Raw genomic sequence first — 144,179 nt, 5'->3', positions numbered from 1 at the left:
GCACGGTAAACCCTGAGAAAGGCCATGATTCACTTTAAATTAAATGCTGTTAAACATTCCCACTCCAACACTTCCCACCCTTGCCAAACTCTCGGCCTTTTGAACTACGATCACGCTGTTTTGAGATACCCCAACATGCTCCCCACCACACTTTAAACTAAATGCTTCTTACACACACATACACACTCCACCGCCCACCACCCTCTCAGCTATTTGGACAATGATCGGGTGTTTGTTAAATACGAGGCTAACAACCCCCTCCAGACATCCAATGAACGACACGCTCACAGGTGAGCACTCTACCGCTGGCTGCCAAGGTTACTGTCGTATTTAACTAAGGAAGGAGTCACATTAAAGCCCCACCACCTCCCCCTTTCCTATCCCACAGGCAACTACAGGAGTGCGTGCATGGCAATTGGGAAGGAGAATCCACGCTAGCCAGCGCGGGAGTCTCTGTGGAATACATCAGGAAGAGAAGGGCCCATCAGCGGTAAATTCGCGGCCAGGCTGCCCGCCAGTCTACGTGCTCTATAAACTGTGTCTCACCGTTCACTGGCTGACTTTATCTCACAGAAGTGACGTCTGAAACTCACGACTTGTCTCCAGAGTGTCAGCAGGCGATTGTGTTCGTTACTAAAGTACATATTAAAGGACTGTGGACAACGAAAAACACAGAACAAATAAAACACTGAGTCCTGATTTAACAATCCAGTTTAGCACCAAAATAAAAACGCAAGGGCTGAGTGCACGACACAGCTGGGGGAGTGCATCAAAGACCGAGGACGTACAGGGTGCATTAATGAGTGGTACATTGTAGGGTGTACCAGAGGGTGATGCTCTGAGGGACGTGAGCTAGATTCAGTCAGGGATACAGGATATGTAAGAGAATGTCAGTCAGGCAGCGTTAAAAACGGAAAATACGGTTAGCTAGTATTTACGTAGCACCTTTTATGCTAGAACTTTCTAAAACATTTTGCAGTTATCGTCTTTGACTGTTCTAGCATGGCAAAGATGAGAGCTAATTTGCATAAAACAAATGTGGCAACAATTCAGATAGTTACCAATACTGGTTGAGACGAATGAGGTCTTCACTGCTTTCGAAATATTGCCACGATACTTTTCACATTGAGTGCCCTCTGTTATAAAGCTCCATCCTAAATGCAGCACAGTGACAGTGCAGCACTTCTTTAGAAAGCAGTGAACTTCAGATTTTAGATGTTCGTATTGAGTTTCCTGTGTTAAACACTGCTCCCAGTGAGTCTTTCTGTAACCCACCGTACCACTTCATCTTCTCTGAAACCCAATGCACCCAGTGAGTTCCCTCTGTAACTCACCATCCACAGTGGATCTCCTCGGTAACACCCTGTTCCAGCGTGTGTCCTCTATAAACCACCCTTCTGGGTGAATTTAGCCTATCGTAACACTGCGGCTCCTCTGAATTGCCTCTGCCACTCTCTGTCCCCAGTGCATCTTTTTGCAACCCAGTTTCCAGAGAGTCTTCTATCCAACCAGTTCCCAGTGAGTCTCCCTTTTAAATGTTTTTCGCAGTAAATCTGCTCTGTGACAAATTCACTGGGATTGATGTCCCGGCGAACCTCCTCTCTCAGCAAGTTCTAGAGAGTGTCCTCAACTCTAGCGAGTGGTTCTGCTGTTTCCTCCATGTCCTACCAACCCAAGTGAGTGTCCTCTGTAGCCACTGTTCCCAGCGCCTCCTCCATAATCCAATGTTGACAGTGTTTTTCCTGTTCCCAATGTCTCCCCGGCAACCAATTCCTCCTCAGCTGATGTGACCCCACTGAATGTCACCAGAGACTCCAGCAAGTTTCTACAGATGGTATTCTGATAGGTTTCATCACTGCCTGGTTCAGAGGCTTCAGTGCATAAGATCGGAAAAAGTTGCAGAGTGTCGTAGACTTAGCTAATTCCTTCATGGGCATTAGCTTTCCCACCACTGAGGATGCTGAAGTCAGTGCCTCAGAAAGATGGCATCCTTCAGTAAGGACTCTCACCATAAGACCATAAGACATAGGAGCTGAATTAGGCCATTTGGCCCCTCGAGTCTGCTCTGCCATTTAATCATGGCTAATCCTTTTTCATCCCCGGCGTTCTCCCCGTAACCTTTGACACCATGGCCAATCAAGAACCTATCAATCTCTGCCATCAGTACACCCAGCGCCCTGGCCTCCACAGCTGCCTGTGGTAACAAATTCCACAAATTCACCACCCTGTGGCTAAAGAAATTTCTCTGCATCTCTGTTTTAAATGAACACCCCTCTATCCTGAGGCTGTGCCCTCTTGTCCTGGACTCCCACACCATGGGAAACATCCTTTCCACGTCACATCTACTCTGTCTAGGCCTTCCAACATTCGAAAGGTTTCAAAGAGATCCCCCCACCCCATCCTTCTAAATTCCAGCCGGTACAGATCCAGAGCTGTCAAACATTCCCTTTCATTCCCATCCGGGACATTCCCTCTTCTCTTTACCACCACCGAGGAGGAAGCACGGGAGACTGAGGATGCACCCTCTGTGCTTCTTCCCTGCTGCCATCAGATTTCTGAATGATGCATGAAGCTATGAACACAACCTCACTATTCCTCACTTGCATTATTTGTTTTTGTAACTTACAGCAATTTTTATGGCTTACTGCAAGACAACAAATTTCGCAAAATATGTCGCCGGTAATGAAGTTGATTGAGACTCTGGTCTCCGTCAGCCCGTACATTTCCCCAAGTCTCTCCCTGAGTCTGGCTGAGTGATGTGGAGATCGTTGCAATGTGGTTAACAGCATGAATTTCACAGAACCAAGGTCCACAGTACCTCCTCCTCCTGCCTCCACTCCACCTCCTTCTGCTCAAGCTCCTCCCGAGCCTTTGTCCAGTCAGAGGTCAGTTTGCGAATGTCCTCACTCAGGGCCAGGTTGGCGGAGTTGGCCTGGTCCAACTGTTCTCGGAGCATGGAGTTCACGTGGGTGAGGCTGGCACCTCTGAAACCAGAGGCAACAAAGACATTACAGCAGGTTAGCAGCACCTTGCCATTTCCTTGACCAAGCTGCTTGTACAAGGAACGGGCCAGCGGAATCTGCCACGCACTGGGACAGAATTGGTCAAGGCATTGAGAAGCCGAGCCTAGGTGGATCATCTTTACAGAACTTCCCAGTATCTGGCAATACACACAGAGGGAATAGCTGGAATTTTGAGAATGTCTTCAGAGATCACTGGGACTATGGGGATTTTTCAAAGGGATCCTGTGTTGGGGAATAGTTTTTCAGAAAACTGATGAAATCTCCAGTGGCTCCGGGATTGGGGGTAGTTTTATAGGTGGCCCATGATGGTGCTGGGACACTTGAGGAGATGGGTGCAGGAATCTGCAGCAACAAGCAATTTGCTGAAGGAACTCAGCAGGTCGAGCAGCATCCAAGGGAGGGAAAAGAACTGTTGATGCTTCAGGTCGAAACCCCCTATCCGGTCCTGGTGCAGGGATATTTAAGGGGTCTCCTGTTGGCGGTTACTGGTTTTAGGGGCCTGTTCATATGTGGAGGAACTTTATTGTGGGAAGCAAGTGGGGTGAGTTAGAGTCATGGAGATATACCGCACAGAAACAGGCCCTTCAGCCCAGCATGTCGATGCTGGCTGTCAGTATCTGCTTGGTACCTGAACAACATCTTGCTCCACACCAGGGGAAAACCTTCCTTTTAGTAGCCCCTCAGCTCCCACTGGTGAGGTGCGGATTAGGGGAGGAGGAGGAGGACGACTTCCCCTGGATGCGGCACACACCGAAATCATAAATCGGTTGATCTTTAGGGTCGGGTGCTCCCTTGGGCACAGCAGGTTGAAGAGTGCGACATCCATACTTGCCTCTGCTGCTCCTCTTCCAGTCGGATGAGGGCATTCTCCAGTTCGTTGCTCTGCTCCTCTTCAGAATGCGGCATCGGTATTTCCGTCACATCCAGGCGGCTCTGGGAAGGAAGCACCACAGCTCTCCATCATTACCCACCTGTTGAGGTGAGGTCCAGTCCTGTCACTGGACCATGGCTATGTTCCATTGTCCTCTACACTTTCAGCAAAGTTACTGACCAGTCACACCTAACTCTGACTTTACCAGCACCCTCCCGCTCCACACATTTAAGATCACTGAGTCCCACCATCCGACAAGTGCCAGGAGACCTGGGGGCATCTCAGAAAGAGCTCCAGTGTTGACCAGTAATTCTCTCATTCCATTGCTCAGTCGCACCGCACACAAGATCAGTTCCCCATAAAAGGGACAGAGATCCAACATTCCAGTTCTTAGGCAGGTATACGCCCTCACCACTAGGATGTCTAATTTTTCTTTCTTTTCAAATCTTTTTATTATTATTATCCAAAATCAACACGAGTACATCGAAGTAAGCAACACTTACAATGTCTCAAGAAAAAAAACTTATTTTAAAGATTGAAAACATTTTGGTGATTAAAAAACCCTACTAAGCAAGAAAAAGTGGGGGGGGGAAACCCCATTAGGTGTTCAAGCCCGGAGACATGCGTCATACAAAAAGCTTCGAAAGATAAACTTCAAACCGCCAGCAAGAATAAAAAATGTACCAAAAATTTACAATTGGATCGTGGAGGAAATCTATCAATTAACTCAAATGATAATAACGAGCAAATGAACACCATCTTTTCTCAAAATCAAACATAGGTTCAAAGGTTCAACTTCTAATTTTCTCCAAACTAAGAGGTACCATCACTCGAGAGAACCATCGTGACAAAGTGGGAGCTGATCTATCCTTCCACTTCAACAAAATGACCCTCCTAGCTATCAATGTAACAAATGCAATAACATGTTGGTCAGACACAGAGATACCACGTCATATTTTGAGGAATTATTCCAAAAAGCACAGTTAATTTGTTAGGTTGTAAATTAATTTTAAGTGCTTTAGAAATTGTCGAAAAAACTGACTTCCAGAACTGTTCCAGTATAGAACAAGACCAAAACATCTGTGTCAGTGTAGCTGTCTCAGTTTTACATCTATCACAATAACTATCAACATTAGGGAGTATTTTAGACAGTCTCTCCTTTGTCAAATGGTAACCATGTAAAATTTTAAATTGAATCAGTGGATAACTAGCACAGTTCGAAGAAGAGTTAACCAGCTTCAGCTAATTTTTATAATACAAGTATCTTTTTTAATTTGAAAGAGAAATTATATATTATTCACTTTGGTAGAAGGAATAAAGGGTAGTCTATTTTCAAAACGGGGAGAATATTCAAAAACCAGAAGGTGCCACAGACAGCTCTGGAGGCCAAGTCATTGGCTATATTTAAAAGCAGAGGTTGATAGGTGCTTGATTAGTAAGGGTGTTAAAGGGTACGGAGGGAAGGGAGGAGATGGGATTGAGAGGGATAACAAACCAGTCATGGTTGAATGTTGGACCAGACTCGATGGGCCAAATAGCCTAATTCTCTTGTATACTTTTGCTCACCATATACTTCCGGGGTGGGGTGGCCTTCGTCAACCGTGCGATTTTGAGTTTAAGAGCCGAGAGGTAACGTTGCAGCTATTTAGGACGCTGGTCAGACCCTACTTGGAGTACTGTGCTCAGTTCTGGTCACCTCACTACAGGAAGGACGTGGAAACCATAGAAAGAGTGCAGAGGAGATTTACAAGGATGTTGCCTGGATTGGGGAGCATGCCTTATGAGGATAGGTTGTGTGAACTCGGCCTTTTCTCCTTGGAGCGACGGAGGATGAGAGGTGACCTGATAGAGGTGTATAAGATGATGAGAGACATTGACAGACATCCCACCTCTCCTGGAAATTCCAGGAGTCTCCTGCATATTGATAGTGGCTCCCTGATGCTTGCAAGTTATATACAATATCCCTGAAATCAATGTCTTTTGAGAGTGAGCGAGAGCGTGAGAGAGAGCGAGAGAGAGGGAGAGAGCGCGCGCACCATGGCAGAGTGTTCCAAAAAATGAAAATATAAAAGGTACATCACCCCAGACTACACTAAAGTGTACCCCTGCCTAATAGGGGTCAAAAATAATGACAGTATTGCTCACTGCACTGTTTGCAACAGTGACTTTTCTATTGCCCATGGTGGGTTAAAACTGTAAAAGACATGTTGAGGTGAGATTAACAGGTGTCATTCGTTCATTAGCATAGCTAACGTTATTTAAACTAGCTGGCTAGCTGCTAAGGAACTACTCTATTGCAGACATCCCACCTCTCCTGGAAGTCTCCCACAAATTGATGGTGCTACCTCCCTGAAGTGAGTTTTTGCAGGGTGGGATGTCTGCATTGATCATGTGGACAGTCAGACGCTTCTTCCCGGGGCTGAAATGGCTAACATGAGAGAGCACAGTTTTAAGGTGCTTGGAATTAGGTACAGAGGAGATGTCAGGGGTAAGTTTTTTTTCACAGAGAGTGGTGAGGTCGTGGAATGGGCAGCCGGTGACGGTGGTGGAGGCGGATACGATAGGGACTTTTAAGAGACTCCTGGATAGGTACATGGTGCTTAGAAAAATAGAGGGCTATGGGTAACCCTTGGTAATTTCTAAAGTAAGTACACGTTCGGCACAGCATTGTGGGGTGAAGGGCCTGTATTGTGCTGTAGGTTTTCTATGCTTCTATATCTTCATGCTCTCAGCTTTTCCCAATGAGTTTCATAGCCAATTAAATGTTGTGTTTTTCTTAAAGTGGAGGAATTCTTGTATTATGGAAAACACAACAGTCATTTTGAAGGGCGGCATGGTAGTGTAGTGGTTAGCACAACGCTTTACAGTACCAGCAAACCTGGGTTCAATTCTCGACACTGCCTGTAAAGGGTTTGTATGTTCTCCCCATAACCGTGTGGGTTTCCTCTGGGTGCTCCAGTTTCCTCCCACATTCCAAAGACCTACCGGTTGGTAGGCTAATTTTCCATCGCAAATTGTCCCGCCATTAGGCTAGATTTAAAAACTGGGGGATTGCTAGGTGGCGTGGCTCGAAAGGCCGGAAGGTATGTCAATAAATTAAATAAATCCAGTAAGTTTCCAGAACCAGAAATGAGAGCATCTTTAACACCTCGATTAAGAAACAAATATTATCAAGAAAACTGAGGAAAGTTTCTTTGTTCTTCAAATTAGTTCCATTATGGTCATTCTAAGATGGCAGTGGGACTTGGTGTAACATTACTTTGGAAAAACAGCATACATTGTGCATTAAAAAAAACATTCCATCTTCATGAAGAAGCAATGAAAGTCAAATGTTTTTTTTATAAAACAGAAGCAGGATAGACAGGGTACAGAGTAATGGAGACAATTTCAATGTCAATGGATCCCATCACCATGGTAACCACCCAGCTGCTTTAAATAGGCCCAATTCACATTGACAATGATTTGAAATTATAGATGAAGTCTGGAGCCCGTGCGTGTTATCAGGGAACAATTATTAGACAGCAAGGTGAAGAGGAACAGATGGCCCTCTGGTGACTCATGGCTGCACCTACCGACAGACGGTGCTGTTCCAGTTCTGTGGCCTTCTCAAGCAGCTGCTGCTCCACGTCGCCACATTTCTTCTTGTACTGAAGGACCTGCCAGTTAAAGCAACAGTCAGAGACCAGTACAGCCCACAACGTGTCCTCAGCCCCACCTGTCGCAACTCTCCAAGCATTGCTGCATTCCACAATGTGCAGCACAGTCCCAGAGAGCACTGCAGCCAACCCCACCCTTCACGCTCATTTGGACAGGATGGAGATGACAGGTTTCAATCGGCAAATCTAAGCCCATCCATCCTGAAGGACTGTGCAGTCATGCCCATCACTCCTTCCTAAAGCCTCCAAAGACTTCTGCTTTCATAACATGCAGGTCCACTTATCATAGACGATAGACAATAGGTGCAGGAGTAGGCCATTCGGCCCTTCAAGCCAGCACTGCCATTCACTGTGATTATGGCTGATCATCCACAATCAGTATCCAGTTCCTGCCCTATCCCCATAACCTTTGATTCCGCTATCTTTAAGAGCTCTATCCATCTCTTTTTTGAAAGCATCCAGAGACTTGGCCTCCACAGCCTTCTGGGGCAGAGCATTCCATACATCCACCACTCTCTGGGTGAAAAAGTTTTTCCTCAACTCCGTTCTAAATGGCCTACCCCTAATTCTTAAACTGTGGCCTCTGGTTCAGGAACTCACCCATCAGCGGGAACATGCTTCCTGCCTCCAGCGTGTCCAATTCCTTAATAATCTTATATGTTTCAATTATCATAGGAAGAATATCCTATCATTTTAAGGTTGCCCTCCACTGGAAATTGTTCACTGTCTTTTTGCCCTTTCCAAGTCTTAAGACTCATATCTTTCATCAAAATTATACTCATGTCAAATCATTGAAAATTATATCCTGTGCTGTCCCCTGCAGTTATCTCCAGGATTAGATAAACAAACAGTTAGGTGGATATATAATTAGATAAATTGATAGATTATATATTGAGATAGACAATAAATAGATTTTGATAAGTATACGCATAAGCGATCAGAACAGATGGATGATTCGGGATTAATTAGATCAGTAATTAGATAAATATAGTAATAATAAATTAGAAATAGTTAGATATAGATAGATGAATGGATATAGGTAATTAGATAGATAATCGATTAGATACGTCATTAGAGATACGGATGAAGGTAAGTAGACGAGATAGACTGCAGATGGATGTGGATGATGAGATAGACACATAGACAGAACAAAGTAACCACTTCTGGGCAGTCAGATATATAAACCTGCTAAGTGCACCATTTGTTACCTTGGACTGAAGCTTCTGGACGAGTTGGGCCTGTCGCTGTTGGCCTTCCTGGTAGGCCTGAAGCTTGCGTTTATAGGAAGCCTGCTCCTCCTCCAGCCGCCGACACAGCTCAACGTTCTGCTGTGACAGGCTTTTGCTCTCCAGGCACTCGCGCTCCCGGTCTCCGGTCTCCAGCCGCAGGGCCTGCTCCAGCTGCCGAGACATGGATGAAGTCAAAGCGGATCAAGAGAATCCGGGCCAGCCCCAGCTCCCCGTGGACAGAACTAGAAACGACGTTGCTTCTGGGTCTGTCCCATTCCTTGCGTCTGGAACAAATTGGGCCCTTCAGGCTGCCATTTCGTAGCTAACCTGCTTGGGGAACTAGGTCTGGAGGGGATACAGTCCACACACCCACAAAGACTCAATTCAGACATCTCTTGTACCCCCTTGTCCCTCCAGCAGTCCCTTTATCAATTGACTCGCTGAGGGAATGACATGAGGGGAGGTGATGAGAGGGAGCCAAATAACAAAGAGTTAACGATGTGTAGATATGTCTCTTGTAATGGAGAAAATGCCACATTCCACAAGAGGGGCCTCGGGCTTCAATGTTCCTATCATTCATTCGATGAGTTACTTGTTTCGTGGATGTCTGTGAAGAGTACGAATTTCAGGTTGTGTACTGTATACATTCTCTGATATCAAAATGAACCTTTGGGATTTACTTTTTTAAAAAGGGTAGAAAGGTTAGTAACCAGTCAGAAAAGAATGAATGTGGAGGAACCCAGCAACCTGTAACTGATCGGTGCTCCACAGCTTGTAGAGTGTGGCGGGAGCTGCTGTGGGAAGAGGAAGGCAGCACAGAGCTGCAACCTCTCCAGTTTCTGCCGGCCATTGTTGCATTGTTGATGAGCTACCAAAGGGTATAAATCCTCTTTTATTGCCCGAGCCAGTGAGAGATCAGCTCACTGACAGCACCCGTTTCAAAGCAGCTCTCCGTTATCACAACCTGGCAGTGATGTGATTGCTCCTACAGGCCCACATCCCTTCCAACACGTGGTAATGTTTAGAACGTAAGACATCTTCTAACCTCCTGAATCCTGCTTACTTCAGGTGTAACATTCTGCATTTCCCCCTCTACAACTTCAGTCTTGTCAAAATCACAATTCCATTAAGAAAAAAATAGAGAATTTTCATCTTAGTCATGTGCGCCACTAATTCTGTTGTTTTTCTTTACCTTTTCCAAAGGTGGATGATTCCCCTATCACAGTAATACAATATTACAGAACATCATGATACATATTACTTACAATTTCAAATTGTAATACAGTCATCATTGTCCAAAACGCACTTGAGTCCCTAAGGTGCCCACCGGTCCCAGAAACCCCCTACTGTAGCCGTAGATACCGCGGGTTCCTTCTCCAGGGACACCCGGGCACGGATGTATCCTTGGAAGGGGGCAGGCAATCAGCTGGCAGAACCCCCGACTGCCCACCTCCCAGACCCACGAATGGCCATCTCAGCCATGCCCAGGAGTAAGCTGGCCAGGTGGTACCCCATGACCAACAACTGCCCCACCAGCACCAGGCCATGCATCTTGTCGGAGTACTATGACAAATTTATGTCGATTTTCATCCTCTGGTTCTTCTGCCACCAATTGTTCTGCTGAAGATACTTTTAGCCACAGGGTTCAATGCCAATGAGGTGGCACACAGCTGCACCTGAACTAACTGGCCATTCTCCACAGGTAAGTCCACATAATGAGTGTTGGCAGGATGTTTAACACCTTGTTTGAGCATCAAACTCCTTATCCCTTCCATCCTTCCTTATGACTAGGGTTTGAACCCTAGAACTCCCTTACACCCCACACCACGAGGGCACCTTCACCAGGCAGATGGCATTGGTTCTTCACAATGGCTTACCACCAGTGGTAATTACTAACGGGCAAGAAATGCCAGCCTTACTAGTGGCACCCACATCTGTAAATGCTTGATCAAGCAAAAGGAGTTGGCATTGTCCGTGGTACATTTTGTCTCTGATTCTACCTCACCCCCCATCAACATCGGAACTCCCAATATCACTTCACCACCCCAGGACAAACTAAATTCTCACTGCCATAATCACAGGCTCTACAGTATGGAAAATTCCACCAGCCACTCCCTTTCTAGCTCTGACTGCCAGTTCCTTAACCCCTCCGTCATCACCAGCTTCCCGTAACATTTTCTAATAGCCAGAATTCTAAGACTTTGTTGACCATTCTATCCACAGTCTTGCCCGTCCTATGTCCGCAACCTTCTCCAAGCCCACAAGCTGGTGTTTGACTTCCATCGGGCCAGCTCTGGTTTCTTTTTTCTTCTTCCACTCTGACTGAAGATTCGTCTCTGGTATCCAAGTCCTTAGACCTCTTGCTCCTCTTTCAAGCCTCCAGAAATCCCATCACATGAACTGTTCCTTCAGTCACTTCCTCCATCTCTTCCCACAGTAATCAGAATCTATTTTAGCCTCGGAGTTCAGATGTCTTACTTTATAAGAAAGACTTCTAATCTTATCTTTCCCAAGCCTTCTTTACCCTGCATCCACGCCAAGACCCTCCAGCATTGGCCAATTGTTAGTGAATAGGACTGAACAATTCAGTCTCCCCTCGATAACAAGATATTGAGGCAATTGTGACCTGCTACCAACTAAAAAGACGATACTGTTAGCTCCCAACCAAGACAGAGAGTACAGGTAAATAACTGTGCACTTGTCAAAACTTAAGACATATGAATCAATATAATTCAATAAAGATGGTTATAGTGATCAGGCTCACAAACACGGTCAACTTTCTCTCCAGTCACTCCCACCAGGATATGGAAATGTGGAGTCAAGCTCCCGTAACTGCCAATCTAACAACAGAACTTCTTCTGGAAGGACCACAGTGGTTTATGAAGGCATCCCATCACTTCTTTTTCAGTAAACACGAAGTACTCTGCAGATGCTGGGGTCAAAGCCCTCTTCAGTCCTGATGAAGGGTTCCGGCCCAAAACGTTGACTGATCATTTCCACGGATGCTACCCAACCTGCTGAGTTCCTCCAACGTGTTGTGAGTGTTACTTCTTTTTCAGCATCGCCTTCTCAGGAGAAGGGAGGGGGATTAAAGGAATTGCCAAAATTGTCAACTTGCTGGTGATGTCCTCATCTCATGAAAGAATTTTAAAGAAGCACCATCTGAACTGGAATTTTAAAATTTTACACAAAAATCACCAGATTTGAACTGTCAGCAAGTGTTACAGTAAGTTCATGAGCAGAAGGGTTAGGGTAGGGTGGTTACAACGTCGACTGCTCTGGTTCAGAACTGCCCTCTCTCCTTCGGACTTTCCACTGGGATCCAATCCCAAAGAATGAGACGGTAATGATTCTACATGAAATGGTTCCTACAACCATAAGTCACAGAAATCACAAGTCAAATGAAGATAACCACAAAGAGCATTCAAAAAATTGAAAAGCGTCTGGGAAGGCTGAGGAATTATCTGAGACATCCTCTGAAAGAGACGCCATGATTTCCATTAAAGTGAATTGGAACAGAGCTTGTATAAGACAAGCATCAAAGGGGAATTAAAATGGGGTGCTAACTGATGACATATTAGAGGCATATGCTCTCTTCTCGCTGCAGCCATCGGGATTGAAGTACAGGAGCCTTAGGACCTACACCACATGTTCAGGAACAGTTATTACCACTCAACCATCAGACTCTTGTGGGTAACTTCACTCACCTCAACACTGAACTGCTTCTACAACATATGGACTCACGTACAAGGCCTCTACAACTCAAGTTCTCGATATTTATTTATTTAATTGTTATTATCTTGTTTTCCTTTTTGTATTTGCACAATTTTTTTGTCTTTTGCACATTGGTTGTTTCACAAACATGAGAAGATCTACAGGTGCTTGAAATCCGAGTAACACACACAAATTGCTGGAGGAACTCAGCAGGCCAGGCAGCATCAATGGGAAAGAGTAAACAGTTGACGTTTCAGGCAGAGACCCTTCATCAAGACTCACTAGTTGCTTGTCTGTCTTTGTGTGTAGTTTTTCATTGTGTTTCATTGTATATACTGTGAATGTCCACAAGAAAATGAATCTGAGGGTTGTCTATGAATACATACACTGTATGTACTTTGCTTTGAATACTACAATATTAAAGAACAAGTCAAAAAATGAAATTGGACAGTGCAGACAGCTACCATGACTGTTAAAGTGATTTTTGGGTTTAGCACATATACATTTAGCAAATGACTTTGGCTACCAGTCCTCACATCCGAATATGTATTGTGGATTTATTTTGGAGTACAGCTCTGAACAATCGGATCCTAAAAGCTGTGAATCCCAGTCCAGACAATGCTGATTAAAATTCATTCGGATGCGAATCGGGAGGTGTAAAGTTTTTGTGTGTAGTTTCAAAGAAAGCATTGTAGATAGATTGTAAATATGGAATTGTCCTTTGACGTTTGGCACTTAAAATATCGAGCCCCATGTCGGGCCAGACATGCCTTTCGACTGAAAGTGTTTTCATATGATGCCCGCTATACCTTGTTGTGTCAAATAAAGAAGTTGCTTCATATCTACTAGTACCTTTCTGCAGTGACTTCATTCATGCAACAATGACCATATTTGCTGTAACATTCTATAATTCCCCTTGGGGATTTATTCCTGAAGCCAGGAAAACAATCTAGTACCATGGATAACATTAGAGGTGTATTCCACTGTGCAGTGTCTCTCGCGGGAACACACTGCACCCATTCAAGATGTGTCACTCCCTCCACACCTTCAGCCTCACTGCCCCAATGAGTGAATGAGCCTGCTCAGTGCTCCCAGCTCTGTTGCTGCAGCATTGCAGGAGGATGGTGGGGTACGAAGGCACCTGGAAATGACCCCTTCCCACAGACACCTCCAGTCCTGCAGCAACTGGCAAACCTTTTTGCATCTCTGCCACTGATCTCCCAATTGCTCATTCATATACGTGGGCTTGTACATCAGCCAGGTGTTCATAACCTGGGCAGGGTATTTAGATGGAGTAATAGGTAAGTTTCTGCAGCAGATAAGCTCAGATAAGGGCGGAGGTGAGTAATCTTACAGTCTTAGAGTTGGCAGAATATCTGATCCAGACAATTGTCACACAGAGAGAGTAAGAGTTTGTGGCTAAAGCACAGAAATTGAAAATAATAGCATCAGTTTACCCCTCATATTATACTGAACGTTAATCAAAAAATGTTTAGAAAGAGAGGACAGGTCTAGAGGTGGTGCTGAGGTACAGCATGTCACCCATGGTAACTGGTGCTGTGCTTTTGGATGATGTCATAAGACAAAAGAGACCACACGCGGATAAGTCGAGTAAACAAGGGTAACAGATGGGACGTTCAAGGATAAACAGGGGATGAATAAAATGCAAAATTAGCCTTTGAAAACTGAAATGATTGCCAGGGGTTGATCACTGCCTAAAATAAAACACTTTCAAGCCAGGCTTCAGAAGGAAAGAGTACTTAATGAGTAAAAAAGAGCAATGTAAAATAATTAAGAGTTAGTTTGTATTCCATTACATGCTGACTATGTTACATATTTGAATGGCTGCAGTCTTCCTCTCTGGGCAGGGAAGGCTAAAGCTAGAGGAGACAGATTTAAAAGTGAGAGGGAAAAGATTTAAAGGGGACCCACTTTTCCCACACAGAGGGTGTTGGGTGGATGGCTGCCTCGGGAAGCTGTGCAGGTGGGTACAATAATGACATGTGAATAGGTTCGTGGATAGAAAGTGCTTAAAGGGATGTGGGTGGAACATGGGTAAATGGGGCTATCTTGGGTTGGCATGGATGGATTAGGCTGAAGGACCTATTTCTGCACTACACAACTCTACGACTACCCCTATTACAGTCATATCATTCTATTACACCTTCATTATCAATAGGCACTCCCGAATTTCAGATGTTCTCCCACACTAAGCGTGCTTATTCCATTTTTTAATGGATTCCCACCCCATGATAGAAAGAGTCAGCGGCCACACCAGACTTTATGTGTGCTCACTGCCCTGGTACAATGACTCACGCCCTAAATACAAAACAAACCTCTGCTGTTCCTGACGTGCTCCTGCCGACAAAAATAATCCCCCTTTATCTTTGCAACCGTAAACTGAGGTTTCCATGGTAACATCCAGGATGGCATTCTCCATTTCAGTCCCAAAGAAGCCAATTACCTGCCCACTTAAGTCCCCTTTTCACATGTAGCCGTGGGACCGATGAATGTTCGGCAGCTGCCTGGGGGAGGTCTGCAGGATTCAGGCATATTGTGTGGTTACGGCATGGCTCTCTCGCGTTCAAAATACTCATCTCCATGGTAACAGCTTGGGAAGTCAGCCACGCGTTGCTGCCCCTGATCCTGGCTGTAAGTAACTTAACGCTCTCAACTCCCCAGCCGCAATCTGCTGCCCCAAAAGCCTTGGATCTTCCCTACTGGACAATAACGTGCAATTGCAGGAGATCGGAGAATCCCTGTCACTTGTTCCTGTAGGCGATGCTTATGTTGGGCATCATCCAAACTGCCACTCGTCGTCACCTGGGTCTTATTTTCCCAGGCCATTCCATCCATTTTCCATAATCAAGGCTGCAAGTTTTAAATTCCTGGGACTTAGCATATCGGGTGACCTGTCCTGAGTCTAGTACATAGACGCAGTCTCAGAAAAAACACACCAGCATCTTTTCTTTCATGGAGGTTAAGGAGATTTGAGATGAAGACACGTAGTCCTCTTTTATTGTCATTTACTAATGCATGCATTAAGAAATGATACATTATTTCCTCCGGTGTGATATCACAAAACACAGGACAGACCAAGACTGAAAAAACTGACAAAACCACATAATTATAACATATAGTTACAACAGTGCAACAATACCATAACTTGATGAAGAAGTCCATGAGCACAGTAAAGTTCAAAGTCTCTCAAATGTCCCACATCTCACGCAGACGGGAGAAGGAAGAAAAACTCTTCCTACCATGCCGACCACAATCCGACTCTGAGTCATCCGAAAACTTCGAGCTCTGATCAGCTCTCCGACACCGAGTACCGAGCACCATCTCTGTCCGAGCGATTCGACCTCCTTCTCGGTCGCCAAGAGCAGGCAAGGCCGGGGATTTTGAGGCCTAACCTCCGAAAGATTCCCGACCACACAGCAACGACAGCAGCGAACGGGCGTTTCAGAAATTTCTCCAGATGTTCCTCTGTGCTTTCACGTCCAACCAGCTTGAAAGGCATCCTGACTGGTTGTATCATGGTTTGATATTCCAATTTCTAAGGTGCAGGAATGCGAGAAAGCCATGCCGTAACAACATAATATGCCTGAATAGTGTAGGCATCACAGGCACGTCCCTCCCCTCATCGAAAGTATGATTATGACGTGCTACCTCAAGAAGGCAGCATTTATCATCCGAGATCCCTATCAGCAGAGCCCTGCTGTCTTCTCAGCTCTGCCACTGGACAGAAGATGCAGGAGCCTCAAATCCCGTACCACCAAGTTCAGAAGCAGCCCGTTCCCTTCAACCATTTGGTTCTTAAACCAACTTACACAACCACTAATTCAAAGTCCTCTGACCACGCTAACCACTTTGCACTGCAACGGACTTTGACTTTTCTAATTGTTTTATTTCTGGTATAATTTGGAAAATGTTATGTTTAACTCACAATTTTCTCATGAACGCTGTGTCTCTAATGCGATGTGCTCGTGATGCTGCTGCAAGTTAGGTCTTTCATTGCACGTACTCGCACTCGTACAAATGACAATAAACTCGTGCCGTTGTCCGTCCCTCAGTCACAATGTACTTGTGCCCGAGGGGAACAGCCTGGCTGCCTGCCTGCCTCCAGACTTCTGAAGTCTGGACAATGAAATGCGATTTTTACATAGAAATTGACTAGTTGCACACAGATGTTGATCCAATGGAAACTTCATGTATTTCTGATTCCCATCATTTGCATATTTATGTACCAATCATAATACATACTGCAGGTGCTGAAGTTCAAGGTGTTTTGAACTTTGAACTTCGCACAGGGAAACATTCTGTCAAATCCTCATCATATCCAGGGCAGCGATCTGGGAATAAAATGTGCCCACCCTTCCGTGGGTCGGTCCAGGACAGCGAAGCCAATGAGCAAACCATCTCTGTGTGACACCAGCCGTTCATCTGCTTTGGGTGCCACGCTGGCCACAGGAGGCACCATTAAACCATCAGCCTTGGGAGATATGGTTGTTCAAAAGCTCTCGGAAAATATCACAGGGGGAGGCATGAAAAAGCCACAAAGAATGAGTGTTTGAGTAATGACAGGGCCCCAGGACCTGTATCCTGACCACGCAATGAGCTGGGGTGGCAGTTCTTCCATCAGTACTGAGCATTAGCAGGGAGAGGACAAGATGGTGGCGCGACGCAGTGTGCAGCGGCCACTCCGGTGAATGATATCTGTTATCTGTCAAGTAGGGTGCCGTGCACAATCCTGATTTGATGGAGACGGACATGAGAGCATGGAGGAACATCTGGTGAAACTTCTGAAATGCCTGTTTCGCTGCCACTGCTACTGCGTGATCCAGGATCTCCAGAGGGGAAGGCCCCGAGTCCTCGGCTTTGCTTGTTGCTCAGCGGCCAGAGCGGGGTCGAAGCGCTCGGCAGAGGCGGTGCTCGGTGCTCGGTGTCAGAGGGCTGGTCGGAGGCTCGAAGTTTTCGGACGGACTCAGAGTCGGCTGTGGTCGGGTGCTTCCAATGGTGCTGCATCAGCAAGTTTGCGGCGCTTGGAGGTTCATGGCAGGGAGAGTTTCTCCCTTCTGCCGCCTGCGTGAGATGATGAGGCTATTGGAAGTTTTGAGACTTTTTTTACTGTGCCCATGATCTGCTCTTTATCAAATTATGACATTGCTTTGCACTGTTGTAACTATACGTTATAATTATGTGGATTTATCAGTTTAGTCTTGGTTTGTCCTGTGTTTCTGTGATATCTCTCTGGAGGAACATTGTATCATTTTTTAATGCATGCATTTCTGAATGACAATAAACGAGGACTGAGTGTCTTCATAATCTAATCTAATCTAATTTGTCATCATGCAATGGGAAGGTCATTGGCAAGTCCCAATTCCAGCAACCAGTCGCCAAAAGTGACCAATCAGTCGCCGAACAGGCATCAGAAATCTCCTTATCTAATGCATAGACATAAACATTAGGAACAGGACTCAAGTCTGCTCTGGCATTTGATAAGATATGGCCGACATGTTAAACTCAGCATTCCAGTCTAGCTGCAGTAACCTTTGCTTATCAACGAGCTGACTACCTCTGCCTTAAAAATATCCAAAATATCTTGTTCCTATCGCCCATTCTATTGCCGCAAGACGGCAGCACGCAGAGATACAGCGGCTACTCTGGCTCCCGATAACGGTGCTCGTTCTAAAATTCTTAGATAGTGTTGCAAAGTTTCTAGTCAGGAACTTCAGTCGTCCAAAACCCTGTGAATACGGCACCACCAAACTCTTAGACAAAACTACATTTAATCCACCGGCAGCAGAGTTAAAAGCGGTGCTTAATGGACTGGGGATTCTCTGGACATCAGACTTGGCGATGGCGGCCTGGCCTCATCAGCGCAGCCGAGGAAGCAGCAGGCGCAGGCGGTGCAAGAGGAAGCAGAAACGTGGCGAGAGAGCTGGGGCAGTAGTCAGGCTGAGAACTGACGTGATTAGACAGCCGATAACATCACTTTTCCCAGCCAACGTCCGCTAGATAATAAAATGGACTTACTGAGACCGAGAATGAACGCACAGAAAGAGATTAGAAACTGCTACATTCTGGTTTTCACTGAAACGTGGTTAAACAGCATGCCTGACTGGATATTTCAACTCAACTGTTCAGAGGAGGCGGAATCAGTGTTTATATTAACAAAAGTTGGTACACAAACTCATCTGTAATTAGCAGTCACTGCTCTGGGGTAAATGAACATCTTATAATTACATGCCAGTACTGTTGTGATCATCACCGATGTTTACATCCTCCCGAGCGCAAACACCAAGGACGCACTGGAAGAGCTTTACAGTATCATCAGCTCTCTGCAAAACAAACATCCAGACAGTCTCTTCATAATTGCAGGAGACTTCAGTCACGTTAACCTGCAAGGCATTTTACCCAGATTCCGGCAACACATCACCATGGCCACTGGGAGAACAAGCAGGCTGGACCATCTTTATACAAACAGACAAGGTAGTTACAAAGCCATCCCGTGCCCCCATCTTGACCTCTCTGACACATCTCAATAGTGTTAACTCCAGCATGCTGACTGCTGCTGAAACCAGTCCAGAGGACCATCACTGTGTGGCCTAACGAGGCAGTCTCTGTGCTTCAGGACTGCTTTGTGTATGGACTAAGTGGCTGATGTTCAAGGAGCCCAGCACAAACAGAGGGGGCAAAGACCTCGAGGAATGTGCCTCATCAGTGAGTGTGCAGATGACGTTGGCACATCAGGAATGGTCATCTCACAGCTCAACCAGAAGCCCAGGACAAATGCAGAGCTGTGACATCTACTAAAAGCCCAGGACGCTGCCTTCAAGTCCAGTGACAGGTCTCAAAGCAGCCAGAAGGAACCTTGTTTAAAGCATCAAGACAGCAAAGACTGTCTACGCACAATAAAAAATGACAGGAACACCTGTCTGATAATGATCCCTGGTGTGTGTTGGCTGGGAATCAGGGATACTACTGACTACACAAGGAGAAACACCGTTGACTGTACCAGTGACGCCTCCTTCCCTGATGTTCTAACAAATTTTTATACATGCTTCGATGCATGCAACATGACAGCGGCCACGAAATCTACCCCCCCCCCCAGTGAGCAGCCACTGTCTGTAACAGCAGCAGACGTGAGAAGGATTCTGCAGAGAGTCACCCCCCGTAAGGCAGCTGGGCCAGACGTCATCCCAGGCCGAGTACTCAGGGAGTGTACACACGAGCTCACTAATGTCGTCACAGATATCTTCAACACTTCACTCTTCCAGACCGCTGTCCCCACATGCTTCAAATCAGCCACCATCGTCCCTGTACCAAAGAACTCTGCACCTTCAGAGCTAAACGGCGATTGCCCAGTGACACTGACTCGAATCATCATGAAGTGCTTTGAACAGTGATAATGGCACAAATCGAAAACTCCATTCCTGTCACACTGGACACTCACCAATATGCTTACCAACGGACGCACTCTGTGATAGTATCTGTCATGCTCCTGGCCCTGACACACCGAGAAAACAAAGACACTTGTGTCAGAATACTGCATCTGGATTTCAGTTCAGCATCCAACACTACTGTCCCACAGACCTTGATGAACAAACTCCTACTCCTCTGTCTAAATACACCACTGTGCCACTGGGTGTTGGACCTCCTGACCAACAGACCTCAGATAGTCAGGATGTACAACTACCCACCCGCCTCATCATCCTCAAAATGGGTGTCCCTTGAGGATGTGTGCTGAGCCCAGTGCTGTACAATCTGCTCACACGTGACTGCACGGCCAAACGCCCGGGTAATCACGTTGTCAAGTTCGCCGATGACACGACAGTGGTGGGGCTCATCACCAACAACGATGAGACGGCCAACAGAGAGGAGGTGGAAGAGCTCGAGGCCTGGTGCCAGGCAAATAGCCTCTTCCTCAATGTCGACAAGGCTAAGGAAGTGGTTATCGACTTGAAGTGAACCCGCACCACTCACGTCCCCTTCACATCAGCGGCACAGCAGTGGAAACTGCGGGCAGTTTCAAACTCCTCGGAGTGCACATCTCACACAACCTCTCATGGTCCCAGAACACCTCTGACACAGTCAGGAATGCTCGCCAAAGCCTCCGCCTTCTGTGGATGCTGGAGAGAGCTGGTCTCTGCATAATCCATGCTCGTGTCATTCTACAGACGTAGGGAGCACCCTAACGAGCAGCATCACTGCGTGGTACAGAAACTGCACTGCAGCGGACTGCAAAACTCCACAACGGGTGGTCAAAGCTGCCCAGTGCATCACTGACACCAGTTGTCCTGCCAACAAGAACATATATATAGAAAAGTGCAGGAAAAGGGCCAGTAACATCATGAAGGATCCCATCCATCCTGCTTATAGACTGTTTGTCCCACTCCCAGCAGGGAGGAGGCTTCGTGGCAGCCACGCCAGGACCACCAGACTCAAAAACAGTTACTCCCCCCAAGCAGTAAGGCTGATCTACACCTCCACCCACTAACCCACCCCTCCATACACCCCACCCCCACTAACCCACCCCTCCATACACCCCACCCCCACTAACCCACCCCTCCACTACTTTATCGTTTCTTGTCAGTCACTTTACGTACAGACATTCCTCTGCCTAGCATCACTTTATGGACATACAATCAATCTAAGTATACAAAATATCTTATCAATTTATATGTATTGTTTTATTTATTATCATAATTGTGTTCTTTACTTTTTATGTATATTTTGTGCTGCACTGGATTTGGAGTAACAATTATTTTGTTCTCTTTTACACTTGTGCACTGGAAATGACATTAAACAACCGTAGCTTGGATCTTGAAGAAAGAAGTTCCAAGAATGCACAATTTTCTGAGACAAAACCAAATTACTGCACATCTGTCTGACATGGGCCACCCTTTACTAACAGTTCAAGATTCCCTCAAAATACAAAACATCCTCTCCAAATCAAGACTCCTCATTTGCTTTAATCAAGTCTCCTCTCACCCACATAAGATCCAGTGGATCCAACCTTTCCTCTTTAGATCACCTGACCATTTCAGGAGCAGAGGCACGTCACTTAACACTTTTTAAAACCATGCCTTCCAGCAAGGACATGGGATGTCAATCAGAAGCAGGAATTCTGGCTGGTTACCACCAATCACCCCACCACCACCCCGCTCCCCGACACACACCCAGCCTGAGGGAACCATCTCAAATACACCACAGCAGAGATCACCTCGCACAGCTCTGTATCATTGAAACATCGAACCATCAGGGACAATATTGACTCAGGGGTGTCTGTGATGGGTAGCACTCTCCTCAAATTGAGGATCTGAGCTGAAGATCTATTCCATGGAACATAAGATCCAGGCTGATAGAGCAATGCAATACCACAGAGGCGTAGCATCACTGAAGGTACCTTTTAATTGTAAACCAAAATAAACTTAAGACTGCAGCTACCAGAGCAGGTCAAAGGCTAGGAATTCTGTGGCCTGTAACTCACTCCTGACTCCCCAAAGCCTGTCCACCATCTACAAGGCTCAGGTCAGGAGTGTAATGGAATACTTGCCACTCGCCTGGATGAGTGCAGCTCCATCAACACTCAAGAAGCTTGACACCATCCAGTACAAGGCAGCACACTTGATTGGTACCCCTTCCACAAGCCTCCAATCCCTCCACCATCGATGGACAATCGCAGCAGTGTGTACTACCTACAAGATGCACTGCAACAACACACCGAAGTTCCGAGGGCAGCTCCTTCCAGACCCACGACCACTACCATCTAGAAGGACGAGAACAGCAGATACCTGGGAACACCACCACTTGGAAATCCCCCTCCAATTCACTCACTGTCCTGACTTGGAAACATATTGTTGCTGGGTCAGAATCATGGAATTCCCTCCCTAACAGCACTGTGGGTGTAACTACACCTCAGGGACTGCAGCGGTTCAAGAAGGCAGCTCATCACCACCTTCTCAAGGGCAACTAGGGATGGGCAACAAATGTTGTCTTAGCTGGCGATGCCCACATCCCATAAACGAAAACAAAAATGTAAAAGAAGCTTGGCACTATTTTAAAGAAACCTGGGGTACTTCCACTTCATCATTGACTGTCATTCAAGATAACTAAGGCAGGTTAGAAATTAATTCACAGATCAACAGCTCTAATGCACAATGCAGTAGCAGCAGCTATGTGCTCCCTACCAGTACTTCACTAAAATTGCATTTCAGACACAGAGCAGAAAACACAGATGCTGCTACCTAGTGCACTATCTTTTCTAACTGGTAATAAATTTCCAGGTACTTGTCGGCTTCTTGTCACATTGTGATTTGTGAGATTGGCCAGCTGCTCTCTGTTTGATTTCCTTCTTTACAATGGCGACAGTACTTGAGATGCACTTAATTGCTTTGGGATCGTGAAAAGTGTAACCTAATCCTTATTTTATTTATGTTCATTTAAGAATCTGCCAACTAGACAAGTCCAGCCTTAATATGGTTAATTTTCTACACTTTCCTATGACCTGTCTTTTTCAGATAACACCGAAGCATCAAAGTGACTGTCTCCAGCTGGAAGTACTAAAGGCCTTGTTGTTATTTTGTTTCCCTTACCCAGTGGGTTCAGTTTGTTAAGATTACTTTAAGTTAGAAATTTCCATATTAAAGAACTCTACTGTTCACTGGAACATTGGTGGCCTCCTTGAGTGTTTGCGGCTATGGTAACCAAGCAGAGAATTGTTCTGCTCTTGTTAACGTGGTAGGCCAAATAGATTTTGTTAGAGCCTTCTCTGAGCAGAAACCCTATGGCTACCTTTATAGGTTTTTTAGAAAACGTTTAGTTCCATTTTCTTCCTTCTCTGATCAAGACGGCAGTCACAGGGTCCAGTCATGAGGCCATTCCTTATACTTAATTCTCAACCATGAACGTAGATGGGATAATTATTCCTGACAGGCAATGCTCCACTCCTACAAAGTAATGTTAGGGCCTTGGAAACTGCAACTCAACTGTGTAAGAAGGCAGGGAGGCTCCTTTTATTCGGGGTGGGGGGGGGGGTCGCTGTAAAATGGGGGCTAGATCCTGGCTGATTACCTCTCTCTATGCACTGGAGCAAGGGAACCTCCACCACAAGGTATGGTTATGGCAGAGGCCAATGAACTGTTTCAGCAATATCATATATCTTAAATCTGCTGCCTCACAGCTATAGCAAACGGATTCAGTCCTGACTCCCCAACGTCACCGGGGAAAACTCTATCACATCCATGCCCATCATAATTGTAAAAGCCCCTGTTGGCTTCCAGTGAGAATAAACCCCTTTTAACCCATCTCAAAGAGGTAGTAATAGGGGAGAAAGTAATGACAGACAAACTCAATGAGTATTGAGTTCTTCATGAGCAGAATGCCAGAAATTCAGGAATGTTAGGAGGCAGAAGTGAGTGTAGTTGCTATTACTAAGGAGAAGGTGCTTGGGAACCAGATGGACTACACCCCAGGGTTCTGAAAGAGATAGATGGTGGAGGCATTAGTAATGATTTTTCAAGAATCACTAGATTCTTGAATGGTTCTGGTAGACAAGAATATTGTAAATGTCACTCCAGTCTTTAAGGAAGGAGGAAAATCTAGGAAATGATAGGCCAGTTAGCCTGACTTCAGTGGTTGGGAAGATGTTGGAGTTTATTATTAATGATGAGTTTTCAAGAATTCTTGAAGACAAATGATAATAGGTCAAAGTCAGCATGGTTTCCTTAAGGGGAATTCTTGCCTGACAAACCTGTTGGAATTCTTTGAGGACATAACAGACAGGATAGACAAAGGAGGGTCAGGGGATATTCTTTACTTGGATTTTCAAAGGGCCTTTGACACGGTGCCACATAGGACGCTGGTTAACAAGATAAGAGCAAACGGTAAACCAGGAAAGATACCAGTATGGATAGAAGATTGGCAGAAGACTAACAGTGGGAATAAATAGGGCCTCTTCTAGCTGGCTGCTGGTGACGAGTGGTGTTCTGCAGGGGTCAATATTGGGACTGCTTCTTTTAACATCGTGTGTCTATGATTTGGATGACAGAATTGATGGCTTTATGGCCAAGTTTGTGAATGATATGAAGGTAGACTGAGGGGCAAGTAGTGTTGAGGAAGCAGGGAGTCCACAGAAGGACTTAGACAGATTAGGAGAATGGGAAAAGAAGTGGCAGATAGAATATAGCGTAGGGAAGTATATAGTCATGCACTTTGGTAGGAGGAATAAAGGTGTAGACTATTTTCTAAATGGGGAGAAAACTGAGAAATCAGATGTGCAAAGGGACTTGTGAGTTCTTGTGCAGGATTCCATGAAGGTTAACTTGCAGATTAAGTCAGTGGTAAGGAACACAAATGCATTCGTTTGAAAAGGACCAGAATATAAAAGCAAAAATGTAATGCGGAGGCTTCACAAGGCATTGGTCAGACCACGTTTGGATTACTGAGAGCAATTATGGGCCCCTTATCTAAGAAAGGATGTGCTGGCATTGGAGTTGGTCCAGAAGAGGTCTATGAGAATGATCCCAGGAATGGAAGGTTTAATGTATGAGGAGCATTTGATGACTTGGGTCTGTACTCTCTGGAGTTTAGAAGAATAAAAGCAGATCTCATTGAACCTATCAAATATTTAAAGGCCTGATTAGAGTGGACATGGGGAGCCTAGGACCAGAGGGCACAGCGTCAGAAGGACATTGCTTTAGAACAGAGACAAGGAGGAATTTGTTTAACCAGATAGAGGTGAATCTGTGGAATTAATTGCCACAGACAAGGAAGCCAAGTCATTGGCTATATTTAAAGCAGAGGTTGATAGGTTCTTGATTACTAAGGGTGTCAAAGGTTATGGGGAGAAGACAGGAGAATGGGGTTGAGAGGGAGAATAAATCCACCAGGATTGAATGGCGGAGGAGACTGGACAAATGGCCTAATTCTCCACCTTAGTCTTATAGTATTATCCAATGTCTCCTTCTAACTGTAGACTTGTCTGTATGGGGTTTGCCCATCTATCCTGTGACTATGTGTGTCCCCTCCATGTGCTCCAATTTCCTCCTACATCCCAAAGTTCTGCAGTTTAGTAGAGTAGGTTAGTAGGTTACCGGTGAGTGGGAGAATCTGAGGGGAGGGGATGGGAAAGTGGGGAGAGCGAGTATTGAAGAAAGCAGCTTGGCCATGGAGAGTTCCAAAATGACACTCAAAGCCCCATGGTGTTTGGTTTTGGGGGGAGGGATAGAAACAGCAGCAGTTGGCCCTGTAACACAATACAGTGGTTTGGAATGTATTGTCTGGAATCACAATTCATCGCTTGATTACTTCCAGTAAGGCAGCTCTAAACCTGGGGCCAGCCTAGGGCGAGTACAGACATGTTAGCGACCTACTCGATTGGAAAGGCATGCCCAGGCAAGCTCCTAGCCCCTGGGTTGGTGCCACCAACGTTTCCCTTGCTTCTGATGCTTAAGTACATTCCTGATGGGAGATAAATCCATGGCAGCAAACTATGCAGAACTTCCAGTGCTACAATGTGCTTGTACTAAATCTGGGGCCATCCCCTGGGTAGCAGGTATCATTCCTCTCAGACATAACTGGAGCAACATTAAAATAGAACACGTGGAGAGCAGATTCAAACAGCAACCAGGCCACTGCGTCAGAGATTGGAAACTCATTAATGTCTAGGGGAAGGACCAGTTGCCTCCTGCAACATCAGGACATCCTAAAGCACTTTCCAAATGATGAGACGTGCATTGAAAAGACAAACAAGAGAAAATCTGCAGACGCTGGAAATCCAAGCAATGCACACAGGATGCTGGAGGAACTCAGCAGGCCAGGCAGCATCTATGGAAGAGAGTAAACAGTCGATGTTTTGGGCCAAGCTCCTTCTTCAGGATTGGAGAGGAAGGCGAGAAGTCAGAGTCAGAAGATGGGAGGGGGAGGAAGAAGTACAAGGTGGTAGGCGATAGGTGAAACTGGGAGAGTAGGAGGGGTAGCCTCCAAACCGATGGTATGAACATCGATTTCTCGAACTCCTGGTAATTGCCCCCCCCCCACCTTCACCATTCCTGTCTCCTGTTTCTCTCACCTTATCTCCTTACCGACCCATCCCCTCCCCCCCCCCATCCCGGTGATTCTCCCCCTTCCCTTTCTTCCATGGTCTTCTCTCCTCTCCTATCAGATTCCCCTTTTTCCGGTCCTTTATCTCTTCCATAAACCAACTTCCCAGCTCTTTACTTCACCCCCTTCCCCGAAGGAGGGTCTCAGTCCAAAACATCAACTGTTTACTGTTTTCCACAGATGCTGCCTGACTTGCTGAGTTCCTCCAGCATGTGGTGCGGGTTGCATTGAAATGAAGTCACCATTGCAATGCAGCAAAATACTTCAACCATTTTATTCGTGGCAAGATCCACAAACCCTTTGTCTTCTGAGATCTTCCGACATCTCCCCCACACTCACCATCAGCACAGATGCACTGCGGGGCTGTGAGCTTAGGCCCCCCGCTCGGCTCACTTTATACTTATGATGGTGTGGCTAAGTACGGCTCCAACACCGTTTTCAAGTTTGCTGATGCCATTGCAGTCATTGGCCAAATCAAAGGTGGTGACGAATCAGCATATGGGAGGGAGACGATAATCTGGTCAAGTAGTGCCACAACAACAACCTCTCACTCACCGTTAGCAGAACCAAAGAGCTGGTTATCGACTACAGGAGGAGAAGCTGGCAGTCTCATTAGAGGGAACAGAGATGGAGTAGATCGGTAGTTTTAAATTCTTTGGCATTAACATATCTGAGGATCTGTCCTGGAACCAGCAAATAAATCCTCAAAGTTCAAAGTAAATTTATTATCAAAGTACATATATGTCACCATAGACAACCCTGAGGTTCATTTTCTTGCAGGCAATCACAGTAAATACAAGAAACGCAATAGAATTGATGAAAGGCCACGTCCAACAGGGCAGACAACAACCAATGTACAAACAAAATGAAAAACTGTGCGAATAAAAGAAAGAGGAAAATAAAAAGAAATAATAATAATAAATAAATAAATAAGCAATAAATGTTGAGAACATGAAAAGTCAATGAAAGTGGCTCCATAGGTTACGGGAACTGTTCAGTGATGGGGGCGAGTGAAGTTATCCCCTCCAGTTCAAGAGCCTGATGGTTGAGGGGTGGTAACTGTTCCTGAACCTGGTGGTGTGAGTCCTGAGGCTCCTGTACCTTCTTCCTGATGGCAGCAGCGAGAAGAGAGCATGGCCTGGGTGGTGGGGGCTCCCGGTGATGGATGCTGCTTTCCTGTGGCAATGCTCTGTTTATATGTGCTCAACGATGGGGAGGGCTTTTCCTGTGATGAATTGGGCCATATCCACTACTTTTTGTGGGCTTTTCTGTACAAAGGCATTGGTGTTTCCATACCAGGCTGTGATGCAACCAGTCAATATACTCTCCACTATATACCTACAGAAGCTTGTCAAAGTTTTAGATAACATGCTGAATATTTGCAAACTTCTAAGAAAGTAGAGGTGCTGTCGTGCTTTCTTCGCAATTGCACTTACATGCTGGGCCCAGGACAGATCCTCTGAAATGATAACACTGAGGAATTTAAAGTTGCTGACCCTCTCCGCCTCAGTTCCTCGATGAGGACTGGCTCGTGCATGTCCGGTCTCCTACTCCTGAAGCCGATAATCATCTCCTTGATCTGGCTGACGTGGAGTGAGAAGTTGTTGTCACATCACTCAGTCATGACATTCAAATGACAATCAAACGTCATCACAAAGAAGGCACAAAAGCACCTCTACTTTCTCAGAAGTTTGCTTAGAGTTGGCATGTCATCAAAAACCGACAAATTTCTATAGATGCAGAGCATCCTAACTGGTTGCATCGGGGCCTGGTATGTAAACACCAATGCCTAACAATTGAATAGTCTACAGAAAGTGGTGGATATAGCCCAGTCCATTGTACCATATTCAATATTTCAGTCATATTTGAGTAATTGTATCATCATCATAGCTTGGCACACCAGACAGCCAGCCACTCTGGTGTTGTTTGGTTGATGTTAAGCAGGTCAGTGTCAGCTAAATCAGGTGAGAGTGGACAGTTGCGCAGGATGTGTTCAATGCTCTGCACCCTTTCGCCACACTCACAGGATTCGCTGTAATTGTAATTGTAAATATATAGTTTGATTAAGCATTCTTCATTGATTACACTATTCCGGTTAAAGATGGCGCTACTGAAGATCAGTGACAACTTGCTTGTGGTTCCCAAAGCAAGAAATACAACTAAGTACTTCATTAATAACACTTTTTTCTGTAAATAATTATGGTGAATGATTGAGGGGAGCAAAGGTGTCTAATCGAGGGTCGAGGCATGTTTGAGGAGGGGTGGTTGGAGTGAGGCAGAGGCATATTCAAGATGGAGTCGGGGCTTGCGAAGCGGAGAAAAGTCAGGGCAGAGGAGTTTCGGGGCCTGCCCGCCGAAATTGAGAGTAAGGCTTGATCACCTAAGCGCCGGGCCGATTTGGAAAGATTGGGTACGGGCCAAGACATGGCGGCAGGGTCCAGGCCAAGAGCGTATTGATGTGAAGGGCCCAGGTCTCAGAGCGAGGAACGACGAGGTGCTCGGACAATTTAAACGCTGGGCCAGGTGGACCGAAAAGGCAAGGTGCTGGTACCAGAGGCGAGTGTCGGGCTGGTTCTGTTCTCCGCTCTGTGACATTTGCTCTGCTCTTAGCTGCACTGAGCCTGTAGGCCCGCTCTGGGCTCCGTGATGTTTTGTTCCGCTGTGTGATGAACTGAGGCTGAGGCTATGCGCCTGCTCCAGGCTTCGTGTCTATGGACTCACTTTTGTTAGGAATGCTGTTTGCTTGTTTTTATTGCTTGCATGATTTGTTTTTCTCTCTCTCTGCACATCGGGTGTTTGTTGGAATTTTTTTTATTATGTTATTTTGGCTTTGAGGCCGCCTGCAAGGAGACATATCGCAAGGTTGTATAATGTATACATACCTTGATAATAAATGTACTTTGAACTTTGAATTCATTATGGTTTATGTGTAAGAAATAAGTTAATTGCATACGTCATGACACCACGTCATATGTGAGTGCCTCAGCAAAGTAAAACTAAATAGACATGTTTTTCCAGCTCCTCTGTTTTTTTTTCTTCCAATAGTTTTTGGAGTTATAAATATTCAGAAAGGAAGATAAATGTTCAAGTTGGGAAAAAAAGCTCAGCACATGTTTCTTCAGATGCAGAGAAGGACAGTCCAGTTTTAAACAAAGGCAGTAAATAGATGAAAGTAACAAGCAACAAATATGGCTATGGGTTCATAAACAATGAGTACTGGGTAATAATAATAATAACTAATTTAAAAAATCAGAAATGGCTGGCTACATCGATAGACAGACAAGTTTGATTGCACAACAGATGATTGGATGATGTATACTGAATGAATTGAGCAGTATTTTAAAGCAAATGGAATAGCCAATAAGAAATGTGTACCAGTGTTGTTGAGTGTAATGGATGGAAAAGCATACAATTTGCTTTAAAATTTAACTGCTCCAACCAAACCAGCTGAAATGAGTTTTGCTGATATCATGAACGTAATGCAGGAACATTTAGAACTAAAACCATTGTTGGTTGAAGAACGCTTTAGGTTTCATAAGCAGAATCAAAGGGAAGGGAAGTCCATTTCAGCTTATGTGGCTGAATTGAAGAAATTCACAGTGATAGGCTTAATGATGTACTGAGAGATCATTTAGTTTGTGAAATCTTACAAGAAAGCATTCAAAAATGGTTCCTCATTGAAGCACAAAGAGCAGTTGAAATCACTATATCAACAGAAACAACAGCTAGAGACATAATTGAGTTGCAGGCAGGATTGAAGGTCAGTGTGAACAAAAATGCAGCATCTAAACAGGAGCCGGTCTGGCCAAACAAATTGTGTTACCATTGTGGCAGGGGCTCACATACAACAGACAATGCAGGCTTAAAGGCTAAACTTGCAGAAAATGCAACAAAGTAGGACACAGATAAAGAGCATGTTGAGCAGGCAAAAATAAATGGACTACACAGGGAAGAGAAAAAGATAAAAAGTTAAGTTGCAGTTTCATAAAGAGCACTAATCTGCATGCTGTTGATGAAAATTTTGATATGGAGGAGAATGATACAGGACTATGTAGCCTTTAAGATTTACAATGTGAAAACTAACAGAAGACAAGCAGAAGTGAATGGCAAATTAATTAAAATGGAATTGGACACTGGCTCAGCTCTATCAGTCATTCCACAAAGTGAGTTTGAAAGACACTTTAAAGAAACTGAACTGAAGCTGGCAGAGGCCCAATTAAGAACTTATACTGGAGAAAAGGTAACTCCTGTAGGAATGATATTTGTAACAGTGAAATACAACAACCACCATTGGACTTCTATGTGGTAGGGCCAACATTGTGGGGCCATGAGTGGCCGAGCCAACTACAACTTGATTGGAAATCCATCCACCATTTGCTTGCCACAACCTCTGTAACAGAGTCAATTGAAAGGTACTGGATGATATCACAGCATAGTTCAAGGATGGCACTGGAAAACTCAGACATTGCAAAGGTAAAATAGTGTTAAATAAAAATGCCACAGCCAAGTTTTACAAAACCTGCCCGGTTCCTTATACCATCCTTGATAAAAATGCCAATGGGACAATTTAAAATTGACTATGCTGCGGATGTCTGTATAGTGCACTGTGTATATCAGGTGACTTGAGTTGAAATGCATTCTATTTTGAGTTGGAGTTTATTGCTAAGCAGGGATAAGTGTAGTGTGTTTAATATTTCAGTAGTATTTAAGTAACATTGTAAATATACTGTTCAATTAAGTGTTCTTTGTTGTTTACATAATTCATTATGGGTGACATGTAAGAATGAAAAATAAAGACAAGAGCTGGGAAAATGTGTCTACTTAGTTTCTCTTTAGTGAGGCATGTTTTCTCAGCTCTTGTGTTTTTTTTTCTTTTGATTAGTTATTAGAGTTGGAAACTCCAATGTTATGTTTTGTAGGGTCTTCCATCACCTGCAAAGCCCTCCTCACGGATGAGTACGCTTACATGGAGTGCGGCCATAAGAAAGCACCATCCATCATTTAAGACCCCTACATCAAGGCCGTGTCCTCTTCTCACTACTACCATCGGGCAGGAGGTAACAGAGGTCCCACGCCAATGGGTCAGGAACAGTTATTACCCTAGAAGCATTGCGTTCCTGGACTGACATAAATAATTTCAATCGCGACTACTGTGAACTGATTGTATAACCTATCGACTCAGTTTCAAGGACATTTCACAACTCATGTTCTCAGCATTTATTACTTTATTTGCACTTTGTTTTTTTCTGAACATTGGTTGTTTGTCAGTTTTTGTCTGTTTATGTATAGTTTTTCATTAAATTCTATTGTATTTCTTTATTTTCCATGTGAATGCCTGCAAGAAAATGAATCTCGTGGTCGTATATGGTAACATTTGATAATAATTTACTTTGAACTTTAAAGGTAAATTCTTGTGGTGAGGTGAGTAGTTCTAAGATATGTGGCAGTCAAGAGTCTACAGTGGGAGTCTGCCTTTGGAGTGAGGTTGATGGTAGGGTAATTGGCCAGTGGTTTAGGTTGTCGTGCACTCCTGGCACCATGGTCTCTAGCCAGACAAGTGCACCCAGTGAACAGACTGATGGCACCCTAAATGCCCTTCCTCCATTCTGAGTGCTTGTGGGCCAGCGATTCCCACGAGTCGGGAAGCATGTTGCATGTGTTAAAGGAGGCTCTGAAAACATCCTTGAAACACTTCCTCTGATTTCCTGGTAATTTCATGCCGTGGGTTAGAGTAACTCTTCAGCAGTCTGGTATTGGGCACAAAGATACATGATCCACCTGTCAAGGTCCACTGAGCATCATTAGGGCCTTGTAGTTCTGAGTTGGAACCTGAGTCAGAATCAGGTTTAATATCTCTCTCAAATGTCATGAAATTTGTTGTTTTGTGGCAGCAGTATATGCAATTCATAATATTTTTAAACTATAAATTACAATAAGAAATACATATAAATTAAATATGTAGTGCAAAAAGAGAGCAAAAAAATTAGTGAGGTAGTGTCCATAGGTTCAATGTCAATTCCGTCACTTTATATTGTCCTTATGTTGCCAGCACCGTCTTGGGTACATCAGAACGGGGAAGAACTGTGATCTACGAGGCTGGCCATGGAATGATTGTTGGTGCCTGACGGGGTGATTTGAGTCTCTCAGAAACCTCTGATCTCCTCGGATTTTCATACATGACATTCTCTAGAGTTCAGAGAGAAAGGTGCCAAAAACAAAAAAAGAAACACCCGGTGAGCGGCCGTTCTGTGGATGAAAATGCCTTGATAATGAGAAAAGGTCAGAGGAGAATGAATGAATTAGTTCAAGCTGACAGACGACAGTAACTCAAATAATCATATGTTACAACAGAGGTGTGCAGAAGAACATCACTGATGCACAATGTGTTAAACCTTGACAGCAAAGATACAGTTGAAGCCAGAAGTTTACATACACCTTAGCCAAATACATTTAAACTCAGTTTTTCACAATTCCTGGCATTTAATCCTAGAAAAAATTCCCTGTCTTAAGTCAGTTAGGATCACTACTTTATTTTAAGAAGGTGAAATGTCAGAATAATAGCAGAGAGAATGATTTATTTCAGCTTTTATTTCTTTCATCACTTTCCCAGTGGGTCAGAAGTTTACATACACTTTGTTAGTATTTGGTAGTAGCATTGCCTTTAAGTTGTTTAACTTGGCTCAAACATTTTGGGTGGCCTCCCACAAGCTTCTCACAGTAAGTTGCTGGAATTTTGTTCCATTCCTCCAGACAGAACTGGTGTAACTGAGTCAGGTTTGTAGGCCTCCTTGCTCGCACACGCTTTTTCAGTTCTGCCCATAAATCTTCTGTTGGATTGAGGTCAGAAAATGATGTCAAGTCTGGTTCATCCTTGGGAGCAATTTCCAAACACCTGAAGGTACCACGTTCATCTGTACAAACAATAGTACGCAAGTATAAACACCATGGGACCACACAGCCGTCATACTGCTCAGGAAGGAGATGCATTCTGTCTCCAAGAGATGAACGTACTTTGGCGCGAAAAGTGAAAATCAATCCCAGAGCAACAGCAAAGGACCTTGTGAAGATGCTGGAGGAAACAGGTAGACAAGTATCTATACCCACAGTAAAACGAGTCCTATATCAACATAACCTGAAAGGCTGCTCAGCAAGGAAGAAGCCACTGCTCCAAAACCGCCATTAAAAAGCCAGACTACAGTTTGCAAGTGCACATGGGGACAAAGATCTTACTTTTTGGAGGAATGTCCTCTGATCTGATGAATCAAAAATTGAACTGTTTGGCCATAATGACCATCATTATGTTTGGAGGAAAAAGGGTGAGGCTTGCAAGCCGAAGAACACCACCCCAACCGTGAAGCATGGGGGTGGCAGTATCATGTTGTGGGGGTGCTTTGCTGCAGGAGGGACTGGTGCACTTCACAAAATAGATGGCATCATGAGGAAGAAAAATTATGTGGATATATTGAAGCAACATCTCAAGACATCAGCCAGGAAGTTAAAGCTCGGTCGCAAATGGGTCTTCCAAATGGACAATAACCCAAGCATACCTCCAAAGTTGTGGCAAAATTGCTTAAGGACAACAAAGTCAAGGTATTGGAGTGGCCATCACACAGCCCTGACCTCAATCCGATAGAGAATTTGTGGGCAGAACTGAAAAAGTGTGTGTGAGCAAGGAGGCCTACAAACCTGACTCAGTTACACCAGTTCTGTCTGGAGGAATGGAACAAAATTCCAGCAACTTACTGCAGGAAGTTTGTGGAAGGCTACCCAAAACATGTGACCCACGTAAGACAACTTAAAGGCAATGCTACCAAATACTAACGAAGTGTATGTAAACTTCTGACCCACTGGGAAAGTGATGAAAGAAATAAAAGCTGAAATAAATCATTCTCTCTACTATTATTCTGACATTTCACCTTCTTAAAATAAAGTAGTGATCCTAACTGACCTAAGACAGGGAATGTTTTCTAGGATTAAATGTCAGGAATTATGAAAAACTGAGTTTTGTATTTGGCTAACATGTATGTAAACTTCTGACTTCAACTGTACATACATCAGGTTGCTCTTTATTGACTACAGCTTAGGCATTCAGTGCTACCATCAAAACTAATCAATAAGCTTTCAAGACCTACTTCCTTGTGCAATTGGATCCTTGATTTCTTTACTTGCAGACCCCCAGTCAGTTTGGATTGGCAACAACATCTCCTCCACAATCTCCATCAGCACAGGTGTGCAGAGTTCCAATCCATATCGAAGTTTGCTGATAACACCACTGTCATAGACTGAATCAGAGGTGGTGATAAATCAGCACACAGGAGGGAGACTGAAAATCTGGCTGAATGCTGCCACAACAACACACATCTTCACTTGCCCCATCATTGGAGTGTTTGCACAATCTATGGTCTCATTTTCAATTACTCTTCTTACCATATTCTCGATATTTATTGCTTAATTATTATTTCTTTCCTTTTGTATTTGCACAGTTATTCGTCCTTTGCACACTGGTTTTACGCCTAAGTTGGTGCAGTCGTTCATTGATTCTATTATGGTCATTATTTCAGTATGGATTTATTGTGCATGTCCGCAAGAAAATGAATCTCAGGGTTGTATGTGGTGACACATATGAACTTTAATAATAAATTTACTCTGAACTTTAAACCTTGAAGTGCATAGGCCTCAGCAGCATTAGTCACACTGGTTTCCATTTCTGTACCTAATAAAGTGGCCACAGAGTGTAGACTTGGGAGGGTTCTGTGATGCTGCCTTTGGTGGTGTTGTTCTAGTGCTTGACGGAGGTGTTCAGTGTCCGTGTCTCTGAAGCACAAGGAAGAGCTGCTCGGAAAACCGTAAGTTTGGGCTGTGTTTACTGCCTCAGAAAACTGGTTCACCCGGCAAATCACCGGACCCCCGAGCTGCCTCTGCTGAGTGCAGTGTTAATGTCACACAGAACTGAGCGTGACAGTCACTGACCATTACAGAGCAACGCCATTGCAAGATGCAACCGAAGTCTCCACTGCTGCTGGGTTTTACCAAGTCTTGGCTGCTTTGCTTTATCTGCTCACAGACATGAGTCATTAGCAATGTTGCACTTGTCATCCAAGATAGCTCAAAGAAAAGGCAGCTCACCTCCAATGTGCCTTAAGGCTAATAGGGCTCCTAGGATGATGTTATGCAGGAAATTCCATACTTTTAACCCAACAACAGCATCCAAGTCTCAAAGGATTCCAGAGCTGATGGCATCTCGTGGTATTGCTGTGTCATGATTACTGACTAGGTATCAATTTTACCAAACATTACTGAGTAGTATTCAACCTCACCTAATGTTAATCCTATTGAACTATTTCATTGAGTAGTGATACCAACTAATATTAAAAGTAAAGGCATCCGTTAGTCTTGTGAGACTATGGATCTGTGCCTGGAAAGTCTTCATTCTCCAGGGCGCAGGCCTGGGCAAGGTTGTATGGAAGACCGGAAGTTGCCCATGCTGCAAGTCTCCCCTCTCCATGACACCGATGTTGTCCAAGGGAAGGGCATTAGGACCCATACAGTTTGGCACCAGTGTCCTCACAGAGCAATGTGTAATTAAGTGCCTTGCTCAAGGACACAACAGGTTGCCTCGGCTGGGGCTCGAACTCACGACCTTGAGGTTGCTCGTCCAATGCCTTAACCACTTGGCCACGTGCCCACACTAATATTAAATGTTAATGTCACTAAGCTTGGTGATAGCAAACATTACTGACATAGAATTCAAATGGACCATCTGCATAACGACTTGGCAAGCTAGAGTGTGGCATTTTATGATGAATGGCAGACTTGCTGACTGCATATCCATACCATGGGCAATAGGTGAATGAGGAGGGTGATCCACTTGCTTGTATGTCAGATTCCTATAACATCCAAGGAGCTAAGCTAGGTGGTGTTTAGCATGAAGGCTGATTAAATGTGAACCCCATCCAAGAACCTAACCTCAACCCCCTCCCACCAAAGCAGTTTTGTGTGTGCAGATCTATAGAGCCAAAAGTTACAACGCAGCAGTGCATCAAGAATTCTTTGCAAGTACCTTTCTGACCCCTGCCACCCAAGACAAGAGTAGCAGGTCTTGGGAACATCATCACCCCTATTTTTCTCGCCAAGGCTCACAATGTACTGACTTTGCCATAAATGGCCATCTCTGTTCTGTCGCTGGGGCAACCGGAACAGCAGCGCTGTGGGTGGAACACCAGTACAATGGTTGCAGTCCCCCAAGGTCACCCACCATCACCTTAATGGCACCGTAACCGGGGCTTTGTACCGTCATGAATCAAACAGTTAGATGGCCTGCCGGTCAAAGACTGGGCTTTTGTGGTATTGAATATTTTGAAATAACATTGCTTAATAAGCAAGAGTTGTCCAAATACATTTCCCAGACAAAACCGTCTACTTTCAGATACTGTGGCTCTAAGCCCCCGGGCGCTGCTGGTTCACCTACCCGCTCGCTGATGGCGTTGTATTTAATCGCCAGCTCGTCCCGCTCGGCTCGGCTCTGAGCCAGCAGGTCCTCAACGCGGGACAGCTCCTGCTGCAGGATGCTGTTCTCTTCTTGAAGAGGCAGCACGGACGACATCTCCGCGGGGGAAACTACGAGCAAGGAGACAACGGCAGTTAACGGAATCAAATGAGAAGCGCAAGGACTGATTGCATCGGCTGGCTCCACCAACTCCTGGGGGTGATGATAACAAAAGAATGTGTATTCCATACAAGAATCTATTCTCCAGTGTATGATGAATATACCGAGCCAGGGAAAGATTACAGGTTGTGTAACTACGTGAAGTTGCTGTTTATTCAGACAGGTAAACATTACTTTAGAATAGCCTCACTGTTCCCCTCAGGCTCAGCCCTTGAGTAACTCCACAACGTTCCTATTCATTCAACAGGGTAGCGATGACTTTACGGAGTTACTCTTTGCCTATCAAGTTAAAGCTCTGTCTCTGCGCTCATTAATTTGGCAAGTTAAAGCTCGCTCCCAAACACACCACTTGCTTATCAAACCTAGGATTTATTCGGCAAGGTTAAAGGTCACCTTTCCAGGTTTCTCCCTAGCTTCATAGCTGCAGAAAGAACCTCACTTCTGTTTTGGATGGTGCGCCAGGGAGGCAAATGTTTACCCTGATGACTCTTCCTTCTCCTTACCCCTACCTGATGCCTGCTCCTCCATGAAATTTCTGGTGATGATCTCCCGTATTTTGGCAGCGAGACACGTCAGTGGCGAATCCTCGGCATCTCCCCGACATACGAATCCCTTCCCGTTCTCTGCGCTCTGCACTGTCGTCTGCAAGGTCTGTCAAAGACACGGGGTAAGAAGTCAAAGGTGATGCTCCGGATGCATTGGTTACAACCAGCCAGCCCTGCTGAGCGCCGCTGCAAGGGTCACACGCTTCTAAAGAACCCTGCAAGAGGCAGGAACATTGCCTGAGACACCCCAATCAAACATCAAACTGCACTCCTGCAATTGTATAAATTGTCACAGTCGATCCCTGGTATTTTACCGATCTATAAAGACTCCAGTGTGGCAAGTGTTGCGAACTGTTTGGCAGAGATCAGCTGCTCAACATCTGGACTGTGCTGTGGGCTGGATGCTCGAGTTCCCAACCCCAACACTGTACTGGGAAGCCCTGCCGACTGTCACTTCCTCTGGAGATTCCTGCAGGGTTCACAGTCGCAGTGGAGCCAGGTGGACAGGATACCCCGATGGCTACAGCACTGGAAAAAGACCACCAAGCCCATCCGACTGGTTTCAGTGCTCGGGTTACACCCTATCCTACAGCAGTTCACCTTCCGCCACTTTCTCCACACCCCGATTTACACCTCATCGTCCTCTGTATAGGGTTAACTGCTGGCCAATCTGTCATCCTTTCCGTGCAACTGACAAGAACATCTACAGCGTGAGGCGAAGTTTAAAAACAAACTTTTGATTCGAATCTTTACAACCCTGAACGATTCTTTGCAGACTTTAATAAATTGACTTATCTATCCAACGTTACCGGGTTTCGAAGGCACGGGGGTTCGACCCTGCAGCAACAAGGCGGAATGGAGGGACCAAGCGGAACAAAATGGAAAAGAAGCCTTTGATTTTATTTGCCCCCCCCAACTTAGCTTGGGGCTCCGAATGCTAATTTAAAAAAACGCAACATAATATAAAATATTTCATTCACCCTCCTTGCCTGCACCATAAGTCTCAGAAAGTGATATTAAAGCCAACTTCGATCAAAAGGCTGAGGATACGCGGTAGTTGCCGAAGCCTGGGCTCACAGACCTGGATCACCGCTTCCAGTTTGCACCCCTCCTCGGCTGCAGAGTCTCCGCAAGAACTCATCGGAGGGTCAGGGGCCTGCAGGACCGGACCTCTCGCCGCGAACCAAGAACCAGCTGAAGGGGAGGCGGTCAAACTTGCTGGAAAAGCCTGCTCCCGTATCCATTAACCAACTGTCTGCAACTAACCGATCTCCTGGGATCTTCCAGAGAGGTTTGAAGAAAGTGAAGACTGATTTTACTTTCGCTCCTTATTTCTCCTTTAGCCCCCTCTTTCTCGTTGTAGCTCTTAGGAGCCTTGAAGCTCATAACGTGTTTGCTTGTCTCTCGTAAATATCCTCAAGTCTATTGTTTTCTCCCTTACTTCACAGCAGCCAGACCCGAGATTATTTTAAATCCCCCACCCGCCGCAAACAGAGCGTCCATGTGACAGACACTGGGAAGTGCTGGAGGAGACGTAGGGCCCCTCCTCCTAGAGTCTGCGGGGTCCTAGTGCCAATGCTACTAGCTAGGTACCGTTTGAGATACACTTGGAGGTCACTTTATTGGGTTCAGGTGTGGAACCCGGCGTGGTCTTCTGCTGCCGTAGCCCATCTACTTCAAGGTTCGAGGAGTTGTGCGTTCAGAGGTGCTCTTCTGCACACCACTGTTGTAACGCGCGGTTATTTGAGTTACTGTCACCTTCCTGTCAGCTTGAACCAGTTTGGCCATTCTCCTCTCACCTCTCTCATTCACAAGGCATTTTCGCCCACAGAACTGCCGCTGACTGGCTGTTCTTTTCGCACCATTCTCTGTAAACTCTGGAGAGAGCTGTGCGTGAAAATCCCAGGAGATCAGCAGTTTCTGAAATACTCAATCCACCCTGTCCGGCACCAACAATCACTCAACAGTCAAAGTCATCTAATCACATTTGGTTCCCATTCTGATGTTTGGCCTGGACAACAACTGAACCTCTTGACCCATGTCTGCATGCTTTTATGCATTGAGTTGCTGCCACATGATTGGCTGATTTTATATTTGCATTAAGGGGCAGGTACATAGATGCACCTAATAAAGTGACCATTGAGTGTAGAGTGAATTAGATGTAGCAAAAAACGAATTCCCCTCCAACGTCAACCTGGAACGGCACAAGTCTACCCAACTCTGAAATAAAAACAGAAATATTCAGCAGATCAGGCAGTATCCCAGAAGAAAAGTATAGAAGTCTTATTTCAGTTTTCAATAACATTTTATTAGAAAGTATTCATTGTTTTTATTTCTCCTTCCTCTTAGACAGTCAATCATGGCCAGGGATTAGTGAGGATTTGCATCTCTGAGGAAGTTTTTAGAGTATCTTTGGCGTGGTGTCTCTGTCCTCCTGGTAATCTCTTCCCCTTCACTCGTAGATGAACACACTGGACCCAGAGACGGTCCATCCACACTGCTCAGAATAAAATGCCCACGTCAGGAGGTTAATATTAGGCAGGCAACATATAGACCCTGCCCATCAGGACCACTTGAGTCCAGTGAAAACTCCAACATGTGGTGCTGACACAGGAAATTAGACAGACTTCTTTTTTTATTTTACAGTGCCAGTGTCTTGGCTATATCAGCTTTGGTGCTGTCCTCTCCATTGCTGTAGAAGGGGGTGGCCAGTAGCTTTAAGATAAGTCTGAGATCTTGAATTTAAAACATTTACTCACTCAGGCCATTCGGGCCATCAGGTCCATGCCAGCTACTCACAGATTAATGCCATCTGTCCCATTCTCCTGTACCTCTACAAGTTAACAGACACACTCAACAACTTCTGTAGATGTACCGTGTAGAGGAATCTGACCGGCTGCATCACTGTCTGGCATGGAGGACGGGGCTACTGCACAGGACCGAAAGAAGCCGCAGAGGGTCGTAAATTTAGTCGGCTCCATCTTGGGTACTAGCCTACAAAGTACCCAGGACATCTTCAAGGAGCGGTGTCTCAGAAAGACAGCGTCCATTATTAAGGACCCCCAGCACCCAGGGCATTCCCTCTTCTCACTGTTACCATCAGGTAGGAGGTACAGAAGCCTGAAGGCACACACTCAGTGAATCAGGAACAGCTTCTTCCTCTCTGCCATTCGATTCCTAAATGGACATTGAGCCCGTGAACACTACCTCACTTTTAAATATATATTATTTCTGTTTTTGCACGATTTTTAATCTATTCATTGTACGTATACTGTAACTGATTTACTTATTTATTATTTTTTCTTCTATATGATGTATAGCATTGAAACGGCAGCTACATGGTTAACAAATTTCAAATAAACCTGATTCTGAGTTACTCTCTCTCAAACACCAAATAAATTCTCTTTATTTTGACACTTAAAATTTGCAGTAGCCAATGAATCTAACGTGCCCAACAAGAGCAGCTGGAAATTACATGGTGAAAACACAAACTCTACAGTCAGTAACTGACGTCAAGATTAAACTTGGGTCCCTGGAACTGTGAGGCAGCAGCACTAAAGCACTCTGCCACCAAGATACTGAAATTCATTGTCAATGTCTCCCTTCCTCGAAAGCTGGTTCGCAACTCTGGGCGGCCCGGCAGCCTAGCGGTTAGCAACCCGCGTTCAGTTCCCACCACCGTTTGTAAGGAGTTTGTATATTCACCCTGTGACCCATGTGGGTTTGCTCCCATTTCCCAAAGACACAGGGGTCGGTAGGTTAATTGGTCATATGGGTCTAATTGGGCCAGAAGGACCTGTTACCGTGCTGTAAATCTAAATAAAAATACGCAAGGTGATTTACATCTTCCGGGGTCTTATCTTCAGCCTTCAGAGCGGGGACTAGAGATTAGTGAAAAGTCAGAATTTTGCAGATATTTACTGCAAGGCCCACGTTCTCACATGCTTCACTGAACAAGTCCATGAAGACCGGGATCCAAATATCCGCCCACTCATTTCAGATTCTCGCAATTGCCGGACTTGCTTTTTTTTTTCTAACTGGGAAGCTAGGAACCAGGCCGACGAGCACCAATGAAGGACCTCTGCCCGAAACGTCGACTGTTTACAACACGCTGGAGGAACTCAGCAGGTTGGGCAGCATCCGTGGAAAAGATCGGTCGACGTTTCGGGCCGAGACACTGACGAAGGGTTCCGGCCCTAAACGTCGACCGATCTTTTCCACGGATGCTGCCCGACCTGCTGAGTTCCTCCAGCGTGTTGTGAGTGTTGCTTTGATCCCAGCATCTGCAGATTATTTTGTGTCGTCGACTGTTTACTCATTTCCATAGATGCTTCCTGACCTGCTGAGTTCCTCCAGCATGTTGTGTGTGATGAGAAGCTATAGCAGCAGAACGAGGCGCTTAGTTTAATGCTGCTCCACTCCAAACGATCACAAATACAAAGTTTGTTAGCAGCTATGGTGACTCAACCGATTACCCGACTGTTACCAAAACAAGCAGAGCAAGGAGATTCCGACACGGATGCCGAGTTACTTGGTATTTGCCTGGAGAGCATAAAACTGAGATCCGGTGAAAGCTGTGTGAGAGTGTGACAGGACCTGACGAATGTCGGTATTTAATAAGCTTTGGCATTGAAGTTTTCCTAGGGTTGAACAGACATGAGTTCAGTGTGCCAAAGGGCATCTACCTTCTAGCGAAAGGCAGCATCTTCTAGGAGAGGGAGAAGAGCAAAGGAATTGAGAAAATAAATGGAGAAAACTTTACTTTATTACTTTATTGTCGCCAAACAATTGATACTAGAGCGTACAAATCATCACAGCGATATTTGATTCTGCGCTTCGCGCTCCCTGGAGCACAAATCGATAGTAAATATAATAAAAAAATTAAATTATAAATCATAAATAGAAGATAGAAAAGGGAAAGTAAGGTAGTGCAAAAAAAAACCCAGAGGCAGATCCGGATATTTGGAGGGTACGGCCCAGATTCGGGTCAGGACCCGTTCAGCAGTCTAATCACAGTTGGAAAGAAGCTGTTCCCAAATCTGGCCGTACGAGTCTTCCAGTTCCTGAGCCTTCTCCTGGAGGGAAGAAAACGAAGAAGAGTCCAAAAAAAAAGAAAATCACGAACATAGTCCAACTACCGGAGAAAGGAGTGGTTGGGGAGCAATTTGAAACACAGTTCTGGTACAGTTACCAACTAGTGCTAGGACCCAGGGGACGCTGTCTGGGCGGGACTCTGATCTGCTTCCAGTAACTGCGTCTGTCTCCGTGGTAACACTACGTCAAATATTCCCCATGTTCCTGCCACCTGCACGACCATCAGGTGGCCTAAAGTACCCTTGGAGATTTCATATGGCATTGTGTTTACACTTTACTGCTTCACATTCTAAATAAAAGCTGCCAGGGGTAGACTTTAAAAGTTTACAACAACGAAGTGAACACATGGATGGAAATCTTATCCTTATTGAATGGTCACCCTATAGAAGGGGGAAATGACTCCACAGGCTCCGCTCCTCCACCTGCTGAGGAATGTACTAGGTTGATACGTGGTCCTACCTCTCAGCTTCAGCGAGAGGAGAGCAGAGTCCAAATTTATTCCTGCAAACTTGAGCCGCGAGCTCGTCTCCGATACCAAAGGATGCGGTCGGGATGGTACTCAGCCCCGACGCAGCCTCTAGCTCAAAGCCGGCTTGTGCGCCGTAAAAAAAAGGTGACTTGCATCCACCGCATGCACAAAACTAAAAGGCAGTGGGCGCGCTGAATGTGAAAAATCACTGCCTTGAAAGTTTCTCTTGTGGCAGACGCTGACTGGCCTGCTGGGCATTACCGAATGCAAGTTTGGTCATTGCGTTTCTGCTTGTATTTACATGGAACAATGCGACCCTAAACAGGCCATTCAGCCCACAATGTCGTGCCGATCTTGATGCCTATTTCCCTTCATATTCATGTGTCTATCTAAAAGCCTTAAAGTCCGCCAGACTGTCCGAGTCTACTATTACTCCTGGTAACCTACTCCAAGCACTCTCCGCGTTGCAAACTCGTCCTTCATATCTCCTTTAATCTACTCCCGCAACCTTAAAAGCACACCCTCGAGTTTGACATTTCTGCTTGGCGGGGGAAAAGATTCTGACTGTCTATCCTATCCACACCTCTCATCACTTGAGGGACGCACTGAAACTTGGCGCGGCCACTGCAAGGGCCCGCTGGGGAAGGACCACGGTCTAGGTTTCTTCTCCCGCGGGAGTGGGAGGGGTCGGGTGGTGGGGAGTAAACCCCTCAACAATGGTGTGGTAAGGTGAACAACTGGAGTGCCACGTGGGTGGCCATAAGTACGGATATGTACAGACCATAATGGGAACGTATGTAAAGGATGGAAAGTTATTGGATGGTTTATTGTATATAATTTTTTGGAATAAAGTATATTTTGAAATAAAAGAAAAAAAAATGCATCTGTCAGATTCACATTCCACCTTGGCTTCAGCACCCTACGGAGAACAACCCAAGACCGTCCAATATTTTCTTATAAGCTCATGCCCTCTAATCTGGGCATCATCCTGGTAAGCCTCTTACACACTCTCTCCACATACTTCCAATAATAGGGGTGACCAGGTTACTGCAAGTGCAGTCTGAATAAGGTTTTATGTAGCTGCAGCATGACTTCCCTGACCAGTAATGGCAAGCATGGAATTCCCTCTCTTTACCACCAATTCACCTGCACAGCCATTTTCAGTGAACTAGGGACCTGGACCCCAAGCTCCCTCCTGTACATCTGTTACTAAGGGACCAATCATTAACTGTATACTTTCTCCTTTCCTTTAACCTTCCCAAGTGCAACTGCTCACATTTGCCCAGGTTAAACTTCATCTGCCACTTCCCCGTCCGCATCCCTGTCCGTATCTACAACTGATGTTATATTCTCTGATAGTCCTTCATGCTGTCCACAACTTCACCAATCTTGGCATCATCTGCAAACTTACTCATGCACCCATCTACATTTTCATTCAAATTGCTGATATATAATCACAAAAAGCAGAGGCCCTGTGGAGCACCACTGATTCCACTGACCTCACCCAGAAAAACAGCCTTCCACCCCTACTCAGTTTTGAATCTAAATGTGGAATTCTTCTTTTCATTCTGCTTCTTTCACGAATTCCAGCATAAGCAACATACAAAAAGCAGCATCCAATTTGCAAACTCCCACAAAAGCATTACAACTATGACCAGCTAATCTGTTTTAGTGCTGGTGATCGAGGAAACTTCTTCAATCAAACGTCACAGGATCTTTATAATGGAAAAGACATTTTCAAGAGTGCAGGCATCTCCAAGTACTTGTAGTGTCAGCTTTGTGCTCAAGACTTGAGGAGTTGCAGCTGGCAAGTCATATGATTAACAGGCCTTTTGGTCCACTGAGTTGCACATCAACCTGTGCACTATTTTGCCATATATCCCACTGCACTCTTCCCACTTTTCCATCAATTCCCCTTTGGATTCTACCACTCAGCCGCATATCAGTTCAGTCTGGTTCAGTTTTCATTTATTGTCATTTAGAAATGCATGCATTAAAAAATTATACAACGTTCCTCCAGAATGATATCACAAGAAAACACAAGACAAACCAAGACTAAAACTGACAAAACCACATAATTATAACATATAGTTACAACAGTGCAAAGCAATACCATAATTTGATAAAGAGCAGACCATGGGCACAGTAAAAAAAAGTCTCAAAGTCCCGATAGACTCATCATCCCACACAGGCGGCAGAAGGGAGAAATGCAGCACCATTGCAAGCACCCGACCGCAGCGGACTCTGAGTCTGTCCGAAAACTTTGAGCCTCCGACCAGTCCCTCCGACACAGCCTCTCTGAGCACCATCCTCTGCCGAGCGCTTCCACCCCACCCCGGCCGCCGAGCAACAAGCAAAGCCGAGGATTTGGGGCCTTCTCCTCCGGAGATTCTGGACCACACAGTAGCAGCAGCAGCGAAGCAGGCATATAACGAAAATTCAAAGTTGCTAAAGTTCAAAGTAAGTTTATTATCAAAGCAATATATGTCACTATATACAACCCTGAGATTCATTTTCTTGTGGGAATACTCAATAAATCCCTAATAGAATAATAACCATAATAGAATCAATGAAAGACCGCACCAACTTAGGCGTTCAGCCAGTATGCAAAATGGGCAAATAAAAGAAAGAAAAGTAATAATAATATATAAGCAATAGATATTGAGAACATGAGATGAAGAGTCATTCAAAGTGACTCCATTGGTTGTGGGAACATTTCAATACAGGGCAAGTGAAGTTATCCCTTTGATTCAAGAGCCTGATGGTTGAGGGGTAATAACTGTTCTTGAACCTGGTAGTGAGAGTTCTGAGGCTCCTGTCCCTTCTTTCTGATGACAGCAGTGAGAAGAGAGCATGATCTGGGCAGTGGGGAACCCCGATGATGGATGCTGCTTTCCTATGACAATACTTTGTGTAGATGTGCTCGATGGTGGGGAGGGCTTTACCTGTGATGGACTGAGCCATAGACACTAATATTTGTAGGATTTTCCATTCAAGGGCATTGGTGTTTCCATACCAGGATGTGATGCAGCCTGTCAATATACTCTCCACTAGACAGCTATAGAAGTTTGTCAAAGTTTTACATGTCATGCCGAATCTTCGCAAACTCCTAAGAAAGTAGAGGTGCTGTCGTGCTTTCTTCGTAACTACACTTAGAGCTGGGCCCGGGACAGGTCCTCTGAAATGATAACACTGAGGAATTTAAGGTTGCTGACCCTCTCCACCTCTGATTCTCCGATGAGGACTGGCTCATGGACCCCTGGTTTCCTCTTCTCAAAATCAATAATCAGCTCCTTGGACTTGTTGACATTGAGTGAGAGGTTATTGTTGTGGCACCACTCAGCCAGATTTTCAATCTCCCTCCTATAAGTTGATTTGTTGCTGCCTTTGATTTGGCCTACAACAGTGGTGTCGACAGCAAACCTGAATTTGGCATTGGAGCTGTGCTTAGTCACATAGTCGTAAGTGTAAAGTGAATAGAGCAGGGGGCTAAGCACACAGCCTTGTGGCGTATCTGTACTGATGGAGATTGTGGAGGAGATGTTGTTGTCAATCTGAACTGACTGGGAGCTGCCAGTGAGGAAATCGAGGATCCAATTACACAAGGATGTGTTAAGGTCAAGGTCTTGAAGCTTACTGATTAGTTCTGAGGGGATAATGGTATTGGATGCTGAGCTGTAGTTGATAAAGAGTATCCCAATTCAGGCATTTTTTTCTGTCCAGATGTTCCCGGGTTAAATGAAGAGCTAATAAAATGGCATCTGCTGTGGACCTGTCATTCCGGTAGGCAAATTGGAGAAGATCCAAGTCACTTCTCAGGCAGGAGTTGATCTATCAACCCCATCTTCAAGATGTCAGAAATTAAAAACAGCAATTGGAGCAAACCCTTGTGGTCACAAAGGAGACAAGGACAAGCATCAAGAGTACCAAAGATCAGGACTGAACCCAAGTCACTGGAGCCGTGGGGCAGAATTGAACACATAATCACAGAGCTACCATAGCTAATAGTGACTGACGGGGATACTTCTATGATTTGCCTATTACTTTGAGTCAATCAACAAAGATAATGAACATCGATTCTGCTTGGCCATAGTCAGGTCTCGCCTATTAAGGTGAAAGTCAATGATGGGAGGAGCCACTTAATATAAACAAACCTTTGGCCCCTGGTCCATATTGTAACACCATAGGAAACTTCCACAACTGCCTGCGGCTGTCTATGTTTTAAATTGCTCCTCCCTTGAACTCAATAGTCTCATTCTGGGATGCTCCTCGCTAATAAAAGGAAGTTGAATTAAATCCAACAATCAACATTTTAACTAGTTTTTGAGGTTGGAATATTTCCTCACTGACCCAGAGCTTGACACCAGAGATTATAGAAGATTTATCATCAAACTGGATTAAACAATGCATATTAAGATCTCATTTTTTTTCAAGCTCTGTCTCTCCATTAACTCTTGATGAATTTATACAGTCATGAACCTGAATTTAGCAGCAGAGGCAGATAAGTGAGTTAAGAATTTTTATTTAGAATTCTTGCTTTCATTAGCAAGGACAAAATACAAGAGTCAGATTTCGGTACAGCTATACAAAGCATTAAGGGCTGGAAAACTGTATGCATTTCTGGTTGCCCCACTCCAGGAAGGATGCGATTGCATTGGGAAGAGTGCAGAGGAAATTCCCCAAGATGTTATCAGGTCTAGAGCATCTAAGCAATAAGGAAAGACAGGATAGACTGGGATTGTTTTCCTTGGACCAGAGAAGGCTGTAGAGGTGGTGCAGAGGAAGGGATAAACCTGGCTGCACTATGCAGAAAGAAAAACACAGGTAGAGCAGATTGTAACTCTTCCCCTTAGTAGACGTATCTATAACCAGAGGAACACACATCAAAGTTGCTGGTGAACACAGCAGGCCAGGCAGCATCTCTAGGAAGAGGTACAGTCGATGTTTCAGGCCGAGACCCTGATGTGCGTTGCTTGAATTTCCAGCATCTGCAGAATTCCTCGTGTTTGCGTATAACCAGAGGATATAGGTTTAAGGGGTAGGAGATTTAGACAGGATGTGAAGATTTATTATTTGTCCTATCACATTATTAAGTATTTAGATGAGCACCTGAAACACCTTGGCAAAGTATTGGTTAAGTGTTCCTTAAAAAAATGGGTTCCATATTTATATCATTCTCTGGGTGAAAAAGTATTTCCTCATCTTCCATCTAATCCTTCTATGAATAGCTACGGTCTACAGTTTTTGACCAGTCTGCTAAAGGAAATGGGTTCTGCCTATTTACTCTATGTAGGCCTGTTATAATTTTGATCACCTGAATTGCCTCCCCTCTGCTCCAAAGAAAAACAGCCAGCTCACCCAATTTTTTTTAAATAGTTGCAACATTCCAATAACATATCCTTTCCAATATCACTGAATTCAATATTCTCTGTAATATGATAACCAGAACCATACACAAGTCAAGCCAGACTTTAAATGTTTGTGCTGAATTTGCATCCTTGCTGAATACAGCAGAGTTGAGGCCAATTATACTGCTCCTGTAATTGTTCAATTTGAGAGTGCTTAGCTATAGATCCAGGTTTCAATAGCCTAATCCTATGCTGGTTACTGCAATGAGAAGGAAAAGACTTCCATTTATATATCACAAGCAAGAGAAAATCTGTGGTTGCAACACACACAAAACGCTGGAGGAACTCAGCAGGTCCAGGAAAAAGACTACAGTCGATGTTTCAGGCCGAGACCCTGCAACAGGGCTGGAAAAAAACAACGATGAGGAGTCAGAGTAAGAAAATGGGGGGGGGGGGGGGGGGGCTCTAATTCATCTTTTTTTTCCCCCAATCCTGATGAAGCATCTCGGCCCAAAGCTTCAACTATACGTCTTTTCCATTTATATATCACCAGAAAGTACATCAGCTGAGTAGCTTTCCTCATATGCATGCAACTTTAGGTATCTGCAGCACAGAGGCCATTCAGTCCATCATTCTTAGCCCAACCCTTTGAAAGAGTTAGACAATTGGTCTTATTGTACCATTCTTTCTCTATAATACAGTCCGTTTAATATATTTACAGGCAGTACATTCCAGATCATAACAAGTCAGTGTAATACTTGGCAAACGATAAAACAAGAAATGAGTATTTAGGGGTGAAAAACAAGATTAGTGTGCATGTGAGTGATTGTTAGCTATGGCCTTTGCATGAATTCTCTAGTGAATGTTATCTGTGAGACGCATGGTGACCTCACCAGAGATAATCTCACAGTTTCCAGTTTTACATCAATAATCCTTACACAGCAAATACACCCTTACCTAGATATTATAGCCACAGTCTCAGCTGTAGCTCAAGGCCAGCAAGTTGAAACAAATGATTGGTTGGTCATTAGCCATTGTGCTACAAGGAGTGGAAAAGACAAATGTCTCTGATTGCTGTCAGTCGAACTCATATAGAAAACAGGCACGACTGGGACTGAGCAATGAATGAGCTGGAGTCAACAGTGGTGGATGACTTTGCATGTTGGGAGGGGTTTACTTGGGTGAAAATTCAAGAGGTGTCACTCTGAAGCCCAGCAACAGACTACATGTCAAGAGGAGGAAATAATTGTAGTAGGATCTGAAAGGCTGTTAGTCAGGGCTCCTTGCTTTTTAATGAAGGGAGCAGCCAAAAGAAGCATTTGGCATGCAGTTGTATGCCAAAAGAATGCCAAGGGCATCACTGTGAGAAAGGCACCTCATCGGCTCAAACTCGAATTAACTACGGGTAGATTGTGCAGTGGGAAGTAAAGTGAACACCAGCCTACTGGAGGAGGTATAAACTGAGAAATCTTCAGATTCAGCTTTTTTGAGATGACCAGTGCAGTTTCTCATCGTGCAACATGAGCTACAGTATCTGGTGTTCATAACAGGATGAAGGTAGACAGCAATGAAGTGTGATAATCTGCAGCCACCATCATAACCTAAAGTCACTCTGACTTGCCTCTTGTGCGTTCCTGCTGATTACCGCAGAATGAGGACAGCTCACCTTATGAAAGTCATAATAGGAGACTAAATCCAGCAAGAACCTTGGAAAAAGTGTCTACAAATAACACTCAAATTTCGGATGAGCAGTAGGGAGGGACAGGTAATGCCAAGTCCATGAAAGAGAGCTCGACACTTTTAAGTTATTTGAAGCCAATCTCTGGGTCAATCCAACACTCACAACACGCTGGAGGAACTCAGCAGGTCAGGCAGCATCCGTGGAAAAGATCGGTCGACGTTTTGGGCCAGAACCCTTCGCCAGGACTGTAGAGGGAAGGGGCAGAGGCCCTATAAAGAAGGTGGGGGGAGGGTGGGAAGGAGAAGGCTGGTAGGTTCCAGGTGAAAAACCAGTAAGGGGAAAGATAAAGGGGTGTGGGAGGGGAAGCAGGGAGGTGATAGGCAGGAAAGGTGAAGAAAGAATAGGGGAAAGCACAATGGGTAGTAGAAGGAGGTGGAACCAAGAGGGAGGTGATAGGCAGCTGGGGGAAGGGACAGAGTGACATAGGGATAGGGGAAGGGGGGGGGGGAATTACCGGAAGTTGGAGAATTCTATGTTCATACCAAGGGGCTGGAGACTACGTAGGTGGTATATGAGGTGTTGCTCCTCCAACCTGAGTTTAGCTGGGCCAATTCAAAGTTTTTGGATCTTTTTTTTCAAACCCAGGAAAATAGGGAATACTGAGATTGGTCAGGGAATGTAGTGGGCAGTTAGCCTGGCAGCAGAGGTGATGCAAACACAGTGTACTTTCTACCGGGCACTGTGCTCTTATGTTTGGTATTTCAGACGTGAAGCCCGTGAAATAAACGTAAAGAGTCTGCTGTAATTAGTGTGCGGCATGAACTGATGGACCCCCTCTAAGTATCTAGCTTGTCGCCAACAAACAGGCCTTTCGGCCAATTACCACTAAATCAGGGTCAGTGCAGTGGCGATTTACACCTGCAGTTAAGTTTCAACCCTGATGAAAAGTACACATGCCACGGTTCCAAAAACTTGCTATGTTAAAAGCATACTACAGGGCAACGGCGAACACTCCAGTCATTAAACCGGATTTTCCCCGAGCCGCACATGCGCTTTGTTTTCAGAATTGCATTTGTGCAATAATTATTAGTACCTAATTTGTCGTTTTCCAAGACAAAACTGCAGTCATGTTTTTACCATCTGTATAGCGCCGTACACACGTAAAAAAGCGTAAAAGGGGGAGGAGCTGGATTGCTTAATAAAAAGATTTGTTTCCGAGATGCCAGGCACAAAGAAAACAGGAATGACAGGGACAGGTTTCGCCAGAATTGCGTTTGAGTGACCAATGTTTTTCCAAGGAACTATTTGTTTTTCAGAACGGCCGGTTTGACTGTATGGGCTCTTGTACTTACTGCATCTAGGTCTCACGTTAATCGGTAGCAATCTCTTTCGTCAATTTAACTCTTTTTCTTCTTTGAGCTGTAAAATTTCCTACCTCCCACCCAGAAGATAACGATCCCTGTTGTACTGGAGGTCATTCACCGCTTCGAGCCGCCGTCTTTAATCCCAGGCACTTCCTTCTCCGTCTGAGACCAGTGGTGGGGAGGAGGGGGGCGCAGTTTTAGTGCCCAAGTGGAGAGCCCGCTCGGGCTCCAACTTCAGCAAAACAGCGGCCTTGCTCAGGTTGCAGGCCGCGCACCCGAGAAAAATTCAGACCAACCCTGCACCGTGCCATATCTTGAGCTGTGCATTGTGATCCGGGATAAAAATCTGCACGGTCTTTACAAGATCTGATCCAGACTAAACCTTCTGGGTTATCGGAACAGATACCGCTGGAGCTCAACCTGCACGGATCCAGGGCTATAAAATTGAGCCCTGCTCAACTTGCATAACAGGGCTGACCTCATGTTGCCCACACAGTACTTCGGCACTGGCACTGCCGCCATTCTGCATTCTGGATACTGATAATGCACCCTAACGTACGTCTCTGCTATTGCTGTGGGCTCGTTGGGTACTTAAATTGGTAAAACGAGGAATAGATATCAGCAGGAAGTTATCGTAGAATTTTAAAACCACGTTTAATCCATAGTTAGTCTGATATGTTGAATGGTCTAAAAAGAACGTTATATTGTGTAATAGCGTTTCTTTTTCCTGAAACGTATGCAGAGGTGAAAGTGAGCTGCTACGGTAGGCCCACGCGGTCAGGACAGATTAATATATTATTAAGCGGCACGACAGTACCGGTAAGAACTTAAGTTACTTCTCAATCTATCGGTGTTAAACACAATACGTGAAACGAGCTCACTGGCTTACAGAGCTTATTAAATCTGTTCAAACTCTGCCTTTAAATGTTCGGAGGAAATGTGCCTACTATCTGCGGCGACTTGTTCTGCCAGCCCAGGCTTTGCCTTGCTAAATTTCCGTTTAAGTAAACTTTCAATTTTGCCCCTTCCTCCTCTGTTCTTCGCGGTAGACGAAACTGAATTGCGGATGTTAGAATCGGAAGCAAAATCTGGTCAACTCCACACCACAGAAATCACAAAACAGCTCATCCTCAGCCTGGTTACCGGTAACAAGTATTGTGCCAGTGTATCTAGCAGCCTGTATTTCCCCTCCTCCCCCAATATCAGCAAGGCAATAGGTGCATTCCTCATCTCTGCTGGAGCCTACAGTAATATTTTCATCACCAGCCTAGAACCGCACTCTGATGTACTCCTGCCAACGTTGTATCTCTCAAATCTATTACATTTACCTTAATAGCATTCTGTAATCTACAGAGCTTCTTAAAACCAAAATGTATTAATAACGCCTTTCTCGCTGATTTTAATTGCAAGGGTCTTGGCTCTTGGTCTTAGTTAAGAATGTAAGCAAACTCCAGATTCATTGAAATCCCACTGGAATCCATTTATTATCCTGGAGTGCAAGGATTATTACATATATTCATTGAAAATATAAACTTACATTTAAATAGCAACTTTGATGTTCTAAAAACAATTCACAGACTAGTTATTTGTTCAAGTTTAAACCCTTGCATAGCAGCCAAATTGCACAGATGGTACAGAATTTGCACAAACATAACATTACTTTTTAAAAAGATGTAGATTAATGGATAATGGTAGGACACTTACTACAACGAATAGTGCAACATTCCTAAATATAACAAGGATACAAATCTGGATTACATAGAGTGGATCTTAAACCAAAATCTTTGACTCCGATGCATGACAAGTAATCCACTGTCGGGGTGATCAGCTCACATTGACTGACATTGGTAAAGTGGTATCCTGGGCATGATTAGCGTCAGTTGTGCTACGGAGAGGGTTTGAAGGTATAAATCAGCTTGTTATTAGGTGGCTCACCTCAAAGCCTCAGGCTGTAAATACATCATCCAGTTCAAAGCCATTGCCACAAGGAAGGGGCATATTCTATTCTGGATCTCAGCAGAGTACACACAAAGGGGTGCTGCAATAGGGTTGAGAGAAAGGTCAGATTATTCCAGTACTTCCACAACATCAGTCAGGATGAGATTTGGAGTTTGTGATGCTCCTTTATGTTTATTAATTTAATATTTCTGTTGTTGAATGGATATACAACACTTGAAGTTGCAACCCTGGAAGAAGATAGTGCAGAAATTCAAAAGATTCCACCCATTGTTTTCAGCTAGGTTTGGCACAACAGAACTTTCATTCACAACCAGATCATGGGAATGGGATTTTGAAACTTATTCCTAACTACCACATGGTAAATCAATAGAGAAAAATTATTTGATAGGTATGAAAAAAAATAAAGCCCACAACTACCCAGCCCTAGGGAATGATGTAAATGTTAGCAAAAGTCAGCCTTGATCATAATCTTTCAACTGAATTAACTAATCTGAAATAGTTTTGAAATAATTTGGGAAGTCTGGCAGTGTGATGGTTAAGTATTTAAAGTTTGAGTAGTATTTTGTTCTTTGTGTTAAATGCCATTCACAAAACACTTGCTTAATCGTACAATAGCAGCCAACAAGTTAATCATAAATCAGAAAAAGTCAGTACTTACAACATCAGCAGTCAGGCACAGTGGACAATCCCTCACTGGTCTGCTGTGGTCAACACTGATTTATAAAATTCTCCCTCAGCGTCCCTGGGGTGGGGCTTGCTGTAGAATTCTTCTGCTTTATTTAATCTGGTTACCTGAGCCAGTGTGGGGGACAAACTTGGCCAGAGATATATCTTTTGTTCTGTGGTTGTGGTGCCAGGTAACTAATAGTAAACTCCACCCCCAGACGCTAACAAACCATAATTCAGTTCTTGCATAAACAACACTGAAATTTTGGAACAATTGTTGTAATATTTATTTGGCTTTAATGCACAGTAAACAAATCATTCGGTCAGGAGGCTTGTCACCAGGGTGATATCCAAGTTTTACCTTATACTTCAGGCTATTGTACTTCCTTTTATTAATTAAGGGGTCACCTATCCCTTTTGGAGAATTGGTTTTCTACATGTCAGCCTGGCTTAGTTACACACATACCTTAGGGCATGCATTTAAGATGAGCAAGGGTAATTACAAGGGAGATGCAAGGGGCAAGTTTTTTTTTAAAACAGAGAGAGAGACAGAGGTGAGTGTGCGGAATGAGCTGCCTGGGGTGATGGCAGAGGCAGATGCATTACAGGCTTTTAAGGCACATTTAGATGGGCCCATGAATTGAGGAAGATGGGCATTGTGTAGGCATAAGAGTTTAGCTTAGTTGTCCATTTGATTACTAATTTATTTGATTCAGCACCACACTGTGGGCCGGAGGGCCTGTTCTTGTGCCATGTTCCACTTTAATGAGAAATTTCACGAATGCCTCTCCTAATGTTCATTTTAAGCACAAGCTCTAAGCAGAGTTGGTAAGACACACCAAAAAGCAAGTTGCTAGTGTAATTACTACAAGTGGATTAAGTGAGCAATGTTGATAACAAAGTAAACTTTTTAAGTTTATACCCCCAATTCTAGATGACAACAATGCATTGCCATAAGATTGCATTTTTGCTACTGTTGGATACCAAGTCCCCTGGCAACAATGAGGGGCAGGAAGATTTTCCTAAATGTCCCAATGTTTCTTGCTCAACTGATATAAAAAAGTAATTGTTTATTTAACTGATTGCACTTTGTGGAATCCGCACATACTGAAACTTCTATTTACCAACAGGACAGAAGGCAGTAACTTCAATGGCTGTTAGATTAGATCGCAGAGAATCAGCAGATATTATCAAAATAGCCAAACAATTTCAATAGATATATTTTTATTTGGAACATTCTTCCGAAGCTAAATCAATTTCACAATTTTAACCTAGTTTGATTAATAGCTCCTAATTCTCCCCTCCCCCTCCCGATGCAGTATATTCCGCCCCCCCACCCCGCCAAACTGTATAAATATTGAAATAGACAAACTCTTATTTACAGACAAATTGTTCACAAGTCAGCCCAGAGATTAAGGTCACTGGCCAAAGCAAACATTTTGGAAAGAAAATGTACTTTAAGGTTCAGCTCTCTATCCATCATGACCCGTATCTATCTGTTCCCAATCATTAAATTATCCCTTGAAGGAAAGGAGGACAAATGTCCACCTCCTGGTGCAGCATGCAATTTTACGGGATTCCAGTGAACCATAGTGCGTAGTTATTTTTGTTGAAATTATTTGTATAAATAGTAGTCTACCCACATATTCCCAACATAAACTATTATAATGGTAGATCAAATATGGAATGAAAAGCTACTGTATACAGTGTGTGAAAGTTTGATGGGCTTATAGAACACTTACAAGTTAAGACCATTATTACACACACTTAAACAAAAAATTCAAAAACATGATTAATCCATTTTAATATGCATTTGTGTCCCAGTGACCTTTATGAAACAGAACCCAATCACCATGAAGCAAAGTCATAGATGGTGATGGATGTCCGGGCTCTCGGAGACACCACAGTTACAGGGGTGGGGTAGACGTCCTGGTACAAATGCACCGTAAATGGAAATGTAATGATCCAAGACTGTAGCATGAGAGTCCAGAATCCAGCTGGCTCTGACACAATGGACTCCCAGCAGCTTCCGCTTCCAAAAATCTTACCAGAAAGCATGTCAATCATGGTCTCTCAAGTTCTTAGTTTCAAAGAAGAAAACAAAGATGTCCCATATCAAAACTGTACCCAATTTGCACTTTGGGTCACTTGGCTTGTAGCAGTGCTAAAGAAAAAGCAAATTAAATAATGGTAAGCAATACTGTGTAAAATTCATCTTTGAAATTTAAATTCCTGTGATGACAAAAAATTTTGTGAAAGCTTCAAACCTCTACTTCAGTGAAAGAGCAGTGAGCCAATCCACTAAAGAGAAGTTCTGAAATGCATATTTAACTTACTCTGATGTTTGTGGCAATACTTCCTTGAGTCAAATTAAAATTGTATAGTTTGTACTTAAAAATCCTGATGACAGTTTTTAACAATGGATGCATTACTAACCTGGGGGCTGTTGCAAAATCTCCCCAGAGATCAGTGGAAGCAGCATGGGAAGCCTGAGCAGGAGGTAGAGTTGGAGCAAAAAAGTCTCCCAGTAATTCTGCAAAAGATGTAGAATTATCATTCTAACTAGTCATGACTATTAAAAACAGTATCAAAATTATAGTACATTCAAGGTTTATGAATCAAACCGTGAAACATGGTGAATTTATAAACATTAGCCAAAAATGACCACTCAAAATTAACCTCACTTTTTAACCACTGCTATCTAAACTATATCAGACTGATTGTCAGAACATGCCAAGTACGCAAGTAACCAACTGATCGCGTGGTGAATTGATTGGGGCTCTCATGGCCATCTCTTTTTGCACGGGCTTTCGAGTGCGCACGTTTCCATCTCGGTGGGCCTGGGTCCTCACTTATGCACTGCAAGTTACCCAACGTTTACCATGATTAATATGATTCAGTAAAACTGTTTCATCCTACTTATGTTGTTCTTGTTCTGCACAGACATAACATTATCCATTATCAATCATAAATTTGTGATGTGCAACTGCTGATATGTAACTGTACTTAAAATGGTTAATTTCTTTGAGGACACTGTTATAGCAATTCCTCTGAGAAGTGATCCAAATAGCAAATCAAGCAATTGTACTCTGACCAACAAACAGAAGTCAGCAATACTTGCTCATAGTTTCTCACTCCAATTGAAAAATTTCAGTAAGAAATAACTTTGCTTCACTCAATTAACACAGCTACAGGCAATGGGTAAATAAGTATCATTCAGGATGTTGATTAACAAGATTAAAGAGAAACCCCCTCTTTTACAGCACAGTAACCTGGAGTAGCTGGCTTCACAGGCGGTGGCATCACTGGATCCTGTACACTATGAGATCCTGGTGGTGGGAGCAGTGTTGGTGTTTTAGCACCTGGAGGAGGTGGAAGTAGACCTATTCCACTACTCGGTAAACGAGGCTTCGTCGACGAGTTTTCCTTCTTCCGTACATTCTGAAAATAAAATTGATTGCGATTAGCTTTAATTAAACTAAAGTGTTATTTCCAATAAAATACCAACTTTTTGCTTCCTGTCACATAGAAATGAATGGCTTATAATGGAACATTGTGCCGTTGTTACCAACAGTCCTCCCATGAGAGCTACTGACTGGTCATAGACAATCGTACTGTCCTCAAGCATGTATTTTTCAACAGGTCTCTGAATAATAATAACAACTGTTTTCTGATTTTCCTTCTGCTTGGCCCAAAGTACAATGCAGTACTTACTCTGATAACCTACTGACTGCACTAACTCAGTATAGATCAAAGTCAAATATTTATCGAAACATTTTACCGAAGAAATTTAATGCCCATTCCTCAAGTGAAAACATACCCTACTTAATACATTTATACTGGCTACCAGCAACTATAACGGATCTAGAAAAGAGAATATCGCAATATGGTCAGAAATAATTTATATAGAGATTGGAATTTTTACTTGTATTATAAAACTATCTTCATTCTGGATGAAAATTTTAAACTGAAGTCCAATCTACCATTGTCCAAATCTCACTAATCCACACATACACGCAGCAGTCTGCTCAAGGGCCAACTCTAACTGGTCCACTGTCCTCCTCAGGCCCAACTCCGATTGGCCCATTTTTCTAGTTCTTGAACTGTCCAAAGCCCAACTTTAAAAAATTACTGAGAATTACTAAAATGTGGCAGCTATTAGCCTATGTCATATGTTGGCTTTTGTATGCAGATGTTTCCTTTCATATCCAATTTAAATTTATACCTTGACTTCAAGGTATACCATCTGTCTTGTTTTAAATATTCTTAATTATTGAAATTTGATTTCTGTGCCTCACCCCAATATTTAGCTTGATGGTCTGTCCATCCTTAAATCCCAAGTCCAATTTGGGTCCAGAGTCTGGGTTCTGAGCTTGTTTGGCAAGTTCATTCTGCTGCTTAACCCATCTGCAAATCAGAAGGAAAATACAGTCTATTGCTCAGGAACATTTTCAAATTAAAATGAAAGTTAAACCTTGAAACAAAAAAGCAATAGGACAGACAACACTGTCACTCTTTTCCCAAATGTTGATTTAAAGTTATACTCATTTACTTAATGTCATCTTTATTTCCTAGTTGTGATTTAAGTCATATTCATCTATTTCAACCCATCTAATTATCAAGTACTTCACTGGATCTGACTAGGAATTATAAATAAGAAATATTGAAACATGAGCTTTCTTCATTCATTAAGACAATTTCTTCTATAGAGTATATATGGATATTGTCTAATCTCAATGTTTTAATTTCAATCAAACAAACTCTATTGCAACAGTAATGGCACAAAACTTACTTGAAGTGATCCTGGAGACTGACATTAAAATCAAAAGCATCACCACGATCTACGAATCCAATGCCAATGAATGCACGTCGCCCTGCATAATGAAACAAGTTTGTCAAATGACAGTGGATTTTATAAATCTTTTTTAAACAATACAAAATGGATTTTCTCTGCACCGGGGGCAACTTAAACTAAATAACTTTCAGAATAGAAGTACAAATGGGTGGGGTCCTTTTGCCCAGGAGAACATAGACCCATCGGTTAATGGTAGGGGTCCATAGCATAAAAGAGGTTGGGAGCCCTTGCTTTAGCCCCTCAAACCTAACTCAACGTCCATGACAATTCATTTCCCGTAACCTTTGCCAGTTCCAGACTTCCACCGACATTTATTAATGCTTTTTGATTTCACTCAACAACCTAGCTCAAATTTTAAAATTATACTTCCTATTCTGTGATTACACAGCCGAGGAAACTTCCTTTTAACAATGCTACAAAATTCCTGAGCTACCATAGCTGACACTCTGGTACCCGTTATACATCCTGTTATTCAGCACTCAACACTATCAAACATTAGTAACATGTTTGTTACAAACATGTTAAACACGTAAACAAATTATTCCTCAATCTTATTATAATCAAACTTGCCAGTGGCACAACACAAATTAAAGGGTGCATCTAAAAGACATGATTGTACAAAGTACAAGAGCTTAATATGAATCATATTTTATGATTTCTGTTGATGGACGTTTGGCAACTGCAAGCATCATAAATTTAAATGGTCTTAGTTATAATTTGCTTCTGTATACAAGTTGCTGACGACACCACTGTCGCAGGCAGAATCAAAGGTGGTGATGAATCAGCATATAGGAAGGAGATTAAAAATCTGGCTGAGTGGTGCCATAACAACAACCTCTTACTCAATGTCAGCAAGACCAAGGAGCTGACTTTAAATTCCTCAGCGTTATTATTTCAGAGGACCTGTCCTGGGCCCAACACGCAAGTGTAATTATGAAGAAAGCACGGTAGTGCCTCCACTTCCTTAGGAGTGCAAAGGTTCACCATAACATCTAAAACTTCTATAGATGTGTAGTGGAGAGTATATTGACTGGCTGCGTAACAACCTGGTATGGAAGCACCAATGCCCTTTAACAGAAAATCCTACAAAAAGTAGTGGATACAGTTCAGTCCATCACGTGAAGCCCTCCCCACCATTCAGCACATCTACATGAAATAGTGTTACAGGAAAGCCACATCCACCATCAGGGAACCCCCACCACCCAGGACATTGCTCCTTCTCAGGAAGAAGGTACAGGAGCCTCAAGACTCACACCACCAGTTTCAGGAACGGTTATTACCCCTCAGCCTTTTTTGTGAACCAAAAAAGGACAGCTTCACTTGCCCCATCATTGAAATGTTCCTACAACCAGTGGACTCACTTTCATGGGCTCTTCATCCCATGTTCTTCATATTTATTGCTTATACTATTTTTGTTCCTTCTTTCTTTTTTTATTTGAACTGTTTGTTGCTTTTTGCAGATTGTCGTTTTTTACAATTTGTCTGCCCTGTTGATGTAGTCTTTCATTGATTCTGTTATGGTTATTATTCTACTATGGATTTATTAAGTATACCCATAAGAAAATGAAAATGAATCTCAGGGTTGTATATGGTGGTATATACATACACTGATAATAAATTTACTTTGAACTTTGAACTGTGAATAAATCCACCATTCTGTGTTGCGTGATAAGCCAAACAAACTACAGGTTAACCCACTCTTGTAGATAAAGTTTATTGACCGAAATCTGATAAGGTCGGATGATGAAATGATTATGATAAATACTTGAATCAGAATTAGGTTTATTATCTTGACATTTGTTGAGAGATTTGCTGTTCTGTGGTAGCGCACGCACACACAGAGTTCAAAAAAGAGAGTAAAACAAATAGTGAGGAAGTGTACATGGATTCATTGTCTATTCAGCAATTTGATGGCAGATGGGAAGAAGCTGTTCCTAAAACGTCTCAGGTTCCTGAACCTCCTCCCTGGTGCTCCTGAATGGTGGGGTCCTTAATGATGGATGCTGCCTATTTGAGGCATCACCTTTTGAAGGTGCCCTCAATGCTGGGGAGGCCAGTGCCCATGATGGAGCTGGCTGAGTTTACAACCTTCTGCAGCCCTTTTTCCAATCCTCTGCACTGGCCCTTCCATACCACATAGGGACAGGAGAATGGATGTTAATGAAGACAATTGTTTATTAGAGGTCAATCTCTTAAGTCTCCATACACCACTTCAGGAGTTTATTAGAACTGTTGTTAGCTCCTTCAGAACGATCTTGCCTCGAACACAAAGTGGAAGCATTTATTGTGGATCGCAAAGTTTAGTTCTACTCAAAACTCACTGAACAATTAATTAGCACCTGAGGCAAGATCTTGACAGAAACATTGTTTTATAGCAGTTAAATCATGTTTGACAAATATAAACAAATTCTTTTAAGATGTGACAGGAAGAGTTAATTGAAGAGAACCTGTAGGCATAGTATACTTAGATTTCAACAACGTGCCATACAAGAGAGTGGTGCACCAAATAAGAGCTGAAGGCACTGGATAAAGTTTGTTAACATGGATTGAAAGCAGACTGTTGCACAGTTGGAATAAATGAGTCCTTTTATGTCAGAGTGCTCTAGGTATTGGCTTTTTGGCCCCTGGTTGTTTACCGTTTGCATTAATGACCTGAAGGCAACAAAACTCGGGGTTTCCAGGTATGCTGATGATATGAAAATAGGTTGAAGGGGGCATATCATGGTGAGGACATTGCAATTCTGCAATGAGAGATAGACAGATTAGGTGAAAATTAGGCAAATGGAGCTTATTATGGAACAGTGTTAGGGCATGCACTTCTGCAAGATAGAGAGAGATTGAGAGTGATGTTCACAGGAATCTAGGTGTTCTGGTACATGAACCACAAAAATTAGCAGGCACATCCAAAAAGCAGAGAAAGTTTTGTTATGGTTATATGGGGTATTGGCAAGCCCACATCTAGACTACTATGGTGGCTTTACTTCAAAACAGGATACTGCAAAACTAGAGTCAGCCCAAACAGAAATCCACCAGACTAATTCCTCAGATGACAGGGTTACCTTATCAAGAATCTACTATATATTTCATGGAGTTTAAAAGAATGTAGGATGACCTTGTTCAAGCACTTAAGATCCTAAGGGAGCTTCACAGTGTAGATGCTAATACGTTTCTACTGGTGTGAGACAGACCTACAAAAAATTCACTTAAAACTAAGTTACTGCACATAAAAATTTATCAGACAATAATGAATATCTGGAATTCTTTACCTAAGGGTAGTGGACAAATCACTAGATATATTTAACAGAGACAAATAAAGATCTGAAAGACTAAAGAATTGAGAATTATGGGGAAATAGCAGAAATGAGTTCAGGAAGCATAGATCTGCCATGAATGGAATGGAAAAGCTTAGTGACTCATTCCTGTTCCTATATTACTATGCTCTCGTGCACCAGCTCAGATAAGTGGTACATTCATCAGGTACAATAAAGCCAATGCCACCATATTGCAATAATGGCTACAATGTTATAATGGAAGATGTTAGACTTATAGGTATATCATTAGTATTTTCAACCTCTGGCAATTGAACTTGCATAATTTAATGAAACATTCCAGAGCAGTTTGGAAAAAATAAGTAAGAATCAACGTGCAGAACAACTCTGCAATCAAAAAAAGTCATGCAAGCACTGACTCTTAGCATTTCCCTAGTGTAGTAAAGAACAAGATTCAGATACAAGTTCTCTGGACATAATTACCATTTCCATCCTCGATGCGAATTACGAAGTATCTGCTGGAGTCAATAACACTCTCCACTGCAATGCCAGGAAACTGATCTACTGGAGATTGAGCAAATAGCTCTCCTGAGAATAAGAACAAAACAACAAAGGAAGGTCAGCAGTCATTTCAACCAGTTTATCAGCAATAACTTTGATCATTCAAACTCATCTTCAACAGTAGCAAAGGCACAAAAACATAATGTAAAGTCATAAACGTTGTAGTAACTTGTAATTGGTGCATTAATCATGTGGCCGTTTGATACTAAGGATCAAGCACTCCTGCACTGCACGCTAAAATCAGTCACCATATTGCTGCTTACTCAGATTTGGCAAGGACTGAACTCTAGTCAAGATGGCACTGTGTTGTGATGCCTGAAACTGTGACTCAGGACTCAGTTGTTTAGTATTAGGTTTATATGGATGGTTTTGGGGACAGCACGGTGAGCTAGGGGTCAGGTTAGGGTTCAGGGACACAGATGAGGGGGAGCTTGCAGTCAAGGGTAAGCAAATGAAGTGCCTGGGCGGGAGCTCAAATCCAGGTTGAGGTGCTCAGCGATCCCAGAAGTTGTGTCGGCAGGCACTGCGGTTGGAGGTCTGGATGGGGAGTGAGTCCTGGATACGGGCAGGAGTCATGAGAACAGTGACCTTCCCAACCCTCGCAGGACATCTGGGTAAGAGGTCCACACGAGCTTGGAAATTGAGGCTTGAAGGTCAAACCCAGCATAGTCTGAAGAGCAAAGTTGAAGGTCAAAGACCATATTCCAGAGGTAGAAGCTCGTAAGCTTTTGACTCGATGACTGAGAGTCTGAAGATCCGGGGACAAGCACTGGGGCCCGGAGGTGGCCTGTCCTGGGTTTGGAGCCTTGTCTGTGTTGTGAATGGGTGGGGTGGAGGGATGGGAAAGAGGATTTTTGTTTACTGTTGTTCTTTGTTTTGTTATTGTTGCTGCTTGTGTTGTTCTACAGACCATTGTGGGCATCCTATGTTGGTGCCAGAATCTGTGGCGACACTTGCAGGCTGCCCCTAACATACCTTTGGGTGTGCTTGTTGTGAACACAAATGGCACATTTCACCGGATGTGTTGATGCACTTTTGATAACTAAATCAGAATCTGATCCATCCCTATTAACTAGTGTACAAGTTTATGAGAAGTGATATGATAGAGGTGCACAAGACGGTAAAAGGCATAGATTGAGCAGATATCCAGAGACATTTCCCCATGGTGGAAATGGCTAATACAAGGGAACATAATTTTAAGGAAATTCAAGTACAGGGAGGATGTCAGAAGTAACTTTTACTTTTTTACTGAGCGTGGTTGGTGCATGGAACACCCCACCAAGGGTGGTGGTAGAGGCAGATACATTAGGGACACTTAAAAATACTCTTATATAGGCACATAGATGACAGAAGAATGGAGGATTACGTAAGAGGGAAGGGTTAGATAGATCTTAGAATAGGTTATAGGGCTGACACAACATTGTGGACCAAAAGGACTGTACTGTGCTGTACTGTACTGTTTCTAACTTGCCTTTCTGGGTGTAATGTGGATAGAAGATTCCATCAACCTAAGCAAAGGATAGGTTGAGTTTTTGAAACAGCAGAGAGAGAGAGTATTTTACCGATAGCAAATTCCTTTCCCAATGTGGTTGAAGGTCCATCCCATTCCTGAATCCTGAGCACAAAATACGCAAGTTTTCCTCCAAAATAGTATTAAGGGAGTGACTCATTTTGGAAATCTCTTTAATCTGAATAAAAAGTTGATGTTTCATGGTGTCTTTTTAAAGAACATGAAAAGTTGGGCAAAGAACATAGCCACTGATATTTCATGTTTGATCATTTAATCTCCACACAGTTCCTTTTTCAGAGATAATGATGGCACTTACTACTAATAGGATAATGCCGAGCCTAAACCGTCTGCTGCATTTCCTACAGTGACCATACAAAGCAGAACTATATTGACTAAAATATAGCCAGAGCCACAAAAGCATGGAAACAGGCCCTACAGCCTGTGTCAATTCCCATCTAAGATAATCCTGTTTTCCTGTACTTGGCCCATAATCCTTTTAAACTCTCCCAAATCCAGATATCTGTCCAAGTCCTTTTTAAAGGTTGTTAAAAACATGCCTGCCTTGGCCACCTCCAAAAGCATTTCATTCCATATACTGACCATCCTCTGGATGAAAATGTTGATCATAGGTTCCTATTATCTCCACTCTCACCTTAAAATATGTCCTCTAGCTCTTCACTCCCTAATCCTTTGAAAAAGACTGTGTATTCACTTTAATGTCAGCCACTCAATTTTATATGCCTCTATAAAATCACCCCTCATGGACAATGAATATAGTCCCAACCTGTTCAACCTTTCTTCATAACTCAGTCCCTCAAGTCCCAGCAACATCCTCATAGATCTTCTCTGCACTCCTTCCAGCTTAATAGCAGGGTGACCAAAACTGAACACAATATTCCAAGTTGTTCAAATGCAACAAACCATTCCATCTTCTATACTCAGTGCCCTGACTGATGAAGGCCAATGTACCAAAAGCCGCCTTCACTGCTCTGTGTACCTGTCATGATATCTTCTTTCTTTTTCTTTTGGCATGTGCCTGCGTGTGTCTGTGATGATGTCTTTATCATGGCTTTTACAAGGTGTGGAGTGAGAACGAGACTGTGTGGCCTACCACTCCTCACACATTTTCACAGTATTTTTCCCTTTTATTTTAAGAGGTCGAGTTGCGATCTCCACACTCAACCCGGCACAGATGGAAAGTGTACTCGGGAGCAGACCCGGCTGGTTTTGAACCAGGGAACCTCCACTCCCGGGTCTGGCGCCGATGTCATTGCGCCACCAGCCAGCCCACTGTCATGATATTTTCAAGGAAACATGTACTTGTATTCGTAGGTTCCTCTGTTCTACAACACTCCCCAAGGCCCTTCCGTTCACTGTGTAAGTCCCACTCTCATTTTTCTTCCCAAAAGGCAACTCCTCACTCTTATCTAAATTAAACTCAATTTGCCCTTCCTCAGCTCACTCACCCAGTTGATCCAAGATTCCTTTGTAATTTCTGACAGCCATCTTCACTGTCTATGACACCACCTATTTTAGTGTCAGCTGCAAACTTTCTAACCACATCTTGGACATTCTCAAAGCATGTACAAGGCCAGTGGGGAGCACCACTAGTCACGGGCCTCTATCTGAAAGGCTACCTTTCACCATCACCCTCTGCTTTCTACCATCAAGCCAACTGTGCATCCAATTAGACAATCTAATTTTCCGCAGCAGTCTACCATGCAGAACCTTATCAAAGGCCTCAGTGAAGTCCATGTGGACCACATCTCATCAAACTTCTTGGTAACTTCTTCAAAAAAAAATTCAATCAAATTTGTTAGACGTGATCTCCCGAACTCCAAGCCACGCTGACCATCCCTAGTCAATCAGTCTTTCCAAACATGTATATTTTATCCCTCAAGTAACTTACTTACCACAGATGTGGAGCTTAATGGTTTATAGTTCAGAAGTTTTTCTTTAGAATATTCTTAAAATGTGATAAGCGCTACAGAAGTGCAAATTTTCTTTCAAAATAAGGACTCAAAGCCACTACTCTTCCCTTGACTGTAACAATGATCAACATGGAGGCAACCTGATTTTTTGTTTCAAGGAAAATACCTGAATTTTTGTCTTCTAACTTAATGTAAGCAGTATTTCCTTTTGCTGTTATCCGGAGTCGTCCAGTCCAGTCAGGTTGATCCAACTTCCAATCTGCAGCTCTGAACAGGAAAAGGGGACAGAGTTATATGACAAAATCTCTTTCAAACTCTAAACAGTTTTTGCAGCAAACATCATCGACACCATTTTCAATGGAGACACCCCCCCCCCCCCACCACTATGAGCACAACTGTCCTCAAGTGTGCGGAGTAAACATATCACAAACTAAGTTTTTAAGATATTCCAGCAGTAAGTCATCACCTGAGGATGTCATTTGTATCTCTGATGAGAATTGAGCCTAGGCTAACTGAAGTATCCTTTACATAGAACTTAAGATGTTGGAATGAAGATACAACCGTGCATGGGATCGCCAGATATGGACAAGTAACTGAATATTTTCTAATGCAGTAACTCAAGCATCCCACCACAACAACATTGATGGCTTTTGGCAAAAGTTATCTATTTCTGTGACCTCCTTTCCTCCCAAAAACTGTTTAAAAGTAACTTTAAATAATTGCCATTTCAGACTCTATTCTGAGCTGTCATAAGAACAGCTTACAGGCAGAGAGATTCAACGATATGCTCAAAGCTTCTTGAGGAAATGTGCATCTTCACTGATTGCTGAGAATCTACGGCCCATGATCGCTCACCATGGAAAAGCAGTGTTAGGGGTGGCATCAATAATCAAGTCATGCAGTGCAAGCACATGAAGGTGATGCAAAAGAGGCAAAAAGAAGATTGCCTTACAAATGACCCATTCAATTGGCTACTACCTGCTCAATTTGCTGGGCTCTATTAGCCACCTCAGAACCCACTAAATCTTAAGCGAAAGGAGGAGGAAGCAAAAAAACAGCCTTTCTAATTCTCCAATATCTAACACTTGAAATTTAATCAAACAGGTGACAGGTTATTCTAAAAGATGTGGCCTGGGAAGCCAACTGTGGTCTATCATTCTATAGTGTCCATTCAGGAACTTTTCTCACCAATAGCCACTACTTAGTGACCAAGTACCATTGAGATCGAGTAGTCAAATTGCCACACGAGCAGATATCAGAGACTGCATTAGGGCTTTGAGTAATGACCTCTAAAACTGGTTCAACTTATGAAATACAGATTATTAAGTATGGAAGGTTCCTTTTGAGTTTTGTTGCTTCTATACTACAGTGCATATAATATGGCGTTAGTTGTCCATGGATTTGTACATTCCAATAGCTGAGAACAAAGATGGAAAAATGAGAAGGCTTGGCAGTATGACAGATCAATTAACCTTGATTAGTTTGAACCATTAAACAATTTAATTGTTCAATGACCTCTTTTTATATTCTGCACACAAACTGGAAGTACAAAACAAATGGAAAGGTAAGATATAATAACTGAGGCACAAATGGGTTATAGTGAAAGGTAACAAGCAGACCCTGCTTTGCTTCCCCTTTCTGTCACTTAAGGTACAGTTTGAGAGTTCAAGTTTGCCGCAGAGATGGAGTCAAGGCTTGTCCATAAACCAATGGGTGACAACTGTGCTGTGGCATGGTTGATATTTTGACACCTCCACCTAGATATGTTGCAAGATTCAAATGAACCTCATCAATACCAACAGGGAAAATAGAACGCTACAGTAGATACCTGCTACAGTTCTGGGTGTACTATATGTGGGGAACAAACCACTGCTGTTCTTGTGACCTCTCCTTCAGAACCCCTTGGTATGTAGCATCCTTTGAAACGGTGTGCACCAGCATTTTTTTGCTCATCTAGAAGCACACCTTGAGACATGGCAGTAGCATCCATTAAGTTACAAAGCAGCCATACGGACAGGTGGTCTGCACCATATTTTAGTCCTTTCCTGGGCCATTGGGGACCACAATACAGAGTACTGAAAGGAACAGAAATACTTCCATGTACGCTTCAGCATAAAAGTGATATTTGTACCCTAGGCGTCTATTTTGTGAGTGCAGCCACCAAAAGATTTACTCCTCAACTCATGGCTATGCTTTAGACACTGTTCTTTTTCATAATGTTAATATTGTTGACCTTGCCAGCATTTCCTATCCATCCCTAATTCCCAGAGGTTGCAAGCAACCTTCAACTGGGCCAACCTTTGAGTGGCCAAGATGCACCCACAATCCTGTGGGTGGAATTTGCAAGGTTTAGAGTCAGTGGTGATAAATGAACAGCAGTATATTTCCAAATGGAGCAGTTTCCACCCTCATTCATGACTAGAGGTCATGTTTTTACAGATGGTGTTTGAGTAGCCTAGGAGAGTTTCGTTTTATAAACAGCACACTCAGTAGCTGCAGTGCTCTGTACCACTGATGCAGGAAATGAATGTTTAGCATCGTGAATGGGAGCCAAGTGTATGGCTGGTCCCAAGTGGTGCTAAGTATCTGCACTCATTCCAGCAAGTGCAAAGTCTGAACTTCATATCACAATCCAGACTTGTACTTTGCAAATGATGAAAACGCCCCAAGGCGGCAGAAGGTCCATCACTTACCGCAACCATGCGCTTCACATGTTCTTGTGGCCACAGTACTGGTGGCTAGCCAAGGCTCTTTTCTTTTATTTGTAGGATATGGACACTTAAGAATCTGCTGTTTATATGGGTTCACATGAAAGCCTGACCAGCTGAGGACAGGAGATTTCTTCCAAAAGGACATCTGTGAACCACTTCAGCCTTGAAATGACAATCTGGGATTTTTACGGTTTTTGGTAAAGAAATTTAATCGAGTGGTTCTCAATTTTAAAACAATTACACAGATGTAATCTAGCACTTCTGGATTGTTAGTCCAAGCTTTTGGGTTACTGCTCCTGGTAAGTCCCAAGAACACTGATGATGGGTGACGCTAAGGCCAGTGAACATCCAGTTAAGGTGCCGAGAATTTACAAACTTAGGAAAGATAATTGGTGATAATCAAGGTGAAATGACCTCACCTACTTGACCAGATCCCTTGAGACTTCTTTGGTTTGTGGTGTCAAAGTCGTGATCTCTCATGACTTCTCCTACCAGAGCTTTACCACTTTATGATCTGCACTGCCTGGGTAACAGGACATACCCATCATACCCATGAATTGGAGTGGGGGGGGGGGTCTGACACTTCATCTGCAAGGTATAATTACACCAGGCTGTTGACCAGTCTTTGGGATAGCCCTCCCAATGTAGATACAAATCCCTAGAAGTTCATGAGGAGCACTTACTTTTATTGTTAAAAAAAATACAAAAACTAAACTAAAACGAAACCTCCCTTTCCCTTCACTTCCCGATAAATAGCTCTACAACTATGGAAATTAATGGGATCTCATTTCCAGCAAAAGGTTCATTAATTTTATGTTCAAAAGCACTCACATAAAGTCCCAAAACACTTAAATTAAATCTTGCCTGTCTATTTAATTCAGAACCACTGAATTAAAAGAGTGAGATCTAACCCATTAATTGCTATTTCCTCTCTGCAAACACAATCAGACCCAACATGTTCTTCTTTTATTCTGTGAATACTGAAGACATTTATGGCATGATTAACTTAATGGTTATGATCTGCTAATTCACCCGACTATTCTCCAGAGATGCTGGTATCACCGTTTCCTTTATTCATGAGACTCTGAAGTGAGTCACTAAACGATTAGTATCAATAGGAGTTATGATTTAACTCTATACAGACCATCTCCAAATTTGGAATCTTTGCCTTTGTCAGTTCTGATCTCAACAGTAGTTAATTAGCGCTGGGACTTCCTAAAGACGACGGTGCCAGCGAACAACGCAACCAAAGGGCGACATCCTCCAGAAGTTTCACAAAACTACCTCTTTCACATCTTTTTCTTTCAAGTGTGGTTCTGCTATGGATGGAGCCTGTGATGTACATTATGGTGGCGTGTTTTCAGGCCAATTGAGAAAACTGGCACCTCTCTGTCTCCAAGGGCGTTCTAGGAATCTTTGAGTGAAGTATATAGCCTTGAGGCTAAGAAGCCTGGAGACGAGGCACGAGCCCATGATCAACTTCATTTCATCGATGAGAGTGGGTGTTCAGCACCATCTCCCAGCCTCTCGCTCACTGCTGTCGGAGGAAGGTATCCGTGTTCTAACAGTCTCTCTCTCCCTCGACGCTGTTGAACGATGGTGCTGGGGTTCTGGTTTTTGGGCAAGGTTTAATCAACGTGGTTTGTGGATTGGACTCTGTAGTTCACGCTATGACGTGTTTCTGTTTCTCGTCGCTTTTTTGGCGACTTTGAATCAGGGCAGCCTGCAGAGAAGGAACACTGAACTGAACTGAATATGTCTGGACTCTTTTGATTTTGTGTTTTATATTCTGTGTTTTTTTACTCTTTTTTTGTTGCCATTTGCACAATTTGTTAGTTTTGTGCATGGGGGCGGGGCTTGATTCTTTTCTTTGAACAGGTTCCATGGTGTTTTGTGGTTGGCTGCGTGGAAGACAAATCTCAGGGTTGTCTACTGTATACATTGATAAATGTACTTTGAATCTTTGAACCAGGACAGAAATTGTCAAGGAACATCAAAAGCAGAATTTAGGAACAGAATGTTCTCTTGTACCCAACTCACTGCCACACATGTTGGAACAAATAAGATATAAACATCTCTACATGCACACGTCATTTGGTCTGCATTACATACTGACTTTACCTGTTCAAATGCAACAATAATTGATTTTCTCTTTTCATTTAGATTTTTAAAATTCTATTCCAGTGACTGGAAAGAGTTTTGCATGCTCTGCTTTTTGTTAATGTTTCCTTCCTGCATTTGTTCCAACTCTTCCGTCAGACAAATTATTGATTGTGTGAAATCCAGCTGGCAAACACTTCTAGAGTTCATTCTGGTTTTCTCTTTCACAGTAAAACTTCATCAGCAAATAACCTCGACTATATTTGACTCTGGTATTTGCTGAATCAAATGTATTTCCAGAAAAAGTGTCTAATTATATGACTCTGGGCTTGCATAATAAATTACCGCAAAATATGAACCGGAACTATCAGATTCGGTTTTAGCTTCTTTCATGCAGCAATGAGAGTGTAATACCTCTCGCAGGTGGAATGGAAAAAGGGAGAAAATACTGTATTACAGAATCTCCATGAACAACTATTATAATGGACATCTTTTAAGTCAATAAATTATTCAAAGCATCTTAAAGGGATAATCAGACCAAGACAGGCTTCCAACGATTCAAAGATTTAGCACAAACGCAGAGGCAGAAACCGAAAAGAAGGCTTCTATTTTTAATAAGATGGTGTCGTTAGAACAGAGTTGAGCATCAAAAAAGATTTAAATTCTGTGGATAGTTTGTTTAATCAACGAGCAGGGCCAGGAAAAAGGGTGGAATCCAGTGGAAAGATAGAAAATTTCGAGAGAGATTTGAAAGCAATGGATGTGGTCTTCCATATATTTAACTGGTGCAGTAAATGACCAAAGACAAACCAGCATACATGTTAGGTCTGATTCTATTGCTTCAAATAATATTATCATGGACAAAATGGAAATACTAAAGGGACTATGCATAAACCCTAAGGAGAATGAGTTGTTGCATTATGGAAGCAAGGTAAGTCCCTGCAGGTACAGTATGTTGTGGATTTAAACTGAGGCATACAACTGAAAGCAAAGCAATTGAGCTGGGTGACAGAAGAGACATTGAAAAAAGTGGTATTGATATACCTACCCTCTCAGATTAGCTGCATGCAGTTAAGGAAAAGATTGCTGGGACCCTCGGAGCACCTGATTTTTGGACAGAAGGGTATTAAGTGGAGGGCCAAAAAAACTCAACAGTAAAACAAAGATATCTCAGAATATAGATTGACTCTAACAAAACTGTTAACAGTAACATAAAATTAGAATCAAACCAGAGATGGTTCAATTCATCTTCACAGTCAAGGATGCTTTCACCTCTGTTTTGTGTGTTCTGAACTGGCTGATGAAGGCAACAAGGAAGTTGCAGATTCTGGTACGTCAGAGCAAGAAGTGCCCAAGTAGCTTGGGAGGAAGGTATGCTCTTTCCACTGTACACTCAGCCTGCTCTTTCCCGACAAAGAGGGTCTCACTAATGTTCCAAACACTCCTCATTTTGAGCAATCAGAGACAAGAAACTCTGCAGGTTGAAGTGGACGTCACACTTTTTCCACGGAAGCTTTGAAACATCTTTATAGTACTTCCTCAGTCCACCTGATAATCTCTTTCCCTGCCAATGCATTCAGATAATTTTGTCAAACTCACATACAACCTGTCCAATCCAGTACAGAGATATTTCATGGTATTAGGCACAACAGAATAAGAAATAGAATTAGGCCATTTAGTCCTCACCAATGCTTCACCAGTTAATAAGAAAATGGCTGATCTTTCACCTCAGCACCACTTTGATACACTTAATATTCAAAAATCTATTAATCTCCAGCTAGAGTATACACAGTGACTGAGCCCTTGGCTGGAGAATTCTGAAGATTCATTATCCTACAGGAGAAGAAATTTCTTTGGGGCTCACTCCCTTTATTTTGAGAGATTGACCACTCATTTTTGGCACGCTGGAAGAAAAAAAATCCAACTTCTCTGGTGCAAAACAAAGAATTCCACATCATTTAAGTCAGTGATAATAAATCTGATTCTGAAAATAACTCTTATACTCAAATAAATGCCAACAAATTTGTCTTCCTAATTGTACTACACACACGATAATTCAATGATCTTAGTGCATGGAGTTCATCAGGGAATGTGAGGGCATGTGCAAAATGGATTCTGCGATCAGTAGCAAGTGAATGGAACTGCCCTGAGAGATGGTATAGGAGGCTATTCAGCCCATCAAGTTTGTGCTGTAAGGAAATGAGAACAACAGCCAGGTCCCTCTGAATGTTCTAAGAGCATTTTCCAACTCTTACTCACTAGATATTCCCAAATAATTGTGCATAAAAACTAAACCATATTGTACTTTTTCCTTCATGGTTGCCAGAACCACTGCACAGACAGGATGGTTAGAAGCCTGCACATAATTGAATGGCACCATAAGACAATAATGAGGGTGGGATGAGGGGACCAGAATGCAAGAGACATTGAACATGCAGTATGCATATCTGGCAGTATGATAAAAACCAAAGTGAATTAAAAATTAAAATTTTAGCCATACCATAAGTGGCCATTAATCCTGGAAGCACATGTTGTGATTTCACATGATATTAATAAGTTGGACTGACGAACCAGTTACGGATTCAGTTGATTACGGTCACACTCTATACCAGCAGTGGCATTTTGTAAGTCATACTGATAATTATATTCATATTAATCGATTAATATTACACAGCAAAGGTTCCATGTTCTTGCAATCCAGAAATCGTAGTTAAGTGGCCTGTACACAAAGCCAAGAATGAGGACACGATGGGAGAATACTATGCTTTAGAGGTGCTTGTCACAACATTTACATGTTAGAAACTTGGAGCTTATTGGTGCCAATATTTACAACAGACCATACCACTGCTCCCCCTGTATTGTGAGCCAAACCAGTGACCTGATGCTCACTAGCAGCATCATAAGAATTCTAGTTCGGATCTCCACAGACACTCATATTGCCTTGACAAATTTGGGCAAATAAGTGCCTGGAATTATACCCGCCCCCAACTCTATGCTTTGCACGAAGATTGCTTCCTCCATAATTCCCTTGTCGATTCATCCCTCCCCACTAATCTTCCTTCTGGCACTTATCCCTGCAAGCGACCAAAGTACTACAACAGCCCATTCACCTCCCCCCTCACCTCCATTCAGGGCTCCAAACAGTCTTTCCAAGTGAGGCAACACTTCACCTGTGAATCTGCTGGGGTTGTCTATTGTGTCTGGTGCTCCTGATGCTCCTCTCCATTGGTGAGACCCATCATAAATCGGGGGACCGCTTTGTCGAACACCTGTGCTCCATTCACCAAAAAGCAGAACTTCCTGGTGGCCAAATATTTTAACTCCAATTCCCATTCTGACATGTCAGTCTGGGCAGCCTGAAATCTGATGGCATGAATATCAATTTCTCCTGTGGTGAAAAAAAATCATTCCCCTCTCCTCTTCTTCTATTTTCCACTCGGGCCTCTTATTTCTTCTCACCTGCTACCTCTTCCTTCCCTTTCTCCTATGGTCCATTCTCCTCTCGTATCAGATTCCTTCCTCTCCAGCCCTTTACCTTTTCTACCCACCTAGCCTCACCCGTCACCTTCTAACTATCCTCCTTTCCCTCTCCTCACATTTTTATTCTGGCATCTTCCCCCTTCCTTTCCAGTCCTGAAGAAGGGTCTCAGCCTGAAATGTCAAATGTTTGTTTACTTCCAAGGATGCTGCCTGACCTGCAGCATTTTGTGCGCATTGCTTTGGACTTCCAGCCTCTGCAGAACTTCTCATGACTAGAATTATTGTAACCCATGCTGTGAAACAGTGGTAGGAAAAAAAACAGAGCATATTATTGTTGTATTGTATTTGAACTATTGTTGCATTGGAAACTTCATCTTTCAAGGCCTGGGAGGATCAAATGCCACACAAGCAGCTCAATTACAAGATCAACACTTTATCTACAATGGACTGGAACCCTCTCTGTTTCCTCCATTTTGTTTCTTACAGCACACTCCAGGATGGTTTCACACCTACCACTTTTCAAAATCTGAGCTTATCTAAAAATCTGCTGTCTGAGCAAATGTTAAATCGTTTTGTGAGCCTGCTGCGCTTTGAGCTTGAGAATACAGAGATACACTATTACCATTCCACCGATCTGTCTTATCACACAGCGCCCATTTTAATCACGGCACTGCTTACTGACCTAGCTTCTACTGGTCTGGAATTTCTTTTCAGTGCTTTCTAGCTGCATATCTCTCTAACCTATTTTAAAGTGTTCCTTAGAACTACCTTCATCATCAAGCTTTTGATCACAAATTAATGTAATGAAACTTTTAACACTTGCACAAACGTGTCAACAAATTTTAACTGGTAATGCCCAAGTGCCAATGCATAATTTGTTACGTTAAATATAAATAGATAGAATTCAAAACATACTTGCTGCACTTTTCTGCAAAATTGTTTACACCTTGTACCCATTTGTTAAATGAACATGTAGCAACAGAGATAACTCTGAATATGCAGCCCATAGCATCTTGCAGAAAATTCAAAATCCAGTTTCTGCAATAGTACCTCCCTGCTTAAAAATCTGGAACACTTCCTTCAAGTAAACTGTACCAGACATTGGCTTATGGGAGAAGCCAGAGAGTGGTAGTAGAGGTTTGCCTCTCTGACTGGAGGCCTGTGACTAGTGGTGTGCTGGGTCCATTACTGTTTGTCACCTATATCAACAATCTGGGTCAGCAAATCTGCAGTTCATACCACGATTGGGGGCACAGTGGATAGCGAGGAAGGTATCGAAGTTTGAAGCTGGAAAATGGCAGATGGAATTTAATGCAGATCAGTGTGAGGTGTGCACTTTGGGAGGAATAAGCAGGGTAGGACTTACACAGTGAGCAGTAGGGCATGCTAGAACAGAGGGATCTGGGAATACAGATCCATAATTCCTTGAATGTGGCACCACAGGTAGATAGGGTCATAGAGAGCCTTCATAAATCAAAGTACTGAGTACGGAAGCTGGGATCACAAACAAGAGGAAATCTGCAGAAGCTGGAAATCCAAGCAACACACACAAAATGCTGGAGGAACTCAGCAGGCCAGGCAGCATTTTGTGTGTGTTGACAGGAGTTGGGATGTTATGTTGAGGTTGTACGAGATATTGGTGATGCCTAATTTGGAGTACTGTATGCAGTTCTGGTCAGCTACCTACAGAAAAGATACCGATATGATTGAAAGAGTGCAGAGAAAATTTACAAGGATGTTCGCCGGGACCCGAGGGCCTGAGTTATAGGGAAAAATTGAATAGGTTTGGACTTCATTCCTCAAAATGTAGAAGGTTGAGGCAAGATTTGATAGAGGTATACAAGATTATGAGGGGTGTAGATAGGATAAGTGCAAGTAGGCTTTTTCCACTGAGGTTGAATGAGACTAGAACAGGAGATCATAGGGTGAAAGGTGAATTGTTTAAAGTGAACATGAGGGGTAACATCTTCACTCAGGGAGCGGTGAGGGTGCGGAACAAGCTGCCAGTGGAGGTGGTGGATGTGTGTTTGAGCGTTTAAGATGGTAGTGATATGGAGAGCAGTGGTCCAAGTGCAAGTTGATGGGACTATGCAGAATAACAGTATGGCATTGACCAGATGGGCTGAAGGGTCTGTTTCTGTGTAGCGTTCTATAACTCTTAGCACTATCCAGTCCTTAACAGGATGAAGGTCATGCTCTTGGTTCACTGTTTTAAAAATAAAAAGGCAGGCCCTACTACACTGTGAAACATGCAGCCAACTCAATTGGCTCAGAGCCTGCATGGTTTAAGAACCCAGCAAGGGCTCTCTCTTTGCAATGTCACTCTGATTTTCTACACCTTCCTTAAACCAAATTACCACGTCTGCCAACTCAACGAGCGTCTCTGGTGATTTATCCACCAAGACTTTTCGGGGCTTTATAAAAGGCTCAAAAGTTAAACAACACCCTACTACCCACAGTTTCTTGCTCAATGTAAGTCCAGACTGCCTTTAATTTTTGAACGTTATCACACCATAAGTGAAACAGGCCCATATTTTAGACGTATCAGGGAACGAGCAGACATGCAATTATTTGAAAATGTTGATTAGAGATATAACCACGTGCACTCTCAACTACCAACCCCAACACATTCTATGCATTGTGACATGGTAGTTGGCAAGTTCATGAGCTTAAACTTGGCCTTGAACACAGCTAAAATGATCTATTTAATCACATTTGTGATAAAGTACGCAACAAAAAAGCAGTTCACATTTCCACAGTATAGCAGTGTTACATATTTGAACCTTGAATAAATAAAAGCATTCCCAAGGCTCTAAGTAGGACGAAATGGATGTGCAGAAGACTCCAAACACTACGATTTCATGTAATGATCTGTTTGATATCCAAGGATAAGAGTCAATTTCTGACATAGCACGTTGCTTACCAGTTCCAGCGTCAGACACAGAACTCACTACATGCCACATTTAAAACTGAACTATTTCTGTTGCCATAGTTGGTGTCACTTTATCAGTGGGCAAAGCGAGCAACAAATACGGTTACTAAAGCCATTGCATTCAAAATGATAAGCAAAAAGTAAACACGATGTTTTAAAATAGCGGGCCAAGCAAAGCCTTTGGGAATAGAAACAGTTGATTGCTCAGCTCAGATCGATATCCTTTGGTTCAAAAACGCCAATTACGTCTCTCTCCCTCACACATACTGCTTAACCCACTAAGTACTTGCAGTTTTGTTTTCTGAACGCGAAAAAAAAACTTCCTCATTCCTCTCTCTCACACACACACACCATTCTCTCGCGGTTCACAACAACATCTTGTGACTTACTCCTTTCTGGAAGCCCTTTCTTCCCCCCAGCTTATTCTCTCTAAACCGCTTGACACCCTGACAGAATCATTTTTACTCCCAACACAGCCCGCTCCTGCCACCAGCCAAACTCTTCCTGCATTTTAAACCGTGTACCGTGGATTCTTACTGAGCTGTCACTCCCTTCTTTCAAACGACCCACCGGACCGTACCTGTAGCCTCGGTTCGTGGCTCTCGGTGGTATTCTGTACACGTGAACCTCCGGCTTCACACACAGCACCGACTCATAGTCGCTCTCCGCCATTTTACCGTCCACCGAATACCGAAGGATTCAATTCCGACGCACCCGACGATCACAAGGTATAATGGGATACTAGAGGAGAAGCCCGCTGCATCACGGGACATTGTGCCCCGCCATCTACAGAAGGTCGTCTCGTCATCGGTGGGCGGTGTCACCGTCATTGTACCCTATAGCGTGACGGACTGTGGTGGAGGCCCCGCCTAGTGAGGTCCGGCTGGTCGCCGTGGGATACGGCAGGAGACGTTAACCGAAGCGGTATCGTGGCATGACAGAATATCGGAGTACTGTACCTCCGGCTGATTAAAGTATTACTCCCCGGGGGGATGCTTCAGAAAATAGAAATTATAAAGGGCTGAGAAACATTGCCACGATGGAACAATAGAGCCATAGAGCCCGTGCGTAGGGACGAGGTACGTTGACGAGTTTTGTTGGTGCCACCAATACAGAATCGTGCAAGGGCACCGCGACAGGTTGTCATTTCCTCACTATAAAATCACAAGGACAGAAAAAATATGAGAATGTTATCTTGCCTTTTGTATTCCACGATTCCTACATCAAGATCATGGCTGTACTACTGTTGCTATCCAGTTCCTCCTTCCATTCTTACAAATCCCAACACTGCTTTGACAATCTTCTTGCTATGTTTTTTAAAATGTTCATGTGTGTCTTTGTTCATGGAAGTCGTTTGAAAATCTCAGGACATATTGGCCAGATCGTACAATATTCTCTGGTTTAAGAATAAATAGCACCAGAAACTTTTAAAGCTATTTAATTCAGATTTATCCTCGCGTTCATTAACGTAACATCCACTAGGCATCCTTTCAATATTGGGTTATTGTTGGCAGGGATTTTATTTTTGCAAATATCTTTTACGCAGTAATCCACCTTGAATCAGAAGATGGACCTGTGTGGTTTACTTAAGCCCCCTCCCCCCAACCCAAAAAGAAACTTTGATTTCAACAACTGATTTTTTAAAGATTGCCAAAGAGCGCCAATGTAGGAACATACAGCTTCAGATTTATACATTTTACTTTAAAGAAAACTATACCGAATTGCTATCCTATGGTCGGCATAGAATAAAGATGTTTGGTGCCAAAAATGTTCTAAATGAGCACAGGATAAATGATTCAGTTAATAAATGTAGAGTTTTGTCTCCAAATCACAGACCACAAAGTCGCACATTCTCTGCGGGTTAGCAGATTTGCAGCAGGCAGCAACTACAGTTGCTTTTAAATGATCTATATTTCTGAATATCCGATTTCTTTCCTCTCTCACTCGCCATCCCATTTTCTTTGTCTACAGAGCAATTTTCTAGCTGGCTGGTGTGAAACTTCTTTTGCATCCACCCAATTTTCAACCAAGCTTTCAGCCACTTCCAAATGTCATCATCCTTACTACGTATAATTTAACTTCGCACAATCAGTTCAATCACCTAAATATTCTTAGCAATAAGGCAGCTTTACATCATCCAATTCAGACAACTTACAACATGGTGGTAACAAACCGTAGACACTGGAGCACAGAAGATAAAACAAAGAAAGCACCAGAGAGACAGCAGTCACGCATGTTCTGTGGAGACCAAGATCAAAAACATTAACCACACCATTACTGCCACAGATTCTACTTGTTGTTTTACAACTGTTCCAATTCATTCTAACAGCTTGAAGCGTTGTCTAACCAATAAATCTCAAATGTCCAAATTCCTTAAAACCTGCACCTAAATTTTTAGTCACCTCATCTGTGATAGGATGCAAAAATGGGTTTGATGTTTTACATATTGAAGCCTCTTGAGATTTTATATAAATGCAAACCATTGTTGATTTTTGGTACTAATGTACAAGATAAACAGGAGAATCAGATGTTACACTGGCAAATGCACGTTAAAGACCAAAAGAAATGATCAAAAATCTTTCTTGCCATTAATCAATCCAAATGCTACTTTTAATTAGTTTTAGCACATTGACAGCTTTAAGTAAACTCAGCTGAATCCAGACAGAGCAACACAAATCTTAAAATCCTGAAAATACCGTGTTAGATTTCATTATTTGTAATGATGAGTAAACTTTTCATACTCTATTTTAGATCTTTCATAGGAAACTTCCAATTTGGTTTAAGTAGAAAATTTTAAAACTACACAGTTTTAAGTACTTCCTGTACCTAATAAAGTGTTCACTTAGTGTTTGTGGTATTCTGCTGTTGTAGCCCATCCACATCAAGGGTTGACATGTGTGTTTAGAGATGCTCTTTTGCACTATTGTAAAGCATTGTTATTTGAGTTACTGTCACTTTCCAGTCAGTTTGAACCAGTCAGGCCATTCTTCTCTGACCTTTCTCATTAACAAGACATTTTTTGCCCACAGAACTGCAGCTCACTGGATTTTTATTTGTCCATACCATTCTCTAATATCCAGAGACTGTTGTGCGTGAAAATCCTAGGAGATCAGCAGTCTGTGCAGATTGGTGATAACACATCCTCCTCGCTGATACAGGAGTGAGATATGCCAACTAGTGGAGTGGTGCCGCAGCAACAGCCTGGCACTCAACATTAGTAAGACAAAAGAGCTGATTGTTGGCTTCAGGAAGGGTAAGACAAAGGAACACATACCAATCCCCTTAGAGGGATCAGAAGTGGAGAGAGTGAGCAGCTTCAAGTTCCTCTGTGTCCGGATCTCAGAGGATCTAACCTGGTCCCAACATATTGATGTAGTCATAAAGAAGGCAAGACAGCGTCTATACTTTATTAGGAGTTTGAAGCGATTTGGCATATCAACAAATATACTCAAAAACTTCTATAGTTGTACCGTGAAGAGCATTCTGACAGGCTGCATCACTGTCTGGTATGGAGGGGCTACTGCACAGGACCAAAAGAAGCTGCAGAAGGTTGTAAATTTGGGCACTAGCCTACAAAGTACCCAGGACATCTTTAGGGAGCGGTGTCTCAGAAAGGCGGCATCGATCAAGGACCTCCAGCACCCAGACCATGCCCTTTTCTCACTGTTACCATGAGGTAGGAGATACAGAAGCCTGAAGGCACACACTCAGTGATTCAGGAACAGCGTCTTCCCCTCTGCCATCCAATTCCTAAATGGACACCTTATATTCCGTCTGGGTAGCCTCCAACCTGATGGCATGAACATTGACTTCTCTAACTTACGCTAATGCCCCACCTCCCCCTCGTACCCCATCCGTTATTTATTTTTATACACACATTCTTTCTCTCACACTCCTTTTTCTCCCTCTGTCCCTCTGACTATACCCCTTGTCCATCCTCTGGGTCCCCCCCCCTTTGTCTTTCTCCCCGGGCCTTCTGTCCCATGATCCTCTCATATCCCCTTTACCAATCACCTGTCCAGCTCTTGGCTCCATCCCTCCCCCTCCTGTCTTCTCCTATCATTTTGGATCTCCCTCTCCCACTTTCAAATCTCTTACTAACTCTTTCTTCAGTTAGTCCTGACAAAGGGTCTCGGCCTGAAATGTCGACTGTACCTCTTCCTAGAGATGCTGCCTGGCCTGCTGCGTTCACCAGCAACTTTGATGTGTGTTGCTTGAATTTCCAGCATCCGCAGAATTCCTGTTGTTTGAGTCAAACTGAGGGAACAAGGTTATATGAAGCAGAAATAAACATTTAAACTTCTGGAGTTGGTAGACTAAATATTATTCAGAAGAGCTAAAGAGTTCAAAACATCATGTTGAAATAAAAGTTAACTCAGCAAAGAAAATACGATTATAAGAGTATACGGGAATAGAGGAGAGAATTGTTTAAAAAAAGACGTACTAAACCATTAGATTGCAAACTTCCAACAACAAAGAATCAGTCAAGCTAAGGAAGCATAATTTATATGATACAGTATTAAACGATCAGTCTTCTGGACTTGATTTGGCCTGAAGAAAATAGTGCACTTTCTCAATCAAAAGAAACCACTTAGGAGATCCATTTTCTAAAATGTTCCTGAGGCAAGCGGGGTAATTTAGTGAAGGTTTATAGCCTTTGTTATATAACTCCGCCATGACCTTTTTATACTTAAAACATTCATTTAATACCTCAGGCGAATAATCTTCGATCAGCCTCATCTTATAATCGTTAAAGTTAATCATACCTAACGGATGAGATTAGCAAATTATAGAAATCTTAGTTTGGAAGTCATGAAAAGCAATTATCACAGGTCGTGGGACTCTGTGTGCCTGGTCTATTCTTGGTGGAGTATCCAAAACATCAGAAAACAAACGAGCCAACAGATTTGCAAAAAATTCTGAAGGTCGCTTGCCTTCGACCAACTCAGGAAGACCCAAAATTTGTATATTGTTCCTTCTTGATGTATTCTTCAAAGCGACAATCTTTTGTCTTAAAGATTCAACAATTTTCAATTGTTTATCTCCGAACTTTTCCAATTCACCCGTCTTAGTATCCAGTCTGGTTAGAGCATCTTCACGTTCTTGAATCTGAGTAGTATGTTCCTGTAAAGTTTTTTAATAAGTCTGCAGCAGAATCTCCATTCATTTAAGCTTTGTGGTAACTTTTAAACATACATCTGAAAGTTGTTCAGATGTTTTGCTCTGAGTTTTCCGAATTAACTCCGCAATAGTTTCCATAGTCACAGAAGGATCCTCTTCTTTTTATATAGAAGTTTTAGCACGATACATCATAATACTCCAAAAGTAAGTTTTTGAAGCAGATTGGATTCAGTAATTCAAAAAGAATGGAGCCGTTTGAGAAACACGCCTACTCTATGCAATGCCAGGAGGAGGAGTCGCATTTCATAGTTTTATATGCTTGAAGCATGATTTCAACCTGCTGCATGTAGTTTGGTGCTCTGTAGATGCCGAGAAAAATTTCAACAACTTCCTTGAATGCCTTCCATGTGATTTTCTCCGGTCCCACTAGAAATTCTTCAAATTGCCTGTCATTGATGACCTGTTTGATTTGTGGACCAACAAAAATGCTTTCCTTAATCTTGGCATCTGTTATTCTGGGAAGCATCTGTCTCAAATATCAAAATCTTTCATAGAAATTTTTGTTCCTGGTGATACCAAATTCCATCCTTACAGTCCTGAACCCAATAATTATCACTAAAACCTGTCCTGCCATGCAGCAGCCGCACCGCTTAAGCGTGCCCATGCATGCCTGGACAAGATAGGAAACTTTCCAGCTTACATTGTAGGCAACATTTTAATTGACTTGAATTATGAATTGAAATAATAAACATGTGATTTTAAAAAATGGTGTGTGATAGGGAAATTTCATGGTGATTTTCATGATCAGTAGCTCAATATTCATAAGATACACCTAAAGGTATTCAGGAAGCAAAATCTTTGTTGTCCAGTGGAATTGGATGGAGTGAAGAATTATCAAACCAAAACAGTAAATAGGACTTTCATTGAAAGTCTAGTGGGTTATGCATTCCTTTATTTCTCTGTCCTATTCATCACAAAAATATCCTGCAATCAAAACAAAGCCCCATTTACTGTCAGTATGTTACCCAAGTCAGGTAGAGGACAACAGAGACAAGACCAAACTGTTGAAACTAAACTTATAAAATTTTACTCAAAATATAGTTAACTTTGCCAGTTATAAACAGAAGTTGTACAGATCATATTCAGCAATCTCAGGCCAGAACTTTCCTTTTGCTGAATGCTGTAAGAAAATGCTGCTTTAAAACAATTCCAGATGATGTTGCAGGATAAAATATAATTAAAAGGAAAGCATTAGCAAAAGCATCTATTTTAGATAAAGATGTTTTACAGGCAATTAAACAGTATTTGCACATCTTTCCCAGCCTTCCTGCAAATAAACATCTATAATAAATTCAGTCAAGAAACGGCAGCTGTTAACACCAAATCCCACAAATGTTACTTTGTGTACACTGTCTGCTGTTACAACCAAATCCCACAAACGTTACATTGTGTACACTGTTACATATGTATACTGTCAGCTGTTACAAGCAAATCCCACAAATGCTACATTGTGTACACTTATATGTGTACACTGTCAGTAACATTGTGTACACTGTCAGCTATTACAGCCAAATCCTACATTACATTGTGTACTGTTATATATGTACTGTCAGCTGTTACAACCAAATCCTACAAATGTTACATTGTGTACTGTCAGCTGTTAAAACCAAATCCCACAAATGTTACATTGTGTACAGTCAGTAAATCATGACAAAATACAGTGATAGACATCTTGCCTGACAACAACCTCCTAATCAACACAAAATAATTCTAATTAGATTGTGTGACAGGCATCCAGCAGCTGTTCACATCACTAACAAAATGGCATAGGATTGCACCACTTTCACAGTGCAAAAGCATGCAAGAAGCAAATGGACACATTACCAAATTGGCATTTTGCTAGCTTAAAGGGGGTGGTTCTTATTAAATATTACTAGAAACTCTGTCTGGAGACACTACAGCAATTCTCATTAAGTGCCCCAGAAAATATTTACAGATTTTTTTGTTAGATGTTATTTGATCAACTTTAAGTCTGGAGTTCAAGACATACAGGCTTGGTTGAAACAAAGTCACAACTGAGCAGTGAATCACATCCATGCAAAATAATAATTCCCCCCTCTCCCAAGAAGAAGTGGTGTCCTTTCAGAATGCAAACTGCACTATCCAATTAAAAAATCATTTGTGACATTTCAGTAGATCTAAAGATGAAGTCTCTCAAATTTTTGCAACATACAAATACCTCATCCAAGTTTGACAGTGCCTACCAGGGAAGCATTAATTTGACAAGTCATAGTAAAACCATCTTTAGCTATCAGGATATTAAAACTCAAAATAGCATGCTATATGATGGACTAGCTTTTTTTCCCCCATAATATATAAATGCCACATGGTCAATTGAAAGTTGCAGATATTTAATTTTGCCTATATTTTCAATGAACATTAGGCATAACCAAACCAAAAATCAATTGAGGATACCCTGAGCTGGGAAAGTTCAAGACAAGCCCTGTTCTCAGAAACAGCAGCAGGATTGACTTGGAAACCTGGGCAGGGTTTGAGAGGAGAATGCATTTTGCTAAAGGTATGAGAAAAGGAACTCAATAGCAAAAAAGCAGCATATTCTAAAAATAACTATTATACATGCTTGTAGACAAGGATTGATATGACTTTTAAATTCCTCGGGGTGACATCATTGGTCTTTTCACTGGCCCAATCATTCAGCTTTTGAAAAGCTCTACAGGGAATTGATTTGCTTAGAAGGACTGATTTAAACCAATAAAATTTCAAATTAAAACTGGACATTTGATTACACAAAACATTACAAACCTAATAAAAGTGCACAATTATGCTACTTTGTATAGTCTATCAAGGCTTTGTGTTTTAAAAACTGGGAACCAGTGTCCTCAGTCTGATTTGTAAATGTTTACCTCCTTCCCAAATACTTACTTCTTGTTTCCCTCTCACTTACAATTCAGTCCTCAGTTAGAAATACAATGTCTACAACACCCCAATTCCAGGTTTACTTGATTGACATGGGGCTTACTGGGAAGATTTTTTAAAAATATTTTTCTGACAGTCTATGTACAAGTGGCATGTCATCCTTCAGATAAAACAGCATGATCCGAACGAGTATTTGCCATTTAAGAATCTTGTATATTTGGCTGGAATGGAATTCAAGAGTAAATTACTATTACTTACTAACTGAAACCATCAATCACATTCAGCACAATGAAGGTACCATCTACAGGACCTGCTGGTACAGTAACAAGTGGATAATTGTACAAATCCAGATTGAACATTTTATTTGAGATAGATAGACCTGACATTCTTACTAGGCATTTTGATTTACATTCAGGCCCCAATAGCTGTTATTTAGGACAATACTGTCCAAATTCAACTCTGCAGCATTTTCTATGGGACGTAAAGTATTGAAGCACAACTGTTAATGCAATCCTTTATGAGATTACTCAGTTGTATTATCCCAGTGCTTCAAAAAAGTGGCTTTTTGCAACAGCAAAATGATGATTTTTGGGAGATGGGGCCGTGATAAAGTGGGTAGATATGGACTAATGCAAAATTACTTTGGAATTAAGAATACCCAACATTTGTTGCACTTACTGAACTCTGGGTTGTATTCTTACAAATATTCATACAAGCAGGTGATTATTTTTTATCTAAATGTGAAATACATGGGAGTAACTAAAAATGAATAGAATTAAACAGGTTTTAGATTCTTTAAGACCATTTCTTCCAATTGCAGGGTTCGGCACATCCATATTAGCCAAATATTTTGTTGTGCAGTTTTGTAGGTTAGATCTCCGTAGTACCAGTAATAATTGCAGCACTCAGTGCCCTTCATTACAAGACTTAAGATCCCACTACTTCCAGTATATTAAAAAATTACTCAGACAAGAATTTCATTCCATTGTAATTGTTAAAGCCAAATTGAAGTTAAAAAAAACTGGATGCTGGAAATCTAAAAGCAAACACCAGAAAATCTTGGGAACTCTCAGGTCAGGCAGCATCTTTTGAAAGAATAATAATTAACATTTCTCTTTTCACAATTTCCAGCCTTTTCTTTTATAAATAAAACAGAACTGTAGTCTGTTTGAAAGTTTCACACTACTCAGATGTAAATTATGATACTCAATATAAACAACCTGCAAGTTAAATTGCAAATTGAAAGGTCCATATTCACTTTGTTAAATCACTTTACAACTTGTCTTTCCTAAAAGGGGAAAAATACCAAAAAATAACTAGGGTAAATTCAAGTCATATAATGCAGCTTTGTCTGGCTGAGTGAGAGCCAAGATCAACTTAGTAATTGAAATATATTTGAACATGGTTTCCATGGGAAAAATCAAAATTTGATCTCCAAAAATCTTAGGACAGCCCAATAATTTAACCATATAACAATTACAGTTTGACACCATATAGAATTTAGCAAAGCAGCCCTGATTTAAACAAGTTCTAAAAAGTTGAAATGTGGCTCCACCCAACACTGCCATCCACATACACAGACCCACACCTCTGTTTGACAACCAGCAGCTGATCTCTCACATTATTAGTGCATTAGTCTAATGTGTAAGAGTTGTGATGTGAGAACTTAATAAACAGAGGCTATAGTTTAAACTTAAAATTGAACTTCTCCCTCCACATACCACCTTAACAACACGGTTCACTACACAAGTATTGACTCTCAGCACTTGATTAATACCCTACTTATCTCCCTCAGGTATTTCATTGGTCATTTGGGAACACTGTTAGCATCATTGTCTATTGTTCGGTTCACCGATCTTCAACAAGATAGCCTTTCCAGTGAGGTGTTCCTACTGAAACATCTGGAAGGCCCTGCAAGAAGTTTTATGCCAACAGTTCCAAACAGAATAGGAGCTTGATTCCAGTAACATAGCCTGGCAGTGAAGGGGAGGGCTAGCTTTTAAGCTAAAGGAGATAGAATGCTACTTTAGATTCTCTGGATCAGAAGCACAAACAATTTTTACAAGACAGGGCAACATTTATATAGACATTAAAAAGGTTCGCTTAGGACTTTCTCCATACTTTATCAAAATACCTTGTAGATTTAGTTAACATTGCTTTATGGTTATAACATCAATCTATTAACTTATTCCAACATTTTAATCTGTATTACAATCAGCCCAGATCTATCCCTGACCTAGAGATGACCTTTTACCATACATCAGCAGTCCTGCAGTTGGATCCTGATTTTGTTTATTACTGCAGATTCAATCTGTTGTCACATTATGCTGGTGTATGCAGTGTGCAATGTTCTTCGAGTCCGTTTTTGATTCTTCTAACCCAAACAAACTGAACATGGCATCCTCCAGAGTCCTTTCACAACCAGATTTCACTATCTTTATTTTGCCTGTATAATACTAGTGTTTGCAAACAAACTTCTCCTCAATAATGACCCTCAAAGACAATAGATCCCACAAGTATCATTATGTCATACACTGCATTGCACACCAGTGACAGCTTTCTTATGTAACCTCGGATACATGCGCTTCACTGTACATTTTTTTTGGTTTACCATCAAACACATGAGCTCTGACAACAATAACTGCAAGAAACAAAACCAGAGCTTGATTTTAAAAACACTTGTCACCTGATTATATTTCCTGGTTAGAATTATAAAAATTAGTTGGTTCACTGATCAAAAAAAAAACATTTTTTATGCTTAAAAAACATATTTGCACTGCTTCATAGGAATGAAAATCCCCAGTGCAGTACTTGCCCTAAGCGGTTTGTTTTGAATGCATTTAGTCATCCTAGAAATAGTTACATAAGCATTACTTTGACTAAGTGATATACACTGAACAATGGTTACCTGACTAGATGATGGCAGGAAAGAAAAAGCAGCAGGATTATAACTCAACCGTGGTGCATTTTTAACAATCACTGAAAACCCAATGGGGAGAACACTTATTAAATGTTCCCTGCCTCTTCAGGCCATTGTGGAGCCAAAATTCGATTAAAATTATGACCATTTTGGTTTGTATACCACATCACACAGTGCATTAATCTACAGAATCAGTGGGGAGTCTGCTACTTCATCATTTACAAAAGTAGAGTCTCAGGCAATCATTTCAGTCAAGCCAGTTTCATGAACACCAGAGATTAGAATTAGTCAGTCAAGTGATATCCCAGTTTGCATGGAAACATCACCAATTTACAAACCAAACCCTGGGAAGAAGTTACACAGAAAAAGTACATTAGCTTGATATTTAACAAATGACCAGGTTTAACACAATATCACCCATTATAAAATAATTCTAGGGCCGGACATCTTGCAGTTTTTAAAACCACAAATGTGAGTAGCATTTGAAGGCTATTTTGACCTCACTCCAAATCAATTGCGCCGAGCTAGGTGCCTCAGTCCAATAATCTGATGGCTGTTAAATACAAGGCTGCTGTGCTTCCAGCTGTTCAGGAGTGAGACAGCTAACTCTTTCCAAGCACTGGTTGAAATATACGAAAATTAATTACTCTCACCCCCATCCCCCACAAAAAACAGTTTTTTGTTCGCAGGCAGACATACACAAAATGTACACACACAAATACATACATGTGCGCACATGCGCAAACAGGACAGATGGCTGCATCAGCTCGCATGCGAGCCTCAACAAAAAAAAACACAAAAATCACGTGCCCTTTTAATATTAGATGGATCTAAAAAGTTTTCTTCAAATTGTAGAAAATAAAGGCAATACCTTGAAAAAAAAACACATTAAGAGTATGTACTAGTGATAGACCATAACTGCAACACCTTGTCAAGAGCAGGGTACAGAATGCACACAACCACTAGAAAGGAGAAATACCAAAACCTCAGGTTCCACTAATTGGCCTCAAAGCCTTCCAACTTTCCTAAGGAACATTTAATTTGATTGAAACTATTTTGTTTCCCTTTAAAATTTTCATTTATTTCTGTCCTTCTTTCTTCATAAAACTGAGAAGACAGTCAGATAAGAACACCTCTGAAAACCTGCCCAGTTTCTGACAATATTACTGCTCTGCACTGAACCATAACGGGAGCAGCATTAACTAAAAGCATGGCCTTTGCCAAAACATCCTCTTCGAAAAAAAATTCTACTACTGCAAGTTATACCTATCCCGCAGGTTATATCAAAAACCAACACGCACAAAGCATGGCTGGTGAATGAGCAGAAGGCAGTGCTGGAATAAGATCACATGACTACAACGTTATGCAGTTAACACCTTAAGTGCTACCCTAATGGGCCATATTTTAATCTCACCATCACGAGTTTTTGACTCAATCTAAATCCTGGAATTCAGATGCTGTAGTTAACCACTTTCAGGTGTGAGATAATAACATTCATGGCCATTATTAGAGCTGCTCTCTTCATCACTCCCCCCCTCTGCGACCAGTTTTCTGTGAATCAACAGACATACTCTCCTACCATCGAAGGGACGACAAGAATGACAGGAATTGGCTGTGCACCAAGCCACCAACACAACAGATGTGTTCCATAGTGCATCTTGGTTTGCTGTGCCAAACAGCCCGAACCTGTTCACAATCCTTCGGTGGATCTTTATGTTCTTGTCCTGTTTCTCTAGATAAATGTTTTGAAGATATTTTAAATACTACACAAAATAAATAATTTTAAAATGGGTGCATTTCTGATGGATTTTTTTTGACATATTGCTTGGCAAGGTAATTAGCCATGAGCAACTATCCTGCAGTAATAGATTAGATGCAAAGAAACCAAAACAATCCTGTATAGAATATGATGAGAGAAACAGCACCCATCACTAATACATAGTCAAATTCTTTCCTGAAATTAAAAGATAAACTATTGAACATTCTTAAACAGTATTATTGCTGGAGCAAATTTCTGATTAGAAATGGCACACAATATATTCTTGGCCAGTCTGATTGCAAGAAACCTCCCCTTCATGGTTTCCTTGGAGAGCTCACAGCAGTGTGCCATCCACAGTGGGCGGAGCAGGGATCACAGTGTGCAAGGAGAAAGGTCACAGTGGGCGGAGCAAAGGGGGATCACAGTGCAAATAAAGCAGATCAGGTCCTCTGCTGGAGTCCGTTTTCTCTGTCCAACACTGCACGCTCAGTCATGGAGAGTCCTCTTTTATAAAGCGCGCTCTCTAGCGCATGTTTTATCTACGTTGTTTGAAGCCTTGTGTACCATCGGGGCCCAGGGGTTGTCGAATTATACTGCTCTGCTGCCTGTTCTCTTCCAACTGGGTGATCCTAGTTGGCCTGAAACACAAAAGGTTTAATATCAGAAGGAGACAGTGTCAAATCCTTATTGTTACTGTCGTTGTTACTCCTATATACAATGATCCAGCTACGATTCTGATCCCAAAAGGGTTCTACAATGCACAATGAACAATTCCTAAATACTTTTAAGATGCTTTGTCAACGATATTTCTGCAAGTGTATCATTAACAGGAGCACATTACAAGTCCAGCCTATACTCTGCACAATAACCAACAAGCTTAGATAGCACAATAACTGGCTTCATAATGCAAACATAGCTGTATGCAAGTCAACATATTCTTGCTTTCTTACAAGTTTTCTATCAAATCACAAAAGATTTTTCTTTAAATGCTCAATTTGAGCACAATATGCAATGGACAATGAGAACCTTGGAGAGAAGGAAATCTGGTTGAACATGAATGCAGAAACATCAGTGCAATCTCTCTCCCCTTCACAAGCCTCAAGCTTCATCTCCCTTTTGAAAGTTGGACAAAGTCTGCTACAGATGGTGGTTGGAGTCTGGGAAGCAATGAAGTGGTGATGCAGTCATAGTCTCATTCAGGCATAGTTGACTCCAGACCCAATGATGCAAGAATGGGATTATTGTAGGTAGGTACAATATGTAGCATGAACGTAGTCAAAGGAATCTATTTATGATTCTATTGTATGTATTGGTTTCACTCACCTGGAGGTTACAAAATAGTCTGCTCAGCATTTATCAAATTTAGCCAACTCGTTTATGAAAACTGCACGTCTTTGGTGGGCATCAATTCTAACACTGAGAAGTTTTTTTCATATTTATGTAACCCTCAGGCTCGGCAAGCATGTGTTCGTCTGGGGGAAAACAACTTCTGGCCCCACCAAATTGAGAAATCTCGTTTGTGTGGATGCTGTGTGATGTGTTGCCCAGTTAGAAATACGCACCGCAAAATATCAGACAGTACATCATATGCAATTAAATGATTGAACTTTATAAATCTTAATCTGGATAGGGGGTTAGTAAAGAAAATAAAAAGTAAAAGGGCCCATTTTAAGGAAAAAGTCTATTGCGCATCGTTGGAGCTGTCGTTCATTTGTTCCCGTCGACCTCCAAGCGTAGCCGGCCCTCGGACCCTTGCTCCTCAGTCGACTCTGTCCGGTGGTCTTCCAACTCTCTCTATTCACGTCCTCTCTCTTCATTGCTCCCCGACGAAAGACCGCAAAAAAACCAGACTCCCAGACACACAAGAACATTTCTTCCATTGGATAACACACACTCCAAAGTCCTGTTATCTCTAGCCATAACCCAAACTGCTGCTACAGAGAAACCATTACCTTAACAGAAGAACATTACATAGAAGCCATTGCATTAGCCTTAGCAGTGAAACTTTACAGCATGTTACACTTAGATAGTGTCCTCATAATAAAGGTGGTTTATCCAGAAAATTTAAAAGCAGTCTGTCTAGCTGCGACTTAGAGATATATTGTGTGACCAACAGAACAGTTGATATAGGAAAATGCAATAACGACTTCACTTGCCAATAATGAGTTATATCACGATAGGAATAAAAATAACAAAGCTGGAATGTGGCCATAGTAACCTTACTAGCACATCTTTTCACTATTTCAGCATCATGAAAATTCAACCTATTTTTGTGGGTGTCATTTGCTAGAAAATCAGAACAAGGACACTTCACTCTCTACCCCAAATCAACATGTTTATACCTGCGACCCACTGAAATTCTCATCAGTAAATGGCAAACGTTAGGCTATTCTTCAATCATACAAGAGATTTAAAATAATATTTCACTGAGGGGCCTTCTGTACTTTCTCCCTAACCCAACCACATACGGCAATGAAAAAGGAACATAACTTCCTACAAAGCAAAACCCAATAGCATGAATGGCAGCAATGCTTCACTACCAGATGAACTCAACACCTTCTATGCCCACTTTGAAAGGGAGAATATAACTACAGCTGTGAATATCCCTGCTGCACCCAGTGACCCTGTGATCTGTTTCAGAGGCCAATGTTAGGCTGCCTTTAAAGAGGATGAACCCTCACCAAGTGGAAGGCCCTAACGGAATAACTGGTAAGGCTCCAAAAACTTGTGCCAACCAACTGGCGGGGTATTCAAGGACACTTTCAAACTCACACTGCTAGGGGCAGAAGCTCCCATTTGCTTCAAAAAGGCAACAATTGCGAGGGTTGATTAATAAGTTCATGACCAAAGGTAGGAGGTCAATTTTAGAAAACCTAGCATATTTATTTTTCAACATAGTCCCCTCCCACATGTACACACCTAGTCCAGCAGTCGTAGAGCATCCGAATCCCTTCTTTGTAGAAGTGGTCCACAGCAGAGGTGATTGATAAGTTTGTGGCCTAAGGCAGGAGATGAGTTATTAACTTCAAACTTTCTGCATTATCACTCAAAGAGTTGAACTGTATGCGCATGTAACAAGAGCATCTTGGACCTCCAGGTGGTCCACAGCAGGGGCGATTGATACGTTCGTGGCCTTGGGTAGAAGGAGATAAGTTATACAGCTCTTGTAAATGAACGTGCAGTTTAACTCTGAGTGAAAATGCAGAAAGTTTGAAGTTAATAACTCATCTCATTCTACCTTGGACCACAGACTTAACAATCACCCTGCTGTGGATCACTTTCTGGAGGTCCAAGATGCCGACTTCCACAAAGAAGGGATCCCTATGCTCCTTGACCACTGGACTAAGTGTGTAAATGTAGGAAAAATAAATGTGCTAGGTTTTCTAAAATTGACTCCTTTCTACCTTAGGCCACAAACTTATGAATCACCCCTCGTATACCAGTGCCCAAGAAGAATAATGTGAGCTGCCTTAGTGACTATTACCCAGTAGCACCCACATCTACAGTGATGAAATGCTTTGAGAGGTTGGACAGGACTGAACTTCTGCCTCAGCAAGGACCTGGACCCACTGCAATTTGACTACTGCCACAATAGCTCCACGGCAGACACAATCTCAATGGCTCTTCGCTCAACATTAGACCACCTGGACAATACAAACACCTATGTCTGGATGCTGTTCATCGACTACATCTCTGCATTTAACACCATCATTCCCACAATCCTGATTGAGAAGTTGCAGATCCTGGGCCTCTGTACCTCCCTCTGCAATTGGATCCTCAACTTCCTAACCGGAAGACCACAATCTGTGTGGATTGGTGATAATACCTCCTCCTCGCTGACAACCAATACTGGTGCACCTCAGGGGTGTGTGCTTAGCCCACTGCTCTACTCTTTCTATATCCATGCCTGTTTGGCTAGGCATAGCTCAAATGCCATATATAAATTTGCTGATACAATCAATGTTGGTAGAATCTCAGATGGAGACAAGGGGGCGCACAGGAGCGAGATACACCAACTAGTGGAGTGGTGTCGCAGCAACAACCTTACACTCAACGTCAGTAAGACGAAAGAACTAATTGTGGACTTCAAGAAGGGTAAGACAAAGGAACGCATACCAATCCTCAGAGAGATCAGAAGTGGAGAGAGTGAGCATTTTCAAGTTCCTGGGTGTCAAGATCTGAGGACCTAACCTAGCCCCAACATATCAATACAGCTATAAAGAAGGCAAGACAGCGAGTATACGTCATTAAGAGTTTGAAGAGATTTGATAGGTCAAAAAAAAAAATCAACTTCTATAGATGTACTGTGGAGAGCATTTTGACAGGCTGCATCACTGTCTGATAGAAGAGGGTTCTGGAGAGGGTTCAAAGAAGATTCACCAGAATGATTCCAGGAATGAAAGGGTTACTGTATGAGGAACATCTGGCAGTTCTTGGGCTATATTCCCTGGAGTTCAGAAGAGTGAGGAGGGGGATCTCATAGAAACATTCTGAATGATAAAAGGCCTGAACAGATTACATATGGCAACGTTATTTCCCATGGTAGGGGATTCTAGGACAAGAAGGCATGACTTCAGGATTGAAGGACGTCCTTTTAGAATTGAGATGCGGAGAAATTACTTTAGTCAGAGGGTGGTAAATCTGTGGAATTTGTTGCCACAAGCGGCTGTGAAGGCCAAGTCACTGGGTGCATTTAAGGCAGAGTTAGATAGGTTCTTGATTAGCCAGGGCATCAAAGGGTATGGGGTGAAAGCAGTGGTGTAGGGATGACTGGAAGAATTGGATCAGCCCATGATTGAATGGCGGAGCAGACTCAATGAGCTGAGTGGCCTACTTCTGCTCCTATACCTTATGGTCTAAGCTGCAGAGGGCTGTAAATTTAGTTGGCCCTATCTTGAGTACCCAGGACATCTTCAAGGAACAGTGTCTCAGAAAGGGAGTCTCCATTATTAAGGATGCCCAGCACCCAGGGCATGCCCTTTTCTCACTGTTACAATCAGGAAGGAGGTACAGAAGTCTGAAGGCACACACTCACCAATTCAGGAACAACTTCTTTCCCTCTGCCATCCGATTTCTATACGGCCACTGAACCTGTGAATGCTACCTCACTTTTTAAGTATATTCATTTTTGCACTATTTTTAATCTATTCAATATACATATACTGTAATTGATTGTATTTATTTGTCTATCTTCTAGATTATGTATTGCATTGAACTGCTAAGTTAACAAATTTCACAACACATGCCAGTAATAATAAACCTGATTCTGAAGCTATTTTGTTTCAATATCACTGACGAGTTATACTTCCCTTCATTTGCATCTCAATCTCCTCCAAGGTACCCAGTTCCATTAATCATTAGGAAGATCAATTCCCCATCTTATTTTTAAAAATGGAACAGATGATATCAGCATCTTCAGAGTATTTTATTTATCTGCACGATCTTTATGTTATGTGCTGACTTAATGCCTGTGGATACATGCTCTTTTGGGATTGACCATGTGTTACTGATAACATTTGTAAACATCACACATTCCTCCAAAGTTCTCTGCTGTGAGACCCAGTAAAAATCCAGTATGTCATTGCAACCATCTTTACATTTTTGTTACTGGGGATATCTGTGCACCAATCACTCACATATAACAAGGACTTAGTATATAGTGAACCACTAGCCAGAAATTACTCCCCAAATTCACAAGAGCCGTATGGAGAAAAAAAGCACCAATTGATTACTTGACTTCAGAGAATACAGCTAAATTAATTTGATTCTCATTTAGTATCTATATATACATTTTGCAGTAGAAGTCAATAAACAGGATTATAAGCTTCATAGATTCCTCTGGGGACACCAGACAATCTTAGGTTCAAAACTTACTGATTGATTGATGTTTAATTAACTGATATTGATATGCTCCAAAAATAGTCTATTCACAAGAATTATTCCCAAAAAATACCTAAGTCTTAATATTCACCCTATCAGTAAACCTTACGACTAATTGCCCATACAGAATTTTCACCATTCCTTTTTAGTTATTTTTGGCATTGTGAAGTACGCCCAATGTTCATCCAGTAAACATACTAAGACCATTTCCCTGTAAGGGTGAATAGGCACACAACATGCTCAGTTCAAAAGATAATTATGGAAGTGCAAGGTTTTGTAAGAAATCTGAAACAAGTTATTGAACAAACCAATGGCTGTACTCAATATTTCATCACTATTTGACTCATTAATACAAAGACAAGGCTACCCCCGATCTCATGGCAGGTGATAGCTGACAGAGCAAGTGGGTTATTTGGAAGTAGTCTGCCCACTCTGACACTTGTAGTTTCCCAATGTGCTCTTCATCCTTGCCTTTGAGCACCATCCCAAATGTTTCTTCCCCAATATGAACAGAAATAGGACAAATATTCCCCAGATTCATTGGAGATTTTGCATTTCAAGAAGACTTCAAGCACCTTCTTGAACCTTTTCTTCTGCCTGTTTGGAAATTTCTTCCCATGATAAAGTTCAGAGTTGAACACCTGCTTCAGGAGCCTGGCGCGGAGCAAGCAAATAATGTGGCCTGCCTATGAGAACCAACCCTGGGTACAGACTCAACACCCGGGGGTGGGGGGGGGGGTGCTGTTAGCTTGGGAAAGAACACAGATGATTGTTTGCTAATCCTTCCTGCAATTGGAGGATTTTGCTAAAATAGATTGGTGGCATTTTCCCAGTGCCTTACAACACCTGCTACATGTGGTACAGATCTGAGAAATCTTTAGAGAAGTTGTAAATTCTGGTGAAGAGAAACCTCTTCACTGCATGCATCTCAGACAGTCACTCTCTTAAGATAAAAGGAAGAATACAGAAAACTAAGCTCGATTTTAGAATCAGTTATTATAAGATCATAAGCACATAGAACATAGAAATCTACAGCACATTACAGACCCTTCAGCCCACAATGTTGTGCCGACCATGTAACCTACTCTAGAAAACTGTCTAGAATTTCCCTACCACATAGCCCTCTATTTTTCTAAGCTCCATGTACCTACCTAAGAGTCTCCTAAAATACCCTGTTGCATTCGCCTCTATCACTGTTGCTGGCACTGCATTCCACGCACTCACCATTTTGTGCGTCAAACGTACCCCTGACACCGCCGCTGTTATCTACTTCCAAGCACCTTAAAACTATGCTCCTCATGTTAGCCATTTCAGCCCTGGGAAAAAAGCCTCTGGCTAGCCACTTGATCACTGCCTCTCATCATCTTATACACATCTATCAGGTCACCTCTCACCTCCATCACCCCAAGGAGAAAAGGCCAAGTTCCTTCAACCTATTTTCATAAAGCATGCTCTCCAATCCAGGAAACATCCTTGTAAGTCTCCCCTGAATTCTTTCTATAGTGTCCACATCCTTCCTGTAGTGAGGTAACCAGAACTGAACACAGAACTCTAAGTGGGGTCTAAGGTCTTGTATAGCTTTAACATTATCTCACGGCTCTTGAACTCATTCCCACAGGTAATGAAAGCCATCACACCATACGCCTTCTTAATAACACTGTCAACCTGCACAGCAGCTTTGAGTGTCCCATGGAAACAGACTCCAAGATCTTGCTGATCCTCCATACTGCCAAGAGTCTTAGCATTAATATTAAATTCTGTCTTCAAATTTGACCTACCAAAATGAACCACTTCACACTTATCTGGGTTGAACTCCATCTGCCACTTTTCAGCCCAGTTCTGCATCCCATCGATGTCCCGCTGTAACCTCTGACAACCCTCCAGACTAGCCGTGAACACCCCAAACCTTTATATCATCAGCAAACTTACTAACCCACCCTTCTACTTCCTCATCCATGTCATTTATAAAAAAAAAATCACCAACAGGAGGTGTCCCAGAACAGATCCCTGCGGGAAACCACTGGTCACCGACCTCCAAGCAGAATACGAACCATCGACAACCACCCTTTGCCTTCTGTTGGCAAGCCATTACTGGATCCACAAAGCAAGGTCTCCTTGGATGCCATGCCTCATTAGTTTTGTGGAGCTGAAGGGTGTTCCAAATGCCCTGTGTTTACCTGTCAGCGTTGGCTTTATCCTCCTCTTCAGGACTCGCACTCCCAAGGATCCTTTTCCGTGCCTCTGCATATTCAGCTTCTCTCTGAGCCAGTGATTTGACTTGTGGCATTGGCCTTGTAGCAGAGTGTGGCGTGTTTACAACCCCGTTACTCGTCGGTCTCTTCAGAATGCGGATTTGTCGGGTGCAGGGTGTTGGGTGGAAGTCATCTTGTATGACGATGGGAACTTTAGGTGCCTGTTTCGATTTCCTGGTTAAACATGAAAAAGCATTTAGATTTATCATATCCATTCAAGTACTTTATAAAATGCTAAAAAGAGAATATGACAGAACTGAATGCAACAGAACCACAAACTTAACCTATGCTGAGAAATAAGGCCGCGGCACAGGAAATGTGATGTAAAGAACTGGTTGATGCCACCAGCAGTGCCAACTCATCCTTTTTGAAAGGTTAAGAGGACAATGAAAGAAAGCAAAATGAAAGTCTTTCCATTGGCTCAGTAGGATCAATATACAGTAATGTAGTTAAAGGTGTGGAGCGTTTCAGATAAACCGAGGCATAGCAGGTCCCTGTGGTGTGTCAAGCTTTCTATTTGTTTTCACATTCTAAAATTCAAGAGAATCGCATGAGTACCAGGCTTTGTGCAAACTTATTGCCGACATTCAATTCATGAATATAGAGCAGAAAATATACAAATTCATCTATCCAGCTCTATAAAACTTCACAATATCCCACATTTACTTACACTCAGTGGCCACTTTATTAGGTATACCTGTACCATTCTACCACAGACTGTCACAAGCCCAGCTGCAAAAGGAGGTGGGTTGGGCATGGGGCTAGGAACCCCATCCTGTAAAAAACCAGTGCTCCAGAAATACGAGGCTCTACACACCGCATCCCTGGGAGAGGAAGAATTTTCAAAGCTGGACTGCACTTGGGAACAACTCGAAGGACTGGCCTAGAACAGGGAACTCGGGCAAGCTGCTTTTAGTAGGCTATACCCCAGAAGGGGTGATGGGCCTAAGTAATAGTATAGCTGCTCGTGAATGCAAACATCTAACCAGCCAATCATGTGGCAGCGATTCAATGCAAAAAAGCATGTAGCCATGGTCAAGAGGTTCAGTTGTTACTCAGAACAAACATCAGAATGGGAAAGAAACGTGATTTAAATGACTTTGACCATGGAATGATTGCACTGGACAACAAACATTTTGCTTTCAGAGTACTTTCCAGTGTATCTTATGGATTTTGAGCTGATCATGAAAATCACCATGAAATTTCCCTATCAGGCACCTTTTTAAAATTTTTTTTAATATTTGTAATTTAATTCATAATTTGTTGCCCACAATGTAAGCTGAAAAGTTTTCTAACTTGTCCAGGCAAGCCTGGGCATGCTTAGGCAATTCAGAAAGGCTACAAATTTCTGTGAAGGATGTCGATATTTGAGACAGACATTTCCCAGAATAACTGATACGAAGATCAAGGAAGACATTTTTGTTGGTGCACAAAACAAACAGGTCAACAATGACAGGCAATTCAAAGAACTTTTAGTGGGACCGGAGAAAATCGCACAGAAGGCACTCAAAGATGTTGAAAGTTTTCTTGGCAACTACGGAGCACCAAACTACAGTATGTGCAGCTGGATGGCAACCTGCCCCAAGCATACAAAACCATGAAGTGCAACATGTCACTAAAAGATTAATTTTCTGCATTCCCATTTGGGCTTCTTCCTGCAAATCTTGGTGCTGTCAGTGATGAACATGATGAAAGGTTTCATCAGGACATTGCGGTCATGGAGAAACGATATCAGGTCAACTAGAGTCCATCAATGCTGGTTGATTAATGTTGGACACATAGGCAAGAAGCCTCAGACACTGAGTATAAACGAAAATCAGCAAAACATTTTTAGCTTAGTTAAATTATTGCAAAGTGTTAGCACCATGAATTAAATGCATTATATTTAAATAAAAGTTAAATTCTTGTTTCTCCAAATTCTTCCATGATACAAGAGGTCTGAAATTATATTTGTGTTTAGCTTCAAGCGGTCTATCATAAACAACAAAAAAATTCAGAGGAAGTAACACTTTCAAAAAAATTTGTTGTCCAGTGTTGACGGGATGGTTTAAGTATCTCGGAAACTGCTGACCTCTTGGGATTTTCACACACAAGTCTCTAGAATTTACAGGGACTGGTGTGAAAAACAAAAAAACAGTGAGTGACAGTTCTAAGAGAGGTCGCAGCAGTAACCCAAATAACCACGTCACCAGCAGTGTGCATTAGGGCATCTATGAACACATAACATGTCGTGGAGGGGCTATAGCAGCAGAAGATATGAATATTCAGTGGACACTTTATTCGGTACAGGAGGTAAATAATAATAGAGACCACCGAGTGTATGTTCTTACTCTAACATGAGAAAACGTCAAAACCCTAGAGTTAAATATAACCTGAACCATCTAAAAAGCAAATTAGATTTAAAAAAAACAATGGGCCATGGCAACTGAAATCATCCTGCCATTACCCGATTCAATAGTAAGCAAGATGTGATGATTGGAGCATTAGAAATGAAGTGTACAAATTTATAAGAGTTATAGACTAGCAAGCAAGTGCAAACTGGGTCATAGAGGGATGAAGGATGAGGGTCAGTGACCACAGATGCAATGGATAAGAGGTTTGAGTTGGGACAAGTTAAGCAATTTTATATTCAGAAAGTAGGAATGGAGACGGGCCAAAAATGTAACTTCAGTTAACAAAGACATTGAAGAGAGTTTCAGAATCAAAAGCTAATGCAGAGGTAAAACAGCAATGTTAATATGTGGAAATAGGCAGGCTTAATAAAAACCATGCTCCAAATCTCATCTTGGGGTCATTTGATACTAAACTTGTAATCTAGTTCAATCTGAAAAATTGTCCAGGAAATAGAGTTTACAATAGTGAAAGAGGACAATGAGCTGAATCATTATCTCAAGTTAAAGAAAAATGACTGCTCATCCACAGTTGGCAATTTGAAGACAACTGGAAGAGTTAAAAGAGATGCTGACAAGCAGAGCAGGTTATTTAATTTGTGCCTGGGCATTTATATATATTTGAAGGACTGACTTCATATGTCATATACGTATCCAAGAAGGTCAGAAGCTTTATTTGTACATCACTATTCAGTTGCCCATACTTGTAACAAATCAGTTTGTTCTTAGAAGTATGAAGGGTAACTTAATTTACTTGTAGTTTCATTACTAGTACCTAGCAAAGCAAGCAGATTCTTTGGATGTTTATGTCAAAATGTGCTATTGCAATTAAAGTAGACAGCATCCTCTGAAAACTCAAACTTTCAAGGAGGGTGGGAAGTCCCTCCAGATTCCACTCTCCATTGTCATTACTCAAATGTTAATTTTGCAACAAATTTAAACTGAGGCAAATGGGCAACCAGTGTTTCAGATCAAGACCCTTTACTTCTACTCATCCTCCCAAAGAACAATCTGGCAACCAAACACAATCTCTTTTAATTATTGGATCAATAGCACCCTGTGATTTGTGTTCCTGTCACATGATTGTACATTTATTAATACATTACTTATTATCTATTGACCAGTGTACTAACTTCTAGAGAGGAATCTGTTATTAGTAGGCTATTTTCCACACAGAAACCCAATTTCCAACAAGGAAAAATAAAGGGTGACGATTAGATATGAATAACTCAATTTTTATTTAGGATTTTTTAAAAATTCCCTTTAGACAACTACATTTCCATTTTGGTACAGAAGTTCTAATTTTAGACAACTTCCCGTTTTCAACCACTATCCAGTTTCACATAATGCTTAAAAGGGACTCTTCCTCAGTAAATCATATTCAAAGTACATCCATCAATACCTTTCCAATTCACTGAAAACATATTTTTCCAACTAACTCATACTTGGCTTGACAGTTACCAATGGACAATGAGCATGTTTACATTAGTTACACTTAAAAATTCAATCTGTCTCAGCAGGCAAGAACTTTTTTTCAAGCACATTCTTTGGTTGACTAAGGGAAAAATGTTTTGAAGATAAAATCTAAAGAACCACACAAAGCCTGCAGTCCACAAGGAAACAAAGATCCCTGCTGGCATTATTTACACTTCAGAGACATTTCCTACAACAGGAATTTTGAAGAACTGGAGAGGCACCTCAAAATGGTTCATCAAAATTCTCCAAATCCATTGACAAGCCAGCCAACAGTATTCTCTCCCAGGTCAATGACCCGAGGATACAGATTCTAACTGCACTCCATTGGCTCTGCTGCAGAAGACTCCCAAATAGTTAGGCTATTCCAATTCAAGAATGACTGCAAAGCTTCCTTGAAAGCATCCAATCCATGTGACCATTGATTCAAGATGGCAGAGAGCCTTGAATCTTTCATCATGAGTATGCAAAATTCCATGGGGGGGGAGTGGGGAGTATATTACCTCCCAATCAAGCCACTTGCTTGCTTGATCAAGTACCTTCATCCCCACCAGCTTCAGTCTGCAAACCCTACTTGAGTTTTATCAACCACATCAGAACCCACAGGACAGGAGTGAAAACAAGTCATCCACAACCCCAAGGGGCTTTAAAGGTATTCCTGTTGTGGTTATGGCAGAAGCTCGGTCAGATTACGCAAGAACTTGTTTCTACTCTGAACAGTTCCACAAAATTCTTCACCTCAGAAAGGCAACTCTTGACACAAATGTGGCACTCACAACATATCTACTCAAGAGTTGATGTAAGTCTTCAAATCCTAAAAGGTGCAGTGGAAAACTAGTTGTGAGGAATTTTATTATTCCCTCTCTACCCACTGAACTTTATCTTCAAAAGAGCATGCATCATCACAATTCAAAAAAAAAACAACTTGCATCCAATTTACTCAAGACTATATACAGAACAGAAAATCCAATGGAAGTTCCCTATTTACTAAATTGAAGAATTTCCATCTGATTTTCCCTTAACACGACCTCTTTTGCATATTGTAATTAGAACTGGAGTTTACCACCAAATCCTGGCAACTATTCTCTAGCTTTGAGGTTCAAAAAAGCTCCAATAGTATAAACCACTGCACCCACACCAATCCCACCACCACTGTCAGTCAGACATTTAAACTGAAAACAAACGGTGAGGTGGTAAGCCAATCCCCAAGGCCTACATAGCAATGAATCCTCAGTCTCACAGGACATCTCCTTTTGTGAAGGATCAGTTCATTTATCCCTACACATCCAAAAAAAAAAGCAAGTCTAAGCAAATGAACTCCACCTGGAGAAGATCTGGCCAGAAGATCAGGTTCGAGACAATCCTGCATATTAAAGAAAAGTAAACATGGATTGCAAAGGAGAATGCCATTTTCAACCAAATATATTGGCCTTTTTTTGAACTAAAAGAGGCAATGAAACAATGCGTCATTCAAATGGCGTGGTCACAGTACACGTAGATTTGAAGTTACTAACTCAGGGTTGATCATAATGTGGTTAATGACAGCTTTATTTATTGCCTTCTACCAGCTAACAACAATTCTTAAGCAAACTCTCTTGCAGGTATCGCAAGTGGATACCCAAATCAGCAAACCCCATCTGGAAACCAGCACTAAAAAAAAAAATTGCCTTTCTGAAGTATTTCCCTTCAAAAATTTGCTGCTCTCCTTTCTGCCAGATATTAACACTTCAGCCCCTTCATTTTTAAGACAGGTGGGCTATGTCATGAACAAAGCAAGTCAGATTTTGCCCACTGTGTATTCCACACAGTTAAACATTGCAGCAAGCTCTAGCTTTTCAGGACCATCCACACAGAGGAAGAATAGAGTTAAGGGGGCACCTCAAAAGTTTACAATATTGATAAAAATGCACACTCAAAAACTTGTAACCAAACCAAATTTACATCCCAAGCCACTTTACAGGCAGAGTACTTTGGAATAGTCAAGTTATAATGCAAGATATATGAATGCTAATTTCGAAGAGCAAATTTACACAAAAAGCAGTACCCTGTCATCAGTAACTAACATCACAAAAGCAGAGATAAACATTGAGGAGGATACCAAAGACAACAACCTTGTTCTTCAAAGTAGTTTCATGAAACTTAAAAAAAAATTTTTTGTTCACTCGAGTGCAGATATTTTCAGCTTAAAGTCTCGCCCAAAAAAATGGTCCCTCATTGCTACACTGGGACATCAACCAAGATTTTTATACTCTGGTCTCCAGAACATTACTTCAACTCACTGCCTTGCTGCTACCAAATGAACCAAGGTTCACACCCAAAGATTATTTAACCAGGGAACAGCAATGAAAAACATTCCAAAGGCGCCGTTTTAACTTAGCGGAGCAACTCTATGAGACTGCAGGGGCAAAAAAATCGTTACATTTGGGGGTGGGGGGGAATTATTGTTATGTAAGATTTTAAAGAGCAGAACGTGTTCATATACCAGCTAAGATACGATTAAGTAGAGAAGCTGGTACTTTCATTTGTATTACAGAATGAAGCTATTACCAGTCAAGCCATCAGGGGGAGACAATAAATTGTTAGCACTTTTTTTTAGAAATAGTTCTTACTTTTCTTTCTGCTGGATCTTTAGTTTTGCTTCTAGTCGTCGATCGATTTCCTGCAAGAAAGGAATCACATGCAGTATAAAGAGGTGTGCTCTAAAAACAATAATCAGTTGAATTGTACACCAAGGTACAAACAGATGGACACAATCAAAACTAAAGTCAGGATTTGCTGCAATAAAAAGAGTACACCCAAGCAGTCCAGCAAAAGTGGTGTGAAAACAGTGTCTGAGGAATAAGAACAGACAACTGCCAATTGTTGCAATCAAATCTGACAGAGCCTACATCCAAGGTGTGGTGCGTGTATATACAGTACATGACCAGATTGATACACATTAAAATAGAAGTAGAAAGGGCCAGCTATGTGATTACATTATTTGCTTATAAAATTGTTAAAATACTCTAGACCTCCTGAATGTTACAGAAAATCTGTGCCAGAGTTCTTTACAGATAGAAACATTGAAAACCTACAGCACAATACAGGCCCTTCAGCCCACAATGCTGTGCCGTATATGTACTTGCTTTAAAAATTACCTCCGATTACCCACAGCCCTCTATTTTTCTAAGCTCCATGTACCTATCCAGAAGCCTCTTAAAAGACCCTATTGTATCTCCCTCCACCACCATTGCCAGCAGCTCATTCCACGCACTCACCACTCTCTGCATAAAAAACTTACCCCTGACATCTCCTCTGTACCTACTTCCAAGCACCTTAAAACCGTGTCCTCAAACAAGATGTACTCAACTTCACGTAGCACTAATTGTAATCCTGAACGAAGCTTATTGTGAAGGTGTAATCAGATCCTGATTTAAACTTTTCCTTTGCTTAGTTTCAGTTTAAGTTAGGCCCTCCCACTTGGGCTTCAGCCCAACAGCAGCTCTGTAGGTGTCCAAGCTCGCTTAAATCACTGATGCCCCAGGAACGACAAAGCCAAAAGGTCACCAGTTTCAGCACACTGATATTCTAAACATCCGCATTAACTGTTTAAAAAATAATTCATTAATACATCAACTGCCCAGACTAAAGCTGTTGCGTTACAAATCGGTTATTCAAACACTGAACAACGTCAGGATGGAGGTGCAAATAGTCACCCTGGGTCTTTGCTTGCTCAGCATCCACATATACACTCTTTAAATATTTTGTCTAGAGAGGAAAAAGTTAAACATTACTAAATTCCAAAGTATTGACCCCAAACAAAAAACTTAATAACTTTTCACCAATGTATTAGTAAACAGCATCAACACAAAAGGTCCTTTCAATAACAACAGGAATTCTGCAGATGCTGGAAATTCAAGCAACACACATCAAAGTTGCTGGTGAACGCAGCAGGCCAGGAAGCATCTCTAGGAAGAGGTACAGTCGACGTTTCACACCGAGACCCTTCGTCAGGACTAACTGAAGGAAGAGTTAGTAAGAGATTTGAAAGTGGGAGGGGGAGGGGGAGATCCAAAATGATAGGAGAAGACAGGAGGGGGAGGGATGGACCCAAGAGCTGGACAGGTGATTGGCAAAGCGGATATGAGAGGACCATGGGACAGGAGGTCCGGGAAGAAAGACAAGGGGTGGGGGGGAGAACCCAGAGGATGGGCAAGGGGTATAGTCAGAGGGACAGAGGGAGAAAAAGGAGAGTGAGGGAAAGAATGTGTGTATAAAAATAAATAACGGATGGGGTACGAGGGGGAGGTGGGGCATTAGTGGAAGTTTGAGAAGCTGATGTTCATGCCATCAGGTTGGAGGCTACCCAGACGGAATATAAGGTGTTGCTCCTCCAACCTGAGTGTGGCTTCATCTTTACAGTAGAGGAGGCCGTGGATAGACATGTCAGAATGGGAATGGGATGTGGAATTAAAATGTGTGGCCACTGGAAGATCCTGCTTTCTCTGGCAGACAGAGCATAGGTGTTCAGCAAAGGCTGTCTCCCAGGTCCTTTCAATACATTATTTTGTAATGTTTTAATACACTTAACTCATTGGTTTGAACAGTTTCACAAGAATGGGTGAGGAACTAGAAAAAAGGCCAAAGGGACATCTCAAAAATATATAAAATGATGGGAGTTCAGCACATCCCTCCATTATTGTTGAGAGTTAGAAGTCATGGCTGTAAAATAAAAGGAAGGCCTCTTTTTTTTCCCTTTACATACAAGTGGCCCAATTCTGGAATGTTACCAGCAGATGTGACTGAGGCAGATTCCACTCTGGCCTCACAGGGAAAATCAGACAAATGTATGCCAAAGAAAAACGTTGAAGGTCCCAATGGGCAGAATGGCCTCATCCTATAGACACTGCATAATCTGTACGCCCCATTCCAACAGCTGACTAAATGGCCAGTTCATCTGATTTATTTCTACAACTTGCTGCTTCTAAGGTCAGCCAGACCTTTCATACCAAACTCATTTATATTTAATAGATTTCTGGTTACAGATTCCAGACATTGCACAATCAATGTACTTCTGAACTAGAGCAGATGCTGCAGTGCTACAGCAGCTTGCTAGATTATTGGACATTCAGTGTTTTCTGATAAACTATTAAATCAAGGCTACATCGCATGGTGCAACACAGTTTTGGATTTAAAAACCCAAATGGAGCAATGTCAAGTGCGCATTCTATCTGTTTTGATTTTGAAGTTGTTAACGTTGTTGAAATGAAGTTGCATAGGTAGCTGGGAGATCAGTGAAGGTGAGCACATGTTAACATTTTTACCTAACTGCACAACTGGGTGCTATAATTGCTGTTGAAAAACCCCGAGTTCAGTCATCACATACCAGGTGAACCTTTATAAAAATTTTCTTGAATAATCAGTGTGACAGGATATATTACAACCTACATCATCACACTTGGTACAGTTGCTTCTATAGACTCAGAATCCAGGAATTCAGTTTCTTATTTTTTTGTATTTCTTTCTCCATTTGTGGCATACTGTCATTCATTCAAGCTCTTCAATTTAGAAAGTAAACTGCTGCTGGCAGAACTTCTGGACATGAGCAACTACACAAACTATCGCAGCAAGATCTAATGAAGTGCACTATACTACAAAGCATTTCTATCGGTTCTTAAAACAGCAACACTTGAGAAAAATGGGTTCAACTCTCTCAAGTAATTCAAACCATTGCCCTGAATACTATTTTATTTCTATCTTGATTTTAAGTTTTGTGCAGATCCTCAACCATACAATATCAAACTTTTCTAATCGCCACTGTAACTATTTAAATTTAAAGCTATTAAACTTTTCAATTTTTACCTATCCTTCTGTCAACTTGGAATTTTTTTTAACATTTTGTTTTAAGTAGAGAAATGAAGATGTTCTAATTGATATTTAAAGCCCTTTAGATTTTTTGGTGACTGCTGAAAACAACTACACTGGAAAATTAAAGGTTGTAGGCTATGCCATGCAACTTTACCAAAGTCAAAAATAATAGATAACTCCACAGGATCCATTTCTAAACCATCACAAACACACTGTTGCTTTATAGTGCAACTTCCATTGAACAGTGAATTTTACCTACCTCTTTGAAGGAAAAGAAAGGTACTACTGCCTACTTAGTCTTCCTATTGATGAAGCAGTTCTCACTCCAGCTTAAAAACTTTAAATCGTTATATAGCACTAAATGTATGGCAAAGATTCAATTGTTTCAGAATCCTAGCAATCAGTGTTAATTTGCTACAAACCGAATTCCACAGGTTTCTCAGTGTTAAATTACCCAAAAATTGCTGCCCAAAAGCATGACTATGACATAATTTGATCTGGGATGCCCGATTCTATGTTTCAGTATCCTAATTGTGGTGAAAAGCATTACCAGTTTCCCCTTATCGTTCCCCAAGTCTGTAGAGGTGGTGGGAAAGCTATCTGACAACTCCTGGGAGTTGCCAGCAAAGTGCGCGCCTCCAACTACAGTGGTTACATTACCTCCATTGGTCTGGAATCTGCATCACTCGCTTCCAATGCCTTTTCTGGGCATGTTACGGTATTTAGTATCCCTCCCATTGCCAATATTCGCTCTCTGTTAAGAAGATGGCACCTCCAAGCTTTTTCGGCCTGCGTCCAGGCCTTACCTCTCTTCTGTCCCTCACCCCACCCTCTCACACACAGCGGCCCCCTGCTGCCTGCCCCACACTTGTGGCCGACAGTCAGCGAGACCCTTTAACTGTTGCACACATACACACTGCTGCTGCCCAACTCTTTAGCCTTGAGAACATTATTTAACCGCTTCAACAGACCACAAGACCCGATAGTAAAGCAGGACCCAGCCTCTCCACGGTTTCACTCTACGTTCCTTACCCCACTATCGGCTGCTTCCTCCCAATTATCAGCGATTTCCTCATCTTCCATTTTAGCTGCTCAGCTCACTCGCCCCCCTGGCCGCACCGCGCACGCGTAAAATCCTCTGCACGCAGCCGTAGACCCGGTCGGCCGGAGCTGCGCAGCCGCAGACGGCGGCACCAAGGTGCCCGGAGAGCAGCACCGCCCCGCATGCGCAGTTCCCACCACTGAGGTGAGCTGTGTCGTACGGAGCGGGGGAGGGGAGGGGATGTCCCGGTTTATGCGCATGCGTACTGGTGGTAGTGGGAAGCCCCGGCCATAGCAATCGATCCGAGAGTGAAAAGATGGCGGCGGCAGGGCCCAGCTAGCCCGAAGCAGCAGCACGGCGAACAAAACCAACCTCGATAGCAGGCCCAAAAGAGGGCGGGGAAACCGAGCCGGGACTCAGCAACAGCCCGTGGGGGAAGAAAGGTGAGGGTTAGGTTGTATTGGGGAGGAGGCTGCGCGCCTTGGAATCGAGCTGGAGGCGACGTCACTATGAGGCGAAAGGATGGGAGGCCGCGGCGTCGCCCGCCGCCGCCATCATTGGGACGAGGCAGGGTCCGCCAGGCGCGCTCAAACAATGCGTGGATCAATAGATACAGAGGGGGTTAATGGAGCACAGAGACACCAATACACTGATCAATTGATGGATGTGGAGGAGGCAGGGGAGCAATAAATGGAGGGAGATTGGGTCTGCCGTGCAGATGCTGTGTGGAGATATCGGCACGGATGAGCAATGACAGAAGGAGAGAGGCCAAGGAATCGTGAGACCTCTGAGGGAGGGAGATGGAGTGTCAATAAACAGGGAGATGTCTTGATGGAGTTCAGTAAACAGGGTGGGGCGATCCAGAAATAGGGAGAGTCTAGGGAAGGCAAGCTACTGGAAGGTGGAGGAGTGCTAGGGCAGGGACACAGCCAATCCTCTGGGGGGGGAGAAGAGGGAGCAGGTCGACATTAGGGACCAGAGAGCAGTAAGAAATAATAAACAGAGTGGCATGCAGTTAGAAGGAAACATGCACCAGGGCAGAGAGAATGAGATGAGACAGAGCACGCTAGTGTGCTAGCTGTCAAGATGTTGCTTGTCTGGACCGCAGTACTCGTGGAATGTGTCTCATGCTGAAGGAAATTTGCTGCATACCTTAATAATTAGAATTATATGAGCCACAAAAAGTATTTGAGAAAATTTATTTTTAACAGTTTAAAAACTTGACACATGCCATGTAAAAAACAGCACACCTTGTTTAAACCTAGGGGGAAAAGCATCAAGCAAACAACAATATTAGGGGAACCTTCCTGAAACATGTAAAATTAGGCAAATCATTGGCAAGGTAGGTGCTAAGAGCATATATCCTGTAGGAATCTATCATTTGGTCATAATCTCATAATAAGAGGTCTCCTTTTTAAGAAAGAAATAAGGAAGAATCTCTTGGAGGATAAAGGAACAGAGATTTCCTGTCCATCTGCCATGGACACTTGAGTTTAGAATACATTTCCAGATAAGCTGGACAGAGTTTTGGTCTACTGAGGAGTCAAAGATCATAGGGAACACCTAGCAAAGTGGAATGAGGTGAAGATCAGCCTTAATGTCAGTAAATAGAATATCAGACTTAAATGCTCCCATGGTCTACACTTGTTCCTACTTTTAAGTTATTTTGTTGACCATACATCCCCTTGATCTTTTCTGATTATTTAATAATTCATGGAAATTCCTGTGCCTCGTCCTGTTTCGTGCTGTATCCTCTCATCTGCTATGTCCAAAAATCTTTTCATCTCCACCTTGAATGAATTAACTAAGAATCCACAGTAACTCACTGCCCGCTGGTGTTTAGGCCAGTAATGAAGATCCCTCTATGTTTGTTTGTCTGGTGGTGTTCAGGGCTTCCTTCATTGTACCAGTAGCTTTCTCTCAGTTTTCACTGCTGTCAGTCAAGCAAATCCTGGGTGGAAACTCCAGAATACTGTCACACTCAGATGTAGAAGGGTTCTTCATTGTTTGAACAATTAGGGTTGTTAGCCCTGAACTGAACCCCCTGAACCAGGAGGACTGGTGGACCACTCTTAGTCTGGCCTCTACCCTTTGACCTGTTTGGCACTGGGTGACCCTACCAAGAGCTAAAACATAAAGCCCAGACTCCAGCCAACATAGCTCTCTGGGTCATTGAGGCAAGCAAGCCTCCAAACAAGGTTCTGGTCCTTTTGGAGGAGAATTGCATCCATCTCCATTTAAAAAAAACAAATTTCTCCCCATTGCAATCCTAATATGCCCCTAGAGAATATTATGAAAAATATTAATAAAAGTGTGCAGCTGTTCTCTCAATACATAAGGGATGTGCCCACATTGAAGTTAATATCTGGTTACCATTTTAAAGTATTTGAGATTTCTAACACAGGGCAAAAGTTGCAGAATGGCATTCCTCCTGTGCAGACAGGGCAAGCAATAGCAGAATGTGTTGAGGGTTAGCTAACTAGTTGATAATACTGCAGTTGGTGAAGTGCATCCTTTTGGTCTCTCCATTTAATGCTAGACCAGGGTAAGAGTTTGCATTATGACCACTGGTTTGCATGTTGTCACAACAAATCTATGCAAAGGAATATAATTCCATTAAAATATTCAGAACATATACTCTATTATCATCCTTGTACTGGCACTTGAGGAAAGAAACTGAAATCTTAGTTAGGGTAAGTGGTAGTGTGAAAATTTGCTTCCTATTATAGATCCAGTCTAAGTCCACCTAACCTTACATCGAATCAGTTGTTCCTTTTCATGCCTGTAGCGCATCGGGCAGCATTTTTGCTGTTTCCTTAGCATTTACCTGTTTATTTACGAGGCCGAGTTGCGAGCTCAACGTCCAACCCAGCACGGATGGAAAGCATGCCCTGTGCCAGCTGGAGTTGAAACCAGGACCGTTTTCCTCGAAGTCTGGCTGATCTCACTACACCACCAGCCAGCTAATCGAATCCCTTACCTGCTGTATTAAAAGTTATTCCTTTCCAAATTCTTCACAGAGATCATTCATTTTGAAATTTTTTTTGGAAGTCTCTCGTTGCAAATAAACCTGACAAGTTTTAGATTAGCTCCATATAACAATTACAGCACAGAAACAGGCCATCTCGGCCCTTCTAGTCTGTGCCAAACACTTACTCTCACCTAGTCCCACCAACCTGCACTCAGCTCATAACCCTCCATTCCTTTCCTGTCCGTATATCTATCCAATATAACTTTAAATGGCAACATTGAACCTGCCTTAACCACTTCTGCTGGAAGCTCATTCCACACAGCTACCACACTCTGAGTAAAGAAGTTCCCCCTCATGTTACACTCTAAACTTCTGCCTTTTAACTCTCAACTCATGTCCTCTTGTTTGAATCTCCCCCACTCTCAATGGAAAAAGCCTATCCATGTCAACTCTATCTATCCCTCTCATAATTTTAAATACCTCTATCAAGTCCCCCCTCAACCTTCTATGCTCCAAAGAATAAAGACCCAACTTGTTCAACCTTTCTCTGTAACTTAGGAGATGAAACCCAGGCAACATTTTACTAAATCTCCTCTGTACTCTCTCAATTTTATTGACATCTTTCCTATAATTCCGTTCACAATTGTTTTTAGCACCAGGGATAAGAACATCGTAGACGCTGAGGCTTGTGGGCTGGGTCACCTAGCTGATTAAGAGCTTCAGGGCCTCAAAATAATCTTGAGTAGCAGTCAGCAATTTCCCATCACAAACCTCAGCCCTTTGAGGCCCCAGACCCAGGGTGGACCCAACGGCGATTGCACATTTTGGAAAATGAAAACATGTAACTGAGCAGTCAGATCAGAGACCGGGTTCACAGAGAGGGGGGTCTTTCGGAGGTACAGCATGGTAACAGGCCCTTCTGGCCCAAAGAGCCTGCACTGCACAGTGACACCCATGTAACTAATTAACCGGTATGCCTTTGGAATGTGGGAGGAAACCAGGGCGCCCGGAGGAAATGCTGATGGTCACAGGGAGAACATGCAAGCCCCTCAGTCTAACCTGGGCCGCTGGTGCTACGTTAGCATAACATTAAGTTCCACCCAGCATTGGTCAGGTTTAGGCTGCCTTGGTCGAGGATCGGAATTTCTGCCTTGTGTGGAGACTGGTAACGGCCGGGGTGGGCAGAATTATCTTCTAATCCCCTAGTGCACAAAAATCCTATCATCTCAGATACATCAATTGAGATTCTAAAGTTATGAAGTACAAAGATCTATCCCCATCTGTGTGGAAGGAACAGAGTCATCGATTGAAGGGGCAAGACAGTGACTGGAGATTGAGGCCCTCACTGGAGCATCAGGGAGTCAGGAGATAGCGGAGATCGGGAGAAGGAAGGAGGGCCGAGAGCGCAAGGAATCCATGCAGTACTGGGAGGGGAGGGGGAAATGAATTAAGGGTAAGTAGGGGACGTAGGAGTCCCATTTCATCTTGCACCGATATTGCTGGGAGTGGCCAGTGATTAGTGTTCCTGGGGTAATCTGTCTGTGTTTCTGCATAATGCTCCAAAAGGAGATTTGCAGAGCAACCCATTAACTCCACTGTGGAAATCACTTTAGGGTGAGACTGATCATATACAAAAGGACATGATCACGGCCATCATGTTTTACAATGGGGGGAAAAAGATAGCCTTCAATTACATGATCCTGAAAAATAGACCATTAAAATCGTATGCAATCCTCTGATGTCAAATGTGTCCTCTTACCACTCATTCATTTATAGTGCATTGGATTACAGTCAGCAGTGACCATCAAATGAAATGCCACTCGTGTTTTCTGCCGATTACATCTGATGGTTGTATCTGAGGAAGGAACAGCCACTAAACATCAGAAATTGCAAATGGAAAGACAAAACTAGTTACAGCTTCATAATAAGTGATTGCTCTGGATTCCACATTGTGCACTGGGTGACAGGCGAAATGACAGCAGAGAGCACCATTGCATGAAAGATCATCGGGTTTGGATCAGGTATATTTCTGTGTATGTAAGATACTGTTGGAAGGCAGGAAACCATCTTGCCTGTCTGTCGACATTGTTCGATTATTCTCTTTAAAGACTGTCTACACTTTCATGTAAGGGCTTAGTCTCAAATCATAACATTAGAACAGGATCAATGGGTTAATCAACCTGTTCCCCTATTCCACTGATTTGAATTAATGCTGATTTGGATAAATGATGCCTTGTCTGTGTTATGTGGAGCCCCAATAGCAAATAGTCACCGTGATCATACAGTTCAGGGTCCTATGCAGTACAACATGAACTTGTGGCCTCAGCTGATCTTTCTGCTTGTGCTCTCTCCCCCTGCTTCCCACAGGAATGGATTTTCCGCAACATAGTCACCAAGTTCTGGAACAGCTGAATCAGCAAAGGCACCTTGGACTGCTGTGTGACTGCACCTTTGTCGTGGATGGCATCGACTTCAAGGCACACAAGGCAGTGCTGGCTGCATGCAGCGAATATTTCAGGACATTGTTCCTGGATCAGAAGGACGTGGTGCATCTGGACATTAGTAACGCAGCAGGTAATCACCAGACAAGTGCAAACGCGCTCTCCCACGGTACAGAGAGTTGGCAGGGTCAAAGCTGATGAATTTTGACCAGTGGTCTCTTTGTTTATCTGTCTGGTTTCTCAGAAGATTGTTGTGGCTCATTGGATCTATGCAACAGTATGAAATCACCTTCCACAGAGAAAAGAATACCCATTCACACAGCTGATATTGCAAGCACAGAAACTCACAAAGGTAGAAAATAACAAACCTTTCCCCATGCCAGAGGCATCTAAGATGAGCGGGCATAGGCTTAAGGTGAAGAGTAAGAGATTTAGAGGCAACCTGGGGAAGATTATTTTTCACCAGAGGGAGATTGCTATCTGGAACATGCTGCCTAAGATGGTGGTGGAGGCAGATGCCTTCACATTTAAACACCAAGGCATAGTAGGCTACAGAACAACTTACTGGGAAATGGTATAGAAAGGCACGATGGATCAAAGGGCCTGTTTCTATGCCACATGACTTTATTATTCTAAAATGTAACAGAATTAATTTCTGAGTCTGAATGTACACAGGAAAAAAAATCCCTTAAATCGAGACGATTAAACGTTAATTGTGGGATAACTTTGGCGAGGGCATTCGAAGAATTTCTCTGCCCTTCTTCAGTCGTCCCATAAGTGCTACTTCTCTGAACCAGCACTTCAATGTAACATCCATCATTAGAGATGCACATTTAGAAAAAATAACACAATCAAGCAAAACTATGGTGATTTTTAAGAGAAAGAAATAATTTTTGACAGATTTATTAGAGTTCCTTGAGGATGTTAATGGCACAGTGGATTAAAGGGGCCACAGTAGGCCTCAGTCTTTGAACTTTCAAAAGGTGCCATGCTGTCATCTTAAGCATTACTACACAATGTTAGAGCTAATGGCATCAGGAATAATAGATTGGCATGAAGAAACCAACAGGGAAAGGATATTTAGGATAGAAGTATCATTTCAGGTTGGCGTGCTGTAACTAGAGGGGTGCCTGATGAATCAGTGCTGTGGCTTCAATGATTTGCTTTCATCACTTAGATGAACATGTAAAGACATTGAATCCAAACTTGCTGGTATTACAAAAATAGCTGGCAAACTACTCATGTGACTGAGACAAAATATCTGCAAGGAGGTTTGAATAGTGTAGGTAAGTGAGCAAGATTGGCAGATGGAGTATAATAAATGTATAATATATAATAAGTGTATGTAGTTTGGTAGGAAGAATAGCAGAGCGGAATATCATTTAAGTGGAAAGAAGATAAAGCCTGCTACAAAGGAGTGGACACAGAACACTAGAATGCAAGTACTGCAAGGAATTGAGAAGGCAACAGACTGTTGGCTCAATGGCAGGGAAAATAGAGCACGAAAGTAAGGAAAATCTTGTAAAGATTTTACACCTGTAAAGGATACTGGTGTGTCTGTCTCACAAGTTATGATCTCCTTGTTTAAGGAAGAGCATACCAGCATTACAGTTCAGAGAAAATTCACTCAGAGGATGTAGGGGTTGTCGTGCAGGGAAAGTTTGAGCAGGTTGTGGATTGTTTCAGGATAGGCTAACCATTGAATGAGGAGAATGTCTTCTCTCGGAGAGTTGTGAGTCATGAATTTTCCATCCAAGGAACTATGATGGCTGGAATAAAACAGAAAATTCTGGGAAAATCCATCAGGTTAGGTAGCATCGATGGGAAAAGTAACAGAGTTAACATCTTCAGGTGGAGACCATTTGTCAGGAGGCTGAATCAATGAATATTTTCAGGGTTGAGATGGAGAAAGTTATGGTCTGAGAGACACAGATCAGCCACGATTGGGTTGAATAGGGGACAGGCTTGAGAGACCCCACAACCAACTGATTCTGGATTCCACACTCTCTCGGTTCGCCTTTGAACCGGCCTCATCTGTAACGAGTCTGTACATACTCCTCGTGGAATGCGAGGGTTTCCTCCGGGTGCTCCGGTTTCCCTCCCACAGTCCAAAGGTGTACCAGTTAGTAGGTTAATTGGTCATTGTAAATTGTCCTGTGACTAGGCTGGGGTTGAATGGGGGGTTGTTGGGCGGCGTGGCTCGAAGGACCAGAAGGGCCTGTTCCTTGTTGTATCTCAATCAATAAATAAAAAACTGGACTAAAGTATGACACCAGGATTGAACCTGACCCTGTCGAGTGAGAGCACTCCCGTTTGCTGCCACACCACAAGTCAGTTTGAGAAAAACATCGGTCAGTTTTCAACCCCTGATCACTCTCCGCTCTGTGGAGCTCCTGCTTCTGGACAGCTGGTGAAGACAGGATGTAGTCCTGCTCCAGTGTCCTTGCAGTCGCATCGCATGTCTGCTCTTGTAACTCATGGTGTAGTAACACGTGCATGTGGGAACCAGTGGAATCAGATTTGAAAAGCAAAGTTGGGTATGCAAAATGTCATAACATGTTTTTGCCTCAGCCCTGTCTTTGACCATGTGTGATCATTTAGATGAGAGAGCCTAGCAAATTTGGACCTGAAGCCTGAAGGATGCCTCAGACACCTATTAGATATTAGATCTATTAACTGTGCCAGTTTCAATGCGGTGTGAAGATGCACAACATTACCGATTTGCACAGCCTTGCGTAGCATCCAATTTTACATTGAAACATAGGAACTAATATTAGTCTGGGCTACTTGACGGTGTTCCTCCATTCAAAAGATCACAACTGAACTGACTGTAACCTGACCTCCTCCTCCCGTCTATCTGCAGCAGTCCAGCTTATTAAGTATATACTTACCTCTGCTTTTAAGATTTTGAAATCGCCCACCACTCTCTGAGAAAAGGAGATCAAAAAACCCATGAGCCTCTTTGTCTCACCACTGTCATAATGGGCAAACCCTCAGTCTTAGACTTTGACCACTAATTTTAGATTCCCTCACAAAAGGCCACATTTTCTCCATATTCATTCCTATAAAGACTGCATGGGATCTTGTATGTGTCAATAAGGTTCCTGCTTATTCCTCTAAACTCCACCAAATCTTTTTTTTTCTAAATACTATTAAGAAGAAGTCTCTGAGACACAACACAACAACTCTGCCTATTTGAATAATGTGAAAGTTTAAGCCTGTATCTGGGAAAAGCAGAGTAATTTTCTGAAGTGGATTGGTGCAGACACTTGCCATCATGGGTTCCTTGGATGGACTGGGTGCCTCAGTGGTGATGGAGTGCAGTGATCTGAGCTACTTTCTCGTAGGTCTCGGCCAAGTGTTGGAATTCATGTACACAGCCAAGCTCAACCTGACAGCGGCGAATGTTTTTGACGTGCAGGCAGTGGCCGGCTTCCTTCAAATGCATGACATTGTGAGCACGTGTGCAACTTTCATCGAAGGCAAGTCCTGCACACCAGCACCGTCTGTCACCAAAGAGGAGCCTTCTGCTTCAGCTCATGGTATGTATGATTGAATGGCGCGAGTGAATCATGGCGACGCTTTGCGGGCAGCTTACAAAACTTCTAAATATACTTCTTCTGAACTTGTACTTTGTATGAAAAGGTCAAAAGACCCTGTTCTCTCTTTCCTTTAAAGTTGTTAGGTCTGTGATAATTTGGGTCCATGGTGTCCGAAGTGATTTAACATTGATCCATAACTGAGGCACTAATTTAAACTTCATTTAGAATGTCTTCAATAGCTGGCGTTAGTTCAGATTAAAGTGGAAATATTTATTCCTTCTGGTCGCTGATGGAGTAGTCTGCACATGTCATGGACGTGGCTGTGCTGGGTTGTGACATTTGCCTCAGTATTTAGGAGATCTGAGTTTTGTATCCCAAATAAAGCTGAAATGAGGGAAGATTTATTGGTTCTTATAAAAGCATGCAAAGATCTGGATCTTGCCTGTTAGAATGACCACATTCAATTCAAAGATATTGATATTTGTGAAGGTTATGGATTAAATGTAGACAGGATTTGAGGAAAAATCAGAATCAGGTTTGTTATCGCTGGCATGTGACGTGAAATTTGTTAACTTAGCTGTAGCAGCTCAACGTAATACATAATAAATATAGAAAAAGAACAAATAAGTAAATAAAATAGGTAAATCCATTACGCTGTGTGTGTGTGTGAGTGTGTGACAGAGAGAGAGAGGAATAGGTTAAAGATAGTACTGTATAACGCATGGCTCCAGGGTTGAACACCCAATGGGTATTTTTTTCCTTTAGTAGGGTTTTTTTTCTTTTTGTCACAAAAAAGTTTTCAATCTTTTAATATGAATGTCTTTTTTTTCTCTCCTTGAGGCATTGTAAGTGATGTACTCTTGTTAATTTTGGATTGATAAAAAGATTTGAAAATGAAAAAAAAAAGTACAAAAATGGAAATAAATATTAAAAAAGAGTGAACTAGTGTTCATGGGTTCATTGTCCACTTAGGAATTGTCTGGCAGAGGAGAAGAAGCTGTTCCTGAATCACTGAGTGTGTGGCTTCAGGCTTCTGTACCTCCTTCCTGAGAGTAACAATGAGAAGAGGGCATGGTCTGGGTGATGGGGTCCTTAATAATGGACATCACCTTTCTGAGGCACCAGTCCTTGAAGATGCCTTGGATATTACGGAGGCTATGATGGAGTTGACTAATTTTACAACCTTCTGTCGCTTTTGCCTGTCTTTTGCAGCAGCCGCCCCCACCCCCATACCAGACAGTGATGCAGCCTGTCAGATGAAATTCCTTTTCATCCCGTGTGGATTCTGGGGGCCTGAATCTCCTGGTCTGAAATGTGCAAAGAAGTAGAAGCCCTCATTAGGTGAATGAGCACTTGAGATTACGTGTTCACTCCTGGTTAGCTCTTGTCCTGATGGTTCAAAGGGCCTCCAGTGATCATACCCCCCACTGCATCCGTTTATTAATGACCCCATTCCTTATTGTGCAATGGCAGAAACACATAATCAAAGGGTGGTGTAAGTTACCGGTAGGTTGAGTTGGTGTCTCTCTAACTACTTTGACTCTGACTCTCATTCAGACGTGGAGCCGCAGAACAGTGACGAGAAGAAGGGAAAGGAACAGAGTGTAGATTCTCCTGGAAAAGAGAAGAAGGAGCCAGCTGTTGAAGTGAGGGCAGATGGACCAGCAGAGTCAGAAGACGATGACGCAGCAATGGAGTTTGAAGATGATGAAGATGAAGATTACAAACCCGGTCAGTTGATGCCCCCTCACCTTATTGGGTCATACATTGGCCTGTACGTTTACAAAGCTTTTCTCTTTGTTTCCATGAATTTTTCCACAGCTGGTTGGAGACTGGATGCAATTCACATGGCCTTGGCTCAGGGATGTCGGGGAGGCTGAGCCAGACTGAATCAGAAATGTGCTGTATGTGCTGGAGTCTTCAAGAGGCATAGATTGTGTGTGGCTCGTGTGTACTAGCTATGACAGAGGCTAAAAATCTGAAAGGGGGAAGGAGCATATGTTATAAACCCACTTAGTATCAAAATAATTTATAATAATTCAATTTCACTAAATTATGATCTGTTGTCAATAAGTATTGAAGTAGTTACATAGAATATAAGAACATAAGAATTAGGAGCAGGAGTTGGCCATTTGGCCCGTCGAGCCTGCTCCACCATCCAATAAGGTCCTGGCTGATCTCTGGCCATGGACTCACCTCCACCTACCTGCCTTTTCCCCATAACCCTCAATTCCCCTTCTATGCAAAAATCTATCCAACCTTGACTTAAGTATATTTACTGAGGTAGCCTCCATTGCTTCATTGGGCAGAGAATTCCACAGATTTACCGTTCTTTGGGAAAAGCAGTTCCTCCTCATCTCTGACCTAAATCTACTCCCCTGGAATTTGAGGCTATGTCCCCTAGTTCTAGTCTCACCTACCAGTGGAAACAACTTTCCTGCCTCTATCTTATCTACCCCTTTGATAATTGTATATGTTTCTATAAGATCTCGTCTCATTCTTCTGAATTCCAGTGAGTACAGTCCCAAGCGACTCAACCTCTCCTCACAGATCTTGGTTTCCTCCCATTTCTGTCCTCACTGAATGTCATGCTCCATCTGTGGCCACTGTTAGCTTTAAGGAGGTGTGAGAAAGCAGCACAGTGTTCCTACAGTTCCCTCCTTCTCATCTCTCTCTCTCTCCCGCTTTCCCCCTCTCTCTCCCTCTCTCCCTCCCTCGGGAGAAATACCTGGACTCAGCACGGGCATTGATAAACCACTTCACCTTCTTGTCCGCCAGTCACATCGGCGTTCTCCTTGGTTAATCGTTGCTCTCTGTTGTGCTTCTCTAGGAGACATGGTGAAAGATGCTGTGTCAAAGATATATGGAAAACGTCGGCACTTCTTTGCCAGGAAAAGCACTTCGAGTGACAGTAAAGACTGCAGTGCTGCGGAGAGTCCCAAGGAAGGTATAGTCCTCAGCCGGAAAGGTCGCTAGCTGGGTGGGCATACTGTACGTTTACTTATCTATACCTCTGGCTGGCACACTGGCACAGCTGGCACTGTCACTGTCTCACAGCTCCACTCAAACCTGACCTCTGGTGTGGAATATGCACATTTCCCCTGTGGCCACTTGGGTTTCCTCTGGGTCCCTCGGTTTCTACCCACATCCTAAAGACGTGCAGATCAGTTGATTAATTAACCTTAGGTTGCCCTTAGGGTGTAATGTGTGGATAGTGTTGAGGGGTTGATGGGAACTTGGGGAGAAATGGACCCCCAATGGCTGGCACAGGCTTGTTGGGCCGAAGGGCCTGTTCCGTAGCTCATATAACTATGTGAGTAAAGATGCCTCCTTTTGTATGTAAGCCCATCCTTTCTCTGATAATCAGGTAAATGCAAAATTTGACCTTGGACTGGGTGAGGGTACCTTGGAACTGGTTGGTGCTATTTATTCACCAGTTGGATAATCAATATACGTTACATTGACAAGTGTCTCCCACAAACTGGTAATACTACAATCTGATTTTTAAGAATGCAGGTACGGCCTAATAAGAGGAAAGGGTTTCCACCTCTCCCCTCGCAGTAATTCCGTCCGTTCTCTCCTGAAACTATTGACTCTCCATAGGAGCGGATTCCCTCTGGTAGCTCAGCCAACGGTCCGCTTGTCCTCTAGAAGCTGAAACAATTTGTGCCACCAGGCAGTCTGACCAAGAGGCGAATTAAAAGCCCAGTCTGATTGCTTTACTGAATGTTCAGGCCTTCCAGCAAGCGCTGATGAGATCAGGCGCAGGAAGTGTGGCTGTTTATTCCCGATCCTGACAACTGAGGGCAGCTGGCGGATCAGCTAACTCCACACGGGGCAAGGACAAAACCGAGGTTACGGGGCGAGAGCGTTAGTGCCAGGGCACTTTAGAGCACTTATTTTCAGAGTATTGCTTGCTGCACTGGGCTAAGGTACCGCTTTCGGGGATAATGGTTTGTTCATTTGCGCAGACATGGCAGATGATGAACTGAAGGAGGCAGACACAGTGGTGCATGATAACACCGACGTACAGGAGAATGGGAGTGAGTTGGCACACAGTCACGGAGACGGCCAGGCGCATTCTGAGTACAGCGAGAAGCTGGATGGTGCCTCAGAGTCGGATGCAACGCTGGAGGATCAGGACAGCGCTCACGATACCAGGCGTCGTCGCTTTGGCCCCTACATTGACCGCACCGAATCGCGTCCTTACGGGTCAATAACGCACAAGTGTAAGGTAATGTACCCAGTTGGATTACCTCTCTTGGTGTCTCACCTTGGGACAGTCAGTGCCACTTAAGTGCTGATTAACCAACCTTTTGTTTCCCTTTAACCATCTAACCCCTCGATCACCACAAATCTCCTGAGGAGACTGCATATAGCCAGCTGCAGACCTCTCAGTTATGACTAAAGGCATCCGTAAATCTTGCAAGACCATGGATCTGCGCCTGGAAAGTCTTCACTCTCCAGGGCGCAGGCCTAGGCAAGGTTGTATGGAAGACCAGCAGTTGCCCATGCTGCAAGTCTCTCCTCTCCACGACACCAATGTTGTCCAAGGGAAGGGCATTAGGACCCATACAGCTTGGCACCAGTGTTGTCGCAGAGCAATGTGTGGTTAAGTGCCTTGCTCAAGGACTCAACACTTTGCCTCAGCTGGGGCTCGAACTCACGACCTTCAGGTCGCTAGTCCAATGCCTTAACCACTTAGCCACGTGCCCACCAGTTATGACTATGACTACAGTTATGGTCGGTTACTTAAGAATGTGGATGAACAGAGGGACCTTGGGGTTCAAATCCATACATCCCTCAAGGTCGCTGCACAGGTTGATAGGATAGTTAAGAAGGCCTATGGGATGCTAGGCTTCATTAATAAGGGGATTGAGTTCAAGAGTAGAGAGGTCATGTTGCAACTCTACAGATCTCTGGTGAGACCACACTTAGAGTATTGTGTTCAGTTCTGGTCACTTCATTATAGGAAGGATGTGGAAGCTATGGAGAAGGTGCAGAGGACATTTACCAGGATGTTGCCTGGATTGGAAAACAAGTCTTATGAGGCAAGGTTAGCAGAGCTGGGACTTTTCTCTTTGGAGCGTAGAAGGATGAGAGGGGACTTGATGGAGGTCTACAGGATTATGAGAGGCATAGATAGGGTGGATAGCCAGTACCTGTTTCCCAGGGCGTGACTAACAAACACCAGAGGGCATATGTACAAAGTTAAGGGAGGGAAGTTTAGGGGAGACATCAGGGGTAAGTTTTTTACACAGAGGGCTGTGCGTGCCTGGAATGACTTGCCAGGGATGGTGGTGGAGGCTAAAACATCAGGGGTATTTAAGAGCCTCTTGGATAGGCACATGGATGAAAGAAAAATAGAGGGTTATGGGGTAGTGTGGGTTTAGTACTTTTTTTAAGGAATATATGGGTTGGCACAACATCGAGGGCTGAAGAGCCTGTACTGTGCTGTAGTGTTCTAGTGTCTAGTGACTATAACCCTGTACCTCAAGTTCATGACCATTCATTGTTTGATTTGCCCCGGACAGTGCCGTTATCAGATTCATCTGAAGGAAAGTTCGTCATACAGAGAGGTGAAGCAGACCAAGGATCTCTGGAAGAAACAGGGGTGGCCTCAATGAAACAGACAAAATTCCTTTTAGACTTGACAGGCTAGATTCAGCAATGTTGTTATCTGAAACCAGGGGGTGTGGTGGGTCACTCAGAATCGGGGGTCTGCTGGTCAGTTTAGAGAAGAGGGTAAACCCTGGGCAGCCTGTATTCCCCAGGCGATGGAGGCTGAGCCACTGGCAGACATCTTTTGATACTTGTGAAAATCACTGGATGAGGCGAAAGAGATGGAGGAGGGTCTCAACATCACAGCCATTTCAGCCCACTCTTGACATTCTTCTCGGCAGGACTGCGGGAAAGAGTTTACACACACTGGAAACTACAAGCGGCACGTCCGCATCCATACCGGAGAGAAGCCCTTCTCCTGCAGAGAGTGCAACAAGGCGTTCTCGGACCCTGCTGCCTGCAAAGCGCATGAGAAAACGCACAGGTATGGGCGAACCTCTGCTACCCTTGTAATGAATGGGAGCAGTTCCTGAAATGCTGTGAGCTACTGGGGACGGAAGCAGTCCACCTGGTTTGAAAATCTGTGATTTAGAACTTACTGGCATTTCTGAGTGGGATCTGGTTTATTGTTACTGAGATACAGATCATACATACATACATAGAGGACTGCAGCACAGAAAGTCCCTTCAGCCCATCTAGTCCATGCTGAACTATCATTCTGCCCAGCCCCATCGACCTGCACTTGGATCATAGGCCTCTGTACCCCTCCCTTCCACATACTCATCCAAACTTCTCTTAAATGTTGAGATCAAACCCCCATCCACCACTTCTGCTGGCAGCTTGTTCCACACTCTCTCTGAGTGAAGAAGATCCCCCCCCCAAATTCCCCTTAAACATTTCACCTTTCACTTCCACCTCTGTGGAAAAAGCATAATTGCATTTACCCTAACTATACCACTCATAATTTTATATGCTTCTATCAAATCTCCTCTCATTCTCCTGTGCTCCAGGGAATAAAGCCTTAACCTATTTAACTTTTCCCTATAACTCAGGTCCTCGAGTCCCGGCAACATCCTTGTAAATTTTCTCTGTACTCTTTCAATCTGACTGATAACTTTCCTGTAGGTAGGTGACCAGAACTGCCCACAATTCTCCAGATCAGGCCACACCAACATCTTCAACATAACATCCCAACTTTTGTACTCAATACTTGGATTTATGAAGGCAATTGGGTGCCAAAAGCTCTCTGTGACTCTGTCTACCCGTCAAAGGTAAAAGCTGTTGTTTGCCTGCCATCCAGATGCATCATTCCAATCATAAGTCGATCGAGACAGTACAATGAGAAAGCAAAGCTGTTTGCAGAATACGTGTACAAAGAAAGTACAGTGCATACAGACAGACAACGTGAATGGGACATGACAAGGTTGACTGAATTTTTATGAAATAAAAGATCCATTCAAGGGTCTTATAACTGTGGAGTAGTGGCTGTTCTTTAGTCTGGTGGTCCGTGTTCTTAAGCTTCTATATCTTCTGCCCGATAGAAGGGAGGAGAGGAGAGGACGACGGGGTGGGAGAAGTCCTTGATTCCAAGGCAGCATGAAGTCAATGGAGGGGAGATGGTTTTCATGATGGACTGGGTTGGGTTCACAACTCATAGCAATCTTGAGCAGAGCAGTTGCCATAACAAGCAACACACATAAAAGTTGCTGGTGAACGCAGCAGGCCAGGCAGCATCTCTAGGAAGAGGCACAGTTGACGTTTTGGGCCGAGACCCTTTGACCCTTTTGAAAAAAGAGCTAGTCAGAGATTTGAAAGTGGGAAGGGGAGGGGGAGATCCGAAATGACAGGAGAAGACAGGAGTGGGAGGGATGGAGCCAAGAGCTGGACAGGTGATTGGCAAAAGGGATATGAGAGGATCATGGGACAGGAGGCCCAGGGAGAAGGAAAGGGGGAGGGGGAACCCAGAGGATGGGCAAGCAGTATAGTGAGAGGGACAGAGGGAGAAAAAGGAGAGAGAGAAAAAGAATAAATAACGGATGGGGTACGAGGGGGAGGTGGGGCATTAGCGGAAGTTAGAGAAGTCAATGTTCACGCCATCAGGTTGGAGGCTACCCAGACGGAATATAATGTGTTGTTCCTCCAACCTGACCAAGACAGAATATAAGGTGTTGTTCCTCAGACCTGACCCAGACTTCCTAGAGATGCTGCCTGGCCTGCTGCGTTCACCAGCAACTTTTATGGGTGTTGCTTGAAATTCCAGCATCTGCAGATTTCCTCGTGTTTGAGTTGCCATTACAAACTGTGATGCAACCTGATAGGGTGCTTTCTGCAGTAGAAATTGGTGAAGGTCACTAAGAATGTTATGTTTCTTAGATTTCTAAGGTGTGCCTTCTTGGTCAGAGTGTCCACGGAGCTTGAATAGGATAAGTTGCTAGTGATATTTCTAGCAAAGAACTTGAAGCTCTCAACCATCTCCACCTCAGCACTGTTGATACAAGCAGGGTCATGTGCTGAATTCCTCTTCTTGAGGTACGGCAAGAACAGAAGTGGTGGAAGTACACAATGGGTCAGCAGCATTTACAGGCACACCAACAGTTATTGATTCAGGTCAATACCCATTGATCAGAATTGCAAGACACTACGGAGAGAGTCCAGAGGAGATTCGCGAGAATGATCCCAGGAATGAAAAGGTTCATGTATGAGGAGCATTTGACGGCTCTGGGTCTGTACGCTGGAGCTTAGCAGAATGAGGGGGATTTCGCTGAAGCCTACATAGAATGGATGTGGAGAGAATGTTTCATATAGTGGGGAGTGTCTAGGACTAGAGCGTACAGCTCAGAATACAAGAACACATCCCTTTAGAACTGAGATGAGGAGGTATTTATTTAGCAAGAACGTGGTGCATCTGTGGAATTCATTGCCACAGTAACTAATCTTCGCAAATCTTGAGTTGGGGAGAGAGGAGAGGGAAGAACAAAAGGGAAGGATTGTGAAAAGGTACAAGACAGGAGAGATTAAATCAAGGGATAATAAACAAAACAGAATCAGGAGGCAATAAGAAAGATAAAGCAACAAAAGGTGTAAATGACAACAGAATTGTTAAGTGCAGGGCACTAAGGACCACTGACGTTTACATCAGTAACGTTGGGGGAGGGCATCAGTAAATATTATTGGGTGGAAATGGCAAGACCTTCCAAATAAATCAAAGATTGTATTGTGGCAATTCAGAGAGAGAGAAAATGAAGAGGAAAAGGGCATTAGTGAAGGAGTTTCTGAAATGAGTCCTTACACTGAAGTACCAAAGTGAGCACAATGTTCATTAGAGAGGAAACCGCCAATCACGGTAAAGACTGGGCTAATTTAGTTGAATAATAAACAAAGAGGGAGAAACTGTCTGGTCCAGGTAACTCAATTTCCATATTTCTGAGGGAAGTTTGGCTGGAAATTAGGATAATTCTGTGAGTTTCCAATCCCTCACAGATACAAGAGTGATGCCTGAGATTGCAAACTCTGTTCTCAATAAAAAGAGAGAGAGAGAAACCCTGGCATTTACGGACCTGTCAAGCTGGAAACTTGAACAGAACTTAATCTGGGACAAAATTAATATATAATTTTATGGGAATTATTACAGGAAAAATGATATGTGAAATCAAAAAAGGGATAACAGATGTATTTCTTAATTTTAAGAAGGCATTCGAGTCAGAGCTCAAACTGAAATCAGCAGATTTCTGGATTTTAAAAGAATTGAGAGAAATGGATAGGAAGATTCAACTCGATAGTCGAGCAGCAATGACATTGTTGAATGGTGGAGAGACTCCAATGTGTGGAATGGTTTCCTCCTGCTTCACTTGAATAAGTAATTATATATTAATTTTAAAAATAACACTATTGTATTTTATATGGCTGCATGGATATAAATTTAAGTTTCAGAAAGGAGTGGTTGACACTCATCTTTCAGACTGGAGATGTGTGTGCAGACTTTGATGTGGTGTTGTGTTGACTGGAAGCGCGAGGTGAAAGTTCTGGCCGGCAGCAGTGTGTGACCATGATCAGTGCAGCCTGTTTCCCGCTGACTGTACCTGCTCTGCCCACAGTCCAGTCAAGCCTCACTCCTGCGAGGAGTGCGGGAAGAGCTACCGGCTGATAAGCTTGCTGAACTTGCACAAGAAGAGGCACACGGGCGAGGCCAAGTACACGTGCGATGACTGCAGGAAGACCTTCACCACCTCCGGCAACCTGAAGCGCCACCAGCTGGTGCACAGTGGTGAGAAGCCCTACCAGTGCGACTACTGTGAGAGGTCGTTCTCCGATCCCACCGCCAAAATGCGGCACCTGGAGATGCACGATGCTGACAAGGTTCACAAGTGTCCCCACTGTGAGAAGCGATTTAACCAGGTAGGTCAGATCTCACTCCCCACCACTTCTCTTCCTCCCACCTCCTGGCACCCACTGCTGTGAATGTCTTCATGGGTCATTAACCCTTTCTCCACCAAGGCAGTCTATTCATGGAGTGTGAGCAGGCTACGGGCTGACGGGGAGATTCTATTCCTGGCCTCGCTGGACGCCTGAGCAAGCTGAAGGTCACTGTAAAGTCATCAGCAGTGGGAAAACTCCCACCCCTTTCTGCAGGGTAAGAGACTGGACATTGTGAAACACCAGTCAGAATCTTTCTGCTCTGGGGAGCTGTGGTTCCTGGAGTTCTGTGTCACGAAAAGACAAGCATGTCCTTTCACTGGGATTCTCCAAGCTATTGATAGATCCGTGCCACTTGGTGGTCTGTGAGGATCAGACAGCATGTGGGGTCGTGGTAGACCTTGTCATATTGTAGAGCAGATTCAAGAAGATGTGTGGTCCGCTCCTGCTCAGTTCTCATTTTCTTATCCCTTCCCAATCCAAAGCCAGTTGTGGCATTCTTAACAATGCACTGGCAAATATCCACAACTCATCCTGGGTTGGGGATGGTTTCAGTGTTTGCAGCAACTGCACCATTGTATCCAAACAGCAAATGTTTCCTACATCATACCATTGGGCTTTCAGGTTAAACTGACATTCAATTCAGAATCCCTGACGAAAACATCACAAGAATTCCTTCTCCAAGAATGGTTTGAATTTCTGAATCTAACTGGCGAGAAAGAATTAGGTTACTTTGTTCTGAACATTTGTACTGATATTCTCTCGTTATCTCAACCCCAGATCATGGAGATGAATTAAATATCAGTTACCCATTTCGTGCTCACGTTCCTGTCATTGAGCTCAAGCACAGTCCATGGGAAGTGGGAAGGTGGGAAAGTGGCTGTTGAAAGAACTGCTTAAAATGGACAATTAGTGTCTTGCAAAGATAGATCAGAATAGGAATCAGGTTTAATATGTTGTGAAATTTGTTCTTTTGCTGCAGCATTACAGTGCAGTACATAAAATTGTAATAAATTACAATAAGAAATATTTATACACATAATTAATTAAAAGAATAATGCAAAAGAGAGCAAAATGGTAAATTTGTGGGTTAGTTCATTGTCCATTCAGATGGATAGAAGCTGTTCCTAAAACTTTGAGTGTGTGTCTTCAGGCTCCTGTACCACCTCTGTGATGGTGGCAATGTGAAGAGAACACACCCTGGGTGATGGGGAATGCCGCCCTTTTGAGACACCTCCTTTTGAAGATGTCCTCGATGCTGAGGAGGCTAGTGCCCATGATAGAGCTGGCTGAGTCTCCAGCTTTCTACAGCTTTTCCAATACCGTACAGTGGCCCCATCGCCCCATCATACCAGACGGTGATGCAACCAGTTAGAATGCTCTCCATGGTACATCGGTAGAAATTTGCTTGTCCTTGACGACATACAAAATCTCCTTAAACTCCTAATGGAATATAGCTACAGTTATGCCTTCTGTGTAACTGCATCAATATGTTGGGCCCAGGTAGACTGACATCCAGGAACTTGAAACTGCATATCCTTTCCCTCAGTGACCCTGAAGGTGGACCTCAACTTCCCCTTCCTGAAGTCCACAGTCAATTCCTTGGTCTGACTGACGTTGAGTGTGAGGTTGGTGTTGCAACACCACTCAACCAGCTGATCTATCCCACCCCTGTACACCTCCTCATCACCAGTCTTGAGATTCTGCTGTGTCATCGGCAGATCGGCAAAAGATCGTTCCATTTCTTTGGGTCACTCCTTAATAGGGCTGCTGGTGGCGGAGGAAGACATATCACTGACCAAACCTAGATCCCTTCTCTGACAACCTGGTTTGGTTTATATTTTCTACCCATTCATTCTCAGCAGCGTTCGTGATCTGACTGACTGCCACTGGATGTGCCCGTTTCATTTCTGCATGTTCTGCTGGGCACTCCCTGTGGCCATCGGTCACAGTTACAGTTCACCTACCTGTGGCTGGCCGTGAAGGTCAGAGTTCACCTACCTGTGGCCACCCGTGAAGGTCAGAGTTCACCTACCTGTGGCTGGCCATGAAGGTCAAAGTTCACCTACCTGTGGCTGGCCGTGAAGGTCAGAGTTCACCTACCTGTGGCCAGACGCCAAGGTCAGATTTCACCCTGCCTGTGGCCAGCTGCCAATGTCAGAGGTTACCAGGTGAGCAAACCTAGACCACCCATTGTTTTAACATCACTGTACCCTGACCATAGAGCCAAGGTTATTCCACCATTGCGCTAAGAAACCTATAGAGCATCACGTTGCTGCATTTTTATGCGTTTTATTCTGGGCATCTTGACTGCTTGTTCATTCCCGAGTCTTTAAAGATGTCATAAGCTGATAATGAAAATTGTCATTTGTGTTTTATAGCTGGGGAACTTGAAAGCCCACCTGAAGATCCACATTGTAGACGGGCCCCTGAAGTGCAGGGAGTGTGGGAAGCAGTTCACCACATCAGGTGAGAGCTGGGCTCGCCAACTCTGTCGCTCCAACTTTGTGAAAAGGCAAACAATTTCTCTGCGAATTCGACCCTATCTTGCCCAACCATGACAGTGGGGGTAAGCGATGGGGAAATATGCTGGGCAGAGTTATCTGACCCCAGCCAGAATGAGAGGAGAACTACTCCAAAATACCTTCTGTGCCGCTGAGCCACCCTCTGCAAGGAAGTTGTCCCTCAGGTCCCTTGTAAATCTTGCCCCTCTCAGCGTGAAAATTTGCCCTCCAATATTTATTTCCTCTCCCTGAGAAAAAGACTGTGCACTTCAAAGTTGAAAGTAACCTAATTATCAACATACATATACTACCCTGAGATTCATTTTCTTGCGTGTATTCACAATAAATACAGAGAAACACAACAGCATCAATGAAAAACTGCAGGTCAACAAAGATGGACCAACAACCAATGTGCAAAAGATAACAATTGTCCAAAAAAAAAAACAGAAAATGAATAAATAACAAGACCATAAGACATAGGAGCAGAATTAGGCCATCTGGCCCATCAAGTCTGCTCCACCATTCAATCATGGCTGATCCTTTTTCTTCTATCTCCTCCTCACCCCCAGTTCCCGGCCTTCTCCCCATAACCTTTCATGCCATGTCCAATCAAGAATCTACCAATCTCTGCCTTAAATACACCCAATGACCTGGCCTCCACAGCTGCATGTGGCAACAAATTCCATAAATTCACCACCCTTTGGCTAAAGAAATTTCTCCGCATCTCTGTTTTGAAAGGGCATCCCTCTATCCTGAGGCTGTGCCCTCTTGTCCTAGACTCTCCCACCATGGGAAACATCCTTCCCACATCTACTCTGTCTAGGCCTTTCAACATTGAAAAGGTTCAGTGAGATCCCCCCTCATCCTTCTAAATTCCAGCAAGTACAGACCCAAAGCTATCAAGCGTTCCTCGTATGATAACCCTTCCATTCCTGGAATCATCCTTGTGAACCTCCTCTGGACCCTCTCCAAAGCCAACACATCTTTTCTAAGATGAGGGGCCCAAAACTGCTCACAATACTCAGGGTGAGGCCTCGCCAGTGCCTTATAAAGCCTCAGCATCACATCCTTGCCCTTGTATTCTACACCTCTTGAAATGAGTACCAATATGGCATTTGCCTTCCTCACCCCTGACCCAACCTGCAAGTTAACCTTTAGGTTGTTCTGCACAGTATCTCCCAAGTCAGATCTGCATCTCAGATTCCTGGATTTTCTTCCTGTTTAGAAAATAGTCTGCACATTTATTTCTACTACCAAAGTGCATGACCATGCATTTTCCAACATTGTATTTAATTTGCCACTTTCTTGCCCATTCTCCTAATCTGTCTAGTCCTTCTTCATCCTACCTGTTTCCTCAACACTAACCACGCCCCCCCCCCACCAATCTTCGTATCATCTGCAAACTTGGCAACAAAGCCATCTGTTCCATCATCTAAATCATTGATATACAGCATAAAAAAATGGTCCCAACATCAACCCCTGCAGAACACCACTAGTCACTGGCAGCCAACCAGAAAAGGATCCTTTTATTCCCACTCGTTGCCTCCTACCAATCAGCCAATGCTCTAACCATGTTAGTAACTTTCCTGTAATACCGCAGGCTCTTAACTTGGTAAGCAGCCTTATGTGTGGCACCTTTTCAAAGGCCTTCTGAAAGTCTAAATATACGACATCCGCTGAATCCCCTTTATCTATCCTACTTGTAATCTCCTCAAAGAATTCCAACAGGTTTGTCAGGCAGGATTTTCCCTGAAGGAAACCATAATGACTTCATACTATCTTGACCTCCAAGTACTCTATTACCTCATCCTTAACAATTGACTCTAATGTCTTCCCAATCACTGAGGTCAGGCTAACTGATGTATAATTTCCTTTCTGAATAATGTTGAGAACATGAGTTGTAGAGCCCTTGAAAGCGTGTGCAGAGGTTGTGGAGTCAGTTCCGTGTTGAGGTGAGTGAAGCTAACAACTTTGGTTCAGGAGCATGATGGTTGAGGGATAATAATTGTCCCTGACCCCTAGTGGCATGTCGGACCTCGTTCCTCCACCTGTACCTCTTCCCCAATGGCAGCAACTAGAAGAGAGCATTTATCCTCTCTCTTCCCCTCATGATTTTAACTTGTCTTCCACCAACTAAGTCTTGGTGGAGCAGACTCAATGGGCCAAATGGCCTAATTTTGCTCCTATGTCTTATGATCTTCCTGATCTGGGCTCTTGTGAACCATGACTCATTCCAACTTTACGGAATGTATAACACTCCACTGGGAATTCTGCCATGCCTTGCTCAGATGTGAGGTTGAGGAGTTAAGTGAGGGAACTTATCACTCTCAGCAACATCAGACGCTGTGCTGGTCTGCTCTTCAGAGCTGCTTTGGGGCACTCCTACCAATTTGTTAGAGTCCCCTTCGTTCAATCCAAGCCCCAACCCCATTTGGTTTTCTTTTTCAGGAAACCTGAAGCGCCACCTGCGGATCCACAGTGGAGAGAAGCCGTACGTCTGCCCACACTGCCAGCGAGCTTTCTCTGATCCCGGAGCGTTGCAACGCCACGTGCGCATTCACACAGGTATCCGAGTGACGAGATCGCGCTGTTCGGGTGGTAACATCGGAGCTTCGCCCACCCCGCCAAATAAATTCACGTTTCACGTTCAGGGGAAATTTGTTGTGCGGTAATGGCTCTGCCGCTTCTCTGTTGACGGAGGCCTCGAGCTGCGTGTTAATCATCTGACTGTTGGCTGGGTTACAGCCAAAGCTATAATCCTGGTCAGAGTGTGGTTGTAATCACATCGGAGACTGCTTGGCCTGCATCCCCTGGGTGGGGGAGAGGACATGTTCCTTTGATATTACATCATGTCTCTTTGCCCTGTGACCTTTGCAGCCAGCTGTGAATGTACATTTACCAAGTGCCAGCTGTCTGCTGCCTTTGTTCCTTTTTCCCTTTGAGTAGGTTCCCACGCCACCCAGAAGCACAGTAAGAGTTTGATATGGTAATTACAGATACATTCCCGGCTGCTTCCCCAAGCACGCAGACCACAGAGGTCCGGGTTCAACCCCTGTGGGCGGAGGAATGATAGTTCAGGTGCCACATTAGCTCAGTCATGTCTCAGTCAGCAACACTGGTAACCCTGAGTCAGAAAACTGTGAGGTCAAGACCCTTTCCCGACAGCGAGCACAAATAAAACTGGCTGACATTCCAGTCGGGTAGTGGGGGGGAGCTACACAGTAAGCATTTCAGATCAGATATTAAACTGGCCTTTTAGATTAACAGAGCACAACTGTTTTGAGGAAGGGCAGGGAACATACCCTGGTGTTTGGCAGTTTATCTCTCTGTCAATCATTTATCATACTGCCATTCCTGTGAGCATTTTGGCTGCTACGTTTCCTACATTACCTGAATGCCTATGCTTCCAAAACAGGACATGGTTTGACTTTTGAAGGGCACTACGGAAGTGCTAATTCTTCTTCGTCCTGGTGCCCCGTGAATCACTTGTAAACACATAGAAATCGGGCATGGACAGGGCTGGGCTTGGGCCAGGTCCCTTCTTTACTTACAGAACCTATTGGCGCCCACTGCTTGGATTTGCAACTTGGCTGAGGGCATGTGTACTCCTGGAGTGAACCTCAGGAAGTATCAGCAGCTCCAGGAAAGGAGATGGAAAGTTGTTGATCAGATGAGCTGAGAGATGAAACCGCCAATTTTTCAGGTCAGACATCTTACAACTCTTCTGAAGAAAGGGTTTCCAGCCTGAAATGTTAACTGTTTCTCTGCTGAGTGTTTCCAGCATTTTGTTTCAGATTTCCAACATCTCCAGGTTTTGTTTTCACCTAATAACTGGGAACAGTGAGGAGCTCGTGTGGGCACGTGGCCAAGTGGTTAAGGCATTGGACTAGCGACCTGAAGGTCGTGAGTTCGAGCCCCAGCCGAAGCAACGTGTGTGTCCTTGAGCAAGGCACTTAACCACACATTGCTCTGCGACGACACCGGTGCCAAGCTGTATGGGTCCTAATGCCCTTCCCTTGGACAACATTGGTGTCGTGGAGAGGGGAGACTTGCAGCATGGGCAACTGCTGGTCTTCCATACAACCTCGCCCTGGAGAGTGAAGACTTTCCAGGCGCAGATCCATGGTCTCGCAAGACTAACGGATGCCTTAAGTGAGGAGCTGAGTTGTCCATTAGACCAGGGATGAAGATCTCCCATTCTGCCACTTGCCCCTTTTTTTTTCCCTCTACGTTCACTTCCTTGCTCCCTTTCCCAGGTGATCTCAGACTTGTATTTGTCGTCGCCCTCCCCGCCATGTTTCCTTGGCTGCATTAAGTGTGCTGTTTTTTTTAACAGGTGAGAAGCCTTGCATTTGCATCATTTGTGGGAAGAGCTTCACGCAGGCGAGCTCCCTGATTGCTCACATCCGACAGCACACCGGGGAGAAACCGTACGTCTGTGATCGCTGTGGAAAAAGGTCAGGAACAGAGATCGGCCACGGCAAAGCATTGTCAGTTTCGATTAAAGTTATGAAATTTGAAAGGTGAACCTAGATTGGGTCCCTGGAGAGGGAGGAGCAGCTGTTAGGGGAGGTATAAAGCGGTAACAGTTTCTCAGGGTCGACCGTAGATATTGCATTCTAGTTGTCTACGTGATACACAAGCCAGGGCACTTCGATATGGAACGCAGGCTGTGACCGTGCAGCGGGTTCCCCGATGTCGCTGAATGCAAAGGCAGGTCAGAGGCCGATGTAGTTGGCACCAGTGCCGTGGCAGGAGTTGCCAGTTAGTGCTGAACTCAAGCTCCAGATTTTTCCTCGGTTTACTTCTGTAGCCCTCCCTGTGAGTGGTTTCAGATCAGAGTTTACCTTCTGCTAGATGAGCAGCCAACCACGACTGATTGGCCCCATCTGCCTGAAGCGACTGGTTTTAAGGCACCATTAACCGGCCTTTACCCCTCCTCCTGGGTAGCAATTGTTCCGCTGGGCTTAGTAGCTAAGCCACGCGTGAAGGCCAGGAGCTGGACTTGGTTGTCAGAGGCTCTTTGAGACGCACGCCTTTGGGAACATCTAATAGGTAGTGGGAACTTATCCCCACTACCTCACCCAGCTATGACAACCTTAAAGAGCCATATGTCATATATGTCTGACATACAGTATATATCTAGGAGTTAAACAGATGTAAATAGTGCTTGTGTACTGAGGTTAAGGTTATATTGAAGGTTATAATGAGCTGAGTCATTTTGAGGTCTCCGTTTCTGGATTCTGAAATAAACCAACCAGTTCTGAGGGCTACAGTGGAGATAAAAATTCTCGGGGACTGTTTGAGCTTAGTCCATCCATTTATTCTTTTTCTCCCTCTCCCCTAAGATTTACACAGTCCAGTCAGTTGGCCAATCACATTCGGCACCATGACAATATCCGGCCGCACCAGTGCCACATCTGTAACAAGGCGTTCGTCAATGCCGGTGACCTTGCCAAACACGTCATCATCCACACAGGTGAGCAGCTTCTGGATCCCTCTGACCCTTGTCTGTCTGTCTGTCTTTGGCAGATCTTAACTTTGAACTGTTTCAAGAAACTTGCAGCTGCCAGAACAAGTCCCCTTCATGTGTCAAGATTCCTATTTCTGGTATTAATACTAATTTCATGTCTTTTGTGTAAGTAATGGGTCAGTTAGCTTGGGTTTTGCAGTCGAGCAGTTACCTTAGCAAGCTAATCAAGTTGCCAGTTCCAATATCTGAAAAATGTAACCATAAGAGTTTCCAACTTTTGCAAAAATATAATTTGTTCTGTGAAAAGGGAGAGCCTTGTTGTGTCTGGTTTATGTATGACTCAGGCATTGATTCAAGGCACAAAAAATCTCAACAATAAATGAAAAAGAACTCAGAACAGTTTAGTAAATGCATAACTATACTGCAGTTTCATGGCCTAAGTTTTGTGTCTATTTGGAACTAAGGCTGAATGTCTTATTTCTGGAGCTGTAAGAAGCAGTATGGGCACATGAGCTTCAAAGTCACACATACATTAGATTTTGCTCTTCACAATTTCCAAAACATCATTTTATGTTTCAACCCTAGACCAGATGTCACTTGGCACCTGGTTAATGTAACATCACTGGACTTATGATTCTAGTCATTCATAATTTGGGGCCAATTGATGTGCAAAGAGTACAATCTGGATACTGGTCAAACAATATGTGGTATTACCTGAGTTTTGGTTGAAGTGCCACAATTAGAATTTTCAAAGACAGAAACTTGCAAGGTATAGAAAAATAAACACAAATTTTAATGATTTATTAGGGTGCTTAAAAACCAGTTGTCAATGGGAAATAACTTTAAAATATTTTAAATATTTTCATTTGTCACACGTACATCGAAACACACAGTGAAATGCGTCATTTGCATCGATGGCCAACACAGTCTGAAGATGCGCTGGGGGGGCAGCCTGCTAGAGTTGCCATGCCAACGCAGCAAGCCCACAACTTACTGAGCCTAACCTGTACGTCCTTGGAAATGTGGGACGAAACCGGAGCACCCAGCAGAAACCCACATTGTCATGGCAAGATCGACACAATCCTTACAGACAGCGACAGGAATTCAATCCCATTCTTCCAAACGCTGGCTCTGTAAAGAGTTGTGCTAACCGTCACACTACAGTGCTGCCCTCAGTATCAGTACCTTCTGTTTAAGAATAGAGCGTCTTGAAAATATTCAGCTGATAAGAAAGAGGCAGCCTGGATCTGTAATGGGTAGGTATTAGTGGCATACTGGGATGCAGTGGCCACCCTGGGTCTAACCAAAGGTGTAATTGTTCATACTTTATGTCCTTTTTTACAGTTGCAAAATACTGCTGGTTGTCAAGATCACTGAGTACTGCAGGTCTGGGTACTGCACTCCCTCAGTAGTGATGGAGCCGAACTTATTACGTACTGTAGTTGAGTTGTCACCTGGACTTGTTCCACACTGTTGTTGTGCCGAGGGGTTGCGCAGTGCAAGTGATTGTCTGGGACGTTTTTCTTGTGATTGCAAGACCCTATTAGACATTGGTAATGTAGAATAGTGCGAGTCTGGTTCACCGGTTCATTGGCGAGACAGACGGCGGGGGGGAGGGTGGGGGGGGTTGAGTTGCCTCAGTTGTGCGGAGGACTAGGCCCTCAAGCCGCGGGGCTGCCTGAGGCAGCCATCTAGGAGGGGAGACGCTGAGGCAATATGGGAGAGCAGAAGCCTTTGTGGGTGCACTGGAATCTGTGCTGGGTTGGAGGCTGGCCTCTCCCATTAGTGCTGCTCTCCAGTGTGTGCTCATTAGAAGACCAGGACCACGTCCTGTGCATCATCATCATTCTACAGGCCGTGCTGTTCAGGGACTTGGGAGATCTATAGATATATATTTTTTGTGTGTGTGACTGTATGTTATCTGCTATATGTGCTATGTGCTGTATGGTGTTGGTAATATGTCTTGCACTTTGGCCCCAGAGGAATTCTGTTTTATTTGGCTATGTTCATGTATGGTTGAAATATAATTGAATTTGAACCTCAACTTGTAATATTTGATGGACCTCATTAAATCTTTTGCTGAGGTGATCAAAATATGCTTCTATACTTCCAAAATACATTGAATAAAGACTTTTCATAGTAGTCTGTTGGCTAGAATTGGAACTCACAAAGCAAATGGCAAAACATTGACCTGATTAGGAAAAAAGCGGAGAGAGGCAAAGGGTGCAGAGTAGGGATGGTGGTGAGATGCTCAAATTGACAGGATATGACACAGGCTCTCCCAAAGTGAATTCATATATTTTCAGTGTATAATGAAAGATTTAGGTGATGTGGTACCCAGTAGATAGGTCTAAGCTAGGGGTTCCCAACCTGGGGTTCACGGACCCCCTGCTTAATGCTATTGGTCCATAGCATAAGAAAGGTTGGGAACCCCTGTTCTAGGCCAATATCAATGAGGAAAGAGAAAACAGGTGAAGTTTTAAATGGTCAGAGACTAAAAAGTATCATTCATCAGAGGGACCTGCGTGTCCTTGTACATGAATTATAAAGTAGGTACAGCTGACAAATACAAAGACAGATGGTATTTTGGCTTTTTCTACGGAAGATTTGAATGCAAGGATAAAATCATCATACTGAAATGATGGAGTCTTCTTGTGAGACCTCGCTAGTACCTCTCTGGTGTCCTTACGTAAGGAAGGGTTTACTTGCAATAGAGGAACTGCAGCAAAATTTCAATGAATTTTTTCCTGGGATTGGGGAGTTGTCCGAGGAGAGATGGAGCAGAGGAACCCTATACTCGCTGGAGTTTTGAAGATAGAGGGGTGCTCTTTTTAAAACGTACAAAATTATTCAAGGGCTTTGAGAGGATGAATGCAGCTCCTCCCCCTGGCTGGGCTGCTGGAGCCAAGGGAACAAAAGTGTTGGCCAATCCTGACAACGATGAAAGAAATTGCTTTACCCCGAGATTAGTAAACCCTTGGAACTCTGTACCAAGGGGACTGAAGAAGCTTGGACATTTAGGTGGAGATTAATGGATTCTTGGATTTTAGGGGAATCGGGGGATCTGGGAAAGTGATGCTGAGGTAAAAGATCAGCCTTCAGCTGAAGTGGATGCACACTTACTTTTTCTCGTGTTCATGTGGCAAATGGATTTTGATGTTGGCAAATATGGGGACATCTATTTTGAACCTTAAAAAGACAGCAAGTTAAAAGCAGTGGGGGAGGGGTGTTTATTCAAAGGTAAACACAAGAGATTCTGCATTGGCTAGAAATCTTGAGCAAAATGCGGGAGATGATCAGCAAGTTAGGCAGCTTTTAAGGACGAGAATAAATAGTCAGTTGTTTATTCCTCTCAATAGATGCTGCCTGATCTGCTGAGTTCCTCCAGCATTTTGTGTGTGTGTTGCTGAGGGATCCAAAGAGACGTATATATAGTTGGTAAAAATGTAAAAATATTAAAGGTGTTTAGAAAAGAAAATGTTGGCCATGTACATTAATTAAGTTGTAATTTTATACCATAGCTATAAAAGCCCACTTTAGACCACACCTGGAAATGGGCGTAAATACTGGGGTATTAATTAAGCCTGGAGACAGAGCAGGGCAGATTGAGTTAAATGACTCCAAGCATTAAATTTAATATAGGTTCCATTCCTTGGAATTTGAAAGTCAAGTGGTAACTTGATTAAATGTCTACCTGGAGAAGACATAGAGGGAATGTTTTTGTTGGTTGGATATGTAAGCTTTCTTGAGCAAATAAGGAAGCACTTCTACATACATCTACAATCCGAAACCTGGTTAAAGAGTGTCAAGTATAATATAAGGTATTGTAAAAACTAATACATATTCTGGTGTCTGCCTGTTGCATATTGAAGATAGCCAGTTAAAATCTATTGCATATCTGGATTCTTTAAAATGAGAGAACATTCTGAGGCTTGATTAAAGTAAGACTGTACCATCTAGGATCACAGCAATGAATACCAGTGAGAGTTTGGGACCAATTTCAGTTGCGTTAGGGCTAAACCAGTGAAGGTAGGTTGTTTATGGGGCATAGTTATTGATTATTCATTACTGATCCCAGTAACCATCCACTTCGTGTGCAGGTGAGAAACCCTATCTCTGTGACACATGTGGACGAGGTTTCAATCGCGTTGACAATCTCCGCTCACATGTCAAAACTGTGCACCAGGGAAAGACCGGACTGAAAAAACTCAAAAGTAAAGATGAAGATGAGGAAGAAGACAGGAATGTTGTCACTGTTACAACAGATACCATGGTTACCTTGGCAACTGAGGCACTGGCTGCTACTGCTGTGACCCAGCTAACTGGTGAGTGTTGCTGTTGCTATGGCTACATACAGTACAATGTAATTGATACCAAAGATAGATAGATTGGACTTTAAAACATTGAAGGCTAAAACCTAGGTATTGGAAAGTGAGGCAACACACACAAAATGCTGGAGGAACTCAGCAGACCAGGCAGCATGTATGAAAAAGAGTACAGCAGGACTGGTGAAGGGTCTCAGCCTGAAACGTCGACTGTTTACTCTTTTCAATAGATGCTGCCTGGCCTGCTGAGTTCCTCCAGCATTTTGCGTGTGTTGTTTGGATTTCCAGCATCTGCAGATTTCATCGTGTTCTCTATTAGAAAGTGACTTCAACCATCAGACATCTGTGGCACAAGGTAGCAAGGGAGTCTTATTTTAATCTAACACAGCCAAGAAAACTGTCCTAAGCTTTGCTTAGTGTAAATAAATAAATAAAACTAAATAAAGTTGCCACTTAAGGAAAACTACGGTGGGGCTGTGCAGGGAAGGGCCGCAGTTCAGAGCCACTTGTGTTAGAATCCCTTGAACTATTTACTTTAAGTTTGTAAATCTGATGTTGTATTGATGTTAATTAATGGAATAACATTACTCGCTAAGAGAATGTTGGCGGGAACAACTTGTGTTTATATATTTTAGAATGTTTTGTGAATAGATCATATTTTGTAATAGACAAATTAGCCAGTACAGCTGGAGTCTGCAAAGTGAACACCAGTGTAAGTTAGGGTCAGCATGGCTGAGTCACATGGACAAGGCTGTCATTAGCCAAAAGATGTCCCAAGTTGTGATTATCACGCGGGACTGCAGATCCTGGAGCCTGGAGCAACATACAAACTGCTATTGGAACAGTGTCTGCAGCGGGAAATGGACAATCAACGTTTCATCTGGACTGCAAGTATAGAGGAGACACAGCCAGCACAAAGTGTATCAGACAACAGGTAGAGGCAGGTCATTGTGGGTGTTAAGGTATCTGTCCCCGTCACTGATGATGTCTCTGAGTTCCAGTTAGTGTCCGGTCTCTGTATTCCTGGCCGTCACCATCAGCATTGTTTTGATTGCTGGTTTCTTTCAGTGGTCCCGGTGGCAAGCGCGGATGAAACGGAGGTCCTGAAGGCGGAGATCACAAAAGCAGTCGAACAGGTTCAGGAAGCCGGTGAGCAGTAGGGGAGGGAATCAGGGATTTGTCAAAAGGGCTTCACTGTTGAAATCACCTGAACAACGAGAATACGGGTTATTGAATAAACACTGCAGCCTCCAGTCCCTTTCGCTAGTTGCCCACCACCTTATCTGCACTGTAACTCACTTACACCTGTTCCCCCTGACTATTACTTGCCAGCCATTCTCCCGCAAGTGTAGTGTTGAAACACAAACAGTGCAACAGCAGAATTGCACAAGGAAAACTTGCAGCACCAGCAAGATAACAGTGATCATATGCCTGTTTAGAAATGTTGGCCAGGGCACAGGAAATAATCTTCCACCCTCTGCTTCAGAATGGGACCATGGCATCTTTTACATCCCCCATAGAAAGCAGATGGTGACTTGACTTAACCCATTTGTAGACTGCCACCTCTCTCCTTTGGTGTTGTACTGGAAAGCTGCCTAAGTTTTTGTGAGGCATAAGTTTGAATTGAAATAAAAACCATGCTTTACTTTAACTGTATGAATGGGCCACTGTCAGCCAATAGACTGTAGTTCAGTGCTGGTCATTTTAGTTACGCCATCTTCATTGGCTGTTTCCTCTGCAGATCCGAATGCTCACATCCTGTACGCCTGTGATTCCTGCGGGGAGAAGTTCCTGGATGCCAACAGCCTGGCACAGCACGTGCGCATTCACACAGCCCAGGCCCTGGTCATGTTCCAGGCGGACACAGACTTTTACCAGCAGTACAGCAATGGCAGCTGGCAAGCCGAGCACGTCATCCAGCCGGGAGAGCTCCTTTTCCGAGCTCGGGATGGGGCAGACATCCCAACCTCCGCTGCCGAACAGACTCAGGTACTGAGCTGCCAGAATCCATCACAGTGAGGGATTGACCCAGGAACCAGGGGCACTGTGATAGTCATGTCACGTAGCAGAAGTACTCTGTTCCATCAGCCATCCTGAATGCTGCAATCCAAACACAGCCTGCTCATTAAAGAATTGGAAGCTGTAAGACTGGCTCCATGACTGCAACGGAACGTGTTACAGATCGTTCACGTGCTCTGCAATCTGTAAAACTGTATCTAACGTAGACAGCAACACTAAAAGTTCACAGCTGGAGGACCGTGAGGGAATGCAGTCAGGATGAATAAAGGTTGCTACACGACTGCGAGGGGGTGACTTTTACGATGGTCTCTGCTCCGTTTTCTTATTGAGTGCACTAGGTCCAGCACTGTTTGGGCTGGGAGAGGGGAGGGGGTGGAAACGAGCTTTCAGAATTTCATGGGACTGAATTAGAAGCCAACATTATGTACTCCACAGGATCACTCTGATGTATTATTGTTAAGTACTTACGAGTGATTAAGCTATTTTACCTCCTATGAGCGAGGGCCAGTTGGCAGTCACATCTTTACCACACAATCTGTGCACCGGATGCAAGACATTGTTCCATGCTGTGCCCATCACGCAGACCAGTAATAAGGAAAACATGTTGGACAACACACTGCAATTGCCAGTGGCTGAAAGGCTCACTGTAGAAAGACCCTCCTAAAGCACTTCATGCATCAGAATTCAGCAGAACTTATTTATGTAAGGCAGATGCTATCCACAAGTAATAAAGTGGAAGCTGGTCATAAAGTGATTTTGTTTTTGTTATCTCACGGTTCTGACGTTTTGTAACTTAATGGGATTTCACCTTCAAAACAGGATCGTTGCCACTCGGAATCAGGGATCCGATTTAGGATTTGAAGATCCTGGCTTCCACAGGGCTGTTAAGTGAAAGGAGAAACGAGGCATTAACAGAACGATCACTGCTATTGAGTCACTGAAAGAAGCAACTATTTTCACAATGTGTGTCACCATGTCAATATTTTGATCAGTTAGCAGAGTATATATTTTAAAAGAAAATACAAAATGCATGTCCTCTCCTGAGCTTCATGGCTGTCTTTCTCCAGGTGGACTGTAGTTCTTTTTCTCCAGTGCTTGGTGTCCTTGATTGTAGCTTTCACGTGATTGAAATTCTTGCACATTTTTGGCACACGGACTCTCAGATCATTGTCGGGTTTCTGCAATCATCTTGGTTTTAGACTTTGTCTCCATTTCAAAGGGCCATTGTGTGTAATATGCAGTGTTGCTCTGAGTTCAAACTGAAAGTGACGGGGTGGGGAGGGATGGTGTTGATGGGGGTTGTTACTCATGTCAATTACAGCAACTCTGTGCTGACCATAGACAGGTGGGGTGGGAACATGAGAAATCCAAGGTCTTCACAACTATTTATGTTCAAAATAATTAGACTCTGCACTGGAGGTAGACAATATCTCCCTATCCCCAAGGCCTTTGAAAAGTCTGACGAGCTGCAACAGTACAGAAATATTCCTTGACTACAACAAATACTCAAGGATACCTGAAAGGCAAGTTGAATGAGACAACTCTGCTGATACCAAAGGAGGCTGTAA

The 144,179-nt window shown here is 43.1% G+C and overlaps 4 protein-coding genes across 8 annotated transcripts in view; 1 reads left to right on the top strand and 3 right to left on the bottom strand.

Moving 5' to 3' along the window:
- Positions 1-39,237, bottom strand: part of LOC140188803 (uncharacterized) — a 121,116-nt gene extending 81,879 nt beyond the window's left edge. For both annotated transcript variants that reach the window (XM_072245449.1, XM_072245450.1), the window contains exons 1-8: positions 38,892-39,237; positions 37,775-37,916; positions 37,068-37,216; positions 8,759-8,950; positions 7,467-7,550; positions 3,856-3,956; positions 2,819-2,984; positions 547-653 (exon numbers count right to left, since the gene is read on the bottom strand). In XM_072245449.1, coding sequence (XP_072101550.1) covers positions 547-653; positions 2,819-2,984; positions 3,856-3,956; positions 7,467-7,550; positions 8,759-8,950; positions 37,068-37,216; positions 37,775-37,916; positions 38,892-38,951 — 1,001 coding nt within the window. In that variant the 5' untranslated portion in view covers positions 38,952-39,237. The remainder of the gene's footprint in view (positions 1-546; positions 654-2,818; positions 2,985-3,855; positions 3,957-7,466; positions 7,551-8,758; positions 8,951-37,067; positions 37,217-37,774; positions 37,917-38,891) is intronic.
- A 16,476-nt stretch (positions 39,238-55,713) lies between these two features.
- On the bottom strand, positions 55,714-78,529 carry LOC140188804 (adaptin ear-binding coat-associated protein 2-like). Its single transcript, XM_072245451.1, has 8 exons — positions 78,321-78,529; positions 66,684-66,784; positions 62,999-63,103; positions 59,184-59,265; positions 58,690-58,798; positions 57,664-57,832; positions 56,828-56,924; positions 55,714-56,555 (listed from the first exon to the last, which is right to left on the bottom strand). The coding sequence occupies exons 1-8, from the start codon at positions 78,410-78,412 to the stop codon at positions 56,507-56,509; spliced, it is 804 nt and encodes a 267-aa protein (XP_072101552.1). The 5' UTR covers positions 78,413-78,529; the 3' UTR covers positions 55,714-56,506.
- Positions 78,530-83,925: 5,396 nt separating this feature from the next.
- Positions 83,926-109,929, bottom strand: szrd1 (SUZ RNA binding domain containing 1). Its single transcript, XM_072245286.1, has 4 exons — positions 109,352-109,929; positions 105,082-105,131; positions 98,535-98,783; positions 83,926-91,115 (listed from the first exon to the last, which is right to left on the bottom strand). Exons 1-4 carry the CDS (start codon positions 109,400-109,402, stop codon positions 91,013-91,015), a joined length of 453 nt encoding a protein of 150 aa, XP_072101387.1. The 5' UTR covers positions 109,403-109,929; the 3' UTR covers positions 83,926-91,012.
- Positions 109,641-143,631, top strand: zbtb17 (zinc finger and BTB domain containing 17). Of its 4 annotated transcripts, XM_072245283.1 has the most exons (16): positions 109,642-109,804; positions 114,109-114,353; positions 114,700-114,906; positions 118,121-118,315; positions 119,873-120,046; positions 121,146-121,262; positions 122,287-122,549; positions 124,219-124,361; positions 127,972-128,272; positions 130,672-130,759; positions 133,243-133,359; positions 135,131-135,251; positions 136,143-136,273; positions 140,368-140,592; positions 141,661-141,741; positions 142,334-143,631. In XM_072245283.1, exons 3-16 carry the CDS (start codon positions 114,702-114,704, stop codon positions 142,609-142,611), a joined length of 2,439 nt encoding a protein of 812 aa, XP_072101384.1. In that variant the 5' UTR covers positions 109,642-109,804; positions 114,109-114,353; positions 114,700-114,701; the 3' UTR covers positions 142,612-143,631. The 4 variants fall into 4 exon arrangements, with proteins under 4 accessions (XP_072101386.1, XP_072101384.1, XP_072101383.1 ...); XM_072245282.1 differs by lacking the exon at positions 114,109-114,353; XM_072245284.1 differs by lacking the exons at positions 109,642-109,804; positions 114,109-114,353 and having other exon boundaries at positions 114,706-114,906; positions 118,195-118,315.
- Positions 143,632-144,179: the final 548 nt, after the last annotated feature.

The sequence above is a fragment of the Mobula birostris genome, chromosome 27 (assembly GCF_030028105.1).
Source record: "Mobula birostris isolate sMobBir1 chromosome 27, sMobBir1.hap1, whole genome shotgun sequence".
Lineage (NCBI taxonomy): Eukaryota > Metazoa > Chordata > Chondrichthyes > Myliobatiformes > Myliobatidae > Mobula > Mobula birostris.
The sequence above is the reverse complement of the archived record's forward strand: the minus strand, read 5'-3'. Positions and strand labels throughout refer to the sequence as shown.

What these genes read in the sequence shown, in the direction of transcription:
- szrd1 (XM_072245286.1), bottom strand. Translation starts at nt 109,402, where the DNA reads ATGGAAGATGAGGAAATCGCTGATAATTGGGAGGAAGCAGCCGATAGT. An exon ending in AGGAAGCAGCCGATAGTGGG is followed by an intron (nt 105,132 to 109,351) that starts GTAAGGAACGTA and finishes CCTTTCTTGCAG; the next exon opens with GAAATCGATCGACGACTAGA. An exon ending in AAGATCCAGCAGAAAGAAAA is followed by an intron (nt 98,784 to 105,081) that starts GTAAGAACTATT and finishes ATGTTTAACCAG; the next exon opens with GAAATCGAAACAGGCACCTA.
- LOC140188804 (XM_072245451.1), bottom strand. Translation starts at nt 78,412, where the DNA reads ATGGCGGAGAGCGACTATGAGTCGGTGCTGTGTGTGAAGCCGGAGGTT. An exon ending in TCGCATCGAGGATGGAAATG is followed by an intron (nt 59,266 to 62,998) that starts GTAATTATGTCC and finishes TTCATTATGCAG; the next exon opens with GGCGACGTGCATTCATTGGC. An exon ending in TGTGAAGCCAGCTACTCCAG is followed by an intron (nt 56,925 to 57,663) that starts GTTACTGTGCTG and finishes CATCTTTTGCAG; the next exon opens with AATTACTGGGAGACTTTTTT.
- zbtb17 (XM_072245282.1), top strand. Translation starts at nt 114,702, where the DNA reads ATGGATTTTCCGCAACATAGTCACCAAGTTCTGGAACAGCTGAATCAG. An exon ending in AGATGAAGATTACAAACCCG is followed by an intron (nt 120,047 to 121,145) that starts GTCAGTTGATGC and finishes GTGCTTCTCTAG; the next exon opens with GAGACATGGTGAAAGATGCT. An exon ending in TGCTGTGACCCAGCTAACTG is followed by an intron (nt 140,593 to 141,660) that starts GTGAGTGTTGCT and finishes GGTTTCTTTCAG; the next exon opens with TGGTCCCGGTGGCAAGCGCG.